Source organism: Platichthys flesus, chromosome 24, assembly GCF_949316205.1.
Source record: "Platichthys flesus chromosome 24, fPlaFle2.1, whole genome shotgun sequence".
Classification (NCBI taxonomy): Eukaryota; Metazoa; Chordata; class Actinopteri; order Pleuronectiformes; family Pleuronectidae; genus Platichthys; species Platichthys flesus.
Genome location: NC_084968.1, coordinates 10758942 through 10888655, shown reverse-complemented (window position 1 = coordinate 10888655; position 129714 = coordinate 10758942). Strand labels below are relative to the sequence as shown.

Here is a 129714-nt window from a genome sequence, read left to right as displayed (position 1 = left end):
ATAAAACATGGCCTCCAGCTAAGCACACTGTATCTGTCTATTTTAATTTGCTTTCATAATGATCTGATTACCGCCTGCGCCTGTGGATCCTTTCCTCTTCTCTAAATATAGGCTTAGGTTGCTCCAACGCGCCGCTCACAGATTCTCTTTGATTGTTCGATGGTGGAAACCCTCCGCACGGCAGAGAGCCCCCCCCCCCCCACCCCCGCTTAATAAAAAATGGGCTTCTCTGCGGTGATGTTTTGTCTTTTTTTTAAACAAAAAGCGTTTGTTAATATGCCCGCAAGGCACAGGAGCTTTTCATCCCCCGTCCCACTTGAAAGGCCCTCGTCAGACTCTCTTCCAGATGTTTCGCCTCGGCCCTTTCATCCGGCCCGCTTTGTGTTGTCGACAAAACACGCAAAAGTTTTGTCTCATTAATTATTGCTCGCTCTCCGCCTCAGTGTGGATGAATCTCAAATGCCACATGTTGTGTTGTGCGCGCTCGACAGGGATGAACGTTGAGGGAAGGAAAAAAAATGGAAGGAGAGACAGAATCAAGAATTCAGGGTTGGAGAAAACGGGATACAGCCTGACTCCTGAGATACTACTATCGATACGCTGGCACCAAATCTTGATATTTACTTATTTGGTTTAGTATATTTGTTCATTGTTTGGAATTTATTTTTGCAGTACAAGGATACCCTGCTCCCCCGGTGTGATTGATAAGCCCGGCCGCATTCATCTACTAGTTTTGGTCCCCCTGAAACAACAAGTCAAGATGAAAGGGACGAGAGTTTGTGTGTGTGTGTTTGTGTGTGTGTGTGCTGTCTGCCATTGTCTAGAAAGAATCATGTGGCTGCATACTGAGAAAGGAGGTGACTCTTCCAAAAGCTGCCTGCGTTGATAATTGTCCCAGAGACCAGAGAAAGTTAGTCGCTGCGTAACTTTCAAATTGAAGCAGTTCAGGGATTTTTTGGAAGCGAAGATTCGGCTTTTCAGCATAAAACACTCGACCGAACGTACCAGCGCCGAGTTAAGGGGATTAGGATTATAAGGCTCGCAGAGTATTGAATACAATACTATCGAGCGTGTGCATTCCCCCCCCGTGTCGTCTTCGGGTGTTTTCCTACAGTCGAGGCTGAACCGATGTCATAAACGTCTCATTATTCACTGTGAATACAAAAAAAAAAAGACTTTCAATGTTACCCCCCCTCCATCTTTTTCTTCTCCATCTCCCCCCCCCAGAACCAGCCACCGTGACGCCTTGCTGTCTGCGCGCCCTCCGGTTATAACTGTGCCCCGCTATAATGGTTCCCCCTCCTTATCTGACGCGCAGTTATGCAAATGTTAGGTTCCGCCCGTGGATCTGGTGACAGGAGATTCTCTCACTCTTCCCCTCGCTGCCTGATTACGCAGCGATAGGCCTCGCTCGGCCTGGAATAGACGACTCGCGTGTAATCGTGATAACTCATATCTCGCGTTGGCAGCGATGCAAAACCCCGGCGCCGCCCGGCGGTGCTGTGGACGGCCTCGTGTCTGTTTGTGAGCAGGACATGCCGATGGAAAGACAGAGACAGGCGGGACATTCTCTTTCACCCACTGGCTCAGATATTAAATGTTAAATGCTTTACGCTACGTTTGCTAATGATGAGTTGTTGATGTTGTAAAAGCTAAAAACAACATTCAGACATTTTTTGCTCTTTACAGCCGAGATCACGTTCGGGAAACTTGATTTTCGTGAGCAGATAATTAAACCGCGGACACTTCGGTACACACCTACGCAGGCAGGGCTGCAACAATAGGCTGAAACTTAACACTTAATTTTAACCTGTGACTCAGTTGGCTGTAACTTCCCTGACAGGCAGTCAGCAGTCAGGTTATAATGCACAGTGACACATGTCATGGAGACTGACTTGAACCTAAATGACAATTAAACACGAAATCCCAAAAAAGAATAAAATCACTCCCCCGGATGCTTCTGCGTCGACCGAATGAGTTTAACTGACAGAAAGTGACAGCTTGTCATATGCTAACTTTAAAATAGACCAAACATAATTCAACAATAGTTCAAAATAGATCTGCTAAATACTTAAGTTGATCAGTAACACAAAGTTACAAAGCAAGAGAAGGCATGTTGTGAGTTTTGTATCATCATGATGTAAAGTTAAATCTCATGTTCAGACTATTAACTAAAATGTTCTTCAAATAGATGCGAAATCTGCATTGGGGGGTGGAGCTGGGGTGTCCAAGTGGCCCCCCCTATGATGACAGACCAATCAGGAGTCAGTGTCATCTGTCAAACATGATGTCTCAGCCTGTTTTCTTATCGCATCACAGCATCAAACATAACAGAAGAGCACAAATTACCTGAAACAACATAAGTGATGGAACATAAGGCAATTCGAAGCCAGGGTGCTGTCCATGGTGCTGAAGACATTGCCTCCACTGAATACACTGTACAGGGTTGGATGCTGTCCATGGTGCTGGAACGGCTTCGCAAGACAAAGCATGCAGCCAGAATGAAAGAAGTGGGTGAGAAGTTAAATAACCAGCTCCACCACACACACACACACACACACACACACACACACACACACACACACACACACACACACACACACACACACACACACACACACACACACACACACACACACACACACACACACACACACACACACACACACACACACACACACACACAACACAACACGGCCGGCGCGGAGGTTCCACGTGATCACACACAGCGGCACTGTACGAGAAAACAAGATACAACCGCAGTGTGTAGAGACGAGGAAACAGGTGTGTGTGTGTGTGTGTGGGGGGGGGGGGGGGGGGGGGGCTGCCACTGAAGCCAACAGGCAGCGTGTGGAGTGTCCACATACAGTTTGTGGTTTGTCTAGTTTTTTTCCGACTGTAGCAGAAACACCAGCTTTGCCTCCGAGTTAAAGAAAGTAGTACGCCCTAGTTTACAGGATCCAGCTGCACTACCTGAACTCTCTGGGATCCTTCTGAACTGAGTTTGAACCGTCTACTGTTAGAAACAAAAGTAAATAGGGCCAATTAAGTAAAGAGAGAAATGTGTTTACTGCTTGTGTGTGTGTGGGGGTGGAGGGGGGGGACACACACACTGCTATGTTCAAGAGGATTCAGTTAGGAGAACAAACTTGTGCCACATTACTGTTTTTTAGAGAAAGCAACAAATCAAAAGAATAAATTCAGCGTTTGAATAAAAACTTTGATTTGTGTCATTTTTTTCTTCTTCTTCTACTTATCAGAGAGAATCAGTGGGACCCGAGGATCCTGGCGTTTAGATCAATTTTTCATAGATCACCACTCCCGGGCTCGGGTTTGATGGTGAGCATAAATTTGTGTCAGGGCGTTTTTTTTGTAAACCAGTCCCCGTGATACTCATTACGATGCGAGAGGCCCGCTGCGGTGCTGAACGCTAAAGGAGATGTGGATTTACACTTCATTCCGGGCGGATCTTCATGGGAGACAGTGGGCAAAGTGATTCTCCACAGATATGATCAAGTGTTCCGTGAAACGCCTTTCGTGTGCGATTCCAGCGCAGGTCCCAGATGTAAATGTGTACATTTATATCTCTGTAATTTCAAAACGCAGAGGCAACCGGCGCCCGCCTGCTTATTATCAACTGAGGGAAGGAGCAGAACAGATTCAATTTGAGGAGAGGTAGTGGATCATGAAGGCGCTTCGCCATTCGGGAACAGATTTGATATCCGTCTGGGAGTCAGGACCCAGAACGGTGGTGGTGACAGGAAAAAAAAACTCAAACTTTCTTTGGGGATGTTATCGTCTTTCTTCTGACTTTCAGAGACTTCTTTCCTGCCACCTTGCCTTCGCCACATTTTCTTAAATTCTCACGGGTCCATTTATATTTCGTCATACTGATTATATTTAGAGAATCGTATGCGGTCGACTTCCAGTGATGAAGGAAGAGGACAAACAGATCTTATTTCATTTTCTCTTTTTTGGCAGATCTGGGGGTATTTCATTACTTTCCTAACTTGCTGTGAAGAACAGTACAAGGTTGAAATTGTGAAACATGGACAGGGTCTGTTTCATCTTCATCAGGGATAATACAGTTGTGTTATCTGATGTCCGGCTTTCATGCTGATAATAATTCATGTAGACTATTATATTTCCCAACAGGTTTTTTTTCCAAATCTTTTTTGACATGTTTCTTTCAATGGAAGTGAACACGTTGCTTTATCTGTTTCCTCTTGTTCCTCTTTGATCGAGGTTTCTGTGTCTGCTGACTTATATAACTTCATTTATAAAGACACAGCTCTTCTTTGTCAAAGTGAAAAAGCTAAAAGGTCAACACCTAATTAAAACAGTTACCTCTGACCAATTGTGGAAGTAGTTCCCAAAATAATGTGCAGATAACCTCCTCCTGTAAACCTGCAAGTTCCCTCAAACCATCTTTCAAAATATATTCTATTAAAATCACACCCTATCTTTAGGTCTTAGAATTGTCCAATTTCTTTTGTGAGAGGAAATTACTATAACGATACCAAGCCACTTATATTTTACTTTATATACAACTGCATATTTGTATATTTTTAGTCACAGTGGAATATTTCTCAGCACTGACTGACTAACATGTGGTTTCATGTTGGTTGGATATGAACCACAAGTGATTAATATTGTAAATCTTCTATCAGAGGACTTAACTGTTTGTTTATAATCCCGAACGCTTTCGAGGACCCGGTACCATGCTATGTTTGTGTTTGGAAATCAGTGTGGGGGGGGGGGGAGACAGGCAAGAGAGCGAGCGCCAGCCAAATGTCCTTGGCTGTCTGTCTTCATGCAGTTATTAGACTATTTCATCAGATGCCGCCATGTGAAGTGTGTGTCTGTCTGTGTTTTTGTTTACCCCAATAGTCACACACACACACACACACACACTTCGCCTGCAATCCCGAGCAATGGAAGGAAAGATCCCCGTGTGCTCTGCTGCATTGCGTTAGGTTCCCTGCTCTCTCCTTCCCTCGTCTGTGTGTGTCTGTTGTTCCGGGCGAGATGCAAAACAATGAGATCTAATCATCCCGTGCGTTCTCCTTTTATAAACAATTAGACTGCGGCTTTGTTTTTCTTTCAATTCGACGAGGGGGCCCGACACCGACACCGCCCCCCCCCCCGATCCGGCGGTCGTGCATTACAGAGACGGCGGAGCGTGCTCCCCGTTAATAGGAATTGACAGGAGCGACTGCAGAAATAACAAGAGCAGACTTCTCTCAGAGTCCCCCCCCCCCCCCCCAACTCCCCCACCCACCCAAAACACTGCGTCCCCACACCAGCGTCAGTGCACAGCAGCAGTGGGACATCCACGAGACATCCTCATCAATTATGAAGGAGCTCTGAGTACCATCCATTACACCCAATCAGCTGGAGAAATCACTGTTTTACCACCATTAGCATTGCTCTATTCATTAGGAAAGCACACACACACACACACACACAGACACACAAGCGCGCACACACACACACACACACAATGCGCCCGATAAGCCGGATGAATATGGAGGAACTAAATAGTTCTCAGAATGCAAAAAGACACCAGTTCCAGTCCCTAGTTTATTCATGACCTGAATAGCATTCTTGCACAAACAAGCCCCGGCTAATGTTAATTAAGCAGAAAAGAGGCTCGTTAGAGAGGGAGAGAGAAAAATGGATTAATCCAAGGACGGCTGAGAGGGAACGTTCGACTGGAGCTGGAAGTTAGAAGAAAAAACCACCGGTGAACTTTCGCTCTGTAAAGAAAAGAAACAGAGACAGGATGAAACCATCGGACGGGAGGAAAATTTGAATGAACCACTACAAGGGAAAGGCAGAAATGCATCGGGAGACAGTCACATGATTAGTGGAGCTTCCCGTGAAGGTCAAAGGTCATCAGAGACCCCGGAGAAGTCATGTTTACCCCCTTATACCCCCCCTTCCGGGATACTTCTGCCCGGGGCCTCCTAATTCCTTGACACACTCCTGCTCATCTTTTTTTACACATAAATGATGAATCACTGTCTCTTACTATTTCCCATATCTTATGAAACAATGCAAAGTTAACAGTTTCATGCGTATAAATCATTTAACAGTGACACAGTAATTAGTCACCAGCTCACTGCACAGCAACAACTGCAAAACCCGGCCTGTGTGAAACGTTGTGTGCCACCGCCTGTGCGTTTCCAGTTGTGCGAGTGTCGCCGCTCTCTCTCCCTTCACACTGCGGTTCTGAGGCGTCTGCATTGTGCTTCATTATGCAGGCCATATTGAACCAAACCAATAGGTATCAAATATTCATCGGGACACATTCTGCTGGAGGACACGCCGATCCCCAGCCGGAGCGGGGGGGGACACGGCACAGCCGGCGCCTCTTGTCAGGTTTAGAGGATTGACTGGAGCCTGGGAAACAGCCTCTCGGTGCTGCTGCACAAATGACAGTGATTTTGAGATTTGGTTTTTAAATCTACTCGAAAGACATTCACTGCAACAACATGTTTTTTTACGTGAGAGGAATTCAACTCCTCTTTTAGCAACTCCTTGCATCTCCTAGCAACAATGGAAATATCCCTGCACGGTTTGGTGTCGAGAAAATCAAATGTGCTTTCTTTCTTTATTTAACTTTTACACGCTGGTGAGACGAGTCGAGGGAGAATCAGTGCTGGAGGTAAATAAGAACTGCTGAGGACTCCATCATCACCGCCTTTGTTTCCCTCCGTCCCCTCCGTCTCTTTCCCCGTGTCTCACCGGAGCACTTGCCTCTCACCCTCGGTCAATCTCGCTCTTTTTTTATATCCTCTAGTGGGAAATGAACCGCATGCACGTAAACAAAGCAACACACAGACGCACGCACGCACGCACACACAGGAACACACACACACACACATACACACAGGCCAAGGATCTGAAAGAAGCTCCTGTCAGCGCTGCTTTGTCTTTCAGGTGGTAATTAGCAGTCATTGTTGTTTTTCTGCTAATCAGAAATCTCACACACCAATGAGGGTCATTATCGCACCATCGGGGGAAAAACACAAATCCACCAACCTGTGAAGATGCAGAGAGATGTGTGTGTGTGTGTGTGTGTGTCTGTGTGTGTGTGTGTGATGCTGCACGTATTATGATATGATGGAGTTCGCAATTTTATCAAATAAAATGGACAGATTGGATCTTTTTCAGTCGTTTGGATGTAGACGGGCTCAATATCAATTATGAGATGGAAACTGTGTGATTGTTTCTTCCTCTGGCTAATTACACCTTGAGATCCACAGACACACTGTGGTGGAAAGGGCTTTGAGGCTCCACAGCTACAGAGAGAGAACAGGAAGTGTGTGTGTGTGTGTGTGTTGGGGGGGGGGGGGGGCGCGGAGAGAACACATTCAATCCTTCAGGATGTAAAACATTAAGCTGAGACAGAGTCAAGCAGATTGTAGCTCGGAGATATTTAAAAATTTATTTGGTTTTAAAGATGCACACACACACACACACACACGCACGCACACACACACACACACACACACACACACACACACACACACACACACACACACACACACACACACACACACACACACACACACACACACACACACACACACACACACACACACACACACACACACACACACACACACACACACACACACACACACACACCTGGATCGTTTCTGTCATTTCTCTGTCATTTCTTTTACCAACAAAACTCTGCACTGTCAGGATAATGTGAACAACATGATAGCATAAAAAAAATGCTGAATAGTGGTCACTGTTGTCACAGCACTGGGAAAACAGTGAAGTGAAATAAATAAATGCAGACACCGGAGCAAAAGTATGAAGTGATACAGACAGTGTCTGAACCAGGGGGTGAAGGGGGGGGTCTCCCGAGAGCGGCTGGTTATGTTAGTCCACAATTCTACAGCTGGCTACTGGAGACAGCAACGACATCATAATCTGAAATATATATACACAATACACAGACTACTATATCTGAGGTGGGGGTTTGTTTGATGTCGGGCCCCCCAGGTTCCTTTTGCCCTGAGCCCCCAAAATCCCTTGAAACCCTCCTGCTAACCACTCACATGTACATATTGACTGGGCCTGATTTGTTGTTGCTGATGCGTTCGACACAACAACTTACAACAACAACAATTTCCTGCTTAGGCCACATGATACACAACGAGCCGGCTTTCATGCTAAGCTACGCTAGCTGTCTTTGGGATGCTCCATGAACAGATTAACACAAACCAGGTTCTCCAGCTGCAATCGTGCAAAACAAGATGTCCCCACGTTCAAAGTGAGTGTGCGACATCTTCACTGAATCCTCCAACGCGTGGGTGAGGACTAAGGGAAGTACAGTTTATGCACATTATGAACAACACAGTGAAATGTAAGCACTATAACGGAACATTAGCCAAAAAGCTGCGACTTTGGCCACAGTGAATTTTGAAAAGTGAGTGGACACAAGTAGAGATGGTCGTAAAGGCAGGGAACCTTCCATCTCATTGAACTTAGACAGAAATATAACGTTTGCAAAGATTAACCTCACACAAACTAAAGACGCAATAAAATCACGTCGTAGAAAACGCATTCCCTTTGATCACTAAAAGGATTTATAGTCTAATTTTATACCTGCAACCACAAGAAGCTTTTTCTGCAGCGAGCGTTTGATATGGAGTTCATATTGACTCGCTAATACCGCTCAATTGCTTTTATGCAATAATGATGAGAAGTCTGAGCTCTGTGATGGAGAGCTCCGGGGGGGGTGGGGGGGGGGTGTGCAGAAAGTAAGTCGGATATTAAGTGTAGCAAACAAACCTGCAAGGACGCCTCAACTTCAGAGGACGGCCATACGATAGAAACTCGACGCATCTCCGACAACTAAATGTTTAAATCCCCCCCCCCCCTTCTCTGTGGACAGCGTGAAATAGAGCAAACAAACTCGAGATGAAGGTTACTGTGGAACGGTTGCGGCATTATAGAGGGATAAATAAATCATGGAGTCTGAATGAGGCCACAAGTGATGCTTAGTCTCCCCCAATTCAAATCATGGACGGTTGAATCCATAGCGGCGTCCTTGGGACAGAGCGCCGCCGGGCACGATGGCACTGCTGACTGTCTTCCGGGGGGGGGGGGGGGGGGAAGCCAATACAGGAAACTCTGGATTCAGAAGTCAGGAGGTCAGGAGCATTACCCCCCCTCACGCTGAAGCACTTTCTTCCTCGCTGAATTAAATGCTCAGGTACGCAATCTCGCCATTTCCATTAGGGGCAACGTCTCTCGCTCATTTCCCCTCTGTCTTTCTCTCCTCTCTCCTCACACCGGCCCACTCCCTCGCTCGCCCCCACGCCGGCGGGAGACCAAGGCAGCCCATTGGACGGCGGATGTGGGGAGGTCGGCTTCGGCAGCGCTACCCATTCCACCTCTGGAGTGGATGACTAAATGGAAATGACCGCGGGGTTCGCAGGTCCGCTCTGATCAGCTCAAAGCTTCTCCCCCCCCCCCCCCCTTTCTCTCTCTTTGGCTGCCTAAATTGTTCAGAGTTGCCAAACCTTCACCAGGTCCCAGAGACCCTCTCACATGGCTTCCTGGCCCGTGGTTATTTGCCTGCTATGGTTAACTATCAATATTAGAATTATTCTCCTCCACCGCAGAGCACGGTATTCACAGCATTCCTACGTGTGAGATTAAACCTCAGGATTTATTTTTCATCTTAAAGTGCTACTCCAGAGTTTTTGGTATTGGACTTATAAAGTCAGGGGAGACTCGGAGGAGACAGATTTAATATCGACTGGTCAAGAAGCTGAGGCTGACACGTCCTGACTTTTACTCCCTCGGCTGAGTCAAGCTTCAAAAACTAGAGTTTCCATAATTCTACATGACATGTATTTCATTATATCGTCTCCGTCTGGTAAACTGGGGATTGGCTTCAAGTGGCCAAAACAAATCATCACAAATACGTATGATAAGAAACGTCCACCTTTGCAGTGTCTTACAAATAACGGCACTCAAAGCGTAACTCAGATGCAATCCTACAGTAAACCTACAATGTGAATATAAATTTCTATCAGATCTCCATACGAAAAAAAAGCAGAGGGAGCTGAAATCTGATAAACTACAAAAGTCTGGTTTGACTGCATCTGAATACTTTGATGACTGTAGAAAGAAAATCTTTGTCAGCGATTACAAACATTACAAAATATTAACACACCGTTTAAACTGATGGCTCTGCAGCCAGCGGAGGTGTTTGAATCTGTATTTAAAAGCCAACGTCTGCTTGGATATATGAATGCAGATGATTGTAGTGATAACTGTGGCATCTGTCGTCCACAGCTGCTTTAGACTGAATGGAAACGCTGCCCTGTCACATTTTATGTGAGTGTACAACTTAGTTGAGGCGAAAATAACTTTTGTTTGAAGATTAAGATTAAGATACATTTATTAGTCCCAAACACATTCACAGACATGCAAAGGGACACTCATGCAGGTAGGGAAATTTAACCTCTGCTTTTGACCCATCTGGTGCAGGACACACAGAGCAGTGAGCGACCATGTACGGCGCTCAGGAGCAGATGTTGGGGGAGTAAGGTGCCTTGCTCAGGGGCACTAGACAGGGTAGGGAGACTCTTGGATTTTTTGGACAGATCAATCCAGGTTCGTCTTTTGTTGTCTCTCCGTGGAGTCGAACCAGAGACCTTTGTCTGCCCAGAGTCCAAGTTTCTGCCACTAGACCACCGCCTCTAAGGTGTATTCTTGTATTGTCCTGCTTCTTCCTCCGTCATCTTAACTACAGGATAGAGCCACAAATACAATAGTCAGCATTTGAGCTGCGATAGATTAAAGGGGAATTGTCTTCACTGGGAAATAAAAGCCACATAAAGCCCAAACTATTTAAAAAAAAACTCAAAGGTATGTGTCTATAGGAGTGTTTCATTGTATTGTATTGTGGTCTTTTGGGCCATTGGAGTCCCAGAGAATAAGGAAGACAACGTGTGTTATCATTAGCGACAGGGTTAAATCTACTTCTAAATCAAAACGACTAAATAATATATTAGTTCTGACCCTTTGTGTGTTTATCAGAGTAAACCGAGACAACTTTGATCAAGTGCAAGAAAAACCTTGACTCATTTACCAACATCTAAAATAATATCTCATTAGCAACCTTCTATTTTGATTTAACCTCTTCTCCCCGACGCCTCAGGGCTCCTGCTCGAAAAATGAAACAACCGAAATGTACCGACTACATCTCAGCAGCCACAAGGTCTATTTGAATAATATCGGTGTCAAAATGAAGGTCACATCAGTGAGAAGTAGGCAGCAGTGTGAAATAAGCAAATATATTAAATTGAGTTGCAAATTAAAAGATATAAAGCAGATCTGTTCCTCGGAAAACTAATGTACTGTTAATTAGGAGCCATGAACCCTGTATCAATCTTCAGGAAACAAGGGAGATGTAATTCACTGGGGTTGAATCATATCTAATGGTTAACATGGTTAGAACATGCAAAACACGCACAAGGAGCCATGGGGAGGGGGTTTCATTTTGGAGTGATAATGGGTGGAGAAGAGAGAAAGAGGCGGGAGATGAAGGGGTGAGATAGGGAAGTTGTTACAGGAAGAGAGAGAGAAACGAGTGAAGGTGTCAGAAGTAGGGATGTTCTTTGGCTTTAGCTCTTTTTGTGTCATTCAGTCGTTTGTCCTCACTCATCTTTGTCTCCACCTCCGCTTTGTCTTTGCTCTGCAGCCTCTCTTCTTTCTTCTTGTTGATCTTGAGTCTTGTTCTCCTCTGGTTCCTCTTGACTCATGTTCTCTTGCTCTTTTTCGGCCGTCCTCCTGCGTCACACCTGCTCTCGCACTTCTCTTCGCTCTTCCTCCCCGAGCCTCACCAGGTTTGTCTTTGCAGCCTTTCGTGCGAACCTTCCCAGTTCCTGCAGACCTCTTTTTGAAGGAGTGCGTGTTCCTGTCTGAGCTGGTTTTCCACCTGCCTCTGTCCATTTTCCACCTGGTTGACTTTTCTTCTTCAGAGTCTTGTTTCCCTCTTTCAGAGACGTGATCTTCGTGGTTGCAGAGTGGAGGGCGTCTCTGAGCGGCCTGCCCAGTGTACTGCAGCTGCTCTGACTTTGCCCGCTCCTGCTTTGGGACAGCACTGAACTGAGTGGGTCCACATGCCTGAGAAATCAAAACATAGATGTTGTTCATGACCAAAATCTCCACTTGAGTCTAGTGTAGAGTTAAGGATAAGGCAGAGTGCAACTGCATGTATTGCTGACTGGCTGCAGTATAAGTCGTAAACCAGACCTCCTCCATGCTAGTGGATGGGACATGGACCCGGTTATGAGTTTCAATCTGTGCAATCAAAGTGTTTTGAACAATTCATGTTTATGACCATAGGCTGGAAGCATTTTAAAGGGTTACTACAATCTAACACGTTCTGCATGTTGTTAATTTGACTCAACGTACAGCCTCCGCTTCACAGAACAATGTTCATGAACTAAAGGAAATAATTGAGGTTTATATTTGACCGAATTCATTTGTCATATTTTGGGTTGTACGTTAGATTAAGCTCTTCCTTTTTAAATTGGTAATACGACTCTGCTGTCAGGGCCCTGAGGGGCGTTCCTAATAAGGTTATAATACGTACATGTGACTGTTTTCAATGCGTTTGTCTAATTTTGGATTGTGCTGCAGGGATCTGGAGTTGTAGAATAAGGAAGAGTGATAAACTGTAAAACTGAGCTGGGTGTTGCTTTTTGTATCATGGCCTGAAACTGTGTGTGTTGACACAGGATGTGGAGTCAGGCTACAGGGCGACAATTTTCAACATTTTTAAGTGACTACACTATAATCAACCATATGCCTATTTCCAGACTCATGAGGTCACGGTGACCTTAGCCTATTTACCGCTGATATCTAGCCAAAAGCATGTGAGGCCACCATGACCTTTGAACTTTGACCCCACACAAATCGAAATCAGTTAATCTGAGAGTCCAAATTTGAAAGGATTCTCTCGAGGTGTTTCCTAAATTAACGGCAAACAGATCTGACTCAAGTGTCTCTGGTGTGATTTCGATGAGACTGAGAATACAATAAATATTTTAACATAACTTGTTTTGTGCAGGTTAACCTTGAGTGAACTAAAAATACAATAGCAAAGGTTTAATTGTGCTATTAAATACATATTTTACTTGGCAGCAATCTTCTAGCAGGCGTAATATCTCCTGTGTTCTTAGTTCACTGGAGTGATGTGTGTGTGTGTGTGTGTGTGTGTGTAAGAGTAACTAATAGACTCAACACTACGCCTACGGTCATATGCAAATATGCATAACAATCTGGGAATAGCCTTCAGCAGCACACAGTCAAGTTACCCCCCCCCCCACCCACCCCCCAAACAAATACAATGTTATTGCTGAGGTGACCTCCTCCATCTGGCAGCATTCCCATAATCCCAACAATGGGGAATATGAAGATGATCTACAGCCGTATTCTTCTGCTGCCTTTAATTGGAATGTTTAACATTCCCTTCTTTATTAGGTCTGCGGTGACTCGCTCCAACCGGAGGATGGAGAGGGAGGTGGGAGCAGGGGGGTGGGGGGGTGGACTGATTGAGGTTTTAAAGACTCACTCCCAGTTGAATTGCAATTGCAGAGGCATTTAATTAGATAAAGCTTGGCTGCTTTGAAAGTATACTTTACAGCCGTGTCAGGCTAAAAGGGTCCATGTGTCGTAAATATCGCCCGAGACATTAATAGAATTGAGATTAGAGGGCAGAATGTGTGGATCAGCGTAAAAAAAAACGGCAGCCGGCGGTGGGGCGAGTTCACCCGGTGAGCTATTTATAGCCCCTTTAAAATGGACGGCCCCATTAATATAAGGCTTACCCTTTCTGGAAATGTAAATCAGCGGGGCCGCGGCTCGCCGTGCGTGTTCTACAGCTGCAGTATGTCAGCGTTAACAGTACAGTCGCTCTGATTTACAGCGCCGGGGGTTTGAAGCCGAGGAGATTGCTTCATTTCTGTGCAGGGCCCTCGCGGACGTCTGCTGTGTTTTGAGTCAACATTCGTGTCTTTGCAAGTTTTTTCCCTTCTCCCTCGAAGAAATTGAGTAAACTTCTCAGATCAGGCAGACGGCTGCGAAGGATATATAGGTTTTAATTTGCGTGTCTGCTGCAGAGAGGCTCGCTGAAGTGGTATGAGGGCCGTGTTGAGACCTGTCACTCACCCTGCTCCCTTTTCATTTCTGCCCCTTGATGTTTTTTATTATGCACAGACAAAGCAAGCGTACGCCAAAGACGGTGGTGGTGGTGGTGGGGGGGGGGGGGGTATGACACTTCCACCAGGCCGAGGGCTGATCAATAACCTCCACATTTCAAAAACCGGCATCAGCCCGAGTGGAACAAGACTTGTTTGGTATAAGAACCCAACAGGCTGCGGGGGGTTTACTTGAGAGGCATCTCACGTCCAATCAGACGACTCATGTCTGTTCTTTTGAAATAACTTGTCATTTTCTCTCTGTTTCTCGAGCATATCAGCTCGCTCCTTTTCTCTCTAATCCCCTTCTCCCCCTCTCTCGCTCTCCACTGCTGCACTCAGCTCAGGTATTTTGCTTCTGTACGTCTCTACATGCACGTACTGCACGTCTCAAAGCACAGTCCAATTCATCATATATATAAATCTTGAGCTATTTCAGCAAAATAATCAGTATTTTCTTTAGCATTGTGTATTTAAAGGACCAATTCCATTTGTTTTCAAGGTTTAGCTCCTCGGTGAAGAGGTAAAGTGGGTCGTCCACTATAACCCAAAGGTCGACGGTTGGATCACTCGGCTCCTCGAGGCAGTATTGAAGTGACCTTGGGCAAACCACTGAGCCACAAATTGCCCCTGATGGCTCCTCCATCCTTGAGAGAAGGGATGAGAGGGCGAGAAGTGCTTTATTTTGAAGGGCTGTGTGAACGTGACCTGTTGTGTTATGAGTGAAGTGTTTGTTAAGAAGAGAAAAGTGATTAATGCTTATTATTCAATTTCCTTTTTAACTACAAATCATGTTTTTTTATACTATGTTATGTTTTGCTATCGTATAATTCATGTTCAAATACATTGGTTAAAGATATAACATACTATAAGACAAATATTGCCATGCATGTTATATATTTTTGTACTTCCAACAATGTAAAAGTTGATTGAAATATTCAGGAACATCACAATTGTGTAATATACTTCCATTACGCTACTGGTTCAGTGTGAGTACTTAGAGATTGCACTGAAACACAGCACTACAGCAAACCAGTACTCACCAGTGCAGCCATTCCTTCTCAGTGGAGCGACCTGGCGAATGTAAAAAAAAAAAATCATAATAATGTGCATGACTCTGCAGAGCTTCCCCCTCGAACTCTCTCCCACCATATGGTGACCTCGGTACACCACCGGCCTCAGAGGGAGGGAGAGAGATGCAGGGTTTTAAAGGCACAGAGGACAGTAGAGGTAAAGCTACATGGAGACGACCGTCTGAGGGAAGATCCAGAGGAAGCGGAGGTGGTTTGGCTTCAGCTCAAGTGAATTCACCTGAGATGAGAAGCAAATTCGGTGCAGAATTTAAAAAGGGTAGTTATCTTCCCTGTTCTCCAGTGGGTAATAATGGGATTTTAAAAAGGAAATTGGCATTTAATGTAGAACAAATTATTCAGAGTCAAAAGGCACGTGCACTGCATTATCACACATCGGAACCCAGAGTCTGTGCTGTGAGCCTGTTGCCAGTAGGAGCCAGGGTGCCGGGAATGGAAAAAAGGACTCTCGACAGGCCAATTATATGGGAACGTATTCATTTCTGCTAATACAATGAACATAGTTGTATAGGTACATATTTGCACAGTGCAAACAAAGCCTTAATAAGAAAAATCTGCGACCATGAATGCACAAATGCGCTAACTCCATGATTGGAATATGAGGATGTGAAACAACGGGCAGGCAGCCGGCGCACGAGGCATAATGAAAATTAAGCGTTAATATGAATTTTTCATGGTGGAACCTGTGTGACACTTGCAGACGTGTGCATTTTTTCCAACCGCCATACATTATTCAACGAGAGCATGTGACCAGAGGTGTGGGGGTGGGGGGGTGTATTCTTCCATCTCACTTGAGAAAAAGCCGGAATGGGAGGAAATCTACAAGTGAAGTAATGACCTGATTAGATATAAATAAGTCAAAGATGGAAGATGGAAATTAAACTTGAGATCCAGAATGGGGGGCTAGAGCTTCCCTCTTAAATCTCAATATGGAACACAACAGTGTACAGAAGCAATATATATTTATATATATATACACATACTGAGTAGATTTACATGGTGTTAAAGAGCCTATAAGTGTATTCATGGTTATAATATACAGCTGCAGAGAGCAGATGCAGCATTAAAATATAAATAAAACATATAGAGAGCAATTATACATAAAAAAAATCTATCATAATGATGCATAATAAATCTGAGAGGGATGATGGTGAGATTATCATTAAACAACAACACTGATGTTCATCACTTTTTATATCATGACACAAGGAATTAATCATTTACATATTATCCCTAATGGTTTCTACCAAACTGTAGCTATCTGAGCGGTGTGTCTGTGTAGTCGCTAAATAAAGTATAAAGATTACAATGTAATCTACAGGAAATTAGAACAAATCTTAAATACAACTTATCTATCATAAAGTATCACAGAGTCGAGTAAAAAAAACTGCATGTTTAAAGCATATTTCATGTTTATTAACATATTCATCCTGTACATAAAAATTACTTTGATACGTCTTATGTTTAAAAAAAATACAGCTTAAAGCTAAAAGGTCCTACAACGGCTACAAAGACAACACAATATTACAAATAAATAATTACACAGGAAGTTGCCCAGCATGTCATGTCTGAAATACTGTTAATGGGAAAGTGGGCTCTAAAACCAGCTCATCTATTTTGAATTAGATTTTCACGGCACTATTCCACACGTTTTAATTGTGTGTGTTAATGTTGGACCGCTTTACTACGATTAAAAATGAAACATACAACAGATATATATTTAACATGTGCAACTCCATGAAACAGCTTTTGCAGCATAAGTGCTAATAAGAAAATAAAGGTACACGATTTCCCTTAAGAGTCAAACAAGAGGATAAAATAGTTTTTTGTTTTAAATAGACCCTGGAGAAGTAGAAGAGCGGAGCAGGCGTGTGGAAACTTCTGAGTTCTGGCGGCAGGACGTGTTTATCTCACACGTTAGAAGAGTGGTGAACAAATCAGGTGTTGTAGTGCTTGGGTCAGCGCCGTGTCCAGCTGAGGTCTCCCTGACCTGCACCTGGTTCCTCTCACATCCCCTCGTGCATCAGTATATATATATATATATATATATATACATCTGAGCTCCAAAGCCGTCTTCAGGCTATGATCCCCCCCCCACACCTGGATGAAAGCAACTCACCCTCATCTCCATCTGCATTCATCAGTCTCTAACACCTTCCCCTTTCCGCTCTCGGGCCTGTAATGTTTCCACGGCCGATCACTAAAGTGCTTTTTCCATCTCCTGCTCACTTCTCCTCCGGCCGCTCGCCGCTCCTCGCCCCGCGGCCCGTCTTGTTCAGCACCGAGTTCAGCTCACTCAGCAGATTGGACGGCAGCATGCCCTCCGCGCCCAGAGACGGCCTTTTAACGGTCTTACAGACGCCCTTGGGGGGTAGAGGCAGAGGCAGGGGCGGCTGTTGCCTGGCCGGGGACGGAGAATGATGCCGCGGAGGTTGCCCGGCGTTCACAGAGGGTCGGGGGGGCAGTGCGTCCAGGGGCTTGAGGAGGTGATTAGGCTTCGGGCAGTTGGCTTTGGCGCTCTTGTGAGGACCGGCCTCCTCTGAAGCGACCTGGTTGCCTCCAGCGAGAGACGGCTTCCTGTCGATCTGCTGAATTGAAGCAGAGGGAATTCAAAGTCAATTACGGAGCCCCGGGGGGGGGGGGGGGGGGGCAATTTGAACAAGTGTAATCGAGTTCTGAGTAAATCTTTTATAACAGTAACACAGCCGGAAGCCACTTGGATGCATTAATCAATCAGTGGGACGGCATACTTGGAAACCTTTCATATATAACACTCACATTTTGACAAAAAAAAAATAAAATCACAGACTCACCGGTTTCCTGGAATTAAGGTTGTGAGGTGAAACCTTGCGGACCTCAGCCACAGCGCCCCCTCTGGAGGATTTGTGATCTGCAGCGTCATTTGAGTTGACGGTCTTTGAGCAGAGGTCAGAACTGTACTGGAGACACACAGCCGACAACAGGAGTGAGCAGCAGGTTCCTTCAAAAAACCTTTGTGGTGAGTTAAGAGGTATAGAAGTAGTGGATTTGGGGAATCTATGATACATACAGAAGTTATTCCTTTTGTGTTGTTTATATTTTATTAAACTGTATTGATCACAGACTTGTATTTAAAGAGGAAACAGGAAGCACAGGTCTCGTATGAACTTCGATTTCTGGCCGGACTAACACAAGTATCTTTGTAAAAAAAAAGGAAAAGTGGCAGAGTTCTGATCTCTGGCTAAACTTCCTCTCTAACAACATATCCTTTCATATCACCCTGACCCCCCCCCCCCCCCCCCCCCCGACCTACAGAACAGTCTCTTTCTAACAAATCCTTATTTCATCACTGCCACGACCCGTCCTTGCACCTTTGCCCCCCCCCCATGAACCCTCCATCTCCAGCGCCCAAAACACCTTTGCTTCGAAATGAGGCCCTCCATCGCCGGTTGCCATGGAAACTGTGGGAGCAGGATGCTCTCTAACAGGTGAGAGAGGAAATCAAGAACACTGAAGTGCTCTCGGCCGACTCTCTCATCCGCACTCTCCCTCCCTCTCTCTCTCTCTCTCTGCCCTTCCCACAAGCCCCCGTGTCCTTCCCACAATCCCCCCCCCCCCCGTGTTGGAAGCTGACAATCCTGATATTTAGCGGATTCGGGAGGAGAGTCCGAACGTTATTAGCCGGCTCCGCTCTGCTATGGATTTTTTTCTTGATCTGAAGAGCTGAGAAAAGACACAGAGGCCCCCCCCCCCCCCTTGGAAACAACAAGCAAAAAAAACAATCTCTCCCTGACAGCGTGCCCTGTCTCCCCTCGCTCACCCAAACGAAGGCACTCAAAGGCTTTTACAGTAAAGCACCTGTGATAAACAACCCGGCGCCGCAGATGCTTTCCCATAAAGGAAGCCGAGCGGCGGGCTGATGCCGATGAAATGTGCTGAGCGTACACCTCGGGAGCTCGGGAATCTTTTGTTTGATCCGCTACTTGGAGATTTGGGCGAGCGTGACGTCCAACTTAAAGTCTTGTTTTTCAAAAGTACAGCATCAATGAGCGCCAGATTGAAAAACACTACAGGAACATGACACATCCGTCGAGGCCCCCCCCTCTGTGTTTGCTTTGTCTCGCATCATTTATGTCATATGTGCTGAGTCAGCGACTGACAGGGACAACACTCGGCTCCTTGACCTTATTCTCACGGCTTTTCCACATAAAATGATTTATGTTATTGCTGAGTGACCTCGAAAACTTTACACTCCTTCTCCTGTTTATGTACTTAGTCTGCCTATAACGTGGATGAGGGGGGGGGGGGGAAATATGATTTATCGTATCTTCCCTTTCCTTCCCTGAGATATGGATTGTACAAAGATGGTTTATTCCGACTGTATCAAGCGTATTTTCCACATGGATGAGGGGGAAAGGGAGGTCTCTGCATCGGGTTTATCAAACTCGCTGATGTTTTTGGTTTGCAGCAGTAACCGGGTCAGGGGGAGAAGAGGTTTTTCCCAAAGTCACTAAGAGCTTCTGTAAATGACTTCATCAGGCTTTGGCACGAGTAACTTCCTCGCTCTCACTCAGTGTGCCATCGTCTCACCTTCATCCTGATTATGTCCGTCACCCAGCCGACCTGCGCCTCCCTCTTCTCGCAGCACAGATGCCTGAGGAGGGAAACACACTCACATCAGCCGCTGGTTTCCACCTTATTACCCCTCGCACTCCTTTTTTCAACAGGTGACCGGATCCGGTGAGTCACCGCACCCAGGGGGGGGGGAGGAGAGACAGTTCGTTGATCGCTTGACAATGGGAGGGCCTGGCTGTCATTAGCGGTGATTGCGTGAATCGGCGGGGGTGAAGTGCGGTGATTAGTGCCAAAAGTAACAATCTAGGATGATGGCTTAAATAACACCTGTCATCCGATTCAGGATGGTACAGTATTGTCTTTGATTGGCAGCTATTTCTGGTGTCTGTACTGTGCTTATATACGTTTATCATAAAGCTCCCTGCATTTGGTCTGTACATGGAATGGAGCTGACAATGGAAAGTGTTTTTTTTGGCATAGGTATTTGTTAAGCAATTTTTAACTTCACAGTTTTACAAGTTTAATTGAATATTTCTCTGCTTTTCTTTGATCTCAATGACGTGAACACTCTAATCAAAGCTCAATGTAATGAAGTGGAAAGTGAAAGTGATATTTTGTCTTGATTAGTGAATAGTGTGAGGAAGTGAAATGTCTTTAAAGTGCATTTAAATGGCCTCAAGTACAAAATGTATGAGTGTAGCTTGCTGGCTTTTCTTTATCAAAACCTATAGGGCGCCTTTTCAGTAAAGTTAGATTTACACGGCAGCTAGCAAAGAAGAAAAATTAAAAGTCGGCCACGATTTGGTTCCCGACTGTCGACCAGCAGCGGCCCAGCATGAGGCCACTCGTCCCATTATAAACTGCACTTTGGTCCCCATTAATAACCCACTTAGATCACAGAGTGCTTTCACTCCAACTTTTGTTTCACTTCTGTTTTTGGAGATTTTTTTGAAGTGGAAAGTGCAGAGGTCACACTCATCAGTGGTTGAACTGGAGAACTCACCACTGGTGTTTGTCAGAGTAGATGGTGAAGCCCCAGCTGTTGAGACAAGAAGGACGAGGGTCAGATCGGAAACTTTTTATTGTTTTATTGCTCCGGAAAAACTGAAGCAAAACATGCACACATACACAAGTACACATGGAATTTTCAAAGTACCCTAAAAGAACAACTTAAAAGTATTAAACACAGTTAAAAAGTTATTTTAAAGAAAGCAGCAGGTCAAAACCTTGTTCATTAAAATGCAGAGGAATAGAAACATATAAGAAACGCTGGGTTCTAAATAGCAGAATTAATGAAGTTATCCGTTCTAGTCTCAGCCCACATGTTGATCCACGTGTGCTCCGGGCTCAACTGTTCAATACACTGAGCGGGTGCCTTTAACCTATAACGTTTAAAGTACAGTTTCTTGGGAGAGTTGCAAAATAAACAAAACTTTTGAAAGTGGGATTATTGCTGGAGCATAATTGAGTCCGGGATGAACACTGTTAATTGTGTGATGCTGCAAAAGTAACTAAAATGACCCCCTTCCCACACAGGTGTAATGTATTTCCACACAAGTGCACATATGGGCCTGTTTGCATGAATTAACCTGCACAGAGGCACAGCACGGTGGAAAGAGCGCCTCCCGGGAGAACACACCTGAGAATCCTCTGCAGCCGCGGTTGAACGGGAGCTGAGAAGTGGGGGAAGAACAAAGCCGGCGAGGGGGCCGAGGCGGAGAGCCCGCGGCCCGGAGCATCACTCCTGTGAGTCGAGGCAGCCGATCCGACCCGGCGGTCGGCCGCTCACAGATCGACCTCTGCCTAATGAGATACCGGAGCGCCGCCTCTCCTAACCCCTCTCGCCATGACTCTGCGCTCTCCTCAGCTCTCTGTCTTTATTCCTTTATTCGCAGTATGACTTCTCCCACAGCCCAACGGCCTATTTATGATACCAGGCTGTATCATTCTTTTCCTTCTGCCCCTCCCTTTCCTCCCTTTCGCCCTTCATCTCCCACTTCTTCTCTCTTATCCACTTGTTCTCCCCTGAAGGACCGAGCGCTGCAGACAGACGCTCGCCCGGACTCATTTTTCACGCTTCGCCGGACTTGAAATTTCCCGACACGGGGAAAATGATGAGGAATTGTAATTAGGGTAACGTGAAATATCGGGGGTTCGGCTCCTCGAGACGTTTCCTCTTTGTTTGACCAACAGGAGCTCCTGCGGGTTGCAAATTATAATAATGGAGGACCATTAAAATAAAACTGTGGCAGGGATATTTTCCAGCCGCGTACGCAGAGCTCGATAATTTGTATTTGTTAAAAAGTGATGAGATCCATTACAGTGATAAATACGATGGGGTCAGGGGTGGCCCCTGGTGGGGGGGGGCGGACTCTGAGGGCCGATACATCTTCGGGGACTAATAGCATGAACTGTTGCACACGATCAGATGCACACAAATAATAACAAATAATCCCTAGCTCATCTTAATAAAACATGGAGGCTGAATATGCAGCAGTTGCTTTGGGTCCTAATGATTATTATGAAGATGCCACAAAGCTATGCACTAAAAGGGTTATGAAAACATATGTCTGTTTTAGTGCAATATTTATGGGACCACAAAATATGCAGAGGGGAATTAGAAGAACGGCCATTAAGAGCAAAAATCATTGACTGGTCTAATAGGAGCTGAATTTGAGGTTAGTGAAGTAAATACAGGATTTCAACGTCTCACCATAGAGAGACAGAGGGAGGAAGTAACTAAGAAATTAAACTGATGCGGAGGTCACGTGATTTTGTTTACCACCCAGAGATATTTGTTTACTTTTGGGGTTTATATTTGTCATGTTTGTGTCTGTCTCTTACATTCGAACACCTCCCGATCAATACAACCTATCCAAACCACTGGAGAACTCGGAGTCATCGTTCCTAGAGGATCCTCACAGGGACAAAAGAGTTGACCCTCAGGTGAGGAATAATAAAGAGTGATAAAGTTCGGTGGAATCAGTTCTGTTCTGGTTCAGACCTTCCGTGTGTCCCCACGCCTCCGACCCGGAGGGAAGGTTCATCACGCTGAACAAACATATAATAGCTTCATTTAATTTTCACAGATTCCTAAAAGTGCTGGAGCTTTTTACACGTTAAGTTTTACACCACAGCTCAAAATAACTTGGACATGTGGTGATAATTGAAACGCTACACACCTTCAGATGTCTTTTATTGGAAGAATGATCCACACATTGTTTCATATTTCTCATGATTATAAATGGTGGCACGTGACAACTTCATGGAAGTATGTGAAAGTACTTTGTATATCTTAGGAACAATAGTTTCAACATAAAAACCCACTTACAAGCCTCGTCCATGGCCGACTGAGTTGCAAAGGTAATAATGGAGCAAAAAAAACTGATGATAAATGGAGCTCGAGTTTTGACCTTTGAGTCAATTTACTGTTTCCGCGAATTGATTTGATTTCAAGCGCGTAAAAATAAGAAAAGTTAAACCTCTTTTTATTTCAGTCGCTGACCTTCACGTGGAGATGAAATCACTTTCCTCTCGCTCACATTGCCTTTTTCCTCTCGCAGTAAAACAGAGGGAATAGTGGAAATTCCAACTACATTATTACTTATAATATTAATTCCACGTCTGAAACAACTCAGCAGCAAAATAAAAATCGAGTAAAATGTAGCTGAAATCATTTCTATCGACAGTATTAGAGGAAACGGAAAATGTGACCATGCAAACCGTCCGTTTTGGTAGTTTTAGCAAATCTACTGCTGATTTGAATCCCAAATTAATTTACATACATTCAGATTTCAGAGAGAAAGAAACACACACACACGAGAGGTTTATTATTCATATGAGCACGGTTTACCTGGTCGGGGGTTTCAGCTTCTTCCTCAGGCCCAGGTAACATTTCACAGATTTGAGTGGGATTGCTTTCTCTGCTTTAGTGCTCTGCGAGGAAAGAAAAACAATTGAATATTTTTGGATGAATAAATCACGAAAAAAAACTGGCGAGAATCACATCACACTCGACCAAACTAAATAAACCCAGATAAAGCAAATTGCCAACAAATGATCTGTGCCATTTAAAAAAAAAAGTGTCACAGCACGACAATCAATTTGAATCATTACCAGGAGGAGGAAAATACACACGTCTCCTACCAAGCAAAGAAAGACAGAAAGTGGGAGAGAAGAAAGGAAAGTAAATCAGAGTTAAAGCCCCTGACACATACACATCGCAGCCCCCCCCCCGTCCCCCCCCATCCCTGCTCCATACAACGCAACGTAATTTGCGCTAAGTATAAAGCAAGCTATAATTGTACAGGCCAAAGTACTTATAATTTCCTTTGCATTCATGCAGTAATTAAGTGTATTCTTGTGCAACCTGATATAGAAAATAGGGCTTTTCAGTGAGCCCCCCCCCCCCCCCCGTACTGCACCTCCATCAATAATGAACACTCCTTCTCACTGCTTTTAACGAATCCCTTGTTTCAACCGCAGGAATGCGCTGAGGAGAAACAGGGCTCCGGGGAACCCACTGTGTTCTTCCCTTTTCAAAAGAGAGTGGGAAGTCCGCCGCCACGAGTGCGTTTTGTATTCCTCCTCACATTCCAGGATTTGGACGGACACGTCGCCGGGGACGTGGAGCGGAGAGTTTGGGCGGAGTTCCATCTCCGCGGTTCGCCGCCATGTGGGCTCCCGTTTTAACACCGTCTGGTTTTCCCAAGCAGCTCCGTCACCTTTGAGATTCCCCTGGTGGCGCGAGGCGTGCTCTGTGCGCCAGGTACCTCTGTGTGTTTGCATGCGAGAGAGCCAACACGGTGGCGGGTGTGTGTTTGTAGATGTGACAGTGGATTCACCCCCCCTCCCCCCCCCAAAAAAAAATAAGAAGAAGTGTACTTGCTTTGATATCTCTGTAGAGCAGCAGCTTCTCTGCACACAGCACGACGTGTTTGTCCTGGAACTTGTGCCCCGACAGCAGTTTGGTGGAGCCGTCATTGAACTTCAGAGGGTCGCCTCTCACCACCTGCTTTAGGTCGTCTGGGAAAACAGAATGAAAAGTCCATCAATCTACTATTCTATCAATCGATCGATCGATCAATCAATCAATCAATATATCCATCTATGCAGAAATACCAACAAACAGCTGTTACTAGATGTTAAATGTGGTGTTTTCAGTTTTATATGATTAGACAACTGGTTCTGTGAACTTGTGTTGGACAAACACTGTATCCACCAGTGACCCCAGCCCGACTGATTAAGGTAAGCACCACTTCATCAACCACAATCATACTCAGTTTCTCATTTCAAATCATTTTCTACTTTCTAACATTTATAAATTCACCAAAAATGCATATTTCACATTCTGTTTATTCCAAGTCTGCTTCTCAGTTCCTACCATCCAGTTAAATTTGGTTATTTCACTTTAGTTAAATCATCAATCCCAGTTAGCCAACCATTGAGACCCTGTTTATATTTCTGATGCTTACCTTTGAATTAAAGCCCAGAAGTTTATACTTGAATCCAACTGTTTTAATTGCTTATGCTAATTATTACTTTCATCAAACTATTATGATAATTTTCCATCTCTCACTTGTAATTACTTACTTTGAGGACATTGTTTGAACTTCTCACAATGTTTCCTACGTAGCATTAATGCATTTCTTCAAAAACCACACGGTAATGAGGCGATGAAGGTACCTCAATGTGATACAATACATATATTTGTTTTCGTCAGCTCTTAATTTATTGAATTAGATCTTTCCATTCAATATGTTAATTCAGTTTGGTGAAGTAAAGGTACGGGGTAATTTAGGAATCAACAGATTGATGTATAATAAACGCAAAGAGTTGTTGTGCTATGATGAACAATTACAATAACACACACACACTTTGACCGAAGGATGCAGTTTGTAATGGCCTCATATCATCGGAGGAATACTTTACCTTTCCCGTCGGCTCCACCTTTAGCCCCTGCAAACCTCTTTATGACCAGAAAAGCAGAACTAGGGAAGTCCAAGGAGCTCCACTCCAACACCTGCTCCAGGATCTTCTCACTGTGGTGCAACGGGCGCTCTGTTAGGAGTGAAACACACCGGGGTCAGAGGGGGGGGTGGGGGGGAGGGGGCTCAGAGTCCACCAGGCCACCGCCGAGCCGCTGCGTCCTCCGGTCAAAACCCGGATTAGAAATGCACGAAGCACGATCACGGCCTCTTATCACAAATCCCGTGACTAATCCCACTTAACCAAATAACAAAATGATGTTGTTGTTGTTCTCCCCCGTCTCCATCACAAAGTAGTTTCATTTATCTCCCGCACATCGGGAGCCGATTATAAAAACACACTCATGTGCAAAATAGACCTATTATCTCGCCCTAATTGGTGAACGGGGTACACGCTATCAGCCGGGAAAAAAAGAGAAAGAATAAACGGAGATAATTTGTGTACCACCACTCCTGCTCCAATTCCTCCATCTCCACCCCCTCCCTGGTTTTCATAACCGACGGAGGTAAAAAGAGCCACGATGGCATAACTTATTCATAACGGTGGGCTTATCTCCCCTCTGGAATCTCTGCAGACCAAGGCCACGGAATTAGTTCCTCATTTCCCACCAAATATTGGCTCCCCCCCTCTCCTGCCTATTGTCCCCGATAACGGTGTTTATCTTCGGCTGTCCCCACAAAATGGCCAATTAACGCCCCCCCCCTTTATGGTCTTATGAGCAAAACCTGTCACGCTACCACCTTCAAAATAGCTCCGCTGTTTACTCTTCCGCAGACATATTGTCTCGGCATTGGGGAAAAATATGCTGAAACGACAGCAAATGCATTCGGTATTCACCGCGCCTTCACTTTTTGGAGGAGGACGGCGCGCCCTCTGCAACTTTTCCCGGGAGGAAAACAAACGTGAGAGTGCGGCGTAAACTCCCGGTGAACTGATGAGACGTGCGCCGGGTGCCGCCAGCCAAGCAGCTTCGCGACAAAGCTCAACTTTGACTCCCCCCCCCCCCCCCCCCACCTCCCCCCTTCGCTCGCCGCTCCCCACGCGGCGATCAGAAGCGGGGGTGCGAGGCTGGAGGTGCCGTCGGTGCATATTAATACAAGAGGAGGGCGACCATGCAAGAGGGATTAAGGTAATTCATGACATGTGACGGTAAAGATGGTATATACGTGTCTGCATGAGAATCAGAGATTACAGGAGTTTTATGGAGGATTGAATTATAAGATGTACTGTAGAGGAAGGTTAGGGAGGAACGCCTATTTATTTAATATATAAATACGTTGTTTACCCTGTCATCCCTTAAACTGCTCATCAGACACCATATTGATTACAGGTGTCTAGTAATGTGCTGGGCTCTCTCAGAAGTACACATCGCGTGGTACATTTTCCCATGATGCATCACAATTCATTTGAGTTAAGAGCCACCGATTACAGTAGTCAGTAATTACAGATGTGGGGGAATCAAAAACTTAACTTCAATGAGCATGTAAATATATACATACTGTACAATTGCTTGTTTCTTATTCAAATTAGTGTCACATGATCGTATTCTTAAGTAAGGGTTGAGAGCAGCAACAAGACCAAGCAGAACCTTTGAAGTGAAGAAACTTTGAAGCATCACAAGGTTTGAAGTGAAGTAAGCAGGATAAACAGTGATCTGCCCTTCTCCGACTTTAGAGGCATGAGTGAGTTTTGCAATACAAACGCAAGGATAAGAGAAAAATCTGAAAATAATCGAATAAAATAACATTTGAAGTAGAAATATACTTTCTTATTTTACTAATCCTCTCTGAGAATCATCTTGGGTATGCTTGGAGGTCTCCTGGGGTCCAACCGATCCGTAACTTGCCCGGAGCAATTAGACGTGGAATCGGTGCTGATTGGTAAAGTATAAAGACTATTTTGTGAAAAGAATCAGGATCATGATGGGGGGGGCAGGAGCTCTTCAATTTGAAAAGCCTTCCTACCTAGCTCTCCATTCTCGATGACCTCGAAGGTGGTCCAGAGGTCCTCAGCGCTGAAGGGGACGTTCCTCATGCTCAACGCGGTTTCCACGAGCTCCGCGGACCTCATGCTGGGAGAGACCTACAGAGAACAGCAACAGATATCAAACATCTGGAATATAAAAGAGCGGAGGTCGATTCCTCTGCCCTCAACTCTTCCTTCGAGGAGCCGATCACATTTGTTGCGGATGTTTGACTTCGCAGCCACGTGCACGGTGCGCTTATTAAATGCTAACTCCTCCGTCATTGCCTCTACCTGAACAGGATGGAACCAAGCAGATGTTCGGCCTTATTCCACAGGGATCCTCTTTAACCCCGCCCCTATTCAACCGCCACTGACCTGCGAATGGACTCTGCAACCTGCAGTGACCCGCGTGCCTCGTAAACTGTGATTACTCACACAATTAAATCAGACATTTCTCTGATTGGTTTGCTTTTGATTTGTTTTGCAGGCAAACCCCTCCCACCCCCCCCCCCCCCCCCCCCCCAGGGGTTAAACCACAAATGTCTCTGCCCTTTTCTATCAACCTCTCCACCTCTCGTTCCCGCCCGCCTTCATCCCTCGCTCTTATTTCACCTCCCCCGCCAACGGGCCCGTTGGGAAAGAGGGCGTGCTCGGAGAGGCACGTGCCCGCACCGAGAGTACGGACCCACACTTTAATACACACACACACACACACACACACGCAGACACACACTTATACCTTGATTAAACAGCAGTTCTCCGGCGCTCTCTTTTCCAGGTACACCTCGAAGATCAGGTCCCCAGCTGGAGAGAACTGAGAGAGTAAAAGGAAGAGAAAAAGAAAGAGAGATCAGTCGGATTGCTAAAAAAACAATGTAGCTGGATTAATTGGCTTTTTTCTTCTGAGTTCCTGGCTCCGGTGTGGCAGGAATCCAAATGGAGAGAAAGTGGAGAGAAGTGTTCGGAGGATTGGTGGAAAGTAAAGGTCGTTGTCGGCGCTGGAGGCAAAGTGAAACCCAGCAGCGATAATGGAATGCAAAAGCCGACTAAATAAAGACAACACGTGCGAGACGGCAGCACCGGAGAGGTGGAGGCGCGTGTATCACCTGCTCTGAGACTGAAAGGCTTTCCACAGGTGTTAACTTTAAGTGTGGGGGCAGTTTGAAAATGTTTTGGAGACACGCACGCCTCGGAAAAATGCTCACGGTCGATTAGAGGACGTGGAGGAGGACTTAGAGGAGCCAAGAAAAACAACATCCTGCAGATTCTGAACCTCAGTTGAAGTTAAACTGTCAATACACTGAATTTGCTTCCTTGAGAATGACTGATAGTTATTGAAAGGTTATCGAGTTAAAAAAAAGATTATCCTATATATATTGCGATTTTAAATGTTTTAATTTTTCACCTCCAGATAATTGACACAGAGGAATATCTGAAAGATTAAAGCTTAAAGCTTTTCTACCTGACATTCAGGTTAAATTCTCAGTCAAAGTATAAATAAACAAATATTTATATTCCAATTAAAACAAAAACCTATTTGAGACATTGTAAGCAAGTGAGTAATAATTTCACTTTATGTGAAACCAAGTTGAAAAAGCTGGTAGAGCGAGTCGAGTGCTAGGCCATCGCTGGAAAATGAACAACTAAGTGAACAGGAGCAGGTTCCTCTGTTGATCTGGAAACTACAGCTACTTTTCCCTGGTGATTTTAACGTGCGGCTGAACAGAAGTCCATTATTGGCTTCATCAGGGAGAACTAGCACATGATTAGAGGGAGGAGGCCACTTCTGACTCGCTCAGCCTCGAAAGGACAGAGAAATTACAGTCATTCAAACCGGCCAAAGCTGTGATTTGTGAAAATGTCACGGACGCACGCAGGCTTTGCTCGGAACACTTTCCGTCTTTCCATTTCATTGTGGTGAGACGGGAGGACGACCGGGCGCACGTTACAAACATGGTGTTTGTGGACTCAAACAGACGGAGAGGAAATAACCAGACTTTGTGGAGAAGCAGGAAAATGTGAGAGAAATGTACAGCTGCCAAAGACAAACCCTCCGTCCACTCAGCCTGGCTGTAAATGCACGTATTGATTCTGAAGTGCCACTCCTAACTTGCAAGGCATGACATTCCCTTACACCTCATTATATCACTGATTCATTTACTCCCCCGGGTCGAGCGAGGGTCCGGGGTCTTTCTCCTCCTCGCCAAGGAAGAGAATGAGGTCTGAACTTTCACCTGCAGGGGCCGCCACCCCTGAAAACGAGCTTCCTGTAGATGTCAACAGCGCAGCCTTGATATTCAGGTTCAGAGCCAAGAACCGATTGTTGGACAAAGCTGTGACCTGCACCTCAACCTCAACCGCCGTGGTCTGGTAACAACCACATCCTACAGGGCCCTGCTACTGGTGCTGCTTTAACATCCACCAGCAATGATTGGTTTGGCAGGGGGTGGAAATTGGAGCGGCCGTAATGGAGACAAATGCGACAGCGAATGGGAGGATGACGGAGCCTTTGGCAGAGAGATCCAGGAGGCATTCGAGGGAGAAGCTTCATGTGCTTCAGATAAAAAAAAGAAACTCAGTGTTCAGAGGAAGTCTGGGAGTCTGAGAGAGGAAGCTACTGGCAACGGGAACAAACAGGGTGAAGTTATTTTTCTGGTTTGTCCTTGTTGGACGAGGCTGAAAGAAGAAGAGAAGGGACTGAGAGGAGATAGCTCAGCCTCAACAAACCTCTAGGGCTAGAACTGGAGAATCCATTTGTTATTAATAAGTTAAATAAGAAAATGTAGTTTTGCTTTAAAATATTCCCACGTCTCAATTACATAAAGAAGCTTCTGATGTAAGGTTTTTGTATAATTTCTCATATAAACCTGAACCCCAGACCAATATAGACGCAGGCTTTACATTTCTCAATCTATCCCTAACATAAGGTTAGAGAAATCGTACTTATGAGAGAGAATATCCAAGTTTCTTTGTTGTTGTCCATAGTTGTACAAGATGCAAAATCGTAATTTCATGTTCGACAGATTTATAATAGCATTTGTTTTTCCACTGAGTAACCCTCCTGCCCCACAGCGGCGGACATGTTCTAAATGTCAACGGACAGGTGAAGAGGGGGGGAGGGGGGGAGGGGGGCATGCTATTCGACAACTTACTTCAGATTCCAACAACGGCACAACCAGTTACCTAAGCTGAATGTTTTTCTTGGCTGAGGCGTCCAGGCGTAAAGTACCTGGCGTAAAGGTTAACAGGCACAAAATCCTTTTACAATCACCCGCCTCCTCCGCCGCCTTCCCCATACCCCCCCCCCCCACACGACCTTCGGTGTTTGCCAGAAAAACTGCTCAAATGAATCCCTGATTTGAGAGACCCAGACACACGCAGGCAAACCAATACGAGCAGACACAAGCCCACACGAGCGGCCCCATCACCCCGCAGGTGATTTCCATTCAGGGTGCCACGGGTTGGACTCACCGTGGTGTCCTTCTTATCGTTCCACCGTGTGATGAAGCTATTCTCTCTCTCCATCTGCTGCACCTGGTCTTCATTGACCTGTTGGGAACGGCACAAAAACAACACACACAGACACACACACACACGACTTTAATTCAAACTCCAGATAAAAAAGAAACTTTGTGATCCGGTGAACAACACTTGAGAGAACACTTAAGCATGTTGATGGAAATATAAAACCACTTCCGGTAATAATTAAACTCCGCATTTGAAAAACGACGCACACGGAACAGTATCGTACACAAGCTGCGGAATCGGGTCGTTGGAGCTGACACTTTCTGAAACACGTCGGGAAGGAGGAACTTAGCTGAGAGGCGTTTGCTACACGGAGGGAAGTCGCTTCTCTTTCACAAAACCCTGTGTTTGGGAAATGACTTTCTTATATTTTTTTATTCAAACTTATTCTTGTTTTTAACATCATTATAATTTTCCCGAGAACAATTTGCTTTGTTCGAGAATAAACGAATGGCAGGGAAGATTGGGAGGAGAGAAACAAACTCAAAATGTGCGTGTGTGTGTTTTTGTGTGTTTACAGCTGATACTAGGCCTCGTCCACGGAATCCAGAGCCCGAGCCGTGATTAGCGTGGCGTCTCACTCGCTATATGGCTCGTAACCAGTTGAGCTTACTGGCTATTTGTCATGCAAGCGGCGGCGGCGGCCCCGGAACCGATATGGAGTGAACGCGCCGGCTTTGACGTCGGGACAAGAGGGATCCGGGCGTTCCGCCGGGAATTAGCGGCTCCTGCACATCCAGTAATCCAGGCAGCTCTCCAAGGGTAACACTGATCCCCCCCCCCCATCCGCACATCAGCAAAGTCAAGTCTATTGTGGAGATTTGGCAGCAACAGTTATTCCCCCCAGATGGTTGAAGTATAGGAGTGTTAATAATGCCTGGTTTAGATTCTGTGTGCAATATAGTGATATCTAAATGCTTTTATCAATTATTGATCATTGATTGGAATGAGATGCAAATTACATTGATGTACTGGATGGAAGGAAGATAGCTACGTTTTTTATTGAGGTGGAAAACAAGCAAACTAATTCACACATCCCTGACGTCGGGAGAAGAAAATCTGATTTTACCAATGTTATATTTCTCCCTTTTCAAAATGGCTCCTCACATATAGAACAGAGTCATAAACCTTCTTCCCCCTCAGGCGCTAGACGTCCTGGACAAGAGTGTTCTCTTTGAGCAGTTTTTTTAATAAAATATGCTTTTTGGAAATGTGTTCCATCTGTCAGCAAAGACACCACTGTCAATATCCGGCTGTTGATTCTGAAAGTTTCAAGTATACCAACTTTTTAGAATATATATTTATACATGGAATAAAAATGTTATCCAACTTGCAGGTGGAGGATATAACCACGCTCCGTTCAGCCCTCATTGTTTCCCAATCAGCTCCTCTCTACTCGGAGGGCTGTCACATGGGGGGGGGGGAGGAGAACACAGCAGTTCATCAGGACTTACATTGAAGAGGGGGATGTAGTTGTTGATGAGGTCCCGGACCACGCCGCTCTCCTGCGGGGTTTGTCCCCGGGTCTGGAACAGGCAGGAGGAGAAAACGCTGGCCAGTTTGTCGCTGGGCATGTGGTTGAGGTGGGAGCACTGGTGAATCCTGAAGCACAGGGACGCAGAGGTTTTAGGGAGAATAGAAATAAATAAGTGCAAATTCAACAAAGGGGCAATAAAGTCTTATGATTTGTATCGAGATCATGAAGCTGCTGAATGTCAACTGTCCGCTGTCGGTCCCTGACCTTGACCTTTGACCACCCAAATCAATTCAGTTCATTGGTGACTCTCAGGGAACATAACTACTAAGTTTTCAGAAATTCTTAAAGATAGAATGTTCCCAACACAAGGACGGGCGAATAGACGGATGAACAACCTAAAAACATAAATCCTCCGGTCCCTGAGGCATAACAAGACAAACCTGCCTGTTCCCAATATGAACAGTGCATGTAACAGTCTGCTTGAGAACTAATCCAATCTGTTTTCAAAAGAAAATTAGAAAATAGCCCACTGAGCCTCTTGGGTAATGAGCAAGCACAGCTGAAGTCCAAAACCCAAGTTTTTTAATAATGAGCCACTCGATTTAATCCAATTGTAATCTTCAGAATATTATAAATGAATAGAACAGGCAGCAGCAGGGCGTGCGGGTCATTGTGAGAGGAGGGGGGGGGGGGCAACAGGCGAATCAGCAGGTGACATTTTACCAAAGAGATTTCTGAAGTAGAATTTGTTAAGTTTTTATATCCTATTGGGTTTTAAATGTGCAGTGGCTGAACCGATGGATTTGGACTTTGAGAGTTTTCAACAAAGTCCAGAACGAGGTTCAAAACTTGCTGCGGTTTTAGTCTCACATTGCAATTCATTTTGTCGTAGTATTACCAGCCACTTCACCAACTTCAGGCGCAGTACTTGACATTAGTACTCGTCCTTGTAAATCAAATGTAACGTTGTCGGAGATGAAGCCTGTGTTTTATTTGATTTTATTGCTTAAACCTGAAATTCGGCCCTGAAAGTTTGAATTATCCAATTCAAGGGTTTCACACTGGAAACCAACAGAGCCAGGCTCCGAGTTCAAGGTCCATTACAAAACAAAGAAGCTGTTTGATCAAGTCAAACAAAGAACCAAGGACCAGCGCTGGCAACAGCAGAGCAATAAGCCGACCAGACAAAGATACAAAAAGGCAGAGAGAGAGAGAGAGAGAGGGAGAGAGCGAGAGCGAGAGCGAGAGAGAGAGAGAGAGAGAGAGAGAGAGAGAGAGAGAGAGAGAGATAGAGAAATCCAGCTACACATAGATACAGAGAAAGAAAACATCCAACAAACTTGAGAGCTCTACACACAGAACCCGGAGGCCAGGGTCCATAACGCCAAGGTAAGTTGTAGAAGAAGAAGTCTTTTATTGTATAAACCCACTTATCTCACACATGGACTTTGAAAAAGCCTGACTTACGTGTGTGTGTGTTTGTGTGTGTACCTGTACAAATGTTGCAGCAGAGCTTCCAGGGTCGACCTGTTTATCTTCGGCAAGCTCTCTATGAAAGTCGAATACTTCTTCACTCGCTGCCTCTCGTCCTTCTCGTCTATAAAGAAAAGAAAAAAACGCACATTACGAGAACCACTCCACGCGACGTCGAACGCAACACACCACACACCGAGACGTGGCCGCAAACACACAAGGGTCACACTGTCCTTTTACTGTTTCTTTGAAAACCAAATGAAAGTGATTTCTTTTTCATCTCTCATAATGAAACCCTGTCTCCGTCGCCCTGAAGCCCCTGAATGTTGTAGAGCCTCAAACATCACCAGACTATAGCCACACCCCACTTGTCCTTTAACCCTGGCATATTTCCCCCTGTTCATGTTGACCTAAGGTACCTAGAGTGGACACCCAGTAGGGATAGAGCTCCTTGGTCAGTAGTGCGTCCTCTCCTTGGGACAGGAAGCTCTTCAGGGTGTCCGTCACGTCCTCCAGCTGGTGCTCCTTCTCCCTCAGCTTCACATCGCGGGCGTTGCAGGTGAAGTCCTGCAGGAGGAGGGCCACTCGAGCAGGTTCCCCGGGCCTCTGGTAGATCCCCTCCTGGCACAACCCTGGTGGGAAGGTCGAGGCAAAACAATGACTAACTGTTAATACCAAAGACTGTATATAAAGATGGAGAGTATGAAAGTGAAGCTAAGGTGTCTTGATCGCCCCCTGCTGGCTGTCTACAGTAAAGAGCATAAACCCTGCCTTCTCCGAGTTAGCAAATGAGACATGGGCCTGGAAATGCACTCTGACTCTGACTCCAAATTATGTCATCATCACAAGAGGGCTTTGATTAATAATGTATATTTCTGATGTAAGATACATTTGACTATCATTATTTTAGTAAATATTATTATATATCCTCTAATGTGTAGAATCTGCAATAGCAAATATACAGTACATATAGCTCTATATGTCTTTTTTTTTATTATAGGACAATAACCAACACTTTGTTCAGATTAGGTTAAGGACTTTAACAATGTTACATAATACCACAGGTCAAATTCCATTCAAAGTTCACTTAAATGTCATTTTTCTAAATCCCCTTTTGCCTTTCTGATACATTTACTATCACTACGTAAAAGAAAAAGAACCATTTCTGTTGTGAGTCTATATATTGGAGCAATCTGAGCCAGTGACAAGTCAGACTACATTCTCTACATTCGGAGGAGAGATGGGATAATGTCACCGCAGCCTTTAGAAAGCATGAAATCCTCATCACGACGCAGCACACTGAGTGAATCAGCTCCTCCCAGGGGGGGGGAATCCTAATAACAGACCAGCTGAACTTCCTTTCCTCGGTAAAACTTTCCTTCCCCCGCACACGAGTTTAAAAAGCGACTCACCATACTGCGTGACGAAGGCGAGGCAGCTGTCCACCGCGATGGGGACTCCATTTTTGGTCAGCTGCTGGTCGCCGAGGGCTTTGCCGTCCGTGCCGGCCGCCAGAGTGATGGCCGAGTGCCACAGGTCAAAGTCCGTCTTGTTGAAGCCGTGGATGTAAACGGTTCTGTTAGAAAGGAAATGAAACAAACATCATTAATAACACTTTGGAAAACTCAACCAACAAGATAAGAAGGAAATTCCAAAGCACCTCCACTGAACACACGCCCATCAACAACCGGCGTTTTCCCCCCTTGAGGTTTGATCAAAAACGCACACAGACAAATGGCAATTAACCGAGTAACCACAAAGTCTTGTTGTGTTATTCCGATATGGAGGAGTAAAATTGTGTTTCCTGCCAGCTCACCTCTTCTCTCTAACCGAGGCAGGCGGCCAAGCGCGGGTTTAATTACCTCTGGATGGTTACAGTAGGTAAAAGTGGATTCGGACTCACAAGACAACGGCAGAATCAAAGCCGCTGCATAATGCATGGAACCCTGCTGTATCTCAAGCACGTGGCTAATTAGCACACCTTTAATTTGGGCGGGGGGGGGTTATAGTTCCAGTGAGTGACGTACCTTCCACCCTCCACCATCAGCAGGACCTGGATCTTCTCCTCACCCTCGGTGTGCGTGGAGACGGCTGAGGGAGGAGAGAGAGAGAGAGAAAACGAGCTGTGGTGAATGCAGTCTTGCAAAACGGTGAACGTTCCAAAGAGCAACGCGTTCCCGTGCTCGTGCACCGCGACGCATCGGGAGCAGTTTAGATTTGACATTCTCCATGTTCCATCTCTGTCGGGGGAAAAAAAAAGCGCAGACGCTTAGAAGCTTTTTTTGTTCGACGTGAAACAGTGGAAGTGGATTCATTCGTTACCTGCCGTCACACGAAAGGTCTCTGTTCTCTCATGTAGCATTCGTTTATGTTTCTATGGCAAATAACACACTGCACAAAATACGTATAGACATTTGTGATTACTTTAAAATGTGCAGACATGCTGAGGGAGGAGGAGTGAGTGGACAGTACAGGACCGTGCACGTGGAGTTCATAACGTTTCTGGAATTGTAAACTCATCAAATAATTACCTGAGCAGAATGTAAGAGGAATAATGTAAGGTTTTTTACCAGGGTTGAAGATTGACTCAATATTTATGGAAATGCACTTATTAGCTTTCTTCCCAGGAGAGGTTTCATTTGTGCGGCTTCTAATTAACTCGGCTTAAACCTTAACACGTCTCTTTTACTCTCTCTCTTTTTTTTTGTCTGGTTATAGAAACAAGATATAACAGATTAATTAGTGAACTTAGCTGAGATAACTTTGGTGGCTCCATATTTACCCCGACTTCCCCTGAACTTGGATTTTCACCTCTACATTTAAATTTGGATGATTCAGATGATTGGCAGAAATGTGTTCTTTCCTCATCTCAGGTTTTCGGTTTCCTCCATCAAACACCACCACCTCTGCACGTGCTTCTTTAATAAACACGTGTTGATAATCTCCATCGACAGAACTTTTAATTTGATTGTTGTCACAAAAGAGAATGGGAGGACTGGTACACACACACACACATAAAAAAAAACAAAAAAACGTTACAACTCTGGTGTTTTGGCAAACAAAGCCTTTGTATTTTTGAGCTAAACGGCAAAAACATTAATTCCCCAAAGTCTCTCTTAACTAATAATTAGCTTTTTTTATTTTCTTGGGCAGATTTTTCAAGGGCACGCCGTTTCATTCGGATATAAACAACCAGAGAAGAAAAAGCAGAGAGCAGACATGAGAGAGGTTTATTAACTGTGTTATCAGGTAAATGCAAAACACTTGTCGTTGTGGTTTGAACAAACACACAACAAAAAGCCCTTTTATCCATCTTACAGCTCACTGGGAGTTTTTTTTTTTTTAATCACTTAATATGCTTGTGTGATAAGGAACCGAGTCAGCGGCCTTGTTCTCTTCATAATTTGTACTGGGCGTTCCTTTAAGAGATTTTCATTATGTGTTTCTCTTTCTCACAACCAGGGGGATTGAGGTTTTAAGTTCTGTTTACACAGCAGCAATGTGATAAACTCTGAATAAATAAACCAGAGCAGCAGAGACAGCCCTGTGAGCAACATTAGTCTCTAATGATCCAAAGTTCATGGTTGGGAACCTGGTGACTTTTCTCTTTTTGTAAGAGTGATAGCGACTTTTATTGATTTAGTCAGACAAGTTAAGAAGATGAGACACAAATATTGAATTTCAGAGGCCGCTATTAATATTTATATAAAAGGTAATAGCAATAAATGGGAACAGAGGAGAACTTAATTTCTCACTTTCAATTAAAAATCTCAGAAATTGAAAATACACATTTATTAATGCCTCCAAAAGAAAAGGCACAAATACCAAGGTTATACCTGAAAGAAGATCTTCCATATAGTTTTTTTACGAATGCAAAGTTAAAACTATTTTTCAATGTCAATCATTACCTCATCTTTCACTACATCCACGTTCACACATCAAGGGATCATGGTTGCACCACTCTAAAATCTAAAAACTCTTTTATTTTGAAAAGACAGACCTTTTGTATTAAATGAGCCAATCTCAAGTGGAAAGCTCCCAGTACAGATGTGAATGCGACAAGATGGAGGACCACCTGCTCATCAGACGTCCTCTCTACATGAGCTGGACCTTTCTAAATGTGTCTTTCTCTCTCTCCGCTGCCTTAAGAGAAATCCACTGAGGACATTGTGCTGAATCTGTATCTGTCACTTTCCACTCGTTTTACTGTGGATCCCGTTATTTGTGCGGCAGACGTCTTCACACGCAACAACACAAAGAGATCACTCCTCTCTCAAGGCCGCAAGAAGTCACTTTGAGAAGTGGTGCACTCTCTTTGGAGATTCTTCCTCCTTTTTTGTATTTATTAATACAGCACTTTCCAAAAACAAAGTTTCAAAGTGCTACGCCTGCCGAGAGAGAAATGAATATTGAACAATTGACACGGATAAACAAAATGTTTTGAACTGGTGCTTGAGGCGGTAACAAAAGTGTCCTAGTTGTTGGGTTGAAGACAACAAAACAATAAACGACAGACAAGGCAATTAAGGATAAAATAAAAAAAAAAGAAAACCAGATTTTGAAGTGATCACTCACTTCCTGTCGCAGCCTGAGGGAACAGGAACAGACTCACAATAAACTCCTGATGCATGTGGGAAACATGTAGCGACTTTTAATTGAAAAGTGAATTTATCTAATCCCTCGGCGCGACGCGGGGCCACCTTCCATGTGGCGGTGTCACCGTTAGAGAAAATAACAGTTAATCCCGTGTCACAGACTCTGAATCCTAAAGGAATCCTTTCAGCGCTCCAGAACCCAGTAACACCCCCCCCCCCTTGACAAAAACACAGGCCCTTCCGGCGCCATCGGCTCCCTGGCTGTGACAAACATGCTTTTAGAGAAAAGCAGGAGCTAGAAAAGACCATCACCGTCGCAGTCCGTCTTCCCGCCCGAGGTGAGCGGACGGGGGTGCACTTTGCGCAATTGGATCCACGTGGAGCTGTAAATGGATTTAAAAAGATCTGATGATTCCGCCCCCCCCCCCCCCTTCTGTTCGCGCGTGCCCAAATCTTTATCATCTGCCAAAGTATGTGTGGACTTCGGAGCCTCTCGTCCCTAATGGCGCCTGTGGCCCCGTTCACCGGCCTTTCAGTACCTCCCACTTGTGATGCTTGATTTCATTTAAGAGAACTACTTTTGGACATTTAGCAAACTAGCTTGTTTCTTTGTGTCTCTAAATAGTAAATTACCAGAGTTTTAACCTGTTTCTAGATATCTAAGGTTGTATTTTGCTGCCGGGGAGGAAGCAAATCCAGGAGAAGAGGAGAAAAACCGCCTCCACCGAAACTGACTTCGGACAGAATGGTCTGTCAAGCCAACCAAACATTAGCGTCTGTCACAGACTGACACGACGAGCAGGGAGACACAATCAGGGACAAGGAGAGCGCCTGTCAGGAGAGTGTGTGAGAACACTGCTGATAACAAAAAGACGGATTAGCTTCTTTTGCAAACACACTGTGACAAAGTTTCTGAAATGTGGGAATTGTGTTGTGTTTTAATGGAACTTTTTAAATTTTCACTGATATTTTTAAAAGTCCGAAGATGTGTTTTTATTCCTTGGGCCAAAAAGTATTTTGAGAAAATCCTTCCCCTTATAAAAGCATATTTAAATTCACCACATCCAGATTTTTCAATGGATCTCCACCAAATTGCATTTACTGATTTACCAGAAATTTGAATGCTGATTCTCACAATGCTACATTAAATCTGTGAACTCTCATCTATCTACATATCTCGCCATGTCCCTGCGCTCCAATCACTCCGAGTCCTGTCTGCAGAAGAAGAACAAAATGAGAAATCCTCTTACTGAGCTCCTGCAGCCGTTTGAGATGAAGCACCTCCTCCTCGTCCTCCTCGTCGCCCGAGCTGAAGTGCAGGTCCGATCCCTCCAGCATGAACCAGCCCTTCCTCCAGTAGTACAGGTCGTGGCCCTCCTTGTAGTAGAGCCTGCCGATCAGCTCGCTGTCCCTCTGCACCAGGCCCTCCACTTTAGACGGGACAAAGCACTGAGGGGGGGGGGGGACAAACAGTGGGCGCACATGGAAATGAAGAACTTTTCACAATAACACAACGGGAAACTTTCTCACCTCCACCTTGCTACGACACAACAGCAGGTGCCGCTTTCTTCTCCGAGGCGTAAACCTTTGCCCGATTTCTCGGTCCCTGGATGAATTATCTTACCAGCCGCGCACCCCCCCCCCCCTCCCGCTCAGCTGTCTGGCCGTTGTTGTGCGATTCAAATTGAAACACGGAGGTGTGGAAGGGCCGCGGTGCAGATGGAGAGGCATACGGACTAATGCGGCTGCACCTCCCACTATCTACGTCGGGGTTGCCGGGGATTAAGGAGATAAAAAGGGGAATCGGGGACATATTTATGTTGGGGGTTATAACGAGATCCTGTGGGCGTGGGGGGGGGGGGGGGAGATAGCACGACCCTTTGTCTTATTGGGAAAAAGCCCAGGGGCTCCCTGGGGGACGGTGTGTGTTGCAAAGCAGCGAATATAAAACTGCACTTTTCAAACAGTTTCTTCTTTTGAAACTTTAAGTGAGAAAACAAACTTACAAAGAGAAACAAGGGCAGCGAGTGTGCGAGTGTGTGTTTTATGCAAAGTCTGTCACCTTTGTAAGCGCCTGGGTCCAGTCGTGCTGCGTCTCCTGGGTCTCGGCGCCGACAGTCAGGACCCTCTCCGTCTGCAGGTACAGCTCCATGGTAAACACGGCCCTGCCACAGACGCACAAGATCACCGGTGAACATCTGCAGTGGGGGGGTGTTCTCATGCACAAACAAAGAAACTTCAACAACTGTACATATACACACACAACTGCACACACTCAGCAAACTGGCAAAAAAATGTATGTACAGTAAATCTTGGTCATAAGAGAGTGTATATCAACATCAAGGACGTGACAACGCCCTAAAAGTGAAGCCAAAACATCTTGATCACCCCCTGGTGGCTAGGGGGCATTGTAGGTCATAAAACCCAGTCTCCTCCATGTTCTCAGAAAGGACACGGGCCAAACTAAAATGTCATCGCCTTTGTCCATGATGTCTAAACATCTTGAAAATTAAATTGAGATATATTAACAACCATCAGGGGCAATTTGGTTTGGAGGAAAAACCACACGTCTTTAAATGTCCTGTCGACTAAGCATCAGAAAGTGTATTGTTGCCGCCTGCAAGTTCAAAACAACACATAAGACTGACTTGTATGATCAGGGTCACTGGGCAATATATTCTTCTTCAGTAATATTCTGTTCACACGTGCACAATTACATGGATTTACACTGAGACTTCCCAGTACAACCACAGTCGTTTGGCCACTGATCTCCACTGAAGTGTCTACAGAGGAGCAGGAGAGACGCACACTTTCACACAGTCGCGCACCGAGGAGACGTTCGTTGTGTTGAGTTCGTTTTATCCACATGAAGAGAACCGCGAATAGAGAAAGGAGAAAACCTTTTGCTCTTTTTCCTCAGCTCTGCTCATCGGCTCCAGAGTTCAGAGGAGGAATATGACTCAAATCCTGTTTTGTTTTAAAACAAACTGTGGCCAAGGTGCAACTTCAAAAACCAGAGATTCACTGACTCACTCACACATTTTGTATCAATTCAAACCCTAAATCTTACATTTCATTCCATTTTCTTTTCACCTTCACATGGAGCTCCAAATAAAGGCCTCGGTGGAGGAATGCTCGTCACTGAATGCTGCTACAGTTTTTCTTTCATTGGAAATATTAGCTGGAAACTAATTCTATAATCTATGTATAAATACATTAACCTTAACTTACAGAAGTAGCTTTGCTCAGGGATTGTGATACGGCCATGTAGACATACAGACCCTGCTGGTATTTGAATATAAAATTGTGTGTGTGAACAGTGTGAGGTTGTATACACACTGAACAAATAAAAGAATCTCACACACACACACACACACTTTTAGATGAAATCCATCCTGTCGGAAGCAAAAAGGCAGCTATTAATCTTTGTTGGTCTCTCCCTCTCTCCCTCTCCCAGTGAAGGTATAGAGGTCAGAGCATCACTCTCTTAATGGTTTGAACACAGCGCTTCTTCTCCATCGCTACTCTGCGGCGGGGGAGCCTGTAAACGCTACAGCGCCCGGTGTTTAAGGCGGCGTGTCACCGGGGGTCACGGCTGCACTCTTCTCACGCGTGTCAGGGGAACAGGCGAGACACGGGTGTTTGTGTGCCCTCTTGTGACCCCCCCCCCCCTCCCCCGCGCGCTTCCTCCTCGCCTGCAGGTGGGCAGGCGCTTGTTAGAGGGGGGGGGGGGTCTCAGAGGGAGAGGGATGGAGGGAGTGGTGGCACGAGAGAGGGAAGACGGAGAGAGGGAGAAAGAGAACGAGAAAGTGAAAGGTGATAAAGTGACAACGTGCATGAAACAGATGAAGCGAGGGAAGAAGAAGAAGATTCTCTAACATAAACCATAAACAGAAAGTCATGTAGGATATTCTACTCATCCTTTAGATACTTGTTTTTCACTCGCTTTTATTTTCCTTCCTTTCATTACGTATAATAAATAATAACTCACTGCAGTAAATGAGACTTCCTGGTGGTACAATTTATGATACAAGTACGTTGTGGACCGGGATAAATGGCCTAAAATTATAAGATTTATTGATAAAATAAAAGTGATTTATTTATAGACACACTTTTGTTTCAAATCCACCGTTTCCAAACACGAGAGATTCCCGGTCCTCTGCTCTGTAGTTAACGGGAGAGACTGTGTTTGCTACAGGTCTCATGACGCTCACTCACACTCACACCCTCCTGCAGCACAACACGGTGTTGAAGTTTCTTTTTAGTTTATAGGTGAGGAACATCTCCCCCATTCAGACACAAAAACGGTTTATAGCAAACATCACCGCCAATGGCAGGCAAGAGAATACGTTTAAGACTCGAGTAAATTCAATTTAAGGCTTTTAATGAGGTTTGATGATCTTCTTTAAGGGACTACTTGGTATTATAAATTATAAGAAACCTGGTTGAGGGTGTAAGTGGACATCTAAAGCAGAAAGGTGTGTGCAGGGGAATCGTGATATTTAAAAGGCAACATGCCTCCTAAGAGAGGTCTGATCAAGGCCAGGTGGTAATACATGAGGATCACCTCTGATATGGGTCTAAAACCCAGAATACAATACAAACTTAGACCAGGTTCAGATCTCGAAATAAAGTCCAACCTGATTGATCCGTTTTTTTGAGTTCCACACTGTTGTGTTGCATCGCCTATAATCTGCACTTATCCGTACTTTTAGTTGCGTTAAAGTTTGTTGGTATTCATCTTTATCTGATTGAACATATTTGGGTAAAAAGCAGTACTTGTCCAAATCTGTTTTTGCCATCTCACTGCAAACGATGGAGGTTGAGAACAGACACTAGTTGTCAGTGTCAGTGGCTGAGACAAAATATAATATTATATATTATATTGAATTATTCTGGGCAAGATTTAAACAAGAAAAACCTAATTCAAGCTTGTGCTTATTTAGATGCTGGAAAATAACTTTCTGTTACAGAGTAAAGTTTGGCACAGCTCACAGACTCGTCTCCTTGTGGAGGAGTGCGCCACTGCTGGATTCACCTGTGGTTTCCACATGCACCGATTTATCTATAGTTTTCTTTTAACCTTTTATTTTTTTTCTCCTTAAGGACTTTGTGTGCTGAGAGAAAAAAAGTCTTAATTCCCCCAGCCCTCAAATATATATGGTTACATAAAAACCCACCTGACTGGCAAAGTTAACAAGTCTTTAAAAGACGAAACTATTCTTTCTGGCGTGCGAGAGAGAGAGACGGTGAGAAGGAGAAGGAAAAGAAAAACAGTAAAAGAGCAGGGAGGTTTGGTTCCAAGGTTTTTCGTCAACTTTGAAAGTCAGAATTGACTCACAAACAAAAAACTAAAAAAGTCCTGAGAAACACTCAACTTATCACCAGCCAACACGACTGACTTCACATGAATTCCTTCGGGGAGCGTTTGCTATATTCATACTTTGGGGGAAACCTACGTGTCGGGTGGGGGGAGCTCTGTAATTCCCAATTGCCATGATGGACCAAAACGCTGCACTTTAATGGAAGCGACACCTGTGGCCTCCTGCAGGGCGGCGATAGGCTGTTTGGTGGGAGTGTGTCATCTGCATACATTAATATTCATCAGCGGCAGGAAAGGTGAGGTGCCCGCCACGAGGGGACACCCGGGGAGTGTGAGAGTTAAATCCACAGGGCATCATGGGAAATAATTCCGGGGATCACCTGTGGCGAGGGGGGGGGGGGGGGGGGGGTGGACGCCCCTCAGCTACAAATGGCACGTGTGGAGAGAGAGCGTGTGTGATATAATTCAGGTGACCTCTCATTAGAAAGGTCATAGTCGTAGCTGTCCAGATGTGCTTCTAATAAATGTAAGAACAACATTCACTCACACACACACACACAAAATAAAAAAACATTGTTCCCTCTTCAGAACATCTGCTGCCGTCATTAAGGAGCTGTCTTATGCTTTAATCATAAGCTATTATCAGACTCCTCGGTAAGGAGCTGGAGCGCGCACACACACACACACACACACTCACACACACACAGACACACACACTCACGCAGACTTATACATATGTGCGATCCGGTGGGAGCGGGGAGAGGATCGAGACATCTGCTTCTTCTTTGTACTTTTTTTTTATTTTTTGTTTTATGGCTTCCAGAGGAGATAAAGAGAAAGTTCTGTCGGCAGAGTAACTTTTTCTTTTTTTTAACTCAATCGTAATCTGAGGGGGGGGGGGGGCGGGTCTGGAGCCGCACGGCAAGCGGAGGGAGGGGCCGCCCGCCTCAGTAAACAGGAAACCGATAGAGCCCTGATAGGTTCTGTTCAATTGACTAATGCACAAATTAAGATTATGCTAATGGCACATGTATTGTTTTGAGCTTTGTTCACTGTATGTGTTTGTGTTTACACGTGTGTGTCCTTAAACCAGGTTGATGCTCGGTAATACAACTTGTGCAGAACGTTGTGGTTTTGCCAGATTAAAGGAAATCCATCATTCATGAGCAGCTTTGTGTCGCTTCTGACATGCGTGTCCTCAAAGCCGGTTCAGTGATCACATATAAATTATGATTTAGTAAAGGAAAAGCTAATTTATCATTTCAAATGGGTGTGCTGGTGTGTGTGTGTGTGTCTGTGTCGGTGAGAGCTAATTTTAATACGTGTAAATGAATGGCCTAAAACCTGGCTGCAGAGCCGTAAAGTTTGATTTATGTGTAAATTACAATTTAATGCACTGGATTTATATTAATATTAAATGTGAGACATCAATATTCATTCTCTAATAACCATAGCCAGTCTGAGTTTGGTGATTTTTAAAAGGTTTAAGCTCAATTTTTGCGATTCTACAGTTAAAAATTTAGAATTCAAAAACTCCACTAATTCAAAAAGAATATCAACAAAGCATCTTTAAAACTATTTTTAGAGATATTTAGTTTTTCACGTTGGGACGATATGTTCACAGTGTGTTGAGTGTGTTTATACAGTGTGTGTTTGTTCGTACCCAGCTCCAGTCATGGTCTCGGTGCTGCTGACAGCCAGGCTGACCACTGTGGTGACGTCCACCCGGCCGATGGCCGACGCGCTCCGCTCGCTCTCGTAGTAGCTCAGGAAGCCGCCCTCCAAGGTGCACCAGCGACGAGCCATGTCTGAAATTCAGATACATGGTCACTCATTCATTCAATGGGGGGGGGGGGGGGGGGGGGAGTTACAAAACTTCACACTCGCTCTCTTCCTCGTGCACTTTAACGTGACAGGTCCTGCAGTTGGATAACTGCTGCTGCAGCACCGTGCACGTACTCACTGACATTTACCAAACTGGATATTGTTTGTAAAGTGATGAAACAAATAAGAACAACTCCAGCCACATTCATCATCACAGCTAATGACTCTATACAAGCTAAAAAAACAGCTTCGAGGAGGCTGTGCACTCGGCTGTGTGGACGTATGGAGACGTGGCAGTTCCAGAGACATCTTGGGGGGGGGGGGGGGGGGGCTGCAGATGAAAGAGACATACGCTCGTATTCAGGTTCTTTTTCTTGAGTTATGACTTGAAAAGGTTTACATGCTCAGCTGTTAAGAAAACACATCGCTCTCCTGGGGCTGTCCATTGCTGCAGCTCCTCCTTTCCGCCTCTGTCTGAAACACTGAAATGTCAGCCTTGTGTGTGTGTGTGCTGTTAAGCATGCATTATGCAAATGATGTGCATTGTGACATCACTATTCTGCAGAATGGACAACTGACGAGGAGTTTCAGGAGCAAAAGGAGCTCCCTTCACAACCGATTTTGGGACTTTTAACCTTTTACAATAACAAAAAACAATATAACACACTAGGAGACAGGGAAAACAAAGAAATAACATCAAATCCTTTGACTTAAAATAATGTGATTGACTTTGATACATTTTTATGCAAAACCCAATTAGATGGATGAAAAGAGATTACACCGGTTTAATGACAGGATTTCAAATCCAGCGTCCTTCGAGAATCAGCCTCCAAGAGACATGACATCCCCTGATTTGTGAAAAACGACAAACTTTGAAAATAAAAAGGTCTTGAGTATGAATTCAAATCGTTCCAGTTTAAGATCATAAGATTTAGTCTGAAACCAGGCGACTGCGGCCTCATCTGTCCGTTCACGAGAGTCGTGCAAACTGTACGTGAAGGCACGCCCACAGAATGAAGAGGGAGATGACAGACTCCCGAGCACTGAACAGATTTCAATCAACAAACATGGTCTCGGAGGAAAAAGCTGGAAAAACACACAACGTTGTGTCTCATGAGTGTCTGACTGTGGGCTTTACACAGCCAATGAGCATGAAGTTCATGAAAACATACCTAATTTTGGATTTTCAAAGTCACCCTACCATCTGCTTTTTTTTGTGTGTTCCGCAACAACCCCCCCCCCCCCACAGACACACACACACACTCACAGCCCACCCCCGCCCGAGCCCCCCACCACCACCCCCTGTCACTCGCGACACCAAAGTTTCTGCTGTATTTGTCTCATGAATATGCTAATTGTGCGTTCCTCTGCCAAGTGTGAGATGTTTCTGAAGTAACAGATATAGTTCCAATAAAAAAAGATGATGTCTACAACTGGCTGTTAAAAGGGAAAGAGAGAGATGTGATGAGCATAGGAGAGGAGGATGTCAGCTTCGCTCTATTCACCCTCGAGTCGCCTCTTTGTTCGCGGCTCTTTCTGACTTTCCCTTTGTCTTTTCTGTTCCGGGTATAAAAAAAAAAAGAGAAGGAGAGGAAAACTATTTGGACACGATTCCGCAAACAGCTTTTAAAACTGCAAAGTGACTAATATCTCGTTGGCATTTAAGGAAGAAGGAGAAAAAAAACCTCTTTTGACCTCCGCTTCCCTTCGAGGAATGAATTATCCCGGCAGCTGAAGATTCATCGTCTCAATCGGAAACCAAGTGTATGTGTGGTAAGTTTGTGTGTGTGTGTGTGTGTGTGGGAGAGTGGAGGAGAGAGAGAGAGAGAGAGACTGTGGTATTTTAAGTCATTACCAGTCCAATCTCTCTGACAGGACGCCTGTGCTGTCCTGGTGACAGAAAAAGAGCGTAATGCACTTTACTTCTGTTGCTAATGTGTCCCCGGATTGCGAAAGGTTTTGCTGGAAATGTCACGTCCATCATTTCTCTCCGGAGCCCAGTTACCTTCTTGTTTTGTCCCATATTTCCTGGTAATTTCTGCTTCCTTCCCTCTGATGGGGAAATAACTGAACGGTGTGGCTCGCACAATCTGCGGGACTCGCACAATCTTCTTCTTAGGAGGCCCTGCCAGAGCTCCTAATTGAAGTCAATTGCTATCGTGAGCCGCTCGCAAAGCTCTAATGTCACTGATTATCCAGACGTTTGGCTTTAAAATGGTTCCTGTGGCTGCAGAGGTTATTAGGGAGTTGTGCTTATGTAGCTGATGTAGTTGGAAGTACAGACAGGTTTTGTCTGTGGCTACGAACCCCCCTGGCCTGGGGATGCCAGACAGACAGTTGTTAAGCAAACCTAGATGACATTAGACACAGATATACACGGTCCCCAGAGGTTTAAGCCGACTCACTTCCCTGATATTCACACTTATTCGGTTGTGGTTTTGGTTTAATGGAAATGTCTTGACAATTCTTGGATGGATTCTTATCAGATTTGGTACAAATATGTGTTGGATGAATACTAACAATAGATTTTTTTACAATCTACTGCCACCACAAGCTCATACTTGCATGTATCAAGTGAAATATCATAAACATCTGTGGTTTTTAATTAGTTCCTTTTCCCTTTCAAGCAAATCTAGACCTCATTACAAAGATTCTTGGTCACCAGAGAATATATTGACCTTTGTGATCTCGTGATTTCTCCGGTGACAAATGCGTTCATCTCCACTGTACAAAGGGGGAAAAGATGTTTTTAAATGTGTTCTCCATTCCAAGGACAAAGACACTAAAAGTCCCAGGGCGAATCCAGAGGGCGTGGACACACAAAGTGGGCTCAGCTCTCAGCCAACTGGTTTCTGATCGTATCGGCCGGGACACCCACAGGTACAGATCCCCACACGAGGTCTTAACATGCACGGGGAATTAAAGAGGGGCCAAAAGGTGGACCAATGTTTGACAAGTGTAATTTCAGATACAGTTATCTCCTCTGGGTTTGGAATGTGAACGAATACGAGGGATTTGTTGGATTAAGGAGGAGACTGAAGAAGCCAAGATGAGAGGAATTAAAGATTTTCTACGGAGCCTTTGACAGTAAAAGAACCGACAAAACCAGACAAAAAGTTCCATCAATGTGACCCTGGATAAAACCAGTTCAGCGGCAGTGTCTGTGTGGAATAGCTGCACTGATGAATGCAACTATTATCCAGTTGTGTTGGAATCCGTAGAGCAAGTTGCGTCCTCACACAAAACTGTGAATGCTTCTGGATCCCAAGGTCTTCCACCAGGAAATGGGCTTTCCGCAAAAAAAGGAACCAGCACATGACAGACTCCCAAAGCATCCTTCTTCCTTCTTTGTTTGTGGTTCAATATTTCCTCAGTGGGTGGGCTTACCGCTATCGTGTGTACACAAGCACCAGCAAAATGGCGGCGACAATAGTGCTTGATTTACAATCAGGCAGCTGTGTCCATTGCCAGCTGTTCCCCCCCCACACAAACACAGCAATGGCCCAGCCGTTCTCCACGGGGGTCCGCGAACCCGCCGCCGGAGACAACGCCAGCGGAAGCCAACTGTGGCACATGACTCCAGCAGTTAAAATGGGCCAATTAGCTCGTACGCCAAAGATAGCTTCCCGCTTTGCAAGTTGTGCAAATCTATAGTGCGGAAAATGTCTCTTCCTCTTTATCTACATTTTTTTTCTGCACCTCCTCTCTCACTTGTGCAATTCGGTCAATACGCTAAATTCCGGGTATCTGAGACGAACAAGTGGATTAAACCAATCGCGTCATTAATGAGGCAATTGAACTGTTGAATTGCTCCAGCGACTGAGTGTGCAAAGTCAAAAGTTTCCGCTGGATGTCTCAAGATTTATTTTAAACAGCTGATCACTTTTCCCCCTGCGCTCGCTCTCCCATCTCTCTCTCTCTCTCTCTCCCTCCTATCTCCTGCCTATCTCGCCATCAGACTAAAATATCTGTGATGAAGACGTCTGCCGGACAGCTTGTCAGAGAAGCTGGAAATGGAAATGGAGAAACTGGAAGGGAATCTGAATGATCTGTCTGTGCCAGCATTACAGCCCACTTCATTACAGAGAGGAATGGGCAGATATGCCAAAAGATTAAAAAAAAATAAATGAAATCTGCCGTGTGTTTCTGGCTGCAGCAACGGGGGCCTCTCGCATTTAGACGAGCAGAGACCCTCCCACATACATATTGCATTCCCCTCAAATTGTTTAAATGGGCTTTGTTCACTTCTTATTACATTTAAAACAGAATAACACAAGTGTCACTTCTTGGAAACTCCAGTCATTTAAACATCGTCCGACAACTAATTGTCATTATAAACCATAAAGAAGATTTGGGTTTGGGCTTCGCAGCTGCTGTAATTGAATTGTTCACTGGGGCTCAGATTTGTGTCCTCAATTTAAAATGTTAACATAATTCCACTTGGTTTTCTCGGCCCTCCTCGGTAGACAAACCCAACCCTCCTGTTTTCCATCCCCCTTTCCTCCTCTGTCTCTCTCTCTCTCGCTCTGGCATTCAAGAGTTACTGTTGCAGGCGGGAGAAAGAAACACGGATCGCCGCTGATTAGGAAAAGAAAAAACTAATCAGGAATTAAAGGGGAGGGGGGGCATGTCCCCGCTGCCACTCAAGATTTCAGACAGTAGCCGCCCGCTGTTTCTCACAAGCCCAACGAGGCAAGTATCTGAGCGGAGCATGAGTCTCTGCCCTGTTCTTTTTGTCCTGAATTAATCGTGCAAAGCGGATACACAGCTCGACAGAACAACAAATAAAGTGGAGAATAAACAAGTTGCACCTCGATTTAAGTGCAAATAAAACATTCAGGAATATGTTGTTTTTCTCTCATCTGGATTCCTGGCACGTTTGAGCGCCGCCTTCCCAAATGCTAAGCAGCACATCGCACTCTTTCATTTACGGCGGGCTGGCACGATGATCCCCGGCGTGGCACTTCTGTCAAGGCCATTACCAAATGAATCAGTGCCACACTCGGAAACTCACTCCCCATCAGTGGAAAGTACCGGAGCCCATCGGAGTCGTTTGCAGACTTTAAAGAAAAAAGAAGAAAAGTGCAAGTTAAAGATGCTGTGGCGAAGTGCTTTTATTAAGCCCTGAGCACAGACCTATGAATTATTAAGAACAAGGGTGTATCTATAGACCATCAAACCATTAGCCTGGGAGCGAGAGGCATCCTGGAGTACATTCAAAAATACCTCATCCCTACCGTGCTCGCAAAGTCCTGACAGCGCTTCCTCGTGATTGCAGAAGTCGGGGACGCGTCGGGGCTTTAAACCCAACCCCTCTGAATCTTTCAACAGCTGCAGCCGCAGTTAAAGCGCCATTAGAGCACAAAAGCCCAAACCTGGCGATGCTCTCCATAATAGATGAAATAACAAGGTATTTACTGGCCGAAATATTGCGAGCACTTATCCGAAGGAAGGGGGGGGGCGGGGGGTGTAGTTGGAGAAGCAAGAGAAGCAAGTGTACAACAGTGGCTTCAAGTGGCCCCTGACAAAAAGGTCACGTGTCTCGTCGCACAACAAACCTTCGCCCTACAGTGGATTTTTCTGTTTTACTGCAGTTACCGTAACATGAGGAATCCTGCTTAGAAGAACAGCCCTTCAATAAACCTGCTGTTTCAAATACGTGTAATGCTAAATGTGTAAACACTGATGAGTCACGCATGTTGCTCTATGCAGCGTTTTGGCCTCTTTCAGCTCATTGCTGTCCAGACGCAGAGAGTTATCAGCAAACACACTGTCCTCTCGGCCATAAACAAAGGAAAGCATTGGACAGCAAGTGTTCTTGATGACGTTTTAAATATTTATGTGTTTATTGCCAAGATCGTGGAACATGGTAATTTGGCTCACAGCTACTCAGACAAGGCAACGCACAGAAATCAGTTCACAGGTTTTGGGGAAACCAAGATATCAGCTGTTTATAGGGGAAGACATCCAAGGTGAATAATAATTCATGAGCAGCGTTTCAGGGACAGTTACTTTCAGGTTTACCTCCAGATTGACTAGTTGAGATAAATGGCTGACTTTAAACCCAAAGGCCACCATGTTCCCAGACCTCTGCAATTATTGTATTGAGTACAGTATCAGCACAAGAATGGGAATTATGATTAACAAGTGGAAACAGATTGGAATGATCTTTAACAAATGAAGTGAAGCTGAATTCCATTTGTGTGGCTAATGATCATTTCTATAGACACCCCCCCCCCCCACCAGTCTCCTCTAAGGGGCAATTTCCCAGACCTCAGTCCTGTTCATTAGCCGGCATGTGCTACCTCCACCCACCAATGAGAGCAGAGCGTGTGTGTGTGCGGGGGGGGGGTGGAAAATGGAGATGGATGTCTTACCCCCAACATGCAGGAGATTCGGCTCGTTCAAGTGGCAGGTAGCTACGAGCTGTCAACCGCACATGTACAGTTTCCTCCCCCCCCCCCAACACTCCTCCACCGAACCACCCACTTCATCCCACTCCTCCACCTTCCCGATAACCCCGTTCTCCCCGGGGAGGCATCCAAAGCTGGCTCCTTCTCCTAATTACCCGCGGGCCCCTGAAATGCTCCAGCTGTTTGGAGCACTGGGACCAGTCGCGGAGCAGGAGGTGCGGCAGCAGCTGAAGAGTTTGGGCGTGAAAACCTGATTAAAAGTTTTAAAGTGCCTCGGAAGACAAAGGAGGGAGGATGCAGGGGGAGATGGAGAAGCTCCTCACAGGTGGATTCAGAGAAAGCACTTTTTTAATTTTCTGATATTTAAGCGTCGGGTCATCTCGGGCACATGTTCCCGTCTGGCAAGCATTCCCAGAGGACCGATGCAGAAACGCATCTGAGAGGCAGATCCATTGATCACTGGGACTGGAATGTCTGGCGTACAGATTAAATGACTGCCGGTTCGACAACTGACAAACTGACACTGATTGATAGATCAGCGCTTAACTGGATCGGACCTCTGACAGGCACGCAGTCTGAATTGCTTACAAATGGAGTGATGGACTGATTGGCCTTGCGGGGGGGGGGGGGGGGGAGACGGCATTCACACCCACCGTCTCGTCTGCGGCGGTCCAGCGTGGACTTGGCGGGGCCAGAGGAGATGTAGAGGAAGCCATCCATGAAGAGGGAGACGTCCGACAGCGATGGATCCTCCGACCACTGCTCGAGTCTGGGGAAATCTATAAAAGAGGTTAAAGACACATTAGAAGAGGGGAGGAAATGGTTTTTTCCCCAATGATTGAAATGGTGCACCAGTTCATTTCCTTCTGTTGTACTTGTGTGTCACAACTTCACCTTCACCTGCAAATAACTTTGCAAAACTAATTTCTATTGTCCTTGAACCACAGTCAGTCCTGGTAGATGCACAGTCCAGGTATCTCAGAGTTGAGGATTTAGAACATTTCAGATAAATTCAATCTGCTCTTTTTTTGGATTGAGAATATTCAGATTGCAGATTTAAAATTGGGTTATCTGAAAAATGCCTCGTCACACCATTAACCCTCTCTTGGTTTGCAATTGAATTAATAATAAAATAACTGGAGTAAAAATATTCTAAAGTTTTTGAAACCTGCAAAATGTGCCACACACTGATCTGACCTCCATCATCACCACGGCTGATTTTGTGTACTTTGAAAGGTTGGATATTGAATATGGTAATACTCCCCGATTAAGATCCCATGAATCCCACACGTGACACTATCTTCTTCTCCCACTCTTCCTCATCTATAAAATCCCAGACTGCTTCTTTCAACCAGAATAAACATGGATTCTCAAGCCGCTGAAGTTTTAAAGCACAGACCTACATGTAATGTATCTGTTACACTCTGTCCTCTCTTCGTCTCTGCCCATTTAAATCAGAGGCTTCCCCTCGCTTCATCTTTTTTTCTCTCCCTCCACTCATCCTTCCTCGCCGGCTTGGAGAGTTCCCCCACATTTCAACCTTATCGCGCTCAAATTCAATTAGCCCCCCGATTCTGGAGTTCAATTGTCTGCCGGAGCCTCGGCGATATCTCGGCGATGTTATCCTCCGCCACCTCCAGCTCTCCCATCAGGCAAGGTAAAATAACTTTAATTGAAACCACTTTTAATTGATGCGACAACTTCCAGCCCAGCACTGACGGCACTGACGCCTCGTCTCCACGCCGCATATCATTTCACAGCGGGAGAGCGAGAGAATCGGTTAATTCAACGAGACGGCTCGCCCCGACTGTTCGGTGTGTGTTCGTCGCGTGCTCTCGTGTGTCGAGCTAATTAATTGCGCTCATGTGCACATTAATGATCTTTAAATGACTGTGGAGTTTGACTAATGCGTTCGCATGATAGTCTGAAGAAATTGAAATAAATGGATTGTCCAATATCGCCACGCACGCATCTGAATTTAATCGTTTCTTAAGCTTTATCTCACAAATTGATTATGACGTGAAGGTACAGCACATTATGAATACGCTTTACAGTTTCCAATATCTTGTGTTGCTTTATTAAATCTTAAATAGATGCAAGAAAAAACTAGCAATGAAGGAATAGATGAGAAATATGACGTCTCTCTCCCTGTGTGCGAGCGCCCTGCATCGTCTCGTTGTGACGCCGCTGTATATGGGATTTGTTTTCAGATGTCGGTAAAAAAAATAGATTTTGATCTCAGCGAGACTTCTTGATTAAATTGCTAAATGAAAATGGACCCCCCCAATGAAAAAACAAGAAGAAAAAAAAAAAAAACACAAATAATCATCCACGGTCTATGAGCTGCGTCTCCAGTTGCATACACAATGAAATCAACAACAACACGGTGTCTGACCCGACACAGGCGCACTAATACACCGCGGTCAGAAAATGCAATATGATTTTTTTTTTTTAAGTTATCCCAAAGAGGCAATCAGCCAATCACGAGACACGAAGCCTCAGCGTCGCTCTGGAGAAACGTCTGTAATCGGAGACCGACAGGGAGAAGGTGCCAGCCAATAGCAGCGCCCTTAATACATGGAATCTGACTTTAATGAATTGAATCAGCCAACTGCAGGTAGGTGAGTCACACACACACACACACACACACACACACTCACAAATACACACAACTGTCCCAGCACTCAGGTTGAGGGGAATGTAAATAAGCCAGTGGTTGATACTGTGTCTCTCTCTCTCTCTCTGTGTGTAAGCCTTGTTAGAACAGTACCCCTGGGCCCCTGAAGCTGGACTCCGTTTAGATGGGACTGGGATGACTGGAATGTCTGGGGGGGGCGGCGGAGAAGTCTGGGCCTGCGCCGATTGGCTCGGTCCCCGGTGCAGGCAGGTGACATGACAGAGTGCTCAATTAGCCATCTGCTCGCCCACGGCAGCGGTCACAAAGTGGTGCCCGACAAGCAGCGGACAGTGGGGTAATCAGAGGCTCACACAGAGACACACACCCACACAGACACACACACAGTGGCGCACACAGAAATGGGGCGACACATAGTGGATGATAACAAAAAGGGCGGACATACGCAAGACATCATGTAGAAGTCAAAGGAGTACAAAGGGCGTTAAAAAGTTTCAAATCATTCAGTCATCACAGAAATGAAGTGAGTGTATTTAGTGAAGGCGGCACGGTAGGGCAGTGTCGCCTCACAGCAATTAGGTCACAGGTTTGAATCCCAGTTTGGTATCATCAAATAACAAATTAAAACCAAGCTTAATAGAAAACAAACATATCCCTCTTGGTCAAAGTCCCATCTATTTACAAGGGGGAGAGATTTAGATCTGTACTGCAGCCAGCCCCCTGGTGGAGATCCAGATACTGAGCATTCAATTTTGTGAAGCAGTCATGTCCTCCATCTTTATACACAGTCTGCGATGTGAGTAGGACTGGGACTGGTTGTTTGTCTCTATATATCGTCCCGGTGGCTTATCCAGGGTGTGTCCCGCCCCTCGCCCCGGTGTCACCTGGGATCGGCTGCAGCCCTCTCCACGACCCTCGGTGAATGAGCGGTATGGATAATGGATGGATGCACTAAATGAGATATGAACCCGCAGGGCGCAAATCCACGAGGAGCTCTCTGGCCAATGACACTTCAGGCTAATCCTTCAAAATTAAAGCCATTCGGCACAGAGGCTCTCCATCAGAGGGGGGCAAAAAGTTGAATTTCCACAAACTCTCAGCAGCTGCTCGTGACCTTGTGTGCCCCCCCCCCCCCCTCCCCGGCAGCTCTGTGTGGTGGTTAAAAACAGGAACGATGCCGGCAAGCAAAGAAAAACTCCCAGAGCCTTAAAACAGGGTGGAACAGAGCTGCAGGAAGAAACAGGCCCTTTGATTAAGTGCTTGTTTATATTTCTCTCTCTATATATATATATAGATGAATGTGTGTTTTTGTGTTCATCTTTTTATTATCCACACCGAAAGCCCGCTGGATTAATTTTTAATGTGCCACAAGATTCAGAGATCCGAGGCGTCAGGAGTGCTCGGGTGGCAACAATAAAAAAAAAAAAAACTCTGTAGCCTCCAAATCTACGGTGTGTCATTTAAGAAGAAGCCGATTGATGTCAACGTCGAGGTTGGGCTCGGTTTCACGGCACAACGGCCGCCCGGGTGGATTTGGAGAGAGGAAATTAAATGCAATTTACATGTTTATGCTACTGTTTACTGTCGCAGGCATTGGCCAATACGCTCATCCAGATATTTACAGTGAAGTGGCCGGCAGGGAGTCAGTGTCACCCTTGATCGGGGGGGCAAATCGAAAATGTGACCTTGAAGCTGCTAATTGTGTAATTTTCAGCCATTGGGTCGAATAACCGTTTTAAGGAGTCTCTTATGACCCAGGGAAATACTTCTGTGGGGCCTTACCCAAATGGAATTAAGAGTGGAACCAAAAGTCCACTTACAGATTTGTTTTCCTTTCTCCACTGAGGCTGTAAATCCACATTCAGAAAGTGGTGCCAGGAAAGATCTCCATCACCATCTTGACAGCGGCAAGTGACAGAACACACACTGGTGACAAGATGGTTGGACATGAGCTGGGCCAAAATAGGTTATCCTTAAAAAACGACATGGCTCATTTTGCCGTTATTTCATTCTTTTTAAAGTATTTACATTTTTACCTGATCTTTCTTTGCTCCCATGACAAAAAGAAAAAAGTGACCTTGTTCTGGATACATGTTTTTGATGGTTAATTTTATTTGCGTGGTCTCCTGGGTGTAAGCTATGGGAATACGAGGGATACAGACAAAATGATATATGAGGCTGAAATTATACAAGTAGCCACCGCAGTGGAAGCCTCTGACTCTGAGGGATAGAGCCATCATCCAAGCTGCCCACAGGGGTTGCTTAAGTGTGGAGACACACCACCTCGGAGAGATGCCACCGGCCTGTTTTCTAATGGAATCTGGGATGGTGTGGGGGGGAGGTATGTAAATGAAACACACTCCTGCGGTATCTCGGGTGCTTCGGGGCGAGCAGGTGTGGGCGGGAGAACGAGGTCCGCCGAGGCCGGGCGCTCAAGCACACGCGTGGAGAGAAGGAGCTAATGAGGTGCCGATGCTCCGGCATCAGTGGACGTCCTCGCGCCGGAGCTACAAATGAGCTGCTGTGGAGGGAAGGGACAGTGCCGCGGCGAGCCGACAGCTTTGTTTGGATTCTCCACAACCAGAAGGGAATGAGAAGGTTTTCTTTTTTCTCTCCCTATTTGTATTTCTTACCAACCCACTGTGAAACGGCGTAGCGCCCCGAGAGCTACTCCAATTTAGACTTGAGCTGACAAGGCCGAGAATTGCTCGCGTTTGCCGATTGTTTATTGCCGGCTTATTCCAGCCTCCCACCGGGGGCACCGCTCATTTCGGTAAAGTTTGATGTCGTTTCATTCGGCGCAGTGTCTGGTTTTTTTTTCGCGGCACCATGCTGCGGCGGAACGGGGGCCTGAGGTGCGGCCTCGTTGCGGATGTGTGGCTCATAAGACAAACAGAATCACGGAGAACAAGCACACATGCTGACATATGAAAGCCCCATATCTGCCCTTATATTGCCTTGCGTGTGTGCAACCATTTTGCAAGGCTGGGGTCTTTAAAAACTCTACAGCACCCCCCCCCCCCCGAATTCTGTCTTGTCCTCTGTACCGCCTGCTCTATTTTCCAGCCTGTGCTGTATCGTCTCTCTGTCAACACCAGGCGATACAGTGGGGATGGCGTCGCGTGGGTATTGAATTGTTCCCGCTTCCTGCCAGACAAAAACACAGGCGCTCGACGACTGACAAAAAAAAAGAAAAAGAAAATAAAGTTCAATTCCTGTTTAATCAGAGTTTTTCACAAGTTTTTCCTCTGCAAGCTCCGGGGGGCCACGTGCACAGAGAACACCACTGCTCACAGCTTTGTGTGTAATGTGACCGACTGTAGGAAAAATGTCACGGAGGGAATTTGGACAGTATTCTGCGTGGAGCTTTAATCTTCTCCACACAACACAACAGTCGGGTTATTCACTGCTGTTTCCGCAAATTGTATTTGTTTTGTGTTGTCGCACAAGAAACTTTTGGACCCGGTTGGATAAGGACGGCGGTCGGCCGGTCAGTTCAAACCACTGAGGATGACTCATCACTGACCGCTCTTCTTCTAATTCATGATTAAACATCTATCATGTTGTACATGCAGAAGCTTTGGGAATAAATCAATCAGAGCATTACCAATACTGATTTTGAGAGTATATATTTTGGTTATTGTTCCGAAGATGTAATGGAGAGTTGATATATTTAAAGTTTATTAGACACAACACAGACACTGAAGATCTATGACTCCACAGAGGTGCACGTGGTCTGTGGTTGAGCTCAGGAACCAACCACGGTTATAGAAAAGAAAACCATGTTGAAGGCTGTGCAGCGTATACAGGTCGACATTAGAGCAAAGATTGTAATTGTGGTTTTAAAAAGAAAAACAGTGGTTGTGAGTCTTTGACCTTAGTGCTCATGGCCTCGCTCAGTTTAGTTGAGCTTCCATCACGACAGGACGAGTCTGGACAGCTCCAGACACATAATGAGAAGATGGAGGACGCTGCTATGCTGCACGCTTCAGGTGGACAAGTCTACACGCCTATAAGTGTGTGTGTTAGTGTGTGTGCGTCCGTTCCCTGTGTCCACATGCGAGTTGTCTGGCGCACCAGGTGACCCGTGCTAGCAATAAGGAGTCGCTAACAGACACATTCTCATCATAAGTCGCACAAACAACACACACTCGTCATGAAAGCAAACACCGTACAGCCGCGCCACCGACAGCATGAGATGGGTGACGCAAAAGAGAGTTGAGGGAAAGTGCAGAAGGAAAAAGAGAAACTAAAGAGAGGAGAGACTTTTTTTTTTTTTTAACTGGGAACTCGCTGGGTTCAAATTTGTGGGTATTCCTGCCTTAATTTCCTATTCATGGCAAAGGGAGAAAACAAACCTCCCTCTGTGATTGTGTAAAAGTGGCGGCACGGCGGCGGGGTGACTTCTAAACACGACTGGCTTGTTAAAAGTATACAGACAATGGGGGCTGAATATACGTGGTGCCAGTGGTTGTAAAAGTCCAAATCGCACACCTAGTTTAAAAGCCATTTCCACAGATTTATACAAGTGTTTATTTTGTAAAAAAAACGGTATGTACGGTAATTATGAAAGAATATCTCCTCAGATCCTGTGGACCGGCCGTGGAGAACTTGTTTTCCTATCAGGGGCCATTTCAGTTTTTTTTATAGCATCCTTTGAGGGCCGTGCTAAATTATTGAACACAAACATAACACTAACTTTTCTAATGTGATGGCTGGAAGGGGGCTCTCTGTGGGAGGTGCATCTGATGTCAAATGGTAGTGGTGAGGATGCAACTCACTCTAGCTACAGGCCAAAACCAACTCACTCAAGCAAATCGTACCAAGTGGTGGTCGTGCAGAGAAACTCAGCAGTGATCTTACACACAGAAATACTGAGTGGTATATTCTATGGCTGTTGTGCAGGCCAGGGTTAACAGGCCAACAGTTCAAGCAAGGAAGAAGACATTTCCAGTTATCGCTCAACTTTTTAAAAAGAGACTTGGCGAGTTGCTAAGTCAAGTTGGACCACCATTGTCTCCAATTCACTTTTTCCCCTTTTTTAATAATAATATTGCCATCGCCGCCATGTTTGTAATCACAAAGTCTCAACTCTGCACTGCCCTCTAGTGGATGTATTCCTGAACAACCAGGCCAAAGAAGTACGTATGCAGTGATGGTATCATAGTTCTCTTTTCATATGTAAGGGCATCATTGTGCACTGTTATGCGTGAAGTCCACAACGGACGGCTGGACAGGGGGAGGCGCACAAACTTTCTTACCAGACAGTTTGTTCTGGTGCAGGAACTCCATCTGCAGCTTCTGTCCGGTACGCTGAGCCAGGAGATAGGGGGTGGAGTAGGTCGGGTCTCCGGTGGCGCACATGACATCCGCCCCGCTGAAGACCAGCGCCATCGTCTGCAGCACGTCGGGCGACACCACAGCCGCACACAGCGCCTGAGCACACACAGGATAAGACAGACGACGGCATGAAGACGCTTCTGTGCTTTCTCTCCGCCCACTCCCGAGACCCCGGGGGAGCTCGGCACCATTCATAAAAATCCTTCAATAATGTATGTGCAAGAGATAAAAAAAACTGTATTTGTAATTTCAATGCGTTTGTAAATCACATTCTGGGAGCCGAGTGTTCTTTGCGGTGGCAAATCTTATTTATACGAGTCCACCTCAACGTGTCCTGCTGTGATGGACTCATAAAAGACCGAATAAGAGCGGCCGCGGCTCATTTCTTTTCTAAACAGCTTTCTCCAGCTGGATTAATGCCTTTAAAGAAATTTCACATCCCAGACGGTGAACCAGTGAGTATGTTCTCACTTCCCAGTGTGTGTGGGGGGGGGTGTCTCCGTCTCTACGGCAGTTTGACAGAGGACAAAGACTCTATAAAGCGGCGTCAGAAATAATCATCTAAAGTTTAGAATTGGGCTTCAGCGCCAATCTCAAAAGAGAAGTTAAAATAAGATGGAATTCGAATGCTCCCGGTGGGAATAATAAAACGTCTAATCCCTGGGAAAAAGGGGAATATGGCAAATGAGAACAGGACAAATGGGCCATATTAAATATAATGACACTAACAATTTAAACGAGGGGAAGTTGGAATAAAGACATGAAAAACAATGGAGTGAGCAAAATAAGAGCAGTGGAGCGTGTAAGTGAAATATAGCTTCATGAAAAAAGAATGATAGAAAAAATATACTGTCTACAATATGACAGAGGAAAGTACGACATGTACAACACATAACAACAAATACAAATACTCCTCTGAGGTTGAATGCAATGCATACGTTTATTTTCCAGACTCTTTAAGAGCTCTCTTTGACCTTTGACCCCTGAAATATAGTCAGAGTCTAAGTCACAACTGGTCAAACTGGGAACAAGTTCTCCTCAAACTGATATGATGTACAAAAAGGGCCAAACACTTGATTTGTGAGGCCACCGTGACCTTGACCTTTGACCCCACACATCCAATCAGTTATCCTGTGAACAAGTAGGCCAAATTTGAAGGGATTCCCTCGAGGGGGTAAAGTGAGGTCACACAGATCTTGGACTTTGAAAAGCTCTGATCAGTTTCCCTTCGACGCCAACTGAACATTTTGACTGAATTTGGAGAAAGTCCCTTCGGGTGTTCTTGAGATATTGTGTTGACAATGTGTGTTGACAACCTGAAAACACTATGCTTGTGGCCGCAGGCTGTTGAAAGGCGTTTTCATAAAAGACATATTAAAAAAAAAAACAGGGCAGCACAGTTGAAATATCTCAACTTCTGCTCTCTAAGAGTGAGTCGGGTTTTGATCCTGCACATTTCCATAATCCAGCTAAATCTTTCTTTAAGTGGAGTCTTGACTCAATCTTCATGCCCCCCCCCGTTTAAAACCCAGGTTCTCCCATGTATTCTAAGTTTTGAGATATTTTCTCAAAACTTTGTCAAGATGCACCAAAGTGACGTTTTCATGGTTGTTTAAATAAGCTAAGGAAAACTCTGCAGAATAAATCTGCTTTATGTTTCATGCGGTGGAGAAATTGCACGATCAATCATTCCAGTATTACTATCACGCAAAAAGAAGAGAAGCATCCACAGAATATACACTGAACCTCACTTTCCCTTCTCTTTTCACACATTATTTAGTGCCAGCCCCATGTGGCCATTAAGAGAACTGCACCAATGCCCTGATTTCCCCCCTCAGTCATGTAGGGAGTCGCCTGTTCTCCAGATCAGTTCCTTCTTTAGTCAGGGGCAGATGACTGAGCTGATCCCCTCACTGTTTAGTTAAATCTATACACCTGCTTCATGCCGCGAGCCGGTGAACTGGATTGGGGATGAAAGAGTCGGTGGAATACAGTCTGACCGAGGAGAAAACATTTTCCCAGTGTCTGTCTCTTCCCATCAGCCCGGTCCCTTGATGCGACACTGCGCAGGGCGACCCGCAACACAGAGGATCAACAGAGGAGTCGAGTGGAAAGCGGATGAATTTCATCGGACTGGGACCGAGTCAGCGAGCGAGCGAGGTGCGTCTGAGAGTGAGGCGCGCCGAGGCTGCGCATGTACACCCGGGCAGAGCACACACAAAGCACAAACAGAGCACCTGTCAATATCACCTGCCCGCATTATGACCAAACAGTCCCATGCAACCTGGCCCTATTCGGTAGCGTCTCTGGAAATGACCTTCAGTGTCACAGCAATTACCGTGCCGCTAGGGGGGGGGGGGGGGTTGGTGCGCGAGTGTGCGTAATGATATAAGAGGGTCCTTTGATACCACCCCCCCCCCCCTCTCTAGGTCACGCGGCCTGCGGAGACTCCGTGGAGGTCGCCGGGATATGAGCTTCTAATGGGGAACATGGGACGGAGATACAGAGAGAGAGAGAAAGGGAGAGGGAGAGAGAGAGAGAGAGAGAGAGAGAGAGAGAGAGAGAGAGAGAGAGCGAGCAAGTGGCGGGGGATAGAGGAGAAAACAACTCAACAGAATAAGCACACTCTGTTTGAGATACTGCAATCGACACAATCGGGTTTTAAAATCACCTCTGCACCTTTTTTTTGTGTAGTTTCATTTTATTGCTCCGGCTGACGCTTAACAATGTGATTTACGGTAACGCAGCGAGTTGGTTTCATGACCCCGAGGCCCATAAAGCCTGTTAAAATGCCATTGCATGATTTTCAAAAAATGCATGAATGTCAATGAGGAAATTGCTCGTATTATTGTCTTTGCTCAAGAGAAGCCTCCCCTGAGGAATAGGTTTTATATAGCTCTTTAGTTTTTCTTTTCATATTCACACTGGCGTTACAGTAAGTAAATGTGACACAGAAGTGGAACGTGTCCAATGAGATTAGACTCAGTGTCCTTGTTTGTGATTTTACTCTTTATAGGTTGCATCTGATTTATTACTTTACACAAACATTTGCGGAGCTATTTGGAAGAGTGTTTATTATTTGATCAAATGCACACACACACACACAAACACATATGTTGAGTCATGGTGTGTGTATTGCCTCTATGACACACTGATCCCTATCAAATCTGTTGAGCCCGTTTATAAAGCCAGTCTAGACAGCAGGGAGGCAAACACAAACACCCACTTCCACTTCTTTTTTCCCCGATTGCCATCATCCTCTTTCATGCACACACACACACAAATGCACACACCCACACACACAAATGCACACACCCACACACACACACCCACGCACTTTGTACTCCCAGACTCACAAACTAAGCGGGTTTGCAGGTGCTGAGGGGCCGTGCAAACCCACAATTCATCAAGAGGCCTCTGGTGGACTCTGCAGGACTTCCAGAGGGTCCGCCTCTTCAACTCAGACGATCATAGTTATTTATGAAGACCTTTCTTCATTTAAGTCCTTGTGTGGGTTTATTGATGTAGCAACAAGATATGAACAGCTGGTATGATCTGCATTTGTAAATTTACTTTGTCCATCTGTGGTGTTAAAATCCTCAGGTCTCGAATGTTGATATGTTCTGCTCAGCAAGGAAAGGAAACGTTTTTACACATTCGGTCACATTCTGACTGTTTCTGTTATTGTTGAATCTGTGAATCAGTCTTGTAATTGAAAATAAATGTCCCTTGCATTCATAATTAGGACATTATTGAATTTCCTAAATAAAATTGTACTTTGCATGTTATTGGATGGGACGTCAGAGTACATATTAAAAAAATGTTTCTATCATTCAAGGTAGTTCTTATCACAATGACATATGTGCAAGTGATTCGGTGCTATACAAAAGGGGGTGTAACGTCATGACTGACAGCTGAGACTGGCTCATGACTGGTCGAGCGAGTGGGCGGGACCCTGATACCGAAGCTCCACTCACCAATCTCTACCGAGCAGACTCTGGCTCCAGACGTTTTCAGCATTAGATGTGAGCGCTCACATCCAGGATATTCTGGCTTCATTTCTGGGAGCATGTGGGGACTTGTCATCCATCTTTCTATAAAGTGTATATACCTGAGAGGCTCATAAGGCTGATCTCGCTATAATAGTACTGGAAAGCAGCATCCCATCGGGTGTGGTGCTCCACTGGAGCGTGAACTGTTTGCTCCAAAGAACTCCAAGTCAACATAGACATCGGGAAATTGAGGGCTATGCTCTAATGCAGCCAATGAGGTATTTTTGAGTCAGAAATTGTATTTTGAAAGATACACAGCGTGCAAGTTAATTACATGTGATTTAAGAACATTTATTCATTTGTATTGTATGTTGTAGTTTGAATTCTGGATTTGGAGAAAAGCTTCAAATAAAGCAGCAGGAAGGCCGTGTCAGCCGGTGCCATATCTGCTACCGTTGCTATGTTATGTAGCAGAGCTGCATATGAACACCATTAAGACCCGGTGAGGAAAATCTTTTGAAATTAGCTCCGGGGGGGGGGGGTATTTCAGTTAATCTCCATGGAAACACATGAAGTCTTAAAGTGACTTAAAGTCTGCGAGGGCCCAGACCACAAGTCCTGAGGGCGGACGTGTGGATTCACTCACACACTCTCTGTGTCTGTCACACTCTCACTCCAACACTACGACAGCAAATTCACACATCTCTTGCGGAGCAGCAGACATGTTCACACGCGTGCACCACACACACACACACACACACACACACACAGTCGCACACTCACACACGCGCCCAAAAGCCAGAAAAGCCGCAATAAAACCAACCCAAGCGTTTCTGTTGTGGATCCTAATCCACTTTTCCACTCAGCTCACTGGTATATCTCTTCCTTACTCCCCCCCCCCCCCCCTCCTCATTCCCTCTCTCTGCATCTTCATTCCTCCCTTTCCTCTGGCGAAAACAATACGACGGGGCTGATCTGCGTATGTGCTGACGCAGCTGGAAACGCACAGGCTCGGTGCACCAGGCTTTTTAAGACCCTTCTTTTTAGAGGCAGTTTTTTTTTTTTTTTTAACCGCAGCAATAAACCGAGACCACAAACTGGCAGAAAAGGCCTCGGCATCAACTTGCTAAGACGCCCCCCTTTTGGCATCGCTGGACGTACAGTGCCCGTTTTACTGGCAGTCAAAAGGTCAGAGGAATATGGTCTATTTCAGGTTGGGTGGGTTCAGCTAATGGAGAATGTGCCAGGCTCCTCAGAAGTACAGACGAGGCTATTGTAGGTGCCCACTCACGACGGCGTGCTCGGTGAACTTCAGCTGCACTCTTGCTCTCTTTCGTGATGGACAATTACTGAGGAGACCAGAGATAGAAAGATACATCAGAGTCTAAAAGGGAACTGTGTCTTGATGGTTTACCAGTTTGTACTACGCTGTAAACTCCTACCTTCTCCTTTTATTGTCGTCTAATTGACAGCGATGGACAGATATTGAATTAGGGGGTGAACGACAAAGCTGATATGAGGAAATCAACCATTTTCAAAACCGCTTTATGGGCCAATTATATCGATTAAGAAAATACCGTCTAAATACCTCAGAATTTAATCCCTGTGACATTAGCTTCTCTCTGTCTTTATGGGATCTGTACCTGGTTGAGCTGCTCCAGGTCCTGAAAGCCCTCCAGGACCCTGCGGTACTTCCTCTCCCTGTACTTCCTGCGGACGAACGAGGCCCGCTGCTCCGCCGAGGCGCCGCCGTACAGCTCCTCCTCCATGGGAAGATTAGCGGCCCAGAAACTGTTGGCATTCTTGTTCCCCACCGCCAGGAAGAGCTGGCGGATTGACAAGACACACAGGGGGGGGGGGGGGCATTCAGGTGAGAATCATTAGTAGACCTATTTGTTAGAATTTGAAATCAATATCCAATAAGCCTGGAAAAGCACAAAGTTATACAGTCTTTAAGATGCACCTGATTCAATGGAGCAAGGTGTTACAGCAGGTAAATGGTCGGGGTTTAATATATGGAGAAGGCACCGTAGCTATTTGGCCTTGTAAAGATTATTGGCAGATGATAAAAAAAAACATACGAGGGGATAAAGTAAAGATTTAATTGGCTTTCATGAATCCACTCACCTCCACGAGCTCGTTGCTCCAGATGCTGCTGTCCAACTTCAAACTCCGCACCTTGGAGATGCTGGGGCCGAGGGAGCGGTGCTGTCCTGGCGCACAGACAGACATGGTCATCAAGTTGATTGATTCCACAAGGTAAACAAAAAAAACCACAGAAATCCATAAAAACAGTTGAGTTCATGAAACTCTTTTCTGAATTAGTTAAATTGAAAAAATCGTGGCCTTCAGGTTTTTAAAAAGTTCAAAAATGAAGATGCATATATTCACCGAAAATCTCCTCAGACGCACTTAAAGCCAGTGATGGAATAAACAATAAAGAGGCAGTAACAAGATGGAGAAGCAGAGCATGACTGCGAGCTCCTTCTCTCACTCACAACAGACATGTTTAGTCCCCTCAGCACTCCTAATTGGAAATGAAAGCACAGAACGAGGCCCATTAATTGCTAATGAATCATGAGTAATTCATTGTGTTTGCTGGTCGGCCTGTTTATTTGGGTGAGCGAGAGACTGCTGGGGTTGCTTATGGCCAGAGACGGAGCACACATGCATAATGCATCAGGCAGAAACCTGCTGTACGCTTGGATGTGAATTATTGTCCTGTGTGTAATGGCGGATAATTTTAGATTCAGACGTGGCATGAACTCATTACTGTCTTCTGTGCTCGAGCCGAGCGGCGGTGAGGGGAAGTGTGAGAGGGGCCGTCTCATCACAGGGCCACAGGGCACACACACACCAGGCATCTCTGAATTATTTGTCACATAGTTAGATACTGAAAAATTAAGTAGTTATCATTGTTAACTATACTTTAGGCACGCAGGGGTTTTAATGTGTATATTCAGACGAGAACTAACCATGAAAATTTGGGTCTTTCGATTTTGATTTTAAGCATTGAAATATTTATTCTGTTATAAACATTGAAAGTCTATCCAGGGAGAGAAAAACATGACTTTTTTGTATTCCAGATGTCATGCCTCATCAAATTGTGTCATTTTCTACTGAAATAATTTAGCACAGAACTCTTCAAACAATAATCTGGGGCTAATAGTGTATTTTTTCCTGACCAACAAAGTAAACTACAAGTAAAAAAGGATTCCCTCTTCCCCCTCGAAAGTTAAATCAGTTCTCCTCTGAAAGATATAGCAATGTAAACAGTCCTTCTTACAGCAGTATTGTTTAAATGTGGTTTCTAAAACCCCAAATTTCAAACTCCCTGCCTTCAAGACCACATAAGTCAATCTTAGTTCCTGTCACTTGTTCTGTTGCGGGAGTGAAAACACTGCCTGCTGCAGTGCTCCAGCCCAGCTCCAGCCACTGAGCTGCACAGCACCACAGGACCATTTTCACTTGTGTGAGGGTAATGAAGCCGAATGAAGTGTGTTCGTGCACATGTTCTGGCGGCTACGTGGTGAGAACCTCCTCACATAAATAGCCTGTTGCAGATGTCTTCATCCTTTTCGTGCCGCCACAACACATGGAAGCTTCTATAAAAGGATTTCACCGCCAATCAAAAACTGTCCCAGTGACTACAGCCCCTCACCACTCCGAGGCAGGTCTGAGGGAAACAAAGAAAAACCATGTGTGATGCATTTTTCTGTTACCATGGCTTGTGTTGCCAGTGTCTAGACGCTGTAGCCTGGTTTCGGGAGTTTACAGCAATTGCCAGTGAAAGAAAAAGGGGCCTTCAAGTCATCGGAGTAATGACACCTCCTCTGGGGGCTTCATCGGGAGGAGGAGTGTAGAGAGAGGGACAGTTTTAGGGAAGTCAAATTACTAAGGGGTTGACGGGTTAAGGAGCCAAAACAAGTGGGAGATGCTTTCCCTAAATAAGCCCCTTAATAAAATCTCAACACCAATTATTAAAGCTACAATAATTAATGTTTTCATTTTGACATCTGGTCAAATCACTAGATCTAATTTGAAAACGGTCACCCGACTCTGCAGTTTGCTCCGTGAGGCGTTTTAGCTTATTTTTTGTTTATTGTTTCGGTTTTTCTGGCCCATAAGATTAGCAGTTTTGTTTAGTGTCCCTGCACAAGACACTCATTTCCCCCGGAAGGCAGCAGTTTTCAGGGGAAAGGCCTTCGTTAACCCCCCCGACAATTCAACCATCTAGCTAAATAACAAAGAGCAGGTGGAGCATTTAGAGATATACGACCCAGGAATTGGTGGAGACCAAATCAGAGCTTGAAAGAGTTTGAACATAGGTCTTAAAAAGCAAGAGGTGCAACTGCTGATGTTTCTCTCTGTCAGCTGAATGTGTTAATAGGCAGTTGTTTTCCAGCTAGATGCATTTAATGAGGCGATAATGTTTTATGTCAGTGGTGCTTTTACACTGTGTTGCTGTCCCTGAGTAGCCAGAAATATCAATTAATGCAGATTTAATGCTCAGCAGTTTTTACTTATTTTTACGGAATGGTTGCCAGGTTCTGTGGGATTTCTTACCTCCCGATAAAAGTAAACAAAATAAACTTTAAGGTGGTGCTGAGCTGGATGCCGTTTCTTTTAAAGTGATTAGAAAAACCGAGAATGTGAAAAGTGCTTACGCTACAGTTTAGATAAAAAAAAAAAAAAAAAAAAAGATATTTCAGCTTTTTTGATCAAATCCCCCTGTTTTTCTAATGTTAAAAATAAAAACTGATATTTCTATTTTTAGGAAACCGATTTGCAAGTTCTTCAAGTGTTCACGAGCAAAAAAGAGAAAAATATTACCATATGAACCTGCTCCACAACAGAGAGCGAGAGACAGAGAGAGAGAGAGAGGCTGCAGACTATTAAAATTCATTCCATCTTGGCAAGAGGAGAGGAAAGCCTGGGATCATTTTTACCATTAGCCTTCTCATTACTTCTTTCCTCTTTCTCTTGTTCAGCATTTCTCTTTATTGTCCATGACACGGGAGCGCTAATTAAAAGCGTTAGCAGTCATTGGTATTCCAAATGGACCGCCACCTAGTTAAAGGCGAGCACGGTGCGAGGAAAGCTTCCCCCGTTGCAGAGGTTCACCCGCTCTCGCCCTGCACGTCCACCCGATGTAATATTAAACCCCCCCCCCCCCTGCAAATGAAATCATTTAAGGGTGTTTGAAGAAGGGATGTAGGATATCTGACGCGTACCAATTACACAGGCTTTGCCGAGGTGAGGTGAAGGATCACATTCAAACTTATGACAAATCTCAAGCTCGGAGAAGACGATACTGCACACCAGCCAGGACGCCCTTCACTTCAAGCATGGCCGCCGCTTCCCTTTTTAATCATGTTTAGCGGAGGTCAAAAAAGCAGTTTGGGATTCCGAGTTCCCGACCGGGGCTTAATCTTTGTTGTCATTTCATCTGTGACATCCAGCACAGCCAAATAGATTAGAGGGAGTCCAGAGGCCAGAAGCCCCGCTCCCATAAGCAGCTTATCACCTGAGATCTTATTCTGAAAGTGCCTCTGGGTCAGAGTACAGACTACCAGACAAACATCAGGCCACAGGTGAGGACAGACATAGTTCTTTATTTTAGCTTTAGCATGTATTACAGCCTTGCTCGAGGTTTGGCCTTATTTTTGTTTTGAGAATTTAATATCACTCATTATAACTTTTTTACCTTTTTCCAGGCTCTGCTTATTCATGAGTCAGAGGTTATATGCATCTACAACAAAAGCATGATATTCCCTTTCTACAAAGGAATCTGTAATTTTCCAATAGATTCAGAGAAAGTTTGAGGTGACGAACTACATCACTAATTGCCGGTACAGTGCGGTCGCTCGGTCGGGTTACGGTTCCCCCCTGCGAATAATTCAGGATTCTTGTATCAGGTATAATTAGATAAATGATACGAGTGCGAGCAATTTGGTGCAGTTTGAATAGATTCAATGGGAGTGTTGGGCCTTGGCAGACGAATGCGCTCTGCTGATTGACTTCTAATTCTGATAAGTCGCTTGCAAAATCTAGATTGTCTGTGAGTCATTTATATGAACACCGTCAAGAGGAAATCATACTAAAAGCAAAATTTAAGATTTAAGTATCGAATGACAAATTGGGTTAAATTTCACTTGGAAACTGAAACCAGGAGGTAAATCAAACGTAATTCCAATAATCAGAACAATATAACATTGGTTTTCAGTAGGAAATCATAGGAAGGTGTTTTGGTTTGTTCTTATTTTTCTCTTGCTCTCTTTAGGTCTTCATTTTGTGACATGTTTGTTTCTTCACTGCATTAGGAACTATCACAGGCTGCCGGCTGCCACTCACACAAACCTGTGTGTGGGCGGCTCCAAGCAGGGAATCGCTCATCTGATTCTTTATCCTTTTGTACAGTAATGTTCCACAGTGTGTGTGCATCAACCACGTGTGTGTGTGTGTTTGTTTTTCCAAATGTAGTGTGCGTGCGTCCCTCACCTGCACATTTCTTACAGATGACCACGCCCAGATTGACCGACGCCCACTCGGGCCGGGGGGCGCGGCAGTCGGCGCAGCTCCTGTTGGCCTCGTCGAACCAAATCTTCTCGGCCACTTCATAGTCGGAGAGCGTCTCGGCGATCGATTCCTGGACCGCTTCAATCCACTCCTCCTTCTCCCACTCTGACTCGGCCGTGAAGCTGCAACAAATGATTTTTTTTTTTTTTTGCCACCACCCCAGACATGCCTCACCGTTATTGATTTGATTTGAGAGAGAAGCAATTAGACAGCATAGTATCGCTTGGTAGGGTTAGGGGGGCGTGCAGGATTTGGAGGTTTTTTTGGGGAGGGGGGGGGGTTGCTGAGTATGAACGTCTATGGGTGATTGCAATAGATTTGGTGAAACTGATAAGGGGGGGCAGGTAAATCAATTTGTCTCACCTTGCTCCACTAAAATCTATAAACTGCTAATGCAGGATGATTTGTCAGGATATCATTTCTACATTAGACTCAGAAATGCTGAGAAATGGTAACGGCTAAATATTAGAAACACAAACCACAAGTTAAGCCTTATACGTGTGATTCTTCATGTGGTGAAGGTGCAGGTACACATGGAATTCCAATACAGTACATGTAGATACGAATGCATTAAAACAATATGGTAATTTTCTTGATTTTACCATTTTATAAGTCGAATAATTTGGAGGAGATTCTCATTAATAGTGGATGAGACTCTACTTTCCTCTCGTGTCACCAGTGTCCAATTAAAGGAAACATTTCTTACAGAAATCTCGAGGCCCCGGCGCTTGAACGCAGCACATCCTGTTACTCGGGGAAATCGAAGAACGTGTTTACACGGACTGATGTAACCTGGCCCCTGTGATTCAACGCGACAGCCGCCCTTGCCCACAGAACAAGGGCTATTAAGGTTTGTTGCATTAAGTAGGAGCTTAGGGGCCTGATCATCCAACATCAAGTTCCCCCTCCTCACTGATGCTGCTGTGGCTAAGCGAGCAAATCCATGTACCCAGGTTCCAAAACCTGAGGGAAAACCCTCTCAGGAGAGTGAAGGCAGTAACATCTGGCATCTATAGTGTTGTAAGTAGAATGTGCTATTTCCAGAGGGGTTAATAGAAACATGTTTCACCACAGAATTCAAGATCTGTGACGCCAGCAACAGGTCATGGGAACGCTTTATGTAGGAAAGACACCGTTTGGGAAGCAAGGAATACAAAAAGAAAGATGAAGCAACCCTCGGTCATGGCTAGAAACATGTAAAGCACATATTCATTCTTTCAAAATATAAAAACATTCCATATGCATACAGCCAATAGACATCTGAAAGGCACGGCAGGTTTAAGATCTTTCAGTGGCCTTGTTCTTCCAATCTAAAGAAAAGCCTTGTGGAGGAGACCCACATAAAGACGATGGTAAAGTTTAACAAGACCTTTGTAGAAACACCTCAAATTGCAGTTTCCCATGGAGACGGCTTTTAAGTGTGTGTGTGTGTGTGTGTGTGTGTGTGTGTGTGTGTGTGTGTGTGTGTGTGTGTGACAAGTGATCCGTGCACTCGTGTGAGCCGAGGCAAGAGCACGTGAGAGACAATAAAAGAACCGTATGAAATTGAGAGTGAAACCAAAAGAAAGTCCGAGCTTGACAGAAAGGAGGTACTTAGAGAGGAGAACTGGGAACACTGGTCTCCATGGCAACCTGGCTCCTAGTGTAAAGAACGAGGGGAAGGAGGCGGTCGAGGGGGGGGGGGGGGGGGGGGGCTTTCACTCGGAGGAGCAGCTTCGTCCAAACGAGCCGGCGGAGATCGATAGGTTGATGGGGTTCGGCCGCTCCTTGCCTACCGGCCTCTGCCCGTCGGCCCAACCACAACACAGCCTCCAAAACCACAGAGGAGCACAGGGAGGCCGGAGGAAGCACTGGTGCATGTGGAGGCTCCCATGATGCAAAGTTTAAAACACAACCTGCAGGCCCCGTGTCTGCCGAGGCCACGGATTAAACTCCAGCTTGAAGGACGACAGGTCGGTAAAGAGGAAAATGTGAAAATCAAAGACAACAACAAACTGTTCTCTCCAAAAGCACTGAGAAATGAACACGACCATAATAAATGGAGTAGAAGGGGAAACAATATTTAAATTGCTCCCTTTGCTCGGATTTATACGATGGAGCCGTTTGTATCTGCCACTTTTCGAGCCTCTCTATCGTTTCTCTGCGTTCCTGCAACTATAAAAATCACAGTACTCAAATGTCCATCCACACTGCGCCCCCCATGCAATCATCTGGAAAGTTATCAAAGCAGGTTCCATGTCTCTGTATTTTAAAGTTTGACAAACAGAGGTAATACTGTGCTCTAACAGAACCGTGCTGATTGGGGATCTAAATAAATGAACTGGCTACCTGTGTCCAGTCTTCAATCGATCTTCCCATCCAACCCAAGAAAGCAAATTACCAGATTTCCATAAATCTTGCACTGTTGAATTAAAAAGGTGTTTCATTTCGAATGGCCTACACGACCTTCATGGTGTGGAGTGAGAAAAAAACTCAACAATCAACTTCACAGTTTCTCCACTCACCCCAGGACCCGATGAAAATGATGGTTAAATTTGGAAATTCTTCGTTCTGGTGACCTTTAAGTCCCACGTTTTCTCCCTCTGGTGATTTGATCCCATTTGCTGTGTAAGGATTGTACGCACCCTTATCCTACATAGCACATGGAAGTGAGGAAATCAAATTCCACTTCATGAATGATGAATGGGCGCGTGGCTTCTTTCGCATGCATGTGTAATTTACTTAATGGTAATATATACAAAGTGGTTTGTATAATTAAACAGGTTTTCTTTCATATTACACTTGGATGTCAAATATCAAGAGCAGTTAATGAAGTTTAAGTCGAGAAGCATCAGTATTTCCTCACAGAGTTTGGACATGACAATAATTAATACATCCACTAGATATGAAACAGCCGAGTGAACTTAAACTGAAAGCAGGGAAAGAGACATTCAGCCAATCAAAGGAGATCAAATGTACCAAATAAATGGCAGTTCAATTTAAAACGCCAGCCAGAAACACAAACAAATTGCACTGACATAAATCCTCATGACAAATACAAACAAGACACTGTGAGATAGCATGAATACACTGACAATAATCAAACAAAGATAAATCAATCAATCAGTGGGTTTTAGTAAGTTTCTGGGGAGACATGAGGAGGTGAAAAGAGAATCAAGAAGTACTTCAGTGCAGATTTCCTCCAAGATCCTCTGCTCTAATGAAACAAGGTTGAACTTTTTGGCCTCAATTATGAAGCATCATGTCCGAGGGGAAACCGGGGCGCCGCTCATAATCCGCCCTATGCCAACGGCGAAGCGTGGCGGCGGCAGAATCACGATGTCGGGGAGACCGGTCAGGGTCGAGGCAAAGCCCGAACAGAGCAAAAGCACAGATATGCTTAATGATGAACCCCCGGTGGAGAGCGCTCAGGACGTCAGACTGGTTCGCTTTCTTTCAGGACGATGACCTTAATTAAGAACACGGCCTGAGACGGCGCATGAGAGGCTCAGGGAGAACTCTGTGAACGTGGCCCCGGCAAGACACCTGACCTGAACCCAACAGAACATCTCGGGAGAGAATGAGCACGTCTGTCCAAGGACCTGAGAGAGGTCAAGTGGATCTGCAGAGAAGAATAGGATAAAAGCTCCTGAATGAAGATATGCAAAGCTTTTCATGACAGACCCAAGAACTCTTGAGGTAGAAATCGCTGCTCCAAGGCGCAAAGTACTGAGTTGAAGGTTCTGAATAGTTTTTTTTTTGAGTAAATAAAAGATTAAAAAAGTACGCAGTAAAATCTACAGCTCGCCTGAAACTGAGCCTGGCAATTCTTCGTAGGAATCGTGCCCTCATTAACATTAAGATTAAGAGTCCCAACACATGCACAGACATGCACACTCATGCAGGTAGGGAAATTTAACCTCTGCTTTTGACCCCTCTGGTGCAGGACACACAGATCAGTGAGCGACCATGTACGGCGCTCTGGGAGCAGATGTTGGGGGAGTAAGGTGCCTTGCTCAGGGGCACTAGACAGGGTAGGGAGACTCTTGGATTTTTGGACAGATCGATCCAGGTTCGTCTTTTTGTTGTCTCTCCGTGGAGTCGAACCAGAGACGAACCAGAGACCTTCTCTGCCCATAGTCCAAGTTTCTGCCACGAGACCAACGCCTCTCCATGTGACGGCTCAATGCCCCACATTTACAGAGAGATGACATTTAACCATCTAACTGTGAGGTCATCATTATGCGTGTGAAGCTAAAAGCTTTGGATAATCAATCTTAATGATTAAACTGTAAAAGCACCCAAGAGAATCCAGGACCTGTCACAGTTTTCACCTGGAAAACGAAGTTGCCGGTTTTCTGACCGGGAGCATAAAAGTTTAATTCCTCCAAACTTGGCCTGGTGACATCTCTCCTCTCTGCCTCATTGTCATTCTCCCTCCTCATAAAAAGCCTGTGATTGTATCTACCACCGCGGACTGAGTGCCCAGCCCGTTTAGCTGCAGCAAAACAACAGAAAAGCCAAAGTGAGTCTCCACAGCTTAAAGTGATTAGATGAGTTTCTCACTAATCCCCACCTTGAGCAGGTAGGAGAACGCTCCCAGGGCTACCAATCGATTTGACACACACACGCACACACACACTTACGAACACACACACACACAATGAAAGCCTTTCAGCAATCACCTCATCAAAACAATTCGGGAGACCTGAGCTCATTTTAATTCCACCTTCTTTTTGTTGCACACAAAATGGCAATAACGTCCAGCGTATTAACGAAGCTGCCAAACGACGGGACCATTACGGGGGCTGACACAAACAGATCGATCGGGACATGCAACAGACAGGTGGAGGAATGAGACAAGGGCAGAAAGGAAGGGATGAAAAAGGAAAAAAGAAACTTGTGAACAAGCGCGTACAGACAAACAAGCCGCGCTCGGCCCAGGCAGCTGTGACGGTTGTATTCTAAAATGGGCCATTACGGCACAAACAAGCAGCGCGCCCATTGATCCGAGGCCCCGGGGAGGGGAAGTCACCTGAAAGGCTTTGTGCCAAACAGACGATACCTGCATGAAGCTCCCCTGAGGAGACGTCATAAAAAAGGAATGTTTTTACCAGATCGATAATTAGTGATTTCTGCACAGGAGGCTGTTAGCACGGGATGCGTGTGCTGGGATGGACAATGGGTCCGTGAGGTGCTCGCCAGTCGACCAGGTGGCGCGTGAAAGAGATTCGACACGAGCGAGAGAGGCAGCGACTGAAATACACTTCTTCTCTTTGTCTCATTAGAGCCGAAGCTGGACTGGGTGACCCGCCTGCTCATTAGCTTCTCAGCTCCCATCACAGAGGAAAACAGGCACTTTGGTTTGTACTGGGATTCATATACACAGGTGTGAACACCAACGTTTTGTATTTTGTGTCTATATAATCCTAAAATACCTCTAAACATTTACTTGTATGCAGTTTAGTTTGTTTGTTGCTAAATGTCGCATAATTATGATATCTACGAGTTCAAAATCGTATCAGCCATTGATGGCATCTGTATTTAAAGTGATTTTCAAGTCTATAAAAAATAATTAATCCTTCAAGTCTCAGAGAAAGAAGAAAAGCCATTTGACCCTAACTTTTGTGTCTCAAACAAACTCTACACATGGAACTCAATCTATGCCCTGATCTTTTTAGCAGACGCCTGATGAGATAGGATTAAAACACCGGGCAGCGAGCACACGCACACACGTTGGGGGGGGTGCACACTTACCAGAAGTTCTTGAAGGGCGTGTTGAGTTCAAAGCCTCTGCGGTCCACGTCTCGGATATTGGCAGCCGTGAGTTCCACCTGAGCGATCGCCAGTCCCGCTCTGTAGTCCTGCACCAACACAGAGAGAAGGGGAGCCATTCAATCAATGCTGTACAGTGAGATTCCTGGATCCACACCAACATTATGCTTTATTATGCTTCCATCCCTGAACCACATCACCTCCTTCCATTAGACGTTCAGGTAATTTGTCCGGTAGCTTTTGTGTTCATTTTGCTAACCATACAGATAAACACAAAGATGAAGAAATAAGGTAATAATAATCACTTTGATTTGTTAAGCGCCTTTCAAAGTAACCAAGGCCATTTTACAGAGTTAGGGGGGCGAGAACAAGAACGGATAATAAACATTAAAATGCTAGTTCAGGATAAAAGAAACGCCACTAGTCATAAGAAGAAGAAGAATTTTCAGATAGCTGTAAGCTCTAGATTGTCTCTCAAGCTCAGTTATTTACGGAGATGTCTTGGAAAATTATGTTTTTCCTGATCCCAATGAATCAACCATGACCTTTGACCAATCGCCTCTTAGACTCATCTGGAGATAATACATGTTAAATGCTTTTATCGATTTATCATTTCAAAACAAAAACAATTAGTCATTGTTTCACTCCCAAACTTTTTTACTTTCTTTGTGCAAAAGGAATCTCCATCTATTCAAAACACCACAAATGTTTCCCCGAAGCCCCCTTCAAATGTTAGGGGCCATCTCGAGCCCTTTCTGGCCAAATGAGAATCCTCCCTAATAAGCAGGGATCAACAGGTCACCTCATTAGAGTCAGAAGCCGTTCCTCACGCGGGGCTTGAATGTCATTTGGCCAAATAAAAACCAACAAACACTAAAGAACATCCGACATCGCCACAGGGACGTGCTCAGTGTCCGTCGCTCCTGTGGACTGGGTTGCTCTGGATTTTTTTTTTAGGCGATGGAGCCGCATATAGAGTCGGACCTGCAAGAGAGGTCCGCTGGAAATAGCTTGTGACAGACCAATAACACACTCGGTGGTCGTCGGCTTCTTCACCCGTCTCACAGATGACGCACAGACCTGGTCAGTGTGTGGCGCCCATGAGTGTGTTAAAGAGACGACTGGCGAGAGACAGAGAGGGATAGAGAGAGAGGGATAGAGTGTTAGAGAGAGAGAGAGAGGGATAGAGAGTAAGAGAGAGGGATAGAGAGTAGAGAGAGAGAGAGGGAGAGGGAGAGAGTGTGTGACGCCCATGTGTGTGTTAAAGAGAAGACTGCAGAGACAGAAGAGAGAGGGATAGAGAGAGAGGGATAGAGAGAGAGAGAGTCAGAGAGTCAGAGAGTCAGAGAGAAAGAGAGTGAGTGTGTGTGTGTGTGTGTGTGAGGCATGAATTGGGATAAAGTGTAATTAGTCCACAAAGAATGGGAGTCATTGCACAGACTTAATAGGGATAGCAGCACACACCGGTGTGTGTGTGTGTGTGTGTGTGTGTGTGTGTGTGAATCAGCAAAGCTCTGCACAGGGGGCAAAGGTCCACCTGGAGAATCCAAACCAAGACGAGCATTCAGCCTCCATTTTTTTATCTTTTTCGAAGGCCCGTTTCAGAAATTGGGGTTAGATGCCGAGGCAACGTTTTCATGAGCTCCACACCCCTCCCTCCCTCCCTCCCCCGCCTCACCCTCTACACTCACAGCAGTTTTAGGCCATTTCTGCAGCCCGCAGCTCTATCTTTTTAGACATTACAATACCGAAAAAGACACACTTTATTCCATTACTGAGGCGCGGAGACAAGGGCCAAAAAAAAATGCATGAGTCAAAAAGATGGGGGAGAGGAAGACCGCAGGAGCTCAAAGGAAGGGGAACGAGGGAGAAAGTATGAGTGAGAGGAGGTCTTGGTAATCCTCCCTGAGAGTGGGTGAGACGGGTGAGGGGTCAGCTGAGCAGTTTAGAGAAAGGGAGTGTGTGTGTGTGTGTTTGTGTGAGCCAGAATAAAACTGGATCTGTGCCAGTGCTCAGTGAATCACAAAACACAGTCTTAGCGACGAGCGCTAAACGCCACCGCGCCGTGCCAGCTATGCACCAACTGTTCAATACCAGCAGAACAATTTGCAGTAATTACACAAACAAAGAGAAGATAATGAATCTACGCCATCTTAACTGATGAGACACTTTTTTTTGGGGGGGGGGATGCATGGTCAGTGCAAAGAAACGAGGGCCGGAGCCTTCAGCTAATTGGAAACAAACTTCTCGGGAGCGTCCAGATTTTGCAGATTACTACACGAGGAGGAGGAAGTCACTTCAACTTCTCCAAACCAGAGGGACTCAATTGCGAGCCGTCAAAATCCTAATTTGACCATCATTAGCCCCAATTAGACTAACTCGGAGTGCGGTGGAAAAACGAAACGATTCTCATTCCTGCACAGTGACACCGAGGCGGAGTGAGCGGAATAGAAATATGCAACCAGTGATTCTGTGAAGCGTTATGAGCAATTAAGACACTGAGCGAGGAGGAAGAGGAGGCTGGCAGCAGAGATATAAAGATAGAGGAGAAGAGGAAGAGGATGCGGGCGAGACAATTGGATTGACCAAGGCCGAGGCTTAATTGAGCTAAAAAGTTTTCAACGCGAGGGCTGTCACCTCTCCGTCCTATCAAGTCCAACTTTCTACCCTCGTGGCTCTTTTAAGTTCTACCGAGGTTTTGAAGACACGTGACGGCTTAATGAGAGCGGCTCCATCGCGGCTCGCCCTCGCCGACCCCTCGGTTGGGCCAAAAGATCTCGAGGCAACACGTGACGTTAATCCAGACACGGAGGAGGACAAATGGTTTACATGTAAAAAACAGGGGGGGGAAGATGTACGGAGGAGGATGAGGAAAGCGCCGGGCGCCGCACACGCGATGCATGAGCACACCCGCCTGTCGGAAACGCGGCGTGTGTGTGCCTGCACCGAGAGGGCAAAGCAGTCACCTATACCTAATGACCCTCATCCCTCTCAGGCAGCCAATTAGAGCGCCGGGTGTTAGCGGCCGTCCAGCCCTCAGCACTCGTTACCCGCCCAATATGTGCCGTGGCCTCCTGCCCTCTCCAATTAATTCACCAAGGATGGCGGGAAGGAAGGAATGGGGAAACGGCGTTGGGAGGTAAAAATAACTCGGCCAATTACAACAGCCGAGGGTTAGGTGGCAATAATGGCACTTACGGGGGGGGGGAAAGGGGAGAGGGCTCTCAGGCGGGATTCTGTTTTTATTTTTGGGCTCTTGGCTCCTTTTTGCCCACAAACCACAAAACATAAATAAAGCATCTCAAAGAACTTCAAGACAACACACTGAATTCCTACAAAAAAATTATAAAGAGATAAAAGAATTTCCTCTCACAACTGAAATAAATAACCTTAACCTGGTAAGTGGTCAGCGAAGGAGTGTTCAGGCGTCCAATTATAATTTTCCATTCAACGCTTCCCCACCTCTTGTTGAGTCACTCACTCCAGAGTGCCGAGTTGGTGCTAGAAGGAGCACGGACCAGCCGAGGCGGCCTCTGCCTCTGTAACCACGACTCGGCGTCCACTCAACCACTTAAGCTGCTCTAAAAGCATGCAGGTTAGGACCGTCTCTCACAGGGGGGGGTAGGGGAGAGACGGTTTGAAAAGAGCAGACACTCAGAAGCAGACAAAAGACTTTTGATTATCGTGAACGTCAGGCAGCCAGACGGAGAGGCCAAGGTGAGTGAGGCCCTGCGGACAATGAGCGTGGACTAGAGAGACGCAGGGAAACACACAAATAAATATCGTGGAGGCAACGGAGAGACACAGCATGAGGCGAGCGATGAATGCACCAGTGGTGAAGCTGAGCAGAAATCTATTTACGCTCAATTTAATATTTTTTTAGAGATGAAAATACACGTCCTGAAAGAATATCTAAAAAAATCATGGCCTGAATCAAAGAGAGGTCCTGAAGAAGCAGCCAGCAGCCGGTGGAAGTCACTTCATTGGTCCGTCAGTCACATGCGTTCAAAAATGTTTCATAAAGCTTTACTGTGCATGTGGAGCACGGCTGTAAAGGCTTTATGAGCCCGACTGCTGCTCCACTGTGAGCTGGGTTGGTAAAGAGCAGAGCAGCAGAACCAACCTGGACCTCCTCTGATAAATACCATCTAATATAAAAGAGGAATTCATTAATATTTTACACAATTTGTCTTTTAGATGCATTCGTGTTGATCACTTTTCTCATGATTATAGTTTTTACAAAGATGTTTCTAATGCAAAGATGTAAAATGACATTCCTTTGTTATGAAGTGGACTTTATAATGAATCATTTCTAATTTTATGAATATAAACATGAGCCACTATATCGGTACCAGATGTTTTTTAAATCCCTAATATCGCCATCAACTTGCTAACAGGCCTGGGACGCCGTTAATTGTTACAAAGAAGATCTGGACAGGAGCAAAGGAGACGGAGATTCAATTAAAGCAGAGATTAAATTAAATCCTCAGTCTCGCTGTTGGTGTAAAAAAGAATACCTTTTCCGCCCGAGGAGGCCGGACTGTGTGTGCAACCAGCCAATCGGGTGCCAGGATTTATCTGTGCGGCGCTTTACATAGGAGACGACAGCAGGAAGTATGATCGACCAACAAGCAATCAATCAGCCGCCGCAGCGAAGGCAGAGCAGATAACACCTGTGATGCACGAGATGATAAGACGTGCAACAAGTCGCTCTGGTTGTCAGGATCTGCCTATGCAGGAGGGGGGGAGGGGGGGGGGGGGGGCGGGGTGTGACACCCTTTGTGCACCGTCGGACTTTCTTTACCTTAGTGTTTAAATGACCTCAAACACAGCACCCCTCCCCTTTGGGTTTCTATCTCTTCCTCTCCTCTTTGTTTTTCCTCCCCCCCCCCCCCCCCACTCCCGTTTGCCATCTGTCTGTCGTCGCCGCTGCATCGATGCCGGGGATTTAGCCTCGTACACTGAAATAATACAATTAATTAGTTCCCTCTCCCTGCGATTCCCTCCGTTCGTTCCTCTCGCCTTGTCTCAGATCGGGGAAGTGGAAATGTGCTGACACGCGGCGGTAAACCAAAAGAGAATTCCAACAGAGATGTTTGTTCACCTTAATGAAGAAAATAATGAAAGGCAAACAACAAAACTACGGGAGCGAGCGAAACGAGATGACAGCCGAGGAGGGATGGAAATGAGTTGGATGCGCCCGGCATTATCAAATATGCACACCAGTACGTGCGGGGGGAGGGGGTGCACTGCTCGAGACAAGTAGTGGAAATAGTATCGGTGCTATTGTGGATCTTTCAATCTCAGACACGTTGCTACTGGGACACAGGTGGAGTCTCTGGACATGAGAGGGGACAATCGGAGTGTCTGGACCTCCATTAAACAAAGAATTAACTCTTAGTTATGACAGGTAGTGTAAGAATAACCCAAGGGAGGCTCTTTAAAGACATTTTGGGCCATTGGGTCATTTGACAAATATTACATTTTAAGTATAAGACGCCACAACCAAGTATTTTAATAGTTTAGCAGTAAATCAAAGGGTTATACTGGAATACTACTGATATGAGAGTATCCATCTTCGTCCGAATGACGTTAAAACCCCACATATTGACAATTTTTTTAGGAACTTAAACAAGTGTGTTCATTAGAGTCATTATGCCACTGAACAGCTTCAGTGGTTTAGAGGTAATGGAAATTAAAGCCACATTTCAGGGAAGTGTTTTTAGGGTCAGATGCAGTGCCGTCGATATTTGGTGGAAGAGAAGCGGAGGATTTAAAACCCACAAGCTCCTTCAGACCACATCCAGAAATGCAGGAAGGGGGGGGGGGGGTCAATTAAAAATTCAGGGGGTTCCAGTCACACCAATATGCTTCCCACCAAATACAGCTCATTATAATGGAATAAATACCTTAAACCTTGAAAAACACAAATACGATACAACTTCATTAAAAGTCCAAAAAGTTGCTGAATAGATATCCGATGAAATCACTTGGTACGGTCGGACAAAAAAATATGTTTTGGGAATACATGAAAAGTGTTGTGCAAATTTAAACAGGAGGGGATAAATATGCTAATGTAGAAATCGATTACAAAAACATAGGATTTATTTTATTCCAAGAACAAACTGTTTTTTTCTTTTTTTTCTCTCGTGCCGTAATGTATTCACTCATTAAATTAAATTAAAAGATTCAGTGCTGAGGCGTTGAAATAAATGAAAAATGCACAAAGTGTGAGGAGCACTGGTAAATATGTTTGGTTCCGACAATATTTTTGACCTTGACAAACTGAAGTCGCCGCATCTGTCGTCCCTGAATAGAACGAATTTCTCTTTTCTCTCTTGAACACCGATTGTCTTTTTCCCCTCGCTGGCTTTTCAAAGTATTTGCAAAAATATGTGAACGGGCCGAGGATTCTCACATATTCACAACAAGGTGACACACGTCTGCTACTGACAGCTCATTGTCAGTCGGCTGAAACTGCATTTGCACAAGGACGACTGTGGGTTTCAGCTCAGATCCACAAAACGAGAATGAATCAGTCTAGTTTCAGTCTCATGTGAAGTCTCTGGGACCTTTTTTACCTTTAAACACTGACATGGAATCAGTTAATTCTCTACTGGCAACTGGTAAACATTTGCCAGTTTCCTTTTTGTTCTCTAAAAAGGAAACAAAACTAGTTTGTGAGGCCATTGTGACCTTTGACCCCTAAAATCCATCAGTTACTAGTGAGTCAAGAGAACATTTGTGCCAAAATTGAAAGGTTTCCCCTCGAGGTCTTTCTCAGACAATGCGATCAAGGCGATAAACGGTTTTTCGAAGTCACAGTGACCTTAACCTCCAGATTCCAATAATTCTCAAGTCCAAGTGAACATCCGGCCACTGTACAACAACACAACCATCAATAGTTGTCCTATACACAAGTGTATATATACAGATATTCATATTTAAGCTGTGTGAGTATCAGGAGGAAACACACACAATCCGGGCAACACTCCCTTTTCTCCCTCTCACTTCCAATCTCCGTCTTTGCAGTTTTTCCCAGGTATTGTAATAACTGCCGAGGTGTCAATCAAAAGGAATTAGTGAACACAAAGAGGAGACTCTACTTTTGGAAAAACAATAAAAAATAATTACATTACCGCCTTTGCTATTACAACCCATCTCCGGCATAGAAAAAGAAACCCTTCCCTTTAATATACCTACACTTCAAAAAGCCATCATCCTGTCACTCATGTCTGTCATGTGAGGATGGATGTTATGGCTCCAGATAGCTTGAAATTAAATGGAGATGCTCAAAGTTATCTCGGCACAATGAGACACATTTAAACTGGAAAACCAAGGCAGAGAGTTACTGCAGCACAACAACAGTAAAAGTCGTGAGCACATTTGCTGGATGAGATATCGAAGACTCCTGGTTCACAACCATTGAAGGCAATTATTATTCTCCACCACATATTTGCTGTAAAGAGACGGGAGAAACAAAAAACTAAACGCCTGTTAGCTTCGGGTTAGGCTCAATCGGGTTCAGACAGAAAAAGTTATATTCAACACCGATATTCTTTTTCTCCATCCTGTCCACTGCTGCAGCTCCTCTTTTCAGCCTCTGTCTGAAACAGCTAGCTTCAGCTCCTGTCTCTTTAAGGCCCCCACCTCCGTAGGAAGCCCAGTCTGCTGTGATTGACCAGCCGGTCCACTCTGTTGTGATTGGTCAACCACTTACAGATCTTGTAGGGAAACTTCTTACCTGGCTTTGTTAGGGGGCGTGTCAGACTAGCTGTTTGGCATGTGCATTATGCAAATGTAGGGTATTGTGATGTCGCAATGATGAATTTAAAGACCTTTTACATATAAAAACTATACTGTGCACTAGAGGGAAGTAAAAGAGCCAAATCTATCCTTCAAATGTTGCAGTGAAGAAGTTGAACTATTATCGAGTATTGCAGACTCACTAAATATTCATTAACATGCTACTTCCAACATGTTCTGTACCTTTATGTGGGCGCTTGCACATATGGTTTATAAAGTTGCATGAATAAGTTGGTAACCATCTGGTTTCACCGACTGAAAACGGAGAATATTGTCAGTCGGTAAACCCCTGATGCTTTTTCACACAGCTACACCTATATTTACTTTTTCGCATTACGCATTCACGAACATCTCCGTCTCTTTCATGAACCCCTCCGTCGCCGCCTCATCTCGCTTCAAATACCACTGTGATTATTATCTCCCCCGTTTCAAACAGGAAGCTGTCATCCTGCGGAGAGGAAGTCCCAGCGGTGTTGGAGGTACCTGTTCTGTTTTGCAGAGCCTGACTTTACTCCCCGCCAGGGACACCAGCACTCTGCCTTTGTAACCGCGGAGCTCCAGCAGGCCTCGCTTGTTTGTGGAGGAGGGGTGGAGGAGGCTGTCGGGGGGCCTATGGGAGCCGGAGGCGGGGGGTTGCGTGGCCGACTGAAGAGTTTCCATCCACTCCTGGCGCTCCCCTGTGGACACGGGAATGAGGGAAGAAAATGAAGAGAGGTAGACGGTGAATGTGGTGTATGAGTGTGAGTGAAGGCAGGAGGGAAAGAAATCAGCCTTTTGTTAAAGTGGATGACTAGAAGAGGAGAGTGTAACTTTACAGCTCAACAACCAACAGGAGGCATCATCTAATGTTGGCAGGCGCGATGCTGTGTCAGATTCCATGTTAAACAGGCTACATTTTGTTATAACATTTTATTGTAACACTGATTTCGTCAGATTTTTCATTTAGAAAGTTGTAGAATATAAAAACAAACAAAAATGGCCAATGTATTTCCTACAGACTTAATTGAGATTGTTGCAAATGGGTCTTAATGCACCTGGTGACATACATGATCCCCAACAGGTGAATTATTACAAATAAATCCCCAAGGTAAAAGCTCTGCACCCTCAGCAACTAATTAGCCCTCAAGGACACACGGAAAAAGAAACAGCATTATGCATGTATTACAGTTCTAGTCCACTATGATTATTTTGATTAAAAGAAAAGATCAAACTGATATTTGGTCCTACAGCTAGAACTAATATTCATTTCAATATGGATTATTCTCTGTGTTTTTTGTCTTTATAGTAAATAACGCCAATATCCAAACACTGGAGTTAAGACCTGTTAATGCTTCAACCAATGAACAGTTCAAAAAACAATATGCAAGAGTTTCTTATCAATAGATGAAGAAAAGCTAGTTTTTGCAAAACATTTTTTTTTTTTTATCGATATTGAAATGTTTTTTATCTAGTACATGGACAAATCTTTGCAGCCATTGCATATAAACAGCATTGCCACTACAGAACAATGTAAAAATTGAAAGTTTGATGAGATTTACTATAGTTGCAGATCCTCAATTATCCTCTAACCAGCACTTTGCATATGTCTTCAAAGTCCTTGTGCACCAGGTTCACCGCCCAGTTAAACGGCTCCAGTGTGGTGCAAGGCATCAAATTCCAAACTGGGTTTTACAATGTTTTCAACAATGTTCACTCAAAAAAGACATCTCACACATCTACAGATAGAACCAGTCAAATGGACAAAAAAAAAAAAAAAGGGGGGAGAAGAATCAGCTCGTGCTGTAAAGCCCCAGTCCCTCTCCGCCCAAGACATCGTGCTATCAAAGCCGGCAAAGTGGAAACACAAGAGATACCAAAAGATTGTAAACACACACAGACACACACACAGACACACATCACAGGTCCACAGCAGCAGCCTCTGTGCTAACTGTTCAATATGAAACGGAAAGAACATCAAACAAGGCTGTGCATCAGCTGGGATGGACCTGATCTGAGAAAAGGCAGAAAGGCAGCAGTTCTTTTCTTACTTTTACAAAAACAAAATCAAGTTTCTGGAGAAAGTACATCAATTCAAAACCCTGGGCCGCTATCGACTCATCATCCAAAAGCAATTGTCTGACAGGGTGACAGACACTGTTGTGAAAAACACGACATGACAACGTGACGCTCTGAGAACAGCACTGAACTGGGCGTGTGGTCAGACGGGGGGGGGGGGCAACGCACCCGCCGCTTCCAGGAAGTGTATTTCGGGATGAGCTGTGAAGAGGAGGGCGGATGTTTCTGAACGATCTACAAACACGGGACCTCGTGTCACCGCTTCCAAATGGATCTGATATCCTATTTACTTTGTGTGATCACTCCTCTGTTTCCTTCTTGTATCAATCGCTTTACCTAATCCAGTTTGTGCTGTTTACAAGACTATATTTGGGGACATATTTAATATTATTAAACAGTTGCTCCAGTAATTTTTAAAGCAACAGTTTATCGCTCCGGCTGCTCAAGTATTAAGAACAGAATATCTTTGTGTTGTGCAGCAGGAAACTTCAAAGATTCTGTTCACTTCACAGTATGATCTCTGAAGTAAAGGTGGTGGTGGGGGGGGGATAAAGGACAGGTGTTTTCTGACCACAGGTGCTTGTTAATTGGAGGCTTGTGGTGCCGCTTCTATAGCGTTGGCGTCATCGCTCGGTTCGGCTCTGTCTGGACCGAGCGCTGTAATAATCCTCGGGTCTGTGTGGCTCACGGCCGACTCTCCTGCTCTTCTCTTTATTGTTCTTTCAAACAAAAAATTGATTTTCTTTGGGTTCAGACGCGTTTTGAGCCGGTCATTTCAGGGGGGAGAAGACTCCTCAGAGTAGAGTGACAGGTCTTCTCTCTGACGTGTCAATCACTTTCCATCCACCGTCAACCTGACAATGTTATCAAATTGACCTTAATCAACCTCCTGACTGCCCCCCCCCCCCAGCAGCCTCTCGCTGGCCTCGCCTGCAGACATGTCCACCATCATCTCTACTCCTGAGACAAACGTTCCTGTCTCAGTGCGTCCTGCACCTACACACAACGCCCGCCCGTCCCAAAAGCTCCCAAATACCATGGTCCCAATCTGAGGCCCTGGTCCAGCTACCCCCCCCCCCCCGGTCCAAATTCTTATGAATTCACAAAGAGCTTGCATGAATAATGAATCCCCTCCTCAATTATTGACTGCTCTTTACATCACTGGGCTTCACTGTTCCGTTCCCAGCCTGCTTTCTGAGTTCCATTACCTGTCCAGCGCTCACTTATTTGCCTGTTCATTTATTCAGGGCCTCCTTCCTCTCTCTCCCTCTCCCTCCCATCTGAGCGAGCGGAGGGGAAGGCTGGAGCGAGGGAGGAGGCGGGAGGACCGGGAGAAACTTGAGACAAAGAGAGGAGACTTATAAAGTGCTTGGCATGTGGGCATCTGACTCATGTGCCTGTGTAAACATCCAGCGAGCTTGCCAAAATTATTTTCCGTGCAGCGTTCAAACGCGCGAACACGTCCTCACCTCTGCCGGCGGATAAAAAGAATATCTATCCTCATCCACATCTCGCTTGTTAACGGTTATATGTACAGCCATGCATTTGAACGACCATTCCACTCTACATGAAGAGAGATGAGGCGAGGGGGGGGGGGGGGGGGGGGGGGGGCGAGATGAGGGCCGGGTCCACTCCGCGACCAGGAGAGATCCTAGAAGCCGCCCACGCAGTCTCCATCAACAGGAATAAAAAGTGAAATGATGAGGCAGAGCCGAGGGATCAAGGCCGTTTGCTCTGTTTTCCCTTTTCGTTTCCATCGTCTCATGCCAACACACAAGCGGAACATGGAGTAAAATGTTTACATTGCCCTTCAATATTTAATCTACATGTGTTTGTCGTGTCATTTTTGCCATAATGCCGACAGTGTTGGCAGGGATAACAGGATCAGACGGTTATCGCAGATATGAGCACTTGTATTTACAGTGTGTGAGTGCATTTAGAAAGTATCCTGACAGCTTTACCTTTAAATATCAGATTATGATGCAGCTTTATGCTTTATTAAATAAATTGTCCATCAATAAAAAGGAAAAGCTGAAATATCACATTGATATAAGAATTCACATCATTTGCTATGACACCTGATTTCTTGATTCTCACTGAGATGTTTCTACAACCTTGGTTCACACCGGCTGAGCTCCATAGATCCTGCAACCCTCCACAGACGGGGACTTTACGGCAGCAGTGTCCAGACAGAAGTCTCACCTCAGTGACTGACACATGGAAAGCACCTTGACGACTCCCAGACCGAGAACCATGACTCTCTGGTCTGATAAAAAAAAGATTGGTCATCATTCTAAGTGTCATGTCTGCAGGGAGCCGGTATCGCTCACCACCTGTCCATTACCGTCCCCACAGCTTTACCCTGTGGACTGTTTCAGGATCAGGGGAAGGCAGACTGGTCAGGGTTAAAGCTGAATGGAGCAAAGTCCTGAAATACCAGTGGGGAAAACCTGATCCAGTGTGGTAAGGACTGTAGACTGGTTCTCCATCCATCAGGACAATCAGCCCAAGGACAAAGTCAAGACAATGCAGGAGTGGCTTAGGGACAAATCTGTGAATGTCCCTAAGGTGCACGGCCAGAGCCCAACAAACATCTCTGGAGAGACTGGACAGTGGGAAACTTTGTCACCCAAGAGGAAAACAGGCTGTAATCACTGCCAGAGGTGTTCATCCACATTGTCATATAAATTAAACAATGAAATTATTATTTGGTTGTAAAATGTGTTGCAAAAAGTGACCGACTGCAGGTAAATAAGCAAAACAGCTTGTTTTGCTGCCCCCAGGTGGCCAAAACAAGCCATTAATGCATATTTAAACAAGACCTACATCGCGCCAAAAACGGGAAACGATGCCAAGTGAAATGTGTGCTGCAGTTTATACAACTTTCCTCCCACTCTGTGTCCTCCTGACTTTATATTTTTGTCAGCGTTTTCATTCTGGCCTGTTCCCAACCATTTTGTTTTCCCTTCCTTACCGCTCCTTTCCTCCAAATCTGTTTCCTGTCATCTCAAACAAACCCGACATGTGTTCCGAGCGGGCTTTCGGAAAAAGCGAGTGCAAAACCGTCAGAATACAAATGATCAACACCCCCCCCCCCACACCCCTCCCACACACACACACAAACACACACAGAGACAATAAATCTCATCTTCTCTCTCGTCGCGTGTTTATCTGCATCCCTCACCTCACCAACACTCCCTCTCCTTGTCCTGACCATTTTCAATCACTCTCCTCCTGCCAAACTCCTCCTGCCTCTCGCTTTCTTCTCCCCCCCGTCCTCAGCCACTCCTCACCGCATCCCTTCCTTCTTCCATCTCTCCTCTCCCTTTCTCGAGCTGACAGTACCTGAGGGAAGAGTCCACCTGCGGACCGAGTGGAGAATCGGCCGACAGCTGTGTGCACACTCTCTCCGGTGGCCTTCAATTATTCACTCACTTCTCCCTCCTCTGCCCCCCCCCCCCCTCTCCATCTTCACTCTGCCCTTTTCATCTCTCCCTGCCATCTCTCTGCCTCTCTACCTCTCGGTTGCTTTTCCACACCGAGCTCGCGTGTCTGCCCGTCTCGCTCCGTCATTCCCGTTCTTCCCTCGCCTTAATCCCCTTCTTCCCGTGTGGCTCCTGTCCCCCCCCCCCCCCCCCCCGCCTCGACAAACCTCCCCGGACGCCCTTTACCGCTCTCCCACTCTCCTGACCAGCCGACCCATCACAAACACCCACTGCTACTGCATCAGCCCTGCGGCTCCTTAACTCAACATCACTAACCTACTCCCTCTCCTCTCCCTGTCTCCTCATGTCTCCTTCTCTCTCATGTGTTTCCCCCCCAAGATTGATGACTCTCCGCCACGAGGCAAGTGGGCCTGTTTAAAGATGCATGAGGTGATGAGGCCGACTTTTCTCCTCCTTTCTATCTCTCCTCTCCTCCCGTTCCCGGGCCACCTTCATTCTGACGGCGGCAGCCACCTCCAAGAAGAGAGGCTCCCCGCCGATCCCGGGCGGTCAGAGGCCACCGCCAAATCAGACGGTCCACCCGGTACCTTGTCAAGATGGCTGAGCGTGACGTGTGGCGATCAAGGAGCGGACAGAGTGATGAATGACACCGCTGAGGATCCGCGACTCACAAATGGACCGAGACAAAGAAAAAAGGACGAATCAGGCGGTCGTCGATACGATGCTGCACTGAATCATGGGGGATCAGGGGGAAGGTTAAAGCGCTGTTGATAAATGAAGAAAAGTTTGAATGGTTGCTGGCTATAATTACTTTTTTATGAAGTAGACGTGATCAAACATCCCTTTCAGCAGGATAAACTAAATTAATAAAGAGATGCAGATATTCATTTTGAAACTAGAGGAATATTTGGTTAAGAAAAATATTATTTTACCGACACTGTTTCTGGGGCACGGCTGATTACTCGCACCTTCCTTTGTGTTTCCAATTGTTACGAATAACTGCAGCATTCCGATACATAATTTAGACCGCAGGCTTCTTCATTACATTAATTACACATGAAAGCCATTGAACAGCAAAATCAAAGGGCTTCTGATCTTTATACTGTGTTTACACCGGGCTTCCTTGTAGGAGGAGCTCCGGCTCCTGACCAAGAAACAATCAAACATTTATATATAAATCTATTGTATTTGTCTGCTTATAATATTGCACCAATAAGCATTTTAAGACCTGCCTCCAGGACATTGAATTACAGAGGATTACATCACAAGTCGGTTAATAAGCTTTAGCAACAGAGAGACGTCCAACCGAGCACTGACGACTACACGAGCAGCTGATTTATCGAGAGCGATAAGCTGACGTTCGATGTGATGCAAAGGCCAAATATCGATGATTCTATTCCGAGCGCGGCAGATGTCAATATCTCAATAACTCCCATTGAGGTCTCAATGATCCGGTCGAAAGAAGATCTTCGAGTTCAATCTATTCTCAGATATTCACACAATGAGCCAAAGGCACAATAATCATGCAAAACTCAATTTTCCTCCAATGTCACTTCTTCACATGACTCAAAGGGGCGGCCAGTAGCTGACCCCGGAAAATGACCCTCGCTTAGTAAATGAGCAGTTTGATCTCAGCCGCCTAATAGGCTGCCATCAAGCAGGCAGGAGGTAAGGAGTTGAGAGCATCGGCCTTTCCCCTCTCATTAAGGCCGACACAGGCCGAGCTCCTCGCTGGAAGACGATGAGCAAAGACAACTCTCGCTCCGTTTCGTCTGACGGAGGGATGAGGAGAGGAAGGAGGAAGGAGACTAAAGGACAGGTCCTTAGGGAGCTGAGATTTTGTTCATTTGTTCTGACCTTTAAGATTAATTTGATAACCCGAGTTCAAGCAGGGACATAACATCATTAAACTATCTAGGACATGTGTGCCGCCATTTCTTTGTCACCATTTCGGGCCAGAGTCTGTGCAGTAGTGATGGTGATGTTGCGCCGCAGTAACGACTTGTTATCCCTTTATTATAGCATCTAAAGTGGAGGTGAGGACATTACTGTAGCCAACCACCAGGGGGCGGTCAAGATTATTTGGCTCCATGTCAGAAAATATAAAAAAACTGATAAAACATATATCAATCCTAGGTTTGTCTGTGTTAAGTACAAAGCTTGAGTCAGGGTGGTTATAACCTAGCTTAGCATAAAGAGTAAAGAGTAATCAGCAGCAATGTTGAAAGTTAAAAACCAAACAACAAGCGTGAATTGTAAATGTAAATTGACAGATTGTGGTATTAGCTTTCAACTTTAGACAGTGCTAGTCTTCCTTCATGTTTAAGCTAGGCTAAACGTGTAGCTCAACAATACTTATTGCACAACATTAGTTATAATAAGACATACATACACAACACACAAAAATATTCATTATCCAGCAGTAGATTTGGATTTTCGATAACTTTCAGCAAGTCAATCATTTCAATAAGTCAGAGATTAAAGTTTGATATTAATATTTTTTTGGAAAGAAAGCCAGTAAATGAAAGGCTTGTCATCTCCTGCTACACCTCCACACTTATAACTAATTAATGAGATTGACTTATTTTCTTAAAATACTGTATTTTGTAATTATAAAGAGATAGTAGTTTGAGAAAAGTTGTATATAGACCAATTAAACTGACGTCCTTCTTACGGGGAAAGTAGCAGGGAAAGAGAAAACCGTGTGAAGAAAGAGACACAAGAAAGAGGTGAGTAAAGATGATTACCAGAGAGGCATTTAGAGAGAGAGAGAGAGAGAGAGAGAATTAAGAAAGAGAGAGACAAACAGAGAGAGGCGGGGGAACGAGAGAAGAGAAAAACAAGGCCAGACAGGGATTCAGAGAGTGAGAGCGACTGAGGCAGATTGACAAGCAGAGAAAGTAGCTGATAGATGACTGAAAAAGAGAGGACAGGAAATAACAGAAAGGATGCACTGGGTGTACCTTCTCTCTCCGCCCTGAACGTGAAGGTCCGAAGGGCGGTGACGACCTCAAACTTGTTGTCGCCCAGTCCTCGGATCTGTCTGATGGCACTGGCCAGGATCATCCCTTTGGAGTACATCTCCTGAAAACAGACAAACACACGAGGATAGATCAGAGCACGGCAAACACAGATTCGTGCTAATAATGTTATTGAATTGTTGCTTATTCCCATTGTCTGCATCTGTAGAGCCGCAATTACCGTTTCCCAGCAAACGGCTTGCGTCAATAGTCGTGTAATTCGGAGTTGTGTCACCGTCGGCTATACGATCGCTTTCAATTTGAAACGCCGCTGACACACATCCTCAGACGAGAGCCATAACCCGTCAATATTGCATCAGATTCACCCGCAGAAATAGCTTCCCTGTTCCCTTTCAAACAATAACTCTGACGAACGGCTCAGAGCTCCTTTGGACAAAAGAAGCATTTGAATCCAGAAACTGCTGCAGGAACACAAACAGCAAACAAACACCCACTTGTATTGATACATAAATGTAAGCTAGAATTCTAATCAGATCATCATTGAGTCCAAATGAATCGTCTTCTCTATGGGTGTTCATCACAAGAACATGAGGTCCCAGTGACTCATCAGATTATCCTCAAGTCAAAGTGAATGTGAACTACATTTCAAGATATTTCCTCACGGTGTTGTGTTGTATTCACACAACCAAAAACATGTGTGGTAAAATCCAAGTGACCTCTACCTTTGATCAACAAATTCTTCCAAAGTAAGTCGAAGTAAAGATTTGTAAAAAATTTGCAGAGGCTCACTAAAGAAGTTTTTTGAGATATCCTATTCACCAGGCAAAAATGTGGTGGGTGATGTCACAGCGAACTTGACCTTTGACCCCCAAGCACTAATTAGTCCAATTGAATGTTTGTACCAAACTGGAGGAAATTCCTGAGTCATTCTTGAGATTCTGTGTTCACAAAAAAAGAAAGGATGGACTGACGACCCGAAAAAAATGACCCTAGCCTCGGACTGTCACAGACGCAGAGAGGCATGGAAACTAAAGAAGTGTGGGTGAAGGGAAAAGCTCAAAATATAGAACCAATATGATGGAGCCCATCCAAAGAACAACACATTACACCGTCACTTGGGGCGTCATCACAAAACAAATCTACGAGCCGATAAAAACAAACTTCTCAAATGTTTAAAAAGAGACGTGTACACTGTAGTGGGGATTTGGGTAACGCACAGGAAGTGTTTGTTGGGTTGAGTGGGAATTTTCTGTTTGTGTGTGTGTGTGTGTGTGTGTGTATCGTCTCATCACCCCCATGTTTTCCCCCAGCAGCCCGAGCGGAGGCATCCAAATAAGGAGGATGTTGCACTGGAGGCTTCATGACCCTCTTTACTGTCTCCCCTGACAATGGCAATTAAAGTACTGGGTCATTGTCAATGTGGAGAGAGAGAGAGAGAGAGAAAGAGAGAAAGGGCAAAAGAAGACAAATCAAACCTCAACATTATCACTCCTGAAAGAGGCCGGGAGAGAACGGAGCTGCCATCGGATCAGTATTCAAAACATGACGTGGCAAATCTAACAGAGAGAGAGAGAGACGCCTTTAAAAGCAGTTGGAGGAAGCCAAGAACATCGGAGATTATAATGCTCTCGCAGCAGAGGGACTGGGGACAGACCATTATGGCTCTGCAGAGACTTGAGAATCACTGGGTTATACTAAAGAAAAGAGAGAGGAGGGGAAGAAAGTATTCAACGGTTACATTTTACTTTTTAGTTTGGCCCATGAACTATTCACTAACATGGAGGAGGTAGGATTTGTGAGCTGTGGTGCAGCACAGCCACCGACATTGTGATCGAGACTCTTTGGTTGTCCATCTTCATGTGGTTCATCGTATCGCCAAAGTCCAAGCGTGTGACGTAGACAAAGGAAGGATGAATGGAGAGAGGAGAAGAAGAAGGGAAAAAAAAGACGAGTGAACTTCTGACTCCTCTCTCGCCTTTGTTAATTAAGCTTGTGACCTTGCCCTCCGCAAAAGCTCATTTCTAGAGACCATGCTGCCAAAAAATATGGCAGGCAGCACTGTCAGAGAGAGCAGGGGTGAAGGGGATGGATGGATGCATGGATGGACGGATGGATGGAGGGAGAGATGGAAGGAGGGAGAGAGCGTGAAATGACGAAAAAAAATGAAATTAGGTCTGTGTGAAAGGCCAAGGAGAGGGCAGAGAGAGAGAGAGGGGGGGGGGAGAAAGAGAGAGAGAGAGAATGGAAGCGGCGTGAAGAGATCCGGCACAAAAGGGAAAACGGATAAAGTCGAAGAGGAGGAGGAGGAGGAGGACAGAAGGGAAAAAAAGAAAAAGCATAAATCCAAATCCATAATGACGAGCAGAGAGAGAGAGATGCAGATGAGGGAGAGGAGGGAGGCGTGTGGGAAAGAGAGAGAGACATCGCGGAGGAATGGAGGCGCCTGAGAAGGGGTCAGGGAGGGGTCCTTCTCATATTAAAGCAGGATGTTAACAATGGCAAGAAGTGGCTCAACCTAATTACTGACAGGCAGCCGGGCGCATTTCTTCTCCCCAGGAGTTTCACAGTAATATCTCCCCCTCGTTCTCTCTCGCTAAATTTAGACGGAAGTTGAGGGAAGGTGAGGAGAGGAGAAACTAAATGTGTGTGTGTGTGTGTGTAGCATAGCGGCTGCGTGCTGATAATTACAACCCCAGTATGGGTTAACGGTAATTAATTGTTTTAAATTCTAGTTTTGGGGTCATGTTTTAATTGTGAGACGTGCATCTGTAAATACTCCTGACGGGCGGAGCGACGATGAAAGGAAGCGGTCAGCTTGGAGTCAGACACAACAACGTGCACTGCAGCAGCCGCCCACACACACACACACACACACACACACACACACACACACACACACACAAACACACAAACACACGCATGTTGTTTTTATAGACTTATCCCAAGAGGACAGACGGCAAAGGAGGCAATGAAGTCTAACTATCTCTCTTTCTCCAATAACAGACACACCTGACTCACCTCCCCCTGCCAAAGATCTCCTCCACACTCATTTCCTCCCGACTCCTCCTCCCACGCTCACTCCCACGTCCTCTCACTCTTAGCTGCTCCCGTATCGCCACCTCTCATTGTAACCTCCCAACGTTTGTCAGAAACCCAGGGTTGTTTTATTTTTTTTATTTTTTTTTTGGGGGGGGGGAGGCCCTATCCTGTGTGAATAACACAACGTCTCCATTCTTTCCGAAAAAGAACAAAACCAGTAAACTTCTTCAGGAAACAATTAAAGGCAGAGCGGTGCAGCTAAGGCGTACAGTGATGTGGGGGGGGGGGGGGGGGGGGAGGGAGTTCAGGTTCTGGCAGCTTCTCATGCAATCGGCTTTTCAATGGAGGCATGAGGACACCAGCTGGTCAAAGTTGGGTACTGCAGTTATCTGCCGCAAAATGCTTGTGAGCAGTAACGCAGCCGCTTCAGTGTCTGACTGGTGACTCATGGTAAACATTTAGAAGATGGTGCAGTTCAGAGAGAATACAAGTGTCAGGCCAAGTCAAAGTGAGTTACACAGGTTAGGGGTTAGTTAGTTGGTTAGTTAAGCCAGTTGCAAATCTTGCAGATGAATGGATTTTGACATTATTATTTCAAATTGGTGTTATTAGACCAATTAGTTCCATTGTAAAGGTCAAACACAATTATTATATCAAAAGTGTGTGTCCATGCAGAGCTTGTGTGTATATATATATATAACAGTTTCATTGTTATTCTATTGTTCTGGGATTGAATAATTGAGAGCGGTAGCGTTTCAGTGACACCTGTAGTTGCTGGTGGCAACAGCGAACAGGAATCCAGAAGCAGTTTCAAGAAAACGACTGATTCAGTAAAGAAATGAGACAAACTGCATCTGTGAGGACTGGATTTGAAGCTGCACACGAATAAGAGTGTGGTGATACCAGCGAGAGGAGGGAGGCAGCTGGAGGTGCGCAGCCCCAACGCCCGCAGCTCTCCCTCCAACAGCTCCTGACTGGAACCCTGCAATATTTTCAAAAATGATCCCCATGTCAGAAACTGCACAAAAAAATGGCCGCTGACTTGTTCTGTGGAAGCAGTTTTTTGATGAGTGATAGAGATGCTCACTCACAAGCACATTGCTGATCAGGATTGTGCATCATTTGCGGATATCACTGTTTTCCAGAAACACTGTCACATACTTCCAGCCTCAAATACTGCAAATACACAGAGAGTGCAATTATTCCACTTGTAATAGGCTCAGTCACCGTTGTAATATCCAATTTCACGATAGCTACACTTGTATTTCATAAAAATCGTTAAAATAGTAACTCTAACGGCAAGAGCAAGACCCTCATTATTAGACAGATCTCATTTAAAACTGCAACCGTTACATTTGTTTTCCATTATGAGGGAGAGCAACAAGCGGGAAACACCAAAATAAAACTTTGCCACCTAATTAAGTAGCTTTTACACACATGCATCTGATCAGGAGCAACGCTAACATTCATTTGAAGTCTTGATTTACGCCCTCACGATGATTCCAAGTCCGAATTTTCTCCTCCTGAAGGAAATATGTGTCTCTGCAGCTGCTGGATTTACAGCAATATTCAGCAGAAAGTCAGTAACTCAGTCCACCTGCTGTTTGTGTGAGTACAGCAGCACTCAGTGGTCTGCCGGGGCAGAGCTGATGAGAGCTGTCAGAGGGAATCTAACCGGGGAAGTGGCCAGGAGCAAAAACCAAACAATGAGCCGAGTGAAGCTGAAGCGCTCAGTAGATATGAGGCGAACTGTCCTGCTGAGGAATGTTATATTTTATATATTAAATGATGAGAAGATTTATGTTTGCCTTTTCATCATGTGTTATCTGAAGCTCTATATATTTAGTTCTATTTGTATTTTCTTATTATCTATAGCTATGAAATGTAGGGTTAAATGTAAAATGTCAAGCCTCTCTTACAGTTCTTTGTCATAAGGCTTTGATAACAACATCTTAGGAGTTAGTGTTGATTTATTCGTATGTATATTGACCGATATATATATATACATATATAGTTTTTACTAGCCAATATCTGCATCAGCCTGCAAAAATCCATATCTGTCTTGCTCCAATATTAATATTAGTACAGCTTTAAGGGGGTTAAGAGCTATTTAGTTTATTATATATATATATTCTTAAAAATCGCCTAATGATTAGACCTCATACATATTAAATGCCAGCAGGATATGAATATCTGGAAAAGTACCAGACCATGAGATAAAAGTAAGGACAATTCTAATACTAGTACATTCCAGTTCTAGTACATGCTCCAGATTTCTCCTGAAGGGAGCGCAGATCTGGTGATGGAATTGAAAGCAGGCATAAATAACAGGAACCAGATAGAAAAAAAAATAACACAGACACAGTTTTGGGTTGTTACAGAAAACGCCGGCGTCTGGGGAGGACACAGAAGGGAGTGAGCAGAGGGGCTTTCGGGCTTTGGCGAGAGAGAGAGAGCTTTGTGGCGTCAGATAGACACACAATCAGCCAGACTGACACACTCGCACTGATCCCCAATCCTAAAAAAAAACTCATCTCCCCTCTGGCCCCCATTCCAGCCTCCCCCCCCGGTCCTCTCATCCCTTCATCCCTCGCAGCCATCCTCCTCACTTCCTCCTCTCGCCGCCCTAAAGCCAGACTTTGGACAGTTTTTCCTCAAACACACACACACACACACACACACACACACACAGACACACAAACGACACCACAGCAGGAGCCTGGGGACGCCATCCCTGGTCCAAAGCGCCTGCCCCCCCCCCCCCCCCCCCCCCTGCAAGACTCAATCCCCACTTGTCAACGAAATCCGTCGAGAGGGGGTGTGAACGGCGGATTGGACGGAACGGCGGAGAGGGAGAAGTGAGATCGAGGATCTCGCTACTCTCCCACGCCACCGCCGGTGATGACATCACAGCGGCCAGAAACCTTCAAGCTGCGACGGTGATTAAGTGCGATTAGTTCTGTCTGGGGCTGACGGATCCCAGCGGATTTCGAACTGGAAGGGAAGGGAGGTTTCTTTTTTTTGGGGGGGGGGGGGGTGTTGTAAGTTTGAGAAAGGGATCAGGCATGGGAACGTTTTGACTCGGGAGGAGTTTTTTGTTTTCGTGTGTGCGAGTCGAGAAGAGACGATAAACATCATAAACCGATCGGACCGTGTTGATATATTTTACATTTAATAATAATAACATGCATGTCGGAACAGATTTTTTGGCCTAGAGCTTGAAATACATTCTTGGAAGCAATTTCCAAAAATGTTCTACTGAAGAAGCCAAAAGCAATTTGCGATTCCAGTCAGGCTTTTTGTTTGTGAAGCTGCTCCAATGATTTTTTCCGCCTCCATGTTAGTGGCTGGAACACAGTACACTTCAAATGAATTCTTCTCCAAAGCTTTCTGTCATTTAAAGTAGTTCTCATCCCACCGAAGTTTGTCCAAGCGTTCATTATTCTACTAAGTTTGGTCATAATTAGTTTTTATGATGCTGTAAAATGGGAGAAAAGCGTATTATCGATACCACGGCTTCATCACATCATCGCAAGATGGCGGTGTTTGGATCTGGTGTATTTTGGCCTCATTTCTTTAGAGTTGGAAGAAGATGAGACACATCATCCATCTTTATAAAGAGTCTATTGTTGAGATGGAATAAGAGGGCGATGCAGATGATGTCAGGCTGAATAATCTCAGTTTATAATAAAGCTAGTTCAAGACCAGTTTAGTGAGACTTAGATTAAACAGAGCCTGAGATGGTTCCAGTGCAACCAGACACTGGGCCCAGTCTCATTTTGCTCCAGTTGCACAGTGTTATAATCAATACGACTCCTCTGAGATCTGCCGTGTAGATTCTGAACCCGTGTGTCAACATGAAAAACACATGAAACAAAAGGTTATGTGGTGTGAGTAGCGTAGCAATTATAGCACACACACACACAGACACACAAACACACACACGTCTCTGCACTATTAAAACCCTCCAACTCGTATTTCAACTGCCAATGTAAAGCCGTGCCGACAGACTTCCTCGCAATCTTCCCGTCGCCCTGTGCTCACCCCGTGGAGGAGGCGCTGGGTGGCACACGGGGGGGGGGGGGGGGGTGATGAAGCCCTCTTGCTTTCCCGGAGTCACATTGGCAGGATGACTTTTAAAAAGTCTAAACAACAACCACTGTACACACACACACACACATACACACACAGTCACACACGCAAACTTTCATCTTTCCACAAAGTGTTGCGCCTCCTCATCCGACAGTCACAGGGACTGTAGAGTGCTGACTCGGTGGCCTCCCTGCCGATTCCCGCTCTGCCGGTGACGGCGCGTGTCGTGATAAACAAAGCAACAAATGCAATGGAAAGAGAAAACGATGGTGATTAGAGAGAGAGAGAGAGAGAGAAAGAGAGAAAGAGAGAGAGCATGGAGGGCTATAATTAGTAAGTGATTAACGAGCAGGCATCAGACAGGTCCCACATCATTGATTGTGATGTTGTGCGGTGCTGCTGCAGCGAAAATGAGCAGGCCCTGAAGGGGGGGGGGGGGGGCGCCGAGGTCACTGCTCACACACAAACACGCAGGGCGGGCGACAGAGCAGCCAACGGTCATTCGTGAGAACACAAAGGCAAAGCACATCATGTCCAGCGGGTTGTGGTTCGCTCGAGAATCGCTTCAAATCACTGAATACAACACTTTGAATTGTTTTTGTGGTTCTTCAAATAAAAGATCATGTGCTTAATGTTTTCGCCCGTTGTTTCTTAAAGAGGACAGTGGTGAAAGCTGCATCAACTTGCTGCCCTGAATCTTGTTTCCTAATCTGAAAAAGTTCTCAAATAAAGAACTGTAAAAGAAGACTAAGAGCCAGAGGGGGGTGCTAGCGATCAGATGTCGGAGGCTTGAGCATGTCCTCAGAATGAAGCAGAGCTGCGTGGAAAAGATCGCAAGAAGAGGGGACACCACCTGGAACCTTTTATGATCACAACATTTTGGCACTGCATATTAAAAACACACAATTTACATGATTCAAGTTTTTCAGGGTGCCAACTGTTGAGTGAGCGGATTGTGATTCAGAAGACGTGATTTGTCACCAGACAGATTTCAATTTACGTATTGATGAGTGAAGAAAAAGCTTATTTTCACATAAAGTGACGACTGCTCTCAAAACCAGTTTATGAATATGGGTGGTACTCTACCCCGATGATCCCTCCTTCTCCCTCCTCCCTCCCTCCTGATGATGAGGAGGAGGGCAACGCTAGCTCAACCGTCAGGAAGAAGGAGCGAGAAGAGAGATGCAGGGAAGACGAAATGCTGAGGGAGGCAAAAAGAGAGTGAGAGAGAGAGAGTTCTGTCCCTCCCTTCTTTCCCCTCCTCTCTTTCTTTCTCTGGTCAGGTGCCAACATCGATGTACTTTGCCGTGCGGCTGGACGGGCACAGAGAGCGCCGGCCCGTCACGCGTGCCAAGCTAATCATGATGATGACGACAATGAGAGGGAGGAGGAGGAAGAGAGCGGCAACTTAGCTCAGTCCCCCCCCCCCCCCCCCCCCCCCATGGTATGGATTTCTGTAACGCATTGGGGAGATTGACTTCGCAAGCGAGCGTGTCAGCAGGGTGGGGTGCGGGGGGGGGGGGAGGGGGGGTGAACATGTGCATTAGAGTGCTGCTAAGGCTGCATCTTTCATTTCAACCCGAGAAATAAAAATGAACTGAGCCTGATGCAGGTACTGTGACCTGGACTGATGTCTTGTCTACACGTCAATGGACTAATCATTGCCCACCCCTTTTTTAAATATCTGTCCACATGAACTTTATTTTTACAAAATGAAAAAGCAATAAGGACCACAAAAACGCAAACAAGCATGTCCGGCCACAAGTTGGTGATATATATTTAGAACTCTACCAATAAAAAACCAGAGAAGAGCACTGTGGTCAGAGCAATATTGGGCAACGCAGATGTCAGTGCATGTCAGTAATGTGCTGCAGTGATGTTACATTTGATCTGGTACATAACCGCAGGTATTGCAACAGTGGGAAGGATGTGATGTCATAGTTTCCCAAACAGAAACCAGAGCAGTTGAAAAAAACTCAGGTTTGGTCATTTAAAAATGATGTTTGTGGGTAGATGAGAGTCTCAAACACACAGAGGGAAAGGTTTCTTCAGCAGTTTGTGTTATCATGTAACTGACACGCATGGTCAGGGCTTGTTTTCCTCGATTACCCCAGACAACCCAGGATATAACTTGAAATTTTATAAAAATCTAAATCCCCACAGGTCTCAAGGTGTTAGCGACCATTAGTGCTTGTGTTCTCCTCACGCCTACCTTGTCGTTGTTGTAGTAGGCCAGACTCTCGCCGTCGAACCGCATCCACCTCCTTTGAAAAACACATTTTCTGCAGAGGAGAGTTGAGATCAAAAATTAGATTGATAAACTCATCGGCCTCGACAAGCAAACAAAGGACATGTCAACAACCGTCGAGCCAGGGAGCGGGTGAATGATTCTCCAGCGAAACAGAGAGTGCCACTGATTCATTAATGTCAAGAGTTTTATCAACAGATGCCAATTAGCACAGTCAAAACCAATGGCTACTTTCAGGTTGGAATATTCAACAGCAATGGAGGCAGTTTGCCAAACCCATGCAAATCAGCTGGTGAAGGAGAATATAAAGAGGAAGCCGGAGAGAGTAAGAGACCCTGGGTAGGGAAACGTAGCCGTGTGAGGAAAAGGCAAAACTAAACGAAAGTCGATACATTGTGCATCTGAATGCAGCAGGGATATCTCCCATCTTCCACTCCTGCCCTTTCAATAGGCCCATGCATTATGGAAAGATCTCCCCCAGGCGTCTGTATCTAATGCTTTTTAAGAGTTTTAAATAATCATCAAAGACAGAGGAGCAAGGAGAGAAAGAGGAGGGTGCAGAAAGAAGAGGGTCTGACGAAACAGGAAGTGGGTTGTGGACCGTGAAGCTCCTCTGTCCCTTTACTGGCATGTGTTGGTTTGTTGATGTAAGAGGTTGTAGTCAAAAGAGAGAGAGAACGTGCACTGATCTAAATGGGAAATGAATATTTATGACCTGGGCAGAGTGGAGAGTAAAAAGTGTCTGTGTTGAGGATTCAGTGCAGGCCCACGTATCGTTACATCAGATGAAGAGGGCATTTCTAACGTCTGATAATCTGAGCTGAACCTCTCATTAAATTCATCATCCTCTCTAGCAGTGGGACTCACCCTTGAGGCGACAGCTTGTCCAGCCAGCCCACTTTGAGCACCTGGCGTTTGGGCGCTCCGTAGAAGCAGGCGTAGGGGGAGATGTCGGGCAAGGCATTCCTGGTGACGCCCCCCAGAGCCTCCGCAGACTCCTGGTAGAGGTCACACTCCACCATGATCATGGAGCCGTCGTTGGGGCCAGTGGCAGGCGGACCAGGAGCAGGGCCATCGGGGTTCAGGGCGAAACATTTGTCCGAAGAGGCTCGGGGCAAAATGCCGGCACACTCGTCCACTGTTGAATACTCGTCTTTGAAGGGGTCCGGTTCTTTGGCTGCCGGTGCAGAGTCGTTTTCTTTTGACTCCTTCTGCCTAGGTGGCTTTTTTCTGTGTGAACAAACATGACACGTGTTGTGCTGGGTACTGGGATGAAGAACCGTGACGTCCCAGTGCACCAACCACAGGTGATACAAAAAGACGGCCGACACGAAAGCGCCCCAAAAGTGGAGCCAAAAGTTCTCGATGACCATTTTTGATAAACATGTTTATGTTAAATATTTTTTTGAATATATGAATATGTATATAACAGGTTAAATAGTTTTTATTTCTTTCAAATCTACAATTAAATACTCAATAGTCAAACTATTCTTTCACAGGTAATAATAATCATAATAAGGTAATTAATCCCCATAAATTCACCCTTACTACTCTTAATCATTTTACTTTGAATGCAGCTTCAGAATCGCTTCCTAGTCACGGATTCATATTTTTGAATATGAATCCGTGAACATATGAAATAATGCTGTGGATGGAGGTCAACAAGTGGTTAAAAACCAAAGTAGAACTTTGTGGTTGTGCAACTATAAGACTGCATGTACACTTTAAGATGAAGCTACAGGACCATATACAGACGGGTCGTTTCTCAGGAAATATGAAGTGACACATCGGGGGCATGAGGCAGCAGTATTACATCAGAACACCATACCTCAGCTTCCTCTGCTTCATCTTCTCCTTAAAGCCCTGCTGCAGCCCTTCCTTAGCGGCTTGGCCCTGCAGAGCACGGAGGAGATTAGCATCAGATGAATCCATCTCTCGGTCAGACACCGTTATCGTGTTGCCGCACTGAGCTACGTTAACTTTCGTGGCCAGGCGACATTTTCTATTAACCCCGGGGGTCAAACCGAAACAAGCACAGTTTCCACTCCGCCGTGCGACCACAGTGACATTTTAACACAGAGAGGGATGTGTGGCGTGCGGGCTGCAACACCTCAGATGATGCTGAAGATCTGACAATTGCTGTTCCTCTCTGCTGAGCTGCTGCTCACTGTCCAATAGCGGGAGTGTGTGTGTGTCTGTGTGTGTGTGTGTGTGTGTGTGTGTGCTCTCTTACCTCAGCGCTATCAGGGTTGTTGTACAGGAACGTCTCTCCGTAGGGAGCGATGGGCGTCGAGGACTTTGGAATGGAAGCTAAAAAGGACAAAGGGACAACACAGCGGTGGTTTAGTCATTGGGAATTGAACCTTGCAGAACACAGTGTGAAGGCCTGTAGACGCCTTCGGGCCTTTTCACACCTGAAAGCACAAAACCAAGGTCCATGTCTTTGTTGCATTTAAATTTGATTGGTTAGTTTCAAATTGCGACTCAGGGCACTTTAGACTTTTGGATGACATCCTGTTGATATCACCTGTGTATGCTGAGTATACTGTACACTCATTGGTTAATAGATGGGCGTGTGCCGAACATCAATGGCTCCCGTATTCCCTTTTTAAAACAGCAAGAAAAAAATATTTAGTCCATCCAAAGAATTTCAATAATTTCATTGCCACTGTAATTATTTTTATTACCAGCAAAACCTCCTTTGTGGATAAACCCTCAGATTGGCACAGACAAAAGGCACTTCTGCTTTTCATTTATATTGTTTATTAATGCTGTGTCAACTTCCCCAACAGCTCATAAAGTCAAAACAAATGAGAAAAAAAGTTTTACACTGCAAGTGAACCGAACAGAATCATTGTTCATTGGCGCTGGACCGACTCAGACTAACTTACGGTCCCTTGCTCCGCCTTTCATACCGGTTATTTACGTTACACGTCACCAGACCTAAAGTAGGATCCACCTCAGTCAGTCACAAACTGACCGAGTCCCTGCCACAGCCACTCCTCCGCCCTGGCTCCTGCAGGGAGAGTGGACAGTGCCAGGCGAGGAAGAGACTCCGACCAGACACCATTAGTCTGGAGACCCCGGGGCCGCCCTGCGTGGGAGGCTGCATGTCTCTGTGAAAAATGACACCGGCCTCTCCTGAGCACTGCGAGGGTCAGGAGACACCGCCACAGGGCTAGACACACACACACACACACAAACACACAAACACCGGCGGTCAAAGATCGAAACACCCTCAGACACGACGCTGCCTTGGGAGAAAAACCGCAGGCATGAAAAGGATGGACGGAGAAATAAGCCGAGTCACATTCCAGCCCTCACAGATGTGAATGCAGTGCTTTCTAAAGCTTTATGGACACGCACTTCCAAAACAATGCAGGCCGATACAGGATGTCACAAAGGTCGCGTCCTGGGCTGGGTGCACTTTATGAAGGTCTGTTTATTTGATGATCGAATCCGCAGCAACAGAGTGGACAGGCTCTGCAGGCAGACGGCAACCATCGATCATCATCTATCAGCCGGCCCTCGGGCCACCTCCCAAGGCCACTGGACCCCGGCTGCACTCAATTCCTGTCTGATTCCTCTCTGCTCTTCCCTCGCTGGCTCCGTCCTCCAGCCTCCTGCCTTTTGTTTCTCTCAGTCGACCACGCTGCTTCTTTATCGGCTCGCTCCGGAGTCTCTGTCTGGGGAAAGCGACCTCGATGCAGCTTGGTGAGGAGTCAGTGAGGAGATTGATCGAGGAGGGACCGAGGAGATTGATTTGTTTCTGAATGAAGCCCCTCTGCTTTGAAGCCGGGGAGTTACAGATCGGTTTGCTAGAGCCATCTATCCGTGTCACTGCATGGCAAGCAGGGCCGATACACAAAACTGCCACCGACTATATTCACATTAATCAACTGGAAATGTGTCACTTCAGTCACAAATTCCCAGAATTAAAGCATGAGGGGCATTTTCTTTTGCAGTTTTTTCAACATAATAATAATGAGGATTATAATGTTAATGATAATTAAATTTGTTCATGTTTTCTTTCTTTAAGTTTACAGAAGAAAGAACTTGAATACTAAAAAATAGAATGTACCTGATTGGACCTGATTTGCATTTTACTTTAATTTTATTATTTGTGGAAAAGCATCACTTTGCTTCGGCCTTGGAATAATATTCAATAGATGATGCAGTCCGAGGACAACAACCCTCCGCTCTCCGTTGTCGTGATGGAGGCGAGACACAAAAAGGGGTTAGAGCGGTCGACCTCTAACCAGAAGGTCGGCCGTTCGATCCCAGTGTTCCCCATTCCGAATGCCGACGTGTCCTCGGGCAAGATACTGAACCCCAAATTGCAAAGTGCCGCTTTCTCATATAGAAGAGTGCCGCAACATAGACGAATGTTTGCATGAGTGGACAACAAACCCTTGATCAATCACTCACAGTGGTTTTACTAATAGAATATTCCCATCAACCCCCTGGGCTGTTGCGTTTGAGTCCTGCCCATTTTATGAAATACCATCACCTTCACATCTACTTACTGTTGAATATTCTTCCGAGGCTGCTGAAGAAACACAACAGGAAGAGATGGGGTCAATTTAAATTCCACCGACCCCTCTTCCCGTGAGTTTTCATCGACTACCACAATCGCTCTGTGAGATTACGATGTTACACATATATATATATTACAACTTCGGGATCTCATCTCGGAGTAAAACTCTTCAAATATGCTCGGATGAAAGGAGAAGTCAGACAATGCCTCGCTGTGAGGGGGGGGGGATTCATCGTGCCAGCCGAGCTCCCCGTCTCCCAGCGCTGGGACCGCCTCGCCTCCCTCTCTTCCTCCGTCTCTCAGCCTGCTTTGCATCCATCTCCTCTTCCCTCCCTCCCTCCCTCCCAAACCACTTCACTGTCTCTCTCTCTTTTTTCTCTCGCTCCCCGTCTTGTTCCGCTCACACAGAGAGAGTTGGCAAAACAAGGCCTGCCGAGAGACCGCTGCCGAGAAGGAACACGGAACAAAGAGCGCAGACGAGGCCTCGACAATCTGTTGATGCACGTTGCCAGAGTCCATGTCACAAAGGGGTCAACTGGTTTTCCCAAAAAGAGTGACTGGTTCTCAGGGGTTTCCCGCACGCCACTCCAGACTGTTCTCATCCAGAGGCATCACAGCAGCAGCTCAGGTACATCACGAGCTGCCTCGTCAGATGAGACAGGAGGGTCGACTGGGCCCCCGGTAAGTACAGCTCGGGGGGGGGAGCAAAATCCTAATATGTATTTGTACTGGTTGTACTACAAGCGGGTGTGTTGTCAGCAAAGTTAAACAACTTCTGAAAAGACGTCACGCGCCAGGGTCTTAACCAGGGACGAGATGTGAGAGAGATTATTTCCCGGGAGGTGAGCGCTTGAAACCGGGGCGACGCCGTTCCCCGCGACACTGCCGCCGAGCTCCCCCGCCCTCCCACCCCGCCCCACCCACATCTCTCCCCCTCCCGTCTTTCATCCGAGCAAACAACAGCCACCACCGACTCTACCGGCGAATGAAATATTCATGGCGGGGATGAAGCGGATGCGGCTGAGAGACGGCGTGTACCTCTCTGTGTGCCGTTTGCACCGGGGGGACCTTCGGAGCCGGTGACGTGTTCGGGGCCGGTGGTTTGCGCCGGTGCGGTGCTCCTGAGGAGGAAGAGAGATCAGTGATTCAGAACCGGCAATTCATGCACGTAATGGGAAAAAACAGGTACAGCCACGTGCTTTGTAGAGACATTTAGAATAGAGACGTGAAACTCTGAGAGAAAGTTTCACAGCTCAAACGTCCAACAATGTATAGTATGAAGATAATATGAATGGAGAACTGAAAATTAAGGAGGTTCTCAACTGGTGACAAAGTGAATGTGAAGCGAGAACGGCACCATCCAAGTGTGTTCCCTTCAGGGGCTTCTTTTGTTTAAACCGTTCTATTCCAACTTGTTTGATACGTTTTGGGAAACCGCTCATAAACTCTCATAAAGTCAAACTTAATAAAAAATAGTTTTGACATTCTGGGAAATACACTTATTCCCTCTCTTGCTGGGAGTTGGGTAAGAATGCAAAGTAACTAAACTGGCAGCAGGTAAAAAAGCAGGAACCGAAAAAAAGACTGGTTATAGTGGGAAACAGCAAACGAGGACTTTCTCGACCTGTGATCAAACTTCTCTTCACAGAAAACGTCTCTCCTATAACAGACTGATCAAACGTGTGTGTTATAGTGCAGGTGAAATGTGTGTGTAATTGTGAGGCACCAGAATCTTCAGACTCCAGATGATAAGTGTTTAATGGCTACAAACAATTATCCGCTGATGGTAACACCCAGGCTCGTCCACTCCTTCATATTTGTTATCATGCCTTCACCATAAAATGATCAAATTCATGCCGTGCTGCAATAACTTTGCTCAGGTGACTGTTATGGTGCCTACAACTCTGCACTACTTCTTCTTCTTCTTCTGATTTAAAAGGAGTTCAGACACCATATGATACATTACTGCCACCTACAGTATACTCAATATATGTGTTCTGGCTTTCTCCACATTTGCTCTAATCACTGGGTCAGGTACAGTGGGATCAATGTTCTTATCCAACTCCCTCCTCTAAGAAATATATAAGAAACTGAAAAGCCTTTTCTGCCAACATGTTAGAGAACATTTCCACTACAGATAATTAATAAGCAAATAAACTTTACTTGTCGTGAAATGGCAGGATGCTCTGAATCGGGATCTTGGGAACGGGCCGGTGCCTCAGCCTGTAGGAGCGAGTCGGCCGCGGACCCGCACGATTCTTAAAACTGGGCTGCGCCTCATAGATGGAGTTCTCCACCATTTCCCCCTGAAACCCCGCCTGGTGTTCAGTCGTCGCTGGGCGGGGGTTTTCATCAGGAGGGTCCTCGGGTTGAACCTCCCAGTCTGAGGGCATTCCTGAAATGCAGAGAGACTCGCTGCTGCTGCTGCTGGAGGAGGAGGAGGAGGACACTGAAGGAGGGATGAGGGCAGGTGCAGATTTGGATGTTTTGATGTTGTGGGGATCGCGTGGGGCAGGTTGAGGTACAGGGAGGTTCCTGTCCCCAGGTTCTATTCCCAGTCCTGCTCCTGGAGGTAGAGTCTGACTCCCCTCAGTCTCATACTGACACTTGTCCTTTGGCGGATTGTGCTGACACGAATGCCCCCTCTTCTTGTCCTTTAAGAAGATGTGTCTGGGATGTGGCACTGGCTTCCTCCTGCGCCTCCCATTCTGTGCACCTTCCTCCTCTTCCTCGTCTTCATCTTCTTCATCCCATCCACCACTAGGAGCGTTCACCCCTAGCGCTTCCAAACTGCGGAGGATGCGCCTGCGATGTCCCGTTGGAAGGACGTCAAGCTCCAGGAGGTCCTCGTCTGTGAGGTCCTCGCAGTCTTCCAGAAACTGGTATCCTGCCTCCTGGAAGCAGGGGATATACTGGGATAGACGGAGGGTGGACAGCCACTCCACTATCTCCTGGCTGGGATCCGGAGGCTCCGACATGGCGCTCTGTTTATTCAGATCTGCCACATCATCACCGACCTTTAGAAGACGTTGGGGTCCGACCTAAAACCAAATAGACACAAAACCAGATAAAAGTAAGTGATGGTTGAAGATGACTGCTGCGATCTCATGAAGCTGCATGCACCATCAAACAAAGTGTAATCTTTTACTGGGATCTAAGTTCATGACTCCGCTCTTGTACCAGAGACAGGATTATTAACCTTTGAAACATCCATTAACTCAAACAGGAATAATTTAAAATATCTGAGAGACTTTGGTGATAGGCATTTTTTCTTCTTTTACCCTACAAGCCAAAATTTTCCAAAGTGGATATTGATTTTGTCTTAGAGGAGAGTTCTGCAGTTCAAATTGTAAGGCTTGGATTTCAGCTTGAGATATCACATCTATGAAGTGAATCATCTGAGCTGTGGATCTGTGTGACCTCATTAACAGGACGCTTTGGCATTTTTGGGGGAAATTGACTTTTTCACTTTCTTACCACGAGTGGCATGAGAAAAATGATATGAGAGTTTCCGTGTCTGTCTGTTAAATCTGAAGGTCGAGCCATGGAGACAAGACGCTTAGCTTAGCATAAAAGAATGACAACAGGGATATGAGCTCTAAAAGTCTGCGAAAAATGTGGTACTGGATTAAACGAGTTGTTGACGTCATCCTGTGAATCAATAAACATAATTTACCCTTCTAATTTTTACACTTTCGACACTTCAACTGTTTCTCAGAAGAGTTTGTCGATCTCTCGCCAATACTGACATTTTTCGGGTTAATTTATTGTGCGTCTTAAATTATTCATGTCACCGGAAACAACTTCTTTTTGCAGAAATTGGAGAAGGAGTCAGGTTTTTTGTTTTAACACTCAAAACACATGAACACAACACGTTTTGTTTACAGTGTTCCATGTTTTTCAAGATGCATCTACTGTCCATCCTGGAAAAAAGTGAGCACACACACACACACACACAGACACACACATCAACAGAACCCAAACATGCAACACTCCTGGATGAACCTGCATGAAACAGCTACGAGGAAACGGAGAGCCACCATCAACACATGGCTTCACAGTTTCAGTTACCATATTTACACCGAGCAAACGAAAGGTTCGATGAGAACACCTTTTGGGGTTTTGAAAATGTCAGCTGTGTATTGCAGCTCGGGAGCAACAGCTACTTGCTCTGGTGGAAAGTCGACTTGTTAATCTCTCCACACCATCTATCTTCGGTGTCAAACTCAGACTACCTCCTCATCCGTCTTGCAATCTTGCTCTCACACACGAACTTGAAACTCGCAGGACGATTCAAACACCGTCCAAACCATCTTCTCACGTCCACTTCTCTTTTAGGTGCAGCGGCTATAAAGCGGCGTTACTTCTGCTTTCGGGGAACTAAGCTCGGTGTGTGTGTGGGTGTGTTTGTGTGTTTGATGGTTTTACTGCTGTAACGAACACAGGCAGGATCTGTCCCTTTGATCAAATTTCAAATATGAAATCAGTGAAAACATAGATTATCTCCTCATTTGATGTTTTTTGTACTCAGCATTTTATCATCGTGTGAGCACAAACCACACCTTTGTATTATTAGATTAGCACTGAGCTTGCAGGGGGGGGGGGGGAATTAAAAATCCCTGCTCAACTCACAACAATGAGCAGTGCTGAAAACAAGGGGCCTGCGTGGCTCATGCAAGGACCCGTGTTGGCTAGCAGCCAGACCAGACACACGCCAAAGCTCTCTCTCGCATTTGACCCCGGCCCCTGCTCCACATCTCTGCCTTATAGCGGTTCGACGCCCACTCACGCAGCTGCACGCCATCGCACAACCTCACTCTTTTTAGTGAAGCGCTGTTTAAGGCCTTGAAATAGAAGTTGTGTGATCAACGGCCGCTGCCTACTGGTGTCACGGCCCAGAGAGCGTGGGGATCGATAGAGCAGAAAGAAAAACAATGTCATTTAACAAGGGGAGAACATGGGAAGTTGTGTGTGTGTGTGTGTGTGTCTGTAACTGCATTCTACGGTGGTCCTGAAGTGCAAAACACAACAGCAATGAAAACAACACAACGACAACACATGATAGCAAATAAGAAAACAAAACAGCAAGTAAAGAAACAAAACGGAAAATAGGAAAAGACAATAACAAGTCTGAAAACATAATAGAGAATGAGACAACACGACAAAAGAGAAAAACACAACATCAACTAAGAAAACAACTGCAAATAAGAACAGATAATGACAAATAATAAAACACAAAGACCAATATTTGTTGCCGTCTTTTGTGTTTTGCACTTCAGGGACACCATACCACAAACACACACAAACCACTGACAAACAATAACAGCAATTTGTTAACACAAGATATTGTTTACTACACAAAACCAGCTGCCAGCACAGGAGAGGTGTGTGTCTGTGTGACCTCACTTCTACACAGTGCCTCTCTCTCTTTCTTCCTCTCCACTACACTTCAGGTATGCTTAGACAAGAGTGAGTCACACACAGCAACACGCCCGTGCATGCACACACACCCAACACACACACACAGGTACACCTACCTCTTCAGTATCAAAGTCCAATGTGGATCCTTCCTGGTTTGAGAGAACGAAAGATAAACCTGTGATGTTCAAGTTTTGCAGTTGAACTGTAGCGGGGTAAAGTTGTGTCCGGTGTTGAGTTGTGTGTCAGCGTGTGTGTGTGTGTTTTCATCAGTGGCTCACCACGTGTGAAATGTGCTCATCTTGTATGTTCACACTTACAGGAAAAGGCTGTTACGCCACTATGGATGTATTGCAACAGGAGAACTATTATTAAAACATGACTGCATGGCTTCACTTTCTATTTTACGCGTATTCTAAGGAACCTAAACTACGTATAAGTGACAATAACACCCCCCCCCCCCCCAAGCACCACAAGCACACACACTCTGGCATCGGTTAAATGAGCCTCGTGCACGTTGGCGCGCACCTAAGTCGAGTTAAGATCGATGAAGAAACACCTGAGGCTGGGATGTGCGGCTCTCACCTGCAGAGGAATCCTCAGGTATCATCCACGCACCTTGACACACGTCCTCTCGGTCATACTGTGCAGCTCTGGCGTTTCTGTTGAGCGTCACAGCTTCACACTCACACACATTAAACACACACACACACACACGTCTGTTTCCGTTCCCTGTGTTCAGGGCACGCCCACTTTCAAAGCTTTTTACGCACCATGGCACAAGCGCAGCCCCGTGCCTCCTCTTCCATTAACGGACACCGCAGGGTGTTAAATAGACTTTAATGCCTCTGGTGGACTTTTTTTTTCTTCAGATTCTTCTTTCGGAACCTGTTTACACAATTAAAACGCAAACTGTGCGTGTGATCAGCAGAGTGGAGGGAGCACAGGGGATGTACGTGTCCCAGCTTGATCCAGAGGCCCCGGGCTGCACATCCAGCTCACAGGAGAGGAATGCAGCAGCCTGATACCTGACTCACACCACGAAGAATAGAAGAAGGTGAAGAAGAAGGAGAACACACACCTACTGACTGGAATCACACCCACTGCTCTTCCGTTTATCATCTTTGTGCCCAGATAGGACTGGCACATGTTGTATAGGACTAAATGACGTGAAGAAATGTGAACTATCAGCATTACAGTGGGGGTTGTGAAAGAGATATCATTAACAAAATAAAACTTATGTAAGAGTATGAACAATAAACAAATAAAAGAGCATCAAGCTATAGACAAATTACCGGAAGTGCAAGTTAAAACAATCAATAAATACATACAATTTATTTTTCTTTAAATGTTTAGGTTGTGTTGTTTGTGTTCTACTTTTAAAATCGTCTCTTATAATAAATGAATAATCAATGAAGTGGAAGAGTGCAGGTCGCAGAATCAGCCACCTGATGGCGGCAGAGAGCCGATCCAACAATGACTAAAGTCAGTTTTCTTCTGTTTTAATACTGGGTGTTCTTATTTAAATATCGTATATTGTATTCCATAAAAACATTTCTACTTTTTTTTTCATTCGACTATACTCGTATAACCAGTGTGACAATAAAGATATATCTTTTTTTAATGCCATAGAAATGAGTTGACTGAGGGTGAATTCAGCTTCTGTGTTTCGGTTTCAGGACATTTGACTTTTCTTTGTGTCAAATTTAAAGCAAAGTTGAGTTTTTTTTTCCAACTCTGAGTCTAAAAATCATTGTAAAAAGGCCCATAGAGATGTTCCATGTGATGGAGTAACACAATGTTCTTTCACAATAATCACTTTGACACCATTTCCCTTTACTTTGACAACTGTGTGTTTTATTTCAGTCTAGCTTTTACAACGTGTCTTTCTTCTTCTTGTAATGGAGTCGTTTTAGTTAACGATCGTATTTGTGTTTTCACTTCGGTTTAGGATCTGACTGCTTCCTCCAGTCTCTGTGTCTCAGGACAGTAAAATCAGGAATTCCACAGACACCACACAAAGTGACACAGGACAGTGTTGATGTTGTAAAGTGTTTCAGTGAGATGCAGTTTCTTTCTAAAGTCTTCGTCCTCCGGTGCAGTGCACACAGCAGATGGTTTTTTGTTTTTTACTGATCCAGGAGCGGACGAGGCCTCGGAGCTGTTTCTGTTGTACTGTCTGAAACGAACAGGCAGTAAAACGAATGACAGAAGAAAGGAGGGATGGAGGGATGGAGTGTCTGGAGGACAGAACGTTTTCTCCTGGCTCCTCTTTTGTGTCTCCGTGCCACGCCTCCGGGGGTCGCCCTGGCAATGTGCTTTATTGCTGGCAGCCGTATAAATACAGAGCTGGCTCCTGGACGGCCGAGCACAGCAACACTGCAGAACCAGGGGCCTTCAGCTTTGCATCTAAAAGGAGGTGCACAGGAGAGAGCATTTTATTTTTTGCTGAACATTTTTCATGTTATTCTCCAATATTTTTTGTGGAAATATTTATCAGCTCTGCAACAGATGGATGAAGCCCAGTCTCTTCACGACGGAGGGATGGAGGAGGCTCTCCACAGCTCATCCATTGAGACTACTCGGGCAGGTGAGGCCGACAGATCGTCCAGGGTCCGTCCCGAGGAGACTGTGGGTAGGAGAAGATGCACAGGTGGAGGCGGAGGAGAGGAGACGCAGACGGGGGGAGAAGAAAGGATGCTCGGTCCAGCAGAATATGAAGGGAGGAGGGGGAGAGATGATGAACTGCAGCTGGAAGAAGAGTGGAAGCAAAAGGTTTTGGGTGTGCTGAGGGAGCTGAGAGTTTTTCACTCAGAGAGAGTGGCAGCATGGAGAGAGGCCCTCAGAGAGTGTGCCTGCATGATCAGTAGGTCTCCACCAGGGGGCGGTGATCAGCAGGATGCATCCACAGCAGGTAGGTCAATCATTAATGTCCTTTTCTGCCCTTATACGTCGGATTATTAATGACATATTGAAGATGAAAATTGAGAATAAAGTCATATAAATATATATATATATATATATATAATATTACGAGAATTAAGTCATTGTTTAATGAGAAATAAATCATAATCTGAGGGTAAAGTTGTAATGTAACAGTAAAAATGTAATATAAAACTTGTTCTTTTGATTTGGAGATTCCTAACAAAAGTTTTTGTTTGATAAATATTTATATATATTCATACTTTAATGAGAACAAAAATGAATGACATTAAAATAATAAATCACAATATTATTTTCTCATAGTATAGTATCGTTGTTAAGAATGTACATAGCTTTAAAAAAAGGGAAGTTTGAAAAACTAAATTTGCTATGATAGTATTTTTGCATGTTCTAAATAATCTCTTTTGTTCTTGTCTCTTGTTCAGGAGCTGGTTCAGAATCCTTCAGTGATACTTTCCAGAGTGTGTCCGAGGACTTCGAGAACCTTACGCAAAATCTGAACACGATCGTTTCCAAACTGGAAACAGAACTTCTCCGGGTGTCAGCGGAAGAAGCCTCAGGTGGAGACACGGCGCTTCACGAGACCAGAGACCCAGAAACCTCAGCTCCACCTGAAGACGGCAGAAACAGCCCGAGCCTTCAGGATCCACTCGACTCTGACTGTGAACAGGAGGATGAGGATGAAGGGGATCAGAGGAGTCCGTCACCAGACACTGAACAAACAGCCGACACAAGATTCACCAGTTCCAGCGATGTGAGGGACACTGGGGGAGAACTGGAGGTCAAAGGTCAACTGGATGATAATGAGGAGGGCTGTGTGTCTCCTGTGAGTCAGACGGATTTACTGAAGGAGACGGACGAGGACGCTGAGAGGACGAATGTCAAGGTCAAAGAGGAGACGAAGAGCGAGTGGACCACTGTGGGGTGAGTTGAAAACACACAAATAATCAAAAACACACACCAAAAACACACACAGACACACACCAGCACCACAGAAACTCCTCGAGACAAAGATGAGGGATATGAGACACAGATCAAAAAGATGGATTGAGATTTCCAGAGCCACTGGTTCTTCATATCTAACTCTTTTATTTCTCTCTCTCTTTCCTGACTGGCGCTTTTCCCCCTCTCAGAAGAGGCTCAGCTGGTTTCCCTGTTCACAAGCTGTGTGTGTGTGCATGTGTGTGTGTGTAATTGTGTGTCTCTACAGCTACACACCTCTAAAAGTGGATTTCCTACTAATACTCTTCAACTTATTTCTCCTCTTCTTCTGGCTGGTTTGTTATCCCTCCAGTTTCCAGTGGTGCAGTGGAAACATCACGCTGGTCGGCCTCGTGCGGTTTCCGGGAGATGTCTCCACGTTTTTCTTTGTTCCTCTTTGGTCACAAGTTTTACCAAATGGCCTCCTGAGAAAACAAAGTAGTTAAGCCTTTAAAGTTTTTTTTATATATTATATTTATAGGTTAATGTCAGCAGGATATCAGAGCAGTGTGTGTGTGTGTGCGTGTGTGTGTGTGTGTGTGTGTGTGTGTGTGTGTGTCTGTGTGTGTGTGTGTGTGTGTGTGTGTGTGTGTGTGTGTGTGTGTGTGTGTGTGTGTGTGTGTGCGTGTGTGTGTGTGTGTGTGTGTGTGTGTGTGTGTGTGTGTGTGTGTGAGCAGTTCATGACGCACTGAACTGGAAGTATCTCACAGCCTTGTAATGAGCTAACGGGCATTATTCTTATATTGATCCCAAACACTGCTCTTGCATTTTTAATGTGCTGGACCACCACACGGTGTAAATAATGAATTAACCAAAGAGAGGCTGTGGTTAATTGTTTACTCGTTAGTTTTGCACTTGTTTTGATGTGATATTCATAAGTTATTCAGCTCGGTGGCTTCACAAGCTTATTCCGTCCTATCCTGCTCGGCCTCTGGTGATCAGATCAGCTCCGGTGAGTTCACACGGTGAGAGCAACACTTCCTGATAGAACCCCTTTTTGTCAACGTTTCAATCCGAGCAGCTTAAGATGAAGTGAGGCAGGAAGGGAGACTTTCATTTATATATTTCATCTTTCATTCAAGCTACTGGTTGCTGTTATCTATGAGGGAGAACAAGGGTTCATGTTTTTTTAGTTCAGATCGGAGGAGGAAGCCAAATCTGGGAGAGGCTGATATGGAAAATAGATTATTGACACCTTTCTACCTCCAGAAATATTCCTTTACACATTACTCCAACAAATTCTCCTTCTAAGTAAACAGATTTGTATTCATCTTTTTGTAATAATATCTAGGCTCACTGCTACAATGGAGGACGGCCAATCACACTTACCAGACGCGTGCTTTGTCAAAGGTCCCGTGGGTGCGGCTGAAGTCCTGAGCTGTGAAATAGCCGACGCCCTGAGCTGCCTCATGGTGACCGGGGCAGAGGAGCTGGTCAGCAGGGTGATCAGGGTCAAGGTTCAAGGCCGAGCCAACTTCCACTTCCCCGTGACCTTGGTCGTGCCCTTCTGCGCACGCTACCGGGGAAGCTACCGGGATGTGGCGGTGAAGATAATCGACGAGGAGAGGAGGGCGAGTTACGTCACCCCTTCAACGACAGAGGGAACGTACGGAGGACAGAGGGTAAAGTTTTCTGTTTGCATATATTTCAAAAAGTCTTTGTGTCTTTTATTTTTAATGTCAAAAACTCCAGTAAAGTTTTCTCTATCGACATTCTCAAAAGCGATGATAATAATAACTTATTCTGCCATTATTGTTCATAAGTTCAACCTATACCCTGGTCGAACATCAGGGGGATGTATTTTTCTTTTCAGGAGTTTAATAGCAGATTTGTCCTTAAGAGATAATTCCATTTGTTTCATTGATGTCCTCACAGGGCTCATTTGCAGAAGTGAGGGTCTACGCCTTAGGGCTCTTTGCGGTGGTTTCCTGTCTGAAAAGAGAAAACTACACAGTTCCCAGAAGGGGTCTGTCACTCAAGCTCTCCATGGACCCCCGCGTTTGTCTCAGCTACCTCCCAGGAGCCTTCGCCGCTCCGGTGATGGCACAAACCACGGTACGGGGGAGGATTTGATCATCCATCCATCTCCCTTCCACCTTGATCATTACCCATCCTTCCCCCTGCTATCGTTGAATAAGAGTTTGGCGTGTAGCAGAGATCATCGGTTTACACGGCGGATTTGTTCCGGGGCTGTTTGGGGATTTCAAAGTGGGTAAAAGTTTGTGTAAATCTTGAGATCAGCCCTTTGAAAATAGTGCTCTGTGCTCAAAACACTGGAAATGCTCCAAAGATGAGATAAAGAAATGAGCGTGGAACGAGAGAGAGAGAAGCAGAAAGACAGAGACTGCATATTAATTCATGAGCCTTCATTTTGACAGATTTTTGGCTGTGAGGTAGAAAAGTGAGCAGCTGTGGCCTTTCTCCCAAACGTCTGTTATCTAACCTTGTTGCTTGATCTCACGTCCAAAACCAACTTCTCCCACTTTGCAAAAAACAGCTCGCTGCCGGCAAAACAAAAGTGTGGGTTGTTTAAAAAAAAACATTCTAAACTGGTGCCTGAATAATGCAGAACAGCTGCTTCCTCCTCGTCTGCCTCAGGTCCAGCCCGTGGACACCGTCCTCCTGGCGGCCGTCAAGTCCAGAAGCGACGTCTATTATCCGGTGGCTTCCACCAGCCCGCTGCTCCACCTCGCCCACCCGAGCTCGCAGCCCCTGAGGAGACCCCTCACCGTCACCCTCCCCTGTCCCCCGAACCCGGAGAGGAAGAGGGACGTGAGGGGACGGGGGAAACAGACAGAGCGTCCCCGCAGTGGACCTGTCGCTCCAGCTTGGGATCAACCTGCTTCCAGTAGAGTGAGGTAACATAAAGCCATAGTGAAAATAATATAATGCAAATTTAAAAGCAGGACTTTCACTTGCAAATGAATTGTCTTGATGTCTTTGTCTCTGTCAGTGCACTCGGCGCCTCCCTGAAGTCCCCGAAGGAAACGTCCAAAGAGCTGCTGGTGGTTCTGGTGTCGAGGGACAAGCAGTGGAGCGTCCTGGAGAGGGTGACAGTCAGGAGCCTGCAGAACGGCCTGGCCTCCTTCGAGCTGACAGAGAACTGTGACAGGTTTGAAACATCGAGTTTTCTGCCCTCGAAAATAATCACCGGTGCAAAAAAGAAAATATCTGATGTTGTTGGATTATCAAGATCCATTAAAAATTCAAATATATCAAATATATAGTGGATTTTTGAGAGGAGCTTAAGTTTTTGGAATTGAAAGTGATCTTGGGCTTGAAAAGGTTTGGACCACTGATCTGTCTTTATTTAAATGGACAAGGAAAAACATGTACTTTCAAATGTTTATTTCTTTAGCTTATCTATGACAGCACAGCTCTTTGCATGTGTCGCTGCACCAGTGCAGCTGCACAAGACGATAACACAAAGTGCCATGTGAGGCAGGATCATCCACAGCAGAACCACACACAGTGCAGACGACACCAGGCTCAGACGAGAAGGTTCTCGCTCCTTTGAATCATCGCTTCTCGGAGGTTCGGCGCCGATTGGAGCAGCATGTCCTCCAACGAGAAGTGTGATCTGAAAACCACACAGTGCGATGTCAGAATTGTTTTCATTACATACGTCAGACATTGCCGGCCGATGGACTTCGTACCCCGTGTCCTCGTCCCTGAGCCGTCCTGCTGAAGTCCACCAGCCACTGCAGCTGATCTGAAGGGTTGTAGGTTCTCAGCTCGCTGCAGTCGCCTCCTGTGCACAGCGTCAGCACGCACCAGCTTCCCACCCCCCGAAAGAGGATGTAACTAATCCGGCTTCTGACCACAGAGCAGAAGAAATCCTCTAATAGCCGACAGGTCTTATGAAGTGAAAGAGTTTTAATTTACCGTGTGTACCTTCTCACGGAGATGCAGTTAGAGCATGTCGACTCCAGGTGCGTCTGTTTCTCAGGGGAACCAGGAGACTCCTGGGATCTGTGCTGCGCCGCGCTGATCACATCGAGGAGACTGTTGAGACTGAAAAGCATCGAGGAACAGTGAAGACACTTTGGATTGTTTGATACAGAAAATAATACTCGTTACGTTGATGTGAGCTTTTAAAGACCTTTCAGTGAAGTACAGCCTTTTTTTCAGTTTCCGTTTTGCCAGGGATTTTTTCTGCAAGACACAAAAGTCAGAATTAACTATATAATCTTATCGATATTAGAGAAACTGAAAAGACATTTTGGACATAGAGAAGATTCTTCTACTTCAGACTGTTTGTAAAGATGGACAAAATGCCTTTACGAACTACACCTACATAAAATGTCAGAAACCACCTTTAAAACGTAATTTGCGTGTACTTTGACATTTTAGTTTGACCCATGTCCCATCCACTAACATGGAGGAGGCAGGGTTTTTGACCAATACCATGGTCAGGCACCAGGTGGCGAGTGAGACATTTTGGCTTCACTTCTACGGTCAGTACTTTTTAAGAGTCGGTTTCTCACAACTGGTTTCTGGTCTCTGAGGCCCATGAGCCTGATGAGGGCGTTCGACAGGCGCAGCAGCTTAGCCGGGTCCTGTGCCGTCCTCACAGCCACGTCCACACACTGACTCCCGGCAGAGACCGTCATCAGGAGTCCTCCCACCACGTAGAGGAGGTGGACGACGCTGCTCCTGGTCACACAGACACACAACAGGAGGGAAGGAGGGTTTGAGGAGAACAGTTCTTTGGGAAGTTTAATGAGAATCAGGGATTTTTACCGATGGACATTCAGCTCTGGTGGGAACTTCAACATGGAGGGATTTGATGTGTTGATGGGACGTCAACAACTCTGAAAAACAACAAGTTAAAGTGCACATTAAACACACATTCATATCACAGACAGACCAACAAACAGTGACCATCATCATCACAGCGTTCATTTTCCCTCTCAGTTGATTCATCTGGAGTCAAACACACAGTCGTAACCGACAGCGTTTGTCCTAGAAGATTAAATTCATCTCTCATCCATAAAGATCCTGAACTCACCACTGGTGCAGCTTCAGCTCCACGTCTCAGGTTGTCGCTCACGCTAGTTACACACACGCCTTTTATGATTCGACACGTTGCACTACGGAGGACAAGAAACGAAATGTGGAATGCTACAACCGACTTAGAGTGAGCTCGCCTTTACATAAGGGGTTTAAGAAAGGCAGTATGGATAAGGGGGGAGGGGGGGGGGGCAAACATACTTTGAATTCCAGGCTTTAGCTTTTCTACGTCAGAACATAATCACAACTTGAACTTTGCAAATGTTCAGAAATCTCTGGAGAAATGACGAGAGATATAAGAAAACAAAGGTGTCTGAGTGATTTTAGTTTCAGCCGTGAATTTAATTAAGAATATTAGTTGTACAGTTTGAATTATTCCTTTTAATAAGAGAGGAGCTTCAATCCCTCCTGAAATATAATAGTTTAAATACTTATTTAAAATCTAACACATCTTCCCCTGTGAATAATATATGTACTGAAGATAGTATGAAGTAGTATTCTATTTTAAGAGTATTAAGTTTGTTCTCCAGCCCACGATAGCAGACTCATCTCTTCAGCTAATCCCCCCCCCCCCCCCCCCCTCCATTCGCTCTCCCCTCAGACTGCTGCTGGTCCGTCTCCTCTCCCCCCTGCAGCCCCCCCACCTCAGCTCCCTGGCCGAGCGGCTGGAGGAGTCGCTGGGCTGCCACGCCGTCACCGTCGTCCTCCAGTGCCGCCGGGACGATCCCCACGCGGCCCTGGTGGCGGCCCTGCCCGGCCGGGACCTCAGCTGGGAGCTGAACAAACTGAGGGCCCAGGGCTACGGGGGCCCGCTGGAGGCCTCGTCGGACATCTCCATGTGCGAGGGGGACCAGCTCCTGCTGCGCTTCAGTGGCAACATCACCTCCACAAGTACAGAAACACAATTTAGATTCTGTCTCCATTTCGTTTGACACCTTCCTTAGTTTGGATCACACGTGACAGAGACATAAAAGGCAATATTCTGTCTTTTGCAATAGGAGCTCAAAACAACCCAAATGACGTCCCACACGAGAGACTCACCTTTCACACCCAGCGCACCAACCACCTCCTGGTGCGTCTGACCGAGGTGGACCCGTTTGGGAACTACAGCTCACCTCACTACAAGGGGACGGCCATGTTTCACAAGGTCACCAGAGGTCAGCTGGAGTGGCGAGAGGACGGAGCCGCCCTGATGGACACGAGGCCGCTTGGAGACCCCGTGTGTGCGCTGTCTCTGACGTTACCTAAGGTGAGGCAGGGAAGTCCACGTTAGAGTTGAGCTGCAGGGAGAAAGAAACGATCGTTCATTTCAAATTTTGACTCATTTCAGAAAGTGCGGAGCGTCAATCGGCCCGTGATGGCGAGGGCTAAGTTATGTGAGGAGACGGGTGAGGGAAGTGACTCTTACTGTTCCCACTATAAAAAAATCCTTCAACAAATACTGCAAAAGAGATTTTTTAAGTAAATATCTTTACAGTGTTCCCTCCTCTTTCCTCCTTCCTCCTTCCTCCTTCCTCCTTCCTCCTTCCTCCCTGCAGACTCCCTGTCAGACTCTCTTCTTCTGTGGTTGGCCGGCGAGCTCTCGGCGGAGGAGGTGGCCGAGCTGGTTCTGTTCCTGCGTCTCCGCCGCAGCGCTGCTCAGCTGGTGAGGCTGCGGGCCGGGGACAGCCTGACCTCCCAGGCCTTCCAGGTCCTGGCCACCTGGAGGAGGGGGCTGCCCGCCGCCCCGCACCAGCTCAAGGCCTCTCAGCTGGCTCGCTGCCTGGCCAAGAGCGGCCGGCCGGACCTGGCCAGAGAGCTGCTGCTGAGACAGGCCGCAGCCACCAGACAGGATACACTGACTTAGGAAAGAGAAATCACATCACAGAGATTTCTTTAATGCAGAATATGAACCAAGTGAGCTGCTTGCAGTGCTCGGTTTAATCCACAAGGTGTAGACATTGGACTACGAGAGTTTTTATTCTCCTCAGACTTGAGTCAAATCTCACAAACCACTGGTTCTCAACCTGTTTGGCTTGTGAGGCCTTGGAACTGGAGCTTCATCTACTCCAGACTCTCATTATTTGAGTGGTTTTTAAGAGTCAGGGAATAAAAAATGTTTTGTATTTGTTTTTCATCTAATTCTTATTATTTTCTGTCTAATTCTTGACTTATTAAATGTCACAAAAGCAATAATAATATACCCAGTGATATTAACAAAATAAGACACTAAGGACGACATTCAGACAATCAAGGTCAATTATAAAAAAGTACTAGGCGTACTAGTAGTACAAGTAGTAATATTCACTCAGTATATTCCCTATAGATAGAGAGAGAGAGAGAGACGAGATTCACTCGACCAGTCAGCCGTCTCCTCTCTGTGTAAACAAACGCTGACTCCAAGCTGTGACCCCCCCCCCCCCCCCCCCCCCCCTTTCAGCTCCCTGACACAGAGTCATCTTCTCCACTCGATGTTGACGACTGATCAGAAAAACAAAGGCTTTCTCTTTTGGTATATTAATATATTTCTGCCGTGTATAATATAAACTTGTTAGGAAAACCTGGAAGAAACTGTATCTGTGTCTTTGTTGGGGGGATATTAGATATGTATATGCTTTAAAATAAAAAAGATCATCGTCCCGATTGCTGCAAATGCCAAGATGGCAGCCTTCGTGTCAGGGATGTGTTGGCTTCACTTCTGTATGGTGACAAGGTGGTCTAAGGTTCACACACATCTTCAAATGTCATCTTCATGTGGTTTTATGATAATTATCCTTTTTAGTGTTGCCGGGGGCTGGAGAAAATCCCCCGCTGACATTTGGCGAGAGGCGGAGCAAACCCTGGACGGATCACCGGCGTGTGTCGGGGTCAAGATACAGAAACGAGTCATCATCTTATTCACACCACAATTCAGTGTCCCAATCCAAGCTGATAGTCTGATTTCAGCTGTGAGGCTCCAGTCTAATGTTTGCCGAGCCACAAATTGACTTTGAAACTTCTGTACAAGAATAAAAATGCAAATTTGAACACCTACAGTTCCGTGACGGGAGGAAAGGGTCGTACGATGTGATTGAAATCACCCGGCGGCGGGGAGACGCTTCTCCTTCCCTGCGTCTTCTGTCTGAGAACCTGAGGTGAAGTGGGTTTACACGGCGCCACAATGAATTCCTCCCCTGACTGAATTGCGGGCAGCAGAGGTGCGCTCCGTCTTTTTAATGACATTCACCGGGGTTTTTATTTTTTCATCTGTCTTCAGAGGCTCCCCTGCTCCAGCTGTGTGACATTCTGCAGGCCTTGAGCTGGAGCGGGGGGGGGGGGGGGGGGGGGGGTAATGATCGATGCCGTGCGTCCAGGTGGGGGGTAGGAGGACTCCCCGTGGACAGGGAGGAGACCATCCAACGCGGCGAATAGGGGGGGGACGGTTAATGAAGTATGAAATGGTAACAGGTGGAGCTGACGGATAAAAGAGGATGATGGCGCCCGCTCATCCATCGACAGCCGCCTCGTTTTGTGTCCATTTTCGATTTGGACAAAAGAATCATACGCCTGTGAAATGAGAGTCAGGCTCCTGCTCCTGTGGAGATAAAGATCGACAGTAACATTCTTTGATTTAATAAAAGATATATAAGGGCTGTCACAATCAGGGGCCGCGACCTTCGGAGGCCACATCCTAGAGGCGCAGTTAGGCCACCCCCATTTCGAAGGCGTCCTACAAATGCGTCCTTCCATCCCCCAGAAACGAAGGCTCCAACAGGTGGATCCTTCCCGGCTCAACCTTTCCCAGAATTCATTGCGTTTTGGGTGACTAAGTGGTTTTTAAAGAGGTCCTTGCGCCCAGCGAGCAACGAGACATCTCCGGACCAACTTCTTATAATAACAATAAAATAAAATCATTTAATTTCTACTGCCCAAAGAGATTTTAAAAATAAAACACAGTCCTAAAGGAATAAAAACACCAAATGTACGAAAGAAATTTTAACATGACCATAATTGAAAAATAATAGAATGTCGATAAAAGCACATCTTTGATTCCGAGGCAGCTACTGACTTGGCCTGCTGTATATCATTTTACGGGATGGACTGCAGCTATCTGGAAATGTGGTTCAAAGTTGTGATAAAATCAGATATAAGAACTTCCTCCTGCGTTTATTCAACCTTTCCTCTTTTCCTTTATTTCCTGCCCTTCTATTATTCCTCAGCTCGGCACTTATGGGGGGTATTGCTCCCATATTTCACTTTCAAACTCTTTACACTCCCTCTCGCTATTATCTCCCCATTCCTCTTCCTCCGCTCCCTTCAGTCTGATTCTAAAGGACACGTGTGGCCTGACTGGCAGAGCAGTTTTGTGCCTGAAGAGTGTGTGCCACAGGGGGGTATCATTAGTCTGGTAGAGGGCCATCACACACACAAACACACACACACAGACAAACACACACGTGCACACACCCACGTCGAGGGCTTCGCTAGAGGTAAATGTCACAGAGGGGGCTCCCACAGTGCCAGGAAATCGTTTCCTCTCTCGTTTTATCTCCCCTCTCTCCCTCCTCTACATTATTGAAAAGGCCACGCAGCAAGGCACTCTGGGTGGTTGCCCGTCGTCCGGCGAGGGAGGAAGAGCGGGGGCTGATGAGGTGAAGTGTTCCCGGCATAATAAGATTCTGATTAAAACCTCATCAGTCATTCCATCATCCGCCGGTCTTGGTCGTTTCGGAACGCGCTGGCTCATCGGGCGAGGCTTTCCTGCTTTATGCTGTCGAGGTAAAACTGTTGAGATGTTCCCCTGGACCGTAACATCCACATCTGAGGGATTTGCAGGTTTCAATGTTGTTAGATTGGATGTTAGCTATGAGCAGAATAAATTCGAGAAGTTGCTATAATTGCGAAACTCAATTTTTAGAGTAAAAATAATATCCACTGTGATAAAAGAAGGTTTAAAAAGATATATATATAAACGACCTGTTTTGTATCTGAATGGACACATATCTAAAATATTCCCCTGCTCCAGCCCCCTGAGGTCCAGTGGGTGCTGGGGGTCACCGTGCGGGGGGTGAACCCTGTGATGGGTGAAAAATGGAGACAGCTCCTGTGCGGCTGCTCATTCCTACAGAAACGAGGATGGGTCAAATCTCAGGGGTGATTCTCGGACTCACAGCCTGGGCCTGGCTCCATTCCATTGTGTGTGTCTGTGTGTGTGTGTTGGAAACAGGCAGATAGAGAAACCTCTGAGGTGCGCTGCTCACTGGTCCATGGCAAACTCTTCATTTGTCCCTGATCTCAGTGGCAGACAGGGCAGATGGACTGGGCGCGTCCACGTCCTGCGAGGGCCTGACTTTCCGTTTCAAAAGGAGGACGAGCCGTGAATAACATTCAGGGAACATATTTCTCAAAGTTTCTATCACAAAATTCGGACACAGTTGCTCAAAGCAGTGACCCCACCTAGGTTTTTAATAATTAAATGTTTTAGAGGTCGGTTTTTGGGGGGTTTACGTTCATTACCTCATTGTTTTACACTCTCACAGAGGCTAAAACGACAAAACAGCTCTAAATATCCAGTCTGCAGCCTCCCCACGACCAAACGGGAACAACGGCTAAGCTAATGAACTTTGTGGCACAATTCATCCCCAAGAAAACCACACACTCTCTCTCTGGAGCTGGTGGAGACCAAAAACTGAGCTAAAAGAGGAGTGAAAATTGGACATAAATCAACTGTGAATAGATGCTCCATGTTTTTCTGTACTGAGGACTTCATGGGTATTGATAATAGTAAAACATCGCACTTATCATGGTGAAATGCAATATATTGTGCTTATAGCTTGTTAGCAGAGTACGTAGATATGTGGGAGAAGAGCATGGAAATCCACAACTTCAAATCAAATGATTTTAAAGTCGTATGTGTTCACGTACACAGACATCCGATCAGATCCGTGTTGTTTACTCTGGGTTTACGCTGAGGATTACCTGGGATGCTGTGCGACGGAGCAGGAGGGGAAGAAAAGGTGAAAAAATGGAGGGAGCGGCCGGAGGGGCGGAGGGGGGTGTTAGGGGAGTGATGGAAGACCGAATAAACCCGAGAGGAAGGGCGCGAAAAGGAGGAGAGAGGACGAGAAGGTGTGACCTGATGGGAGAGGGCGAAACGTGAGGGAGAGAAGGTGTCACCACAGTGTGTCCAGTGGAGCGTGAAAGCGCCCTGACATCTGGAGGGGGGGGGGGGTATCTCTGCATGATCACAACACTGGGAGAGGAGCAGACTCGAGACAAACACAAAAAAAAAACCCACTTCTGTTTCAGCTCCGAGGATCTTTCCAGGGTGAGAAGGTCAGAACGATTTAGCAGCGCGGCCTCTCCTGACAGTTAGGTTTCACACAAGAAGACCCAACGCACCCCCGTCCAAACACACACGACTCCGCCGTGACCGTCACAACACAACTGTTCCCACAACTGTTCCCCATCTGAAAGCAGCATCAAACGACAGAATACCTGCAGAACCCACAATATCACTCAAACCACTTTGTTTACATCCATCAGGCGAGAAAAAATATTCCTATTGCTGATTTTGACCAAAGCCTGAAGTCGCTGGCTGCATCGCCTCGAGTCGTGTCTGTAGCTCCGGACACTGGTTTAGCTTTTTCACCGAAATACATCCCTGGCTGTCAATTGAACATTTTTCATCGTTGGTGGCAGAAATACCTAAAATTGTGTACCTGTGCTAGACTCAAGAATTGATTTGTAAACTTCATCAAATTCATTATTTGAGCAGATTCATAGACACACTTCACATCTGCACACGGGCAATGTTGCCGCCTTTCCACCCCCCCTCTCTAACCTTTCCCTGTTCTTTGACGTCACTCCCCCGACACCCACATGTGTGTGACATGAATAATTGAAGCGAGCTCTGTTGACCATGGCTTCACACTGGGTTTATATGTTGCAATTATTAATGCCTGTGGCTTCTGGGAGTGGGAAGAGCCGTGTGGGGATAGGGGATGAGCAGGTTTTTATAAATACGAGATCAGATTCACCGAAAAGGTAGAAATAACAAAAAAATAACAGATATCCACAATATGAAGCAGTGGAAATGGACGGATGGGTTTGGTCGTTTGTGTAACTTGCAATTGCAACATGATTTGAATACAACACCGTGCATTTGTGTTATTGTGAGGTAAGGTAAAGGTGGTCCTAATAATTTGTCCACACCATTCAATAAAGGAGGTGAAGAGAATAAAAGAAGTAAAAGAAACAGAAATAATAGATTCACATGTAAATGAAATGAAGTAGATACAAATTTGTAAAATAGCAGAGGAAAAGTAGGAAAAAAAAGATGGTTTGACCTTTTAATATAGTTTAAGGAACATATCCAGGACAGATTTGTGTTAAGGCATGAGATACCAGTGTCCTTTTGCAAGTCGTTGGCATCACAGCAAAGACATTTCTCCAAGACTCACTCTGATGTCTCTCCTTCACGTCTCTGTGTCTCTTACGTGTCCATCATGAGCAGATGTCTTGACTGTGACCCTTGACCCAGTGCAGGGGTTTCTGCTGAGAGCTGCGGATCACACATCTGTCTGCAATACACAGGGCACAGAGTTTATACAGCAAGTGGCTCAACCTCATTTTCTTTAGACGCTGGAAGTGGAGGGTTTTTCTTTTACAGTAAATTTTGGATTAAAGTAAAGACTTCAAAAGAAATTCTTCAAAAGTGCACAGGGCCTCCTTTTATGCAGGAGCGTTCCATTTGAAGCCCCAGCTGCTGTGGATGAAACAACCAGCTGTCAAGTGTCCTATTTCCACTGTGACCTTGAACTCTGAGGGTCTGATTTCTTTCTAAATCTGGCCCCAGAAGTGAGGATGAGTATTTGATCGAGTCTCTGTTCATTTTTTATTTTCATACGTTACTAGACCTGTAAATCAATCGCGATCTAGCTGTAGATACAGTCACACACTCGCCTTTGAAATCTGTTGAGTCTGTTTTGTTATCCTGAGCCTTTAACAATATGTTTGCGGGTTTTATTGCGTGGTTGCCGCTGCACAACACAAGATGAGAACAATTACAAAGCCAGACCATCTTGCTCCCACTTCTCCCAGCAGACGGTGATTCACCATTTTCCCCCTTTTCCCCTAAAAATGACCGGAGGCGTTAATGTCGCTTCCCGGTCACAGTGAACTAACGCTCATCCAAACGGAAAAGCCACATTCGCATTAAACTGCAGAATGAGGCCACGATGTGTGAATGCACAAGCAGTGTTTTTGGATTTGGTCAGTTTCATACGCATTGGTTTCATGAAGGCCTTGACATTACACCAGCGTCATGGTAGATTCCGTGCTGAACTCTGATGGTCTGTGTGGCCGCCTTTCCTCCGCCTGGCCCCTGATCTGTGACCTTTGACCAGTGCCCGACGCAGCAGTGG

The 129714-nt window shown here is 45.6% G+C and overlaps 3 protein-coding genes across 7 annotated transcripts; 1 reads left to right on the top strand and 2 right to left on the bottom strand.

Annotated features, from left to right (window-relative positions):
- Positions 1-16728: 16728 nt before the first annotated feature.
- arap2 (ArfGAP with RhoGAP domain, ankyrin repeat and PH domain 2) lies at positions 16729-113076 on the bottom strand. Of its 4 annotated transcripts, none has more exons than XM_062384253.1 (33): positions 112979-113076; positions 109139-110016; positions 108014-108096; positions 104672-104748; positions 104267-104331; positions 103306-103668; positions 102403-102472; positions 93042-93162; positions 85061-85254; positions 76754-76860; positions 70940-71139; positions 66566-66651; positions 66082-66264; positions 60368-60542; positions 53125-53250; positions 45898-46042; positions 40974-41076; positions 40162-40360; positions 36344-36407; positions 35729-35892; positions 34736-34948; positions 34335-34440; positions 32821-32968; positions 31313-31390; positions 28581-28655; positions 27841-27958; positions 25820-25948; positions 24777-24913; positions 23742-23824; positions 20892-20927; positions 19904-19967; positions 18148-18273; positions 16729-17922 (listed from the first exon to the last, which is right to left on the bottom strand). In XM_062384253.1, the coding sequence occupies exons 2-33, from the start codon at positions 109951-109953 to the stop codon at positions 17560-17562; spliced, it is 5016 nt and encodes a 1671-aa protein (XP_062240237.1). In that variant the 5' UTR covers positions 109954-110016; positions 112979-113076; the 3' UTR covers positions 16729-17559. The 4 variants fall into 4 exon arrangements, with proteins under 4 accessions (XP_062240237.1, XP_062240238.1, XP_062240236.1 ...); XM_062384254.1 differs by lacking the exon at positions 112979-113076 and adding an exon at positions 112513-112576 and having other exon boundaries at positions 16729-17919; XM_062384252.1 differs by lacking the exon at positions 112979-113076 and adding an exon at positions 112513-112574.
- A 1686-nt stretch (positions 113077-114762) lies between these two features.
- On the top strand, positions 114763-123670 carry dthd1 (death domain containing 1). Its single transcript, XM_062384544.1, has 10 exons — positions 114763-115307; positions 115762-116260; positions 117609-117939; positions 118193-118372; positions 118916-119175; positions 119271-119429; positions 121932-122221; positions 122329-122579; positions 122661-122718; positions 122869-123670. Exons 1-10 carry the CDS (start codon positions 114905-114907, stop codon positions 123174-123176), a joined length of 2739 nt encoding a protein of 912 aa, XP_062240528.1. The 5' UTR covers positions 114763-114904; the 3' UTR covers positions 123177-123670.
- Positions 119626-121404, bottom strand: LOC133950082 (uncharacterized). Of its 2 annotated transcripts, none has more exons than XM_062384264.1 (7): positions 121329-121404; positions 121061-121131; positions 120805-120973; positions 120420-120472; positions 120212-120331; positions 119974-120133; positions 119626-119897 (listed from the first exon to the last, which is right to left on the bottom strand). In XM_062384264.1, the coding sequence occupies exons 2-7, from the start codon at positions 121093-121095 to the stop codon at positions 119664-119666; spliced, it is 771 nt and encodes a 256-aa protein (XP_062240248.1). In that variant the 5' UTR covers positions 121096-121131; positions 121329-121404; the 3' UTR covers positions 119626-119663. The 2 variants fall into 2 exon arrangements, with proteins under 2 accessions (XP_062240248.1, XP_062240249.1); XM_062384265.1 differs by having other exon boundaries at positions 119974-120130.
- Positions 123671-129714: the final 6044 nt, after the last annotated feature.

What these genes read in the sequence shown, in the direction of transcription:
- arap2 (XM_062384253.1), bottom strand. Translation starts at nt 109,953, where the DNA reads ATGTCGGAGCCTCCGGATCCCAGCCAGGAGATAGTGGAGTGGCTGTCC. An exon ending in ATGAAGCAGAGGAAGCTGAG is followed by an intron (nt 103,669 to 104,266) that starts GTATGGTGTTCT and finishes TTGTTCACACAG; the next exon opens with AAAAAAGCCACCTAGGCAGA. An exon ending in GCACCAGAACAAACTGTCTG is followed by an intron (nt 53,251 to 60,367) that starts GTAAGAAAGTTT and finishes CCTCTTTTATAG; the next exon opens with ATTTCCCCAGACTCGAGCAG.
- dthd1 (XM_062384544.1), top strand. Translation starts at nt 114,905, where the DNA reads ATGGATGAAGCCCAGTCTCTTCACGACGGAGGGATGGAGGAGGCTCTC. An exon ending in AGCGAGTGGACCACTGTGGG is followed by an intron (nt 116,261 to 117,608) that starts GTGAGTTGAAAA and finishes AATAATATCTAG; the next exon opens with GCTCACTGCTACAATGGAGG. An exon ending in CTGACAGAGAACTGTGACAG is followed by an intron (nt 119,430 to 121,931) that starts GTTTGAAACATC and finishes CTCTCCCCTCAG; the next exon opens with ACTGCTGCTGGTCCGTCTCC.
- LOC133950082 (XM_062384264.1), bottom strand. Translation starts at nt 121,095, where the DNA reads ATGTTGAAGTTCCCACCAGAGCTGAATGTCCATCG. An exon ending in AGGCTGTACTTCACTGAAAG is followed by an intron (nt 120,332 to 120,419) that starts GTCTTTAAAAGC and finishes GATGCTTTTCAG; the next exon opens with TCTCAACAGTCTCCTCGATG. An exon ending in AACTGCATCTCCGTGAGAAG is followed by an intron (nt 120,134 to 120,211) that starts GTACACACGGTA and finishes CTCTGTGGTCAG; the next exon opens with AAGCCGGATTAGTTACATCC.